Source organism: Macaca mulatta, chromosome 1, assembly GCF_049350105.2.
Source record: "Macaca mulatta isolate MMU2019108-1 chromosome 1, T2T-MMU8v2.0, whole genome shotgun sequence".
Classification (NCBI taxonomy): Eukaryota; Metazoa; Chordata; class Mammalia; order Primates; family Cercopithecidae; genus Macaca; species Macaca mulatta.
In genome coordinates, this window is record NC_133406.1 from 61,791,508 (window position 1) to 61,913,403 (window position 121,896).

Below are 121,896 nucleotides of genomic sequence, written 5' to 3' on the forward strand. Positions count from 1 at the left end.
CTTTCTCTCTATTTGGCTAGGATTGCTCCCTAGGCCCCAAAGTATTCATGCATTTTATCCCCAGGGAGGGACTGAGTAGCAGCAAGGCTATCAGTAATGTGAGCAATGAGCTCACCGAGCCTGGCAAAGAGTACCCCACTTGGTGGGGGAGAAATTCTGGCAGCCCAGGTTTTCTTTCTCAAGGAATTATAATAGGCATTCAGCTGGGTCCCCCCTCAAAGTGGGTTATCAGGAGGCCTATACCAGAATCGCCACCACCCTGGATTTCTCTGTTTTCAAAGTCTCTACTTGGAATTCCTTAGATGGAATGATGTCTTAGGGGAGGGAGAGAACTTGTGTCAGAGCGAGCTAGGATCTGAAAAGGGGACGGAATTCAGGGTAGGGTAGAGACCAAGAGGCCTAGGCCAGATTTGTGGAACCTCATGCACAGGCCAGGGAAAAGCTGGCCTGGTGCTCTACAAGATGAGAAGTGTTAAGGTAGGAAGGCAAGGGTGCCAGAGACTCTGTGTGTAGTCTCTCGCTCTTGCCAAGACCCAGCAAGAGCTGGTGAGGCTGATGATGTATTTAGTTGAGGGCCAATTCTACATCAGCTAAACACAATTTGCTAAGTCTGCTCAGCTTTGGCCCTGAGCCCTCACCCAGGGAAGCGCAGACAGCTTATCCATAGAGCTTGCTGGGAGGGGATACAGGAGCTCTGGATTGTGGAGGCTGACGGAGAAAGGTCCTGGTTGAGGACGTGGGAACTGGGGAGGACATCCTGGAAAAGAGATCTTTCACAGAGGAAGGAGCCCCTGCTATGAGATGGCTGTGGAGTAAAAGATGTTAGAAATATGTGGAAAGGCCAGGCACAGTGGCTCATGCCTATAATCCCAACAGTTTGGGAGGCCGAGGTGAGTGGATCACCCGAGGTCAGGGATTCGAGAGCAGCCTGGCCAACATGGCGAAACCCCGTCTCTACTAAAAATACTAAAATTAGCGAGGTCTGGGGGCAGACACCTGTAATTCCAGCTACTTGGGAGGCTGAGGCAGGAGAATCACTTGAACCCTAAAGGCAGAGGTTGTAGTGAGCCAAGATCTCGCCACTACAATCCAGCCTGGGAGGCAGAGTGAGATTCATTCTCAAAATAAAAATAAAAATAAAAATAAGAATAATAAAATAAAAGAAATATGCTGAAAGGATAAAAGGATGAGACACAAAAAACAGCCTCAAACTACAAACCCTCAGTGTAGGAAAAAGCAGCACTGCCTTTCTTTTTAGATTAACTTTATTGAGTTAAATATAAAATAAAATAGGAAATAAAAATGCATCATTTTTATTTTATTTCATTGGAGATAGCATCTCACTCTGTCAGCGAGGCTGGAGTGCAGTGGTATGACTATAGCTCACTGCAGCCTCACTTCCTTGCCTCAAGCCATCCTCCTGCCTCAGCCTCCTGAGTACTTAGGACTACAGGTATATGCCACCATACCCAGCTAATTTTCTTTTGTGTGTGTGTGTGTGTGTGTGTGTGTGTGTGTGTGTGTGTGTGTGTGAAGGGGTCTCGCTATATTGCCCAGGGTAGTCTTGAACTCCTGGCCTCAAGCAATCCTCCCTCCTTGGCCTCCCAAAGCACTGGGATTACAGACATAAGCCACCACGCCTGGCCGAAATATACCAGATTCAAGTATACAGTTCAATGAGTTTTTACAAATATGTATATAAACCCATGTAAACAACACACAATCTAGATATAAAACATTTCTGTAAAAGTTCCCTCCTGCATCATTGCAGCCAGTCTCTCCATAGCTACTGGCCACAGGCAACCACTGATCTGGTTTCTGTCACTATTGAATAGTTTTGCAAATTTGAGATTTTCATGTAAATGAATGCATAGAATATGGGCTCTTTTGTGTGTGGCTTTCCTCAGTTGTTGCATGTATCAGTAGTTTGTTTCTTTTTATCATCAAGTAGATTCCATTGCGTAGCTATACCACAGTTTGTTTATTCATTCACCTGTTGGTGGACGTTTTGATTGTTTTCAGTTTGGGGCTGTGATGAAGAAAGCTTCCTTCAATATTTGTGTACAAGTCTTTGTGGATGTGGCTGGGCACAGTGGCTCACGCTTGTAATCCCAGCACTTTGAGTGGCCAAGGTGAGCGGATCACCTGAGGTCACAAGTTCAAGACCAGACTGGCCAACATGGCAAAACCCTGTCTCTACTAAAAAATACAGAAATCAGCCAGGTGTGGTGACAGGCTCCTGTAATCCCAGCTACTCAAGAGGCTGAGGCAAGGAGAAATGCTTGAACCCCGGAGGCAGAAGTCGCAGTGAGCTGAGATTGCGCCACTGCACTCCAGCCTAGGTGACAGAGCGAGACTCTGTCTCAAAAAACAAAAACAAAAACAAAAAAGTCTTTGTGGATACGTATTTTCATTTGTCTTGGGTACATATCTAGTAGGGGAATTGTTGGATCTTGTGGTAAGTGTATGTTAACTTTATAAGAAATTGTGGCTGGATGCAGTGGCTCACACCTGTAATCCCAGCACTTTGGGAGGCTGAGGTGGAAGAATTGCTTGATCTCAGGAGTTAGTGACCAGCCTGGGCAACATAGTGGGACCTGGTCTCTACTAAAGTTTTTTAAAATTAAAAAAACATTAGCCAGGCATGGGGGTGTGCACCTGTGGTCCCAGCTACTTGGGAGGCTGAGGTGGGAGGATTGCTTGAGCCCAGGAGGTCGAGGCCACACTGATCCGAGATCGTGCCACTGCACTCTAGCCTGGGTGACAGAACGAGACGCTGTCTCAAAAAAAAAAAAAAAAAAAAGAAAAGAAAAAGAGAAGAAAGAAAGAAATTGCCAAACTATTTTTCGAAGTGTTTGCAGCATTTCATGCACCCCCAGAAACTTACAAGAGTTCCAGTTGCTCTACATCTTTGTGCACTCTTGGTATTAGCCATCTTTTTTCTTTTCTTTCTTTGAGGCAGGCTCTTTTTTTGAAAAAAAAAAATAATTTAATTTAATTTAAAGTTGCAGGATACAACTGCAGGATGTGCAGGTTTGTTACACAGGTAAACCTGTGCCATGGTGGTTTGCTGCACCTGTCAACCCATTGCCTAGGTTTTTTGTTTGTTTGTTTGTTTGTTTTTCTGAGACAGAATCTTGCTGTTACCCAGGCTGGAGTGCAGTGACATGGATCTCGGCTCACTGCAACCTCCGCCTCTCGGGTTCAAGCGATTCTCCTGCCTCAGCCTCCTGAGTAGCTGGGATTACAGGCGCCTGCCACCACACCTAGCTATTTTTTGTATTTTTAGTAGAGACAGGGTTTCACCATGTTGGCCAGGCTGGTCTCAAACTCCTGACCTCGTGATCCACCCACCTGGGCCTCCCAAAGTGCTGGGATTACAGCCTTGAGCCACTGCGCTTGGCCACTGCCTAAGTATTAATCCCTGCTTGCATTAGCTATTTATCCTGATGCTCTCCCTCCCCCTGCCCACCAACAGGCCTCAGTGTGTGTTGTTCCTCTCCTTGTGTCCATGTGTTCTCATTGTTCAGCTCCTGCTTGTGAGAACATGCGGTGTTTGGTTTAGTGTTCCTGTGTTATTTTGGGGCGGGCTCTTGCTCTGTCACCCAGGCTTGAGTGCAGTAGTGTGACCACAGCTCACTGCGACCTCAACCTTCCAGGCTCAAGCGATCCTCCTGTCTCAGCCTGCCAAGTAGCTGAGACCACAGGCTCGTGTCACCAAGGCTGGCTATTTTTTAAATTTTTGTAGAGATGGGGTCTCCCTACGTTGCCCAGGCTGGTCTCGAATTCCTGGGCTCAGGCGATCTTCCTGCCTTGGCCTCCCAAAGTGCTGGGATTACAGGCCTTAGTCACTGTGCCTGGCTTCCATCTTTTTTACTTTAATCATTCTACTGGGAGTGTAGTAAAGTCTCATTGTGGGTTTAATTTGCATTTCCTTGATAATTAGTGATGTTTAATGTGCCTATTTGTCATTCATATATCTTTTTTGGTGAAATGACTGTTCAAATCTTTTGTCCATTAAAAACAGTTGGGTTGGCAGGGTGTGGTGGCTCATGCCTGTAATTCCAACACTTTGGGAGGCTGAGATGGGCAGATCACTTGAGGTAAGGAGTTTTCGACCAGCCAGATTTCGACCCCATCTCTACTAAAAATACAAAAATTAGCCAGGTGTGATGGCACACGCCTGTAATCCCAGCTACTTGGGAGGCTGAGACAGGAAAATTGCTTGAACCCGGGAGTCAGTGGTTGCAATGAGCTGAGATCATGCCACTGCATTCCAGCCTGGGTGACAGAGTGAGATTCTGTCTCAATAAAACAAAACAAAACAATTGGATTATTTGTCTTCTTTTCATTGAATTATAAGTGTTCTTTATATATTCTGGATACGAATTCTTTGTCTGACATCCACATTGTAAATATTTCTCCCAGGCTGTGACCTGTGACTTCCCTGTTTTTTTGTTTTTGTTTTTTGTGTTTTTTTGAGACAGAATCTCGCTCTGTTACCCAGGCTGGAGTGCAATGGCGCTATCTCGACTCATTGCCACCTCTGGCTCCCGGGTTCAGGCGATTCTCCTGCCTCAGCCTCCCAAGTAGCTGGGATTACAGACATGTGCTACCACACCTGGCTAATTTTGGTATTTTTAGTAGAGACGGGGTTTCACCATGTTGGCCAGGCTGTTCTTTTTTTTTTTTTTTTTTGAGATGGAGTCTCGCTCTGTCACCCAGGCTGGAGTGCAGTGGCCGGATCTCAGCCCACTGCAAGCTACGCCTCCCGGGTTCACGCCATTCTCCTGCCTCAGCCTCCCGAGTAGCTGGGACTACAGGCGCCTGCCACCTCGCCCGGCTAAGTTTTTGTATTTTTAGTAGAGACGGGGTTTCACTGTGTTAGCCAGGATGGTCTCGATCTCCTGACCTCGTGATCCGCCCGTCTCAGCCTCCCAAAGTGCTGGGATTACAGGCTTGAGCCACCACGCCCGGCCGTTGCCAGGCTCTTCTTGAACTCCTGACCACAGGTAATCCACCTGTTTCCACCTCTCAAAGTGCTGGGATTACAGGCATGAGCCTCTGCACCTAGCCTGACTTCCCTGTTTTTTTTTTTTTTTTTTTTTTTTTTTTTTTTTTTTTTTTTTTTTTTTTAGAGGCAGAGTCTCAGTCTGTCCCCCAGGCTGGAGTGCAGTGGTATAATCATAGCTCATGGCAGCCTCCAACCCCTGGGCTCAAGCAATCCTCCCACCTCAACCTCCCTAGTAGCTAGGACTACAGATGCGTGCTCCCATGCCTGGCCTCTTTTCATTTTCTAAAAATGTGAAGAGCAGAAGATTCAAATTTCAACAGAGTCAGGCTTATTATTTCTTCTATAGTGAATGCTTGTGGTGTCCTAAGAAACCACCGCCTACCCCAAAGTCAGAAAAAATTTTTTTATGTTTTCTTTTAGAATGTTATCATTTTAGCTTTTATTTTTAGTTCTGTGATCCTTTTCTAGTTTATTTTTGTGTGTATTACGAGGTAGGAGTCAAGGTATATTTTTTTTCCATAAGACTATATAGTTGTTCTAGTATCATTTGTTGAAAAGATATCCTTTCCTCTTTAAACTACTCTGGCACATTTGTAAAAAATCAATTGACAAAACATGTGTGGATCTATTTCTGGACTCTGTTCTGCTTTATTGATCTGTGTGTCCACCCTTATGCCAATACCATACTTGACTTGATTACTGTAGCTGTACAGTAGGTCTTGAAGTCAGGTGATATGAATCCTACTTTGCTCTTCTTTGTCAAGATGGCTTTGCATATCCTAGGCCCTTTGAGTTTCCACATAAATTTTAGAATTAGCTTGTCAATTTCTGCAGAAATTACTGGGTAATTAGTATTGGGATTGCATTGAATCTATAGATCAGTTTTAGGAGAATTAACATTTGAACAATATTGAGTCTTCCTATTTGATGGGTTATTTTAGGTGTCAACTTGACAAGATTAAGGGTACCTAGAAACCTGATAAAGCATGTTTGGGTGTGTCTGTGAGGGTGTTTCTGTGTGAGCTACTGCACCTGACCAACACTTCTAATATTAAATATTGAAATAAATGTGAGTTATACAAATATTTAAAAAAGATTAGGGCCAGGAGTAGTTAGTAGCTCTTGCCTGTAACCCAGCACTTTGGGAGGCCAAGGAGATCACTTGAGGCCAGAAGTTCAAAACCAGCCTGAGGAAGAACTCACCTCTACAAAAAAAAATTAAAAATTGGCTGGATATGGTAATGCGCACCTGTAGTTCTAGCTATTTAGGAAGCTGAGACAGCAGGATGGCTTGAGGCCAAGAGTTCGAGGCTGCAGTGAGTTATGATCACACCATTGCACTGCACTCCAGCCTGGGTGACAGAGTGAGACCCTGTCTCTAATAATAATAATAATAATAATAATAATGCTTGTAGGGCTGGGAGCAGTGGCTCACACCTGTAATCCCAGCACTTTGGGAGGCTGAGGCAGGCAGATCACTTGAGGTCAGGAGTTTGAAACCAGCCTCGCCAACATGGTGAAACCCCATCTCTGCCAAAAATACAAAATCAGCCAGGCACAGTGGTGCACACTTGTAATCCCAGCTACTCGGGTAGCTGAGGCAGGAGAATTGCGTGAACCTGGCAGGTGGAGGTTTCAGTGAGCTAAGATTCTGCCACTGCACTCCAGCATGGGTGACAGAGTGAGACTCGGTCTCAAAATAATAATAATAATGATGTTTGTAAGAATAAAAAATAGTAAGACATTTAAAAATTAGATGTTATCTTGTAAAAAATTTTAAAAATATAAAAGAAAGGTCAATAAAAACAAGTAAGATAATTATTTACCCAATATTTGGTGAATCAGTGAGTGATGGCAGCTATAGCGGTAGTGGGTTAAATCAAGGAATAAGTGAAAAGCAAAAATTCTAGGGAGCATCGCCAACTACCACACCGTTAAAAAACAAATAAGGCCGGGTGCGGTGGCTCACGCCTGTAATCCCAGCACTTTGGGAGGCCAAGGTGGATGGATCATAAGGTCAGGAGTTTGAGACCAGCCTGGCAGACATAGTGAAACACTGTCTCTACTAAAAATACAAAAATTAGCCAGGTGTGGTGGCATGTGCCTGTAGTCCCACCTACTTGGGAGGCTGAGGTGGGAGAATCACTTGAACCTGAGAGGCAGAGATTGCAGTGAACCGAGACCACGCCATTTCTCTCCAGCCTGGGTGACAGAATGAGACTCCATCTCAAAAAAAAAAAAAAAAAAACCACAAAAAAAACAATAACAAATATTTCAGGCTTACTGTGTGCTTTAGAACTGCATCATTTATTGTCATGCATGTTTATAATTGTCATAGACTGGATGAATTTTTATTTTACAATAATTTATATTCATTCATTCATTTTCCAACCTGCTTATTCCAGTTCAGGGCTGCAGGCAGCTGGACCCTGTCGCAGCAGCTCAGAGCATCAGGTGGGAATCAGCCATGGACAGGTTGCCATTCCATCACAGGGTTCACTCACACACACCCCTACACTCACACAGACTGGGGTCATTTAGACACACTAATTAACCTCATTGTGCACATCTTTGGAATGTGGGAGGAAACCGGAGTACCTGGAAAAACTCATGAAAACATGCAGAGAATGTGCAATCTCCACGCAGACAATGGCTTCTATCTGGAACTGATTTATTTTCCTCATCAACATTATAAAGAAGCCACATTGGGCTTGGTGTGGTGGCTCACACCTGTAATCCCAACACTTTGGGAAGCTGAGGCAGGTGGATCACCTGAGGTCAGGAGTTCCAGACCAGCCTGGCCAATATGGTGAAACCCATCTCTACCAAAGATACAAAAATTAGCTGGGCATGGTGGCACATGCCTGTAATCCCAGCTACTCAGAAGGCTGTGGCAGAAGAATCACTTGAACCCGGGAGGAGGTTGCAGTGAGCTGAGATTGTGCCATTGCACTCCAGCCTGGACAACAAGAGCAAAACTCTGTCTGAAAAAAAAAAAAAAAAAAATTAGCCAGGTGTGGTGATGTATGCCTGTGATCCTAGCTACCTGGGAGGCTGAGACAGGAGAATTGCTTGAACCTGGGAGGCAGCAGTTGCAGTGAGCTGAGATTGCACCACTACACTCCAGCCTGGGCAACAGAACAAGACTCCGTCTCAAAAAAAAAAAAAAAAAATTAGAAGGAAAGAAAACTGTGGACTAATGCTCCTCATGAATGTCAGCATAAAAGCTTTAACAAAATTTCTGCAAATAGAACCGCACGATACACAAACAAATAATACATCAAGACCAAGTGGGGTAATATAGAAATGTGGGGCATACAGCTAATAAAGGAAGAAATGTCTTTTTCTTTTAATTTAACTTTAAAAAAAGCTTTTTTCTTAAATAGAAATGGGGTTTCACTATGTTGCCCAGGCTGGTCTCAAATGCCTGGACTCAAGCAATCCTTCCACCTGGGCCTCCTAAATTGCTGGGATTATGGGTATGGGCCACCCCTTTCGGCCAAAACTATCTTTTCTTTTTTTTTTTTGACACAGAGTCTCTCTCTATTGCCCAGGCTGGAGTGCAATGGTGCGATCTCTGCCCACTGCAACCTCCACCTCCTGGGTTCAAGTGATTCGCCTGCCTCAGCCTTCTGAGTAGCTGTAGTTTTCGTAGAGGTGGGGTTTCTCCATGTTGGTCAGGTTGGTCTTGAACTCCCGACCTCAGGTGATCTGCCCACCTCGGCCTCCCAAAGCACACCTGGCTAATTTTTGTGTTTTTTAGTGGAGACAGGATTTCTACATGTTGGCCAGGCTGGTCTCGAACTCCTGATCTCATGTGATCTGCCCACCTAGGCCTCCCAAAGCACTGGAATTATAGGAGTGAGCCACCATACCCAGCCTCCTTATAATGTCTTCGGTTGTGGTATCAGGGTAATACTGGACTCGTAAATATGAATTGGGAAATGTTCCTTCTTTCTCTGTTTTCTGAAATAATTGATGTATGATTAGGATTATTTCACCTTTAAGTGTTTGATAGAATTTTGTCAGTTTTTAAAAATTACTGCTTCAAGTCTTTAATATATAGAAGGCTATTCAGATTTTCTATTTCTTCTTGGGCCAGTTCTGGTAATGTATGTGTTTCAAGTAATTTGTCCATTTTATCTAAGTTGCCAAATTTATTCTATAAAGTGGTTAATAATACTCCTTTTTAATCCTTTTAATCCTTTTTATGTCTGTAGGATCTGAAGTGATATGTTCCCAACCCTTCATTCCTGATATTGGTATTTTTGTCTTTCCTCTTTTGTTGTTGATCAATCTAGCTAGAGGTTTATCAATTTTATTGATCTTCTCAGGGAAACAGCCTTTGCTTTCATTGTTTTTCTTTATTGTTGGTCTGTTTATTATTTCACTGATTTCCACTCTTATCTTTATTATTTTATTCCTAGTATTGCTTTTTGAAGGCCATAGAAGGGCATAGGCTTCTATTCCCATCTCCAATCATAAATCACAGAAGGTTTGAGTTAAAAGGGATCTTAGACACAATCTTGTCCACCCCTTTCATTTCATAGGTGAACAGAAATTCAGAGGCGGAAGTGGTTTTCCTCCGGCCACTTAGCTTTCATCTATGATCAATTCATTTATTCATGTATTCATTCCTTTCTTCATTAATATGTTCTTATTCATTCATGTTAGATATATTTGTTGAGCTTATACTACGGACCAGTGGCTGTTCTAAGACCAAAGATGAATAAATTGCAGCCTTTGCTTTCAAAAATCTTCCAACCTAATGAGGGAAGTAGCAAGTTCTCAGTCAATGCAGTGACAAGTGCCATAGCAAAAGTAGTCTCAGAGTGCCATGAAAGCACTGAGAAAGTGATTCAAACTCTGATGGATGATGTGAAGATGAGGATGGGGGCAGGGGATGCTCAGGGAAGACTTCAAAGAAGACATTTAAAATAGGTCCACCAGGCAAATAACTTTTTCACTCCAGAAAGAGCTTTGTGAATCTACTAAAAATTTGTCTAAATAAGGCCAATGGAAAGCAATGCAAGTCTCAAGCAGCCACCAATTAATCAATTAGCGAATTCAGTGTCTATGAGGATTGGGAAAACACAGATTATGCAGATGATTCAATCATGCTTTCCAGAGAATAAATATTCTCTCAGATTCCCATTTATTGATTTTCTATTTTGCAAGTGGCTGATCTCATCCGTAGACGGTAAATATATTTAGAAGCTGTAGAGTTATCGGCCAGGAGAGGTGGCTCACGCTTGTAATCCCAGCATTTTGGGAGGCTGAGGTGGGCAGATCACCTGAGGTCAGGAGTTCAAGACCAGCCCGGCCAACATGGCGAAACCCTGTCTCCACCAGAAACACAAAGATTAGCTGGGCGTGGTAGTGTGCACCTGTAGTCCCAGCTACTTGGGGAGGCGGAGGCAGGAGAATCACTTGAACCCGGAGGCAGAGGTTGCAGGGAGCCTAGATCGCACCACTGCACTCCAGCCTGGGTGACAGAGCAAGACTCCATCTCAAACAAACAAATAAACAAAAAAGAAGCTATAGAGTTAGCTTAGCGATATTGACATCCTTTTCTATTCTCTCCTTATCTATTGCTGCATAACAAGTTACCCCAAAACTTAGTGACTTCATAAATATTTTTCATCTTACACAGTTTCTGTGGGTCAGGAATTTGGGAGTGGCTTAGCTGAGTGATTCTGGTTCAGGGTCTCTCATGAGGTTTTTCATGAAACTATTGGCTGGGGTTGCAGTCTCTGAAGACTTGTCTGGGCCTAGAGGATCTTATTCCAAGCTCACTCACCTGGCTGTGGGCGGGAGGGCTCAGTTCCTTGCCATGTGGGTCTTTCTACAGAGCTGCTTGATATGGTGGGCAGCTTACCCCACAGCAAATGATTGAAATGCCACTTTGCATTTTATGACCTGGTTCATCCCACATTGTAACTTCTGCCTTATTCTATTCATTAGAAGTGAGTCATAGCTGGGCACAGTGGCTCACTCCTGTAATCCCAGCCTCCTTTGGGAGGCCGAGGAGAGTGGATCACTTGAGATCAGGAGTTTGAGACCAGCCTGACCAACAAAGTGAAACCCCGTCTCTACTAAAAATACAAAAATTAGACGGCTGTGGTGGCGGGCACCTGTAATCCCAGCTAATCAGGAGGCTGAGGCAGGAGAACTGCTTGAACCCGGGAGGCGGAGGTTGCAGTGAGCCGAGATCGTGCCATTACACTCTAGCCTGGGCAACAAAGCAAGACTCCATCTCAAAAAAAAAAAAAAAAAAAAAAAAAAAAAAAAGAAGTGAGTCACAAAGTCCAGCCCACACTCAATGGAAATGGAAAGGGATTACTCAAGAGTAAGGACATGAACACCAAGAGGGGGATCACTGGGGGCCATCCTGGAGATTTAGTACCACAGATATCTTTATGGGCTGACTACAATTTTAAGAATCTGGAAGTTGACAGACTGGATTAAGAAAATGTGGCACATATACACCATGGAATACTATGCAGCCATAAAAAAGGATGAGTTTGTGTCCTTTGTAGGGATATGGATGCAGCTGGAAACCATCATTCTCAGCAAACTATCACAAGAACAGAAAACCAAACACCGCATGTTATCACTTATAGGTGGGAATTGAACAATGAGATCACTTGGACTGGGGAAGGGGAACATCACACACCAGGACCTATTATGGGGAGGCGGGTGGGGAGAGGGATGGCATTGGGAGTTATACCTGATGTAAATGACGAGTTGATGGGTGCTGACGAGTTGATGGGTGCAGCACACCAACATGGCACAAGTGTACTTATGTAACAAACCTGCACGATGTGCACATGTACCCTAGAACTTAAAGTATATTTAAAAAAAAAAAAAGAGTTAACTTTTATAGGCAGAAAAATTTTTAAAAAATCACTGGATAATATCTGAAGTTAGCAGCATGCCTCGATTCTCTTATTTTAAGTTACAATAATAAACAAGAATCAGTTGGAAAAAAAAATCTGGAAGTTTAGTGGCATTGAGATTAAAATGCTCAATCCATCTTTGCCTCATTTTCTACACAGAACTGTAAGGAAAAAGTCCTAATTCTTAGAAATGAAATTATTTTCTAGAATCTTGTCCCCTTTAAAGATATTGTACTATTATATACTAAAATAAAAAATAATGGTTAGACCTACACATATGCAGTTAAAAAAAGAAAAGAAAACAAACAAGCAAAAAAAAGTAATGGGAGTTTTTATTGAGAACCCAATCCAGTCCCTTGCTGGGAGAAATATCTTAGATATTAGAAGGCGGCCGGGCGCGGTGGCTCAAGCCTGTAATCCCAGCACTTTGGGAGGCCGAGACGGGCGGATCACAAGGTCAGCAGATCGAGACCATCCTGGCTAACACGGTGAAACCCCGTCTCTACTAAAAACACAAAAAATTAGCCGGGCGAGGTGGCGGCGCCTGTGGTCCCAGCTGCTCGGGAGGCTGAGGCAGGAGAATGGCGGGAACCCGGGAGGCGGAGCTTGCAGTGAGCTGAGATCTGGCCACTGCACTCCAGCCTGGGCGACAGAGCGAGACTCCGTCTCAAAAAAAAAAAAAAAAAAAAAAAAAAAAAAAAAAAAAAAAAGATATTAGAAGGCAACTTCAAAAAATTGCCGGCCGGCCGAGGTGGCTCACGCCTGTAATCCCAGCACTTTGGAGGCCAAGGCAGGCGGATCACAAGGTCAAGAGTTTGAGACCAGCCTGGCCAACATGGTGAAACCCCGTCTCTATTAAGATACAAAAATAAGCCAGGCATGGTGGCACGTGCCTGTAGTCCCAGCTACTCAGGAGGCTGAGGCAGGAGAATCACTTGAACCTGGGAGATGGAGGTTGCAGTGAGCCCAGATCATGCCATTGCACTTTAGCTTGGGCAACAGGTCAAGACTCTGTCTCAAAAAAAAAAAAAAAAAAAATCTTCTGGAAGGATGTATCCTTTGACAGTTTGGAATTATGCAGGAGTATGACTCTTACATTGCTTATTCTAGAGACTGGGATGTAGCCATGAATAAGACAGAGGTGAGTGGGGGATGAGGAGCTATTGTCATCTTATTGAGTAAAAGAGCAAGGCCAAATTCACAGTGTTAGGTTCAACAGAGTATTCTGTGGTGGAGGAATCTGCAGACAACCTCTGTCTGCAGAGGGGCAGGGCTCTGGGAGTTACCTTCAACAGCTGAAGAAATCCCTGAAAATGTAACTGGGTAGTGTGAAAGTAAACATTTTAAGGGCTAACTTGGAGTTCTAAGCCAATTATTGAAGATTTGGAAAGGAATCATGTTGTTGATTGGGGGTGCAGGGGTCATATGGCTATTGGTATAGATTTCATTGATGAAAGTTTGCTTTTAACAGAATAGATTCTTCAGCTTGCATAGCTAGTCTGTCATGAAAAATATATTTAAAGTGGGAACCTGTAGGCCAAGTGACTTATACCTGTAATCCCAACACTTTGGGGGGTCAAGGCAGGTGGATCACTTAAGAACAGGAGTTCGAGACCAGCCTGGCCAAGAGGGTGAAACCCCATCTCTACTAAAAATACAAAAATTAGCTAGGCATGGTGGTACACGTCTGTAATCCCAGCTACTTGAAAGGCTGAGGCAGGAAAATCGCTTGAATCTGGGAGGCGAAGGTTGCAGTGAGCCAAGATCGTGCCACTGCACTCCAGCCTGGGCAACAGCGTGAGGCTGTCTCAAAAAACAAAAAAAACAAAAACAAAAAAAAAGTTGGACAGGTGCTAAGAACCCTGCTAATTTTTCTGAGACTGAAGAGAACAGAACACAATCAGCAGGCTTGTGCAGACTCAGAGGCCGAGCTATGAAGTGTGGAAGATCACCCACCATCATGCACCCTGGTGACAAGGAAGGGCTCTTACCTACAGAGCCCTACATACCCAGCAGGGATATATCTAATTATTTTCTAGAAGGATGTGATTTAAGGATTGCCATGTACTCCTTGGCTCTCAAAATAAAAGAAGATTTTTTCAGGGAGAACTACATGTCAAAGAGAACTGATTCAGGTGCAGTAACAAAGGCCAATGTCACAGTGGATTACACAAGATAGCCGTTTATTTGTCTCTCAGGTAAGTGTCCAAAAATAAGCACTACAGGGCTTTATGGAGGCTCCATGGTATCAGGAACCCAGATTCCTCACCCATTTTCTTTTCTTTTCTTTTTTCTTTTTTTTTTTTTTTCTTTTTGAGACAGAGTCTCGCTCTGTCGCCCAAGCTGGAGTGGTGCAGTGGCATCGATCTCAGCTCACTGCAATCTCCACCTCCCAGATTCATGCATTTCTTCTGCCTCAGCCTCCTGAGTAGCTGGGACTACAGGTGCATGCCATTACACCCAGTTAATTTTTGTATTTTTAGTAGTGACAGGATTTTGACATGTTGGCCAGGCTAGTTTTGAACTCCTGACCTCAAGTGATCCACCCTTCTCAGCCTCCCAGACTACTGGGATTACAGACATGAGCCACTGTGCCTGGCCCTCACCCATTTTCAACGCCCTTTTCTCAGTTCTTGGCTTAGGATACCAGCTATAGCTCCAGCCACCATGCCTGCATTCCAGCCAGCAGAAGGGAGAAAGAGAGAATGGGCAGAATATACCCTTTCCTTTAACGGCCATAACCAGGAAGTTGCATATATCCCTATGCTCAGGTCCTATAGAGTAGAACCAGGAAGTATGCATCCCTCTGTTTAGGTCCTATAGGGCCAAACCAGGAAGCAAGTAGCCCTTTGCTTACGCTCCTATAGGGCAGAACCTAGAGACATGGCCGTACTTAGCTGCAAGGGAGGCTAGGATATCTTGGCTCACCACAACCTTCACCTTCGGGGTTCAAGCGGTTCTCCTGCCTCGGCCTCCCAAGTAGCTGGGATTACAGGCATGCGCCACCACACCTGGCTAATTTTGTGTTTTTAGTAGAGACAGGGTTTCTCCATGTTGGTCAGACTGGTCTCGAACTCCCAACTTCGGTGATCCACCTGCCTTGGCCTCCCAAAGTGCTGGGATTATAGGCGTGAGCCACCGCACCCGGCTATATGCAACCTTTTAACTTATCATTATTTTCTTAGCTAAGACTTAAATTATTCTAGAAGGAAAAAACAGATACCTGGGGACAATTACCAATCTATGACATAAGAACCTCCTGTAATCTTGCCTAAAGGAAGGCAAATAAGATTGGTAATAGATAAACATCCTTTTATTAGACTTATATTATAGCAAGGAGCTTCACTCTTTTTGGTCAGTACTTTGTCTTCCTTGCCTAGCAGAGCTTTGGCATATAGGAGGGTTCCAACACATATTTATCAGGTGAATGAATAAATGAGAGGCAGCTAGATGTAAGAAGAATTCCAGAAAATACTTCACTGCGCTTCCTCCCAAAAACTTGTGCTGCTAGGATCCAGTCCACAGTCCACTGTATTCTGTTTGTTTGTTTTAGGTTTTTTGTTTTTTTTTTTTTTTTTTTTTTGAGATGGACTCTCACTCTGTCTCCAGGCTAGAAAGCAGTGGCACAATCTTGGCTCACTGCAACCTCCGCCTCCTGGGCTCAAGTGATTCTCCTGCCTCAGTCTCCCCAGTAGCTGGGACTACAGCACAACCACGCCAGGCTAATTTTTGTATTTTCAGTAGAGACGGGGTTTCACCATGTTGGCCAGGATGGTCTTGATCTCTTGACGTTATGATCCACCCTCCTCAGCCTCCCAAAGTGCTGGGATTACAGGTGTGAGCCACCGTACCAGGCCTTCCACTGTGTTCCTGTTATTGTTGTTGGTAAAATTAAACCTAAAGAGGTATGTTGAGAGCTCTTCCCAAAGTGAAATTTCCTACCTACCACACCCACCCTGACAAGTAATATGCTCTTTTTATAGGTTTGGTCTAATGTCCAGTGATGGTACATTTCAGATGCACACAGAGCAATTCAATGGCATATGATGTGAGAAAGCCAGGCTGTTCCAGCAGTTCAGATGGGTTTTCACAATACGTATCTTCCTGATGGAGTTTTTCCCCAAGATCTCTTATATTACACAGATTAATCCTTATAGACAGGAGGGGCCAGCTTTGGTGCAAATGGAGCGTCCAGAAGGGGTGGTTGGGAGGGCCCACTCCAGAAGGCAGAGAGGGCATCCAGCCTCCTCCTCCACTTGGGGCCTGGGTTAGCCTCAAAGCTCTCCCCTGAGGGCTGTGTTTCCAGCCTCTGCATTTAATAAGCAGAGAGAATTGAAAACAGTAAAAAATGGAAGCTAATACAACAGTCAATAAAAAGATAAAGTAAACTAAGAAGAAATAAAAAAGATGGTAAAAACAGTTAAAAAAAAAAAGAGGGCGGCAGGCAATAAAGTGATAATATGAACTAAAAATAAACCAAATAAGCTAAAAAGACATTAAAAGATAGAACAAAGACATGACAAGGCAAAGGTTAGAAATAAAAGATGTGGAATAAAAAGATAATACAATAACAATAAATCTAGAAGATAAGATGAGATCAAAGAAAATAGTATAAAATAGCTAGAAGAAAGACAAAACAGAGATTAAAAATGACTGAGATAAGTAAAATCATTAAAACCAGAAAAATAAAAAGACTAAAGGGATTAAAACAATAAAATGTATTCAACCAATACCAAAAGAAATAAAAAATTTAAAAGACTGAGCTATGAGGGAAGGGAGTAATAGATCAATTTTGCTTCGAGTTAAAATAATGCTGCAATATAAGTACAAACATATCCCTCATTCAGATGCATTCTTTGAGTCCAGGCAACCTAAGGCTATGCAGACCTCCCAGCATTTAAGTCTCTATATATTAATTTGCTAGGGTTCCCCTAACAAACTGTTATAGACAGGGTGGCTTAAACAACAGAAATTTATTTTCTCACATTCTAGAGAGTAGAAATCCATGGTCAAGGTGTAAGCAGGTTGGTTCTTTCTGGGGGAAATACCTGTTCCAGGCCTCTCTGCTTAGCTTGTACATGACTGTCTTCTGTCTGTGACTCTTCGCATCAGCATCTCTTTGTATGTCTCTGCATCCAAATACCATCTTATAAGGACACCAGTCACATTGGATTTGGACCCACTCTCATGATCCGGTTTTAATTTAATTACCTCTGTAAAGACCCTGTCTCCAAATACGATCACATTCTAAGGTGCTGGGAGTTAGAACACGTGAATTTGAGGAGTAGAGGAGGACAGAATTCAGCCCATAACAGCAACCCTGTAAGAAGTCCCTGGGAGGATCCCTTTGGGCAGAGAGGTGAGGGCAGAAAGCAGGATCTTTGACCTCTTTCTTGCCTGATTTGGGGCCTCCGACACAACTGACTTTTTTCCCCCCTTGATTTTAGTTTCTGAGTAATATTTTTTATTTCACTTGGACCCACAGGGCAGTGAGGCTGAGCCCTAGAAGGACAGGTCTCCAGAGTCCCTAACCCATTTTCTCTTATGATGTTAGGTTTGCTGAGAGCAAGAAATGTTCTGGAGGTCTGTTCTCCTATGGCTAATGAAGAGGCCTACCCACGAGGCCAGGCCTGATGTGCTTGGCTGCTCATGCCAAGAAACTTCTGCTCCTGGGAGCAACACCTTGTGAGATTGAAGGTGTTTTCTAAATCCCCTAGGATAGAAACCTGATAGTTCTTCAGCAGGATTTTGGAGCTTTGTACATCTCACCGTCTTCTGCCTTTTCCAAAGAGGGAAGCCTGGGATAGCTGGTCAACACTGGTTACTAGAACACCCTACTCTTGGGAATGGGTTTTCTGTACTTGGTTTCTCTCTTGCTTCAAAAGTGAATATCTTAATCCATTTAGGCTGTTAACAAAACACCTTAGACTAGGTAATTTATAAACAACAGAAAGGTATTGTTCAAAATTCTAGAAGCCAGAAAGTCTGAGATCAAGATGCTGGCAGATTCAGGGTCTTAGGAGGGCCCAGTCTTCCTAGCTGGCACCATCTGTGTCCTCCACATGGCTGAAGGGGCAAACAGCTCCCTCAAGCCTCTTTCATAAGGGCACTAATCTCATTCATGAGGAGTCCGCTTTCATGACCTAATCACCCCTCTAAGGTCTCACATCTTAATGGGATCCCAGTGGGGATTAAGTTTCAACACATGAGTTTGAGGGGACACCATCATCTAGACCATAGCGCACACTCAGAAATGTGTGCAGTGGAGAGGTCTCTCTCTCTCTCTCACACACACGCACGCACACACACATTGAGCAGGCAGACAGAGCCCAGCCCCAAGCTCCTCCTGACAGGGCTGGCTTTATGGATGTGCAACCTGTACACTGTGCTCAGAGGGCCCTGCACTTGGTGCTCTGCTTTTGCCATCTTGAAATTCTTAACAATTTTGGAACATTTCCTTCTTTTCCCTTCCTTCCTTCCTTCCCTCCTTCCCTTTCTCTTCTCTTTTCTTTCTTTCCCTTTCTTTCTTTCTTTTTCTTTCTTTCTTTCTCTTTCATCTTTCTTTCTTCATTTCTTTCTTTTCTTTTTCTTTCTCTTCTTCCTTCCTTCCTTCCTTCCCTCCTTCTCTCCCTCTTTTCTTTTTTCTTTTCTTTCTTCTCTTTCTTTTTTTATCTTTCTTTCTTCCTTACTTTTCTCTTTCTCTCCTTCCTTCCTTCCTTCCTACCTTCCTTCTTGCTTCTTTTTTTGAGACAGGGTCTCACGGGTCGCTGTCGCCCAGGCTGGAGTGCAGTGGCACAATCTCCACCTCTTGGGTTCAAGCGATTCTTCTCCTCAGCCTCCCAAGTTGCTGGGACTACAGGTGTATGCCACTATGCCAGGGTAATTTTTGTATTTTTAGTAGAGATGGGGTTTCACCATGTTGGCCAGCTGGTCTTGAACTCCTGGCCTCAAGTGATCCACCCATCTCAACCTCCCAAAGTGCTGAGATTACAGGTGTGAGCCACCGCGCATGGACTAATTTTGGAACATTTTATTTTGTACCGGATCCTGCAAGCTGTGTAGACAGTCCTGTCTTCACTTTTCACCACATCCTAATGAGAAGGGATGCAGAAGCGACCAAGTTTTTTGACCGTGAGGTGTCCATCCAGGGCAGACACTTAATCTTTGGGTACAGTTCTTGGGCACAAGGTAAGCCTTTTGGAAAAAGAGGAGGAAGAGCTCAAATACCTTTGATTCAGTCCCCAGAGCTTCCTGTCTAGCCTTAACTCCTCAGTGAGTTCTCAACTAAGGCATGAATCTTGGAGTTGCCCACCTCTAATCTCTAGCCTTCAGACTTGGCCTGTCCCAGCCCTGTTTCCTTTGGGATCCCTGGCAGAAACCCAAAGGGGCGGAGAGGGGAGGGATGAAAGGAAAGTGAAAGTATCAGCCTCTCTGGATGCCCCTTCTCTTCCTCCTCCTCCTTCATCCTCCCCTCTCCCCCGCCCCTGTTGCCATGGAGACCAGAACAAAGCCTCTCTTTCCCCTCTTTTCTGGATTGTTAATTGTCTTTACTCCATGGTGCCTTTGTTCATTGTCCCCAGTCCCTCCCAGGATGGGGATCTAGGTCTCCTCAAGGCAGGAAATAGGGCTTTAAAAAAAGTTTGGGGGTGAGTGTGGGACACTGTGAGCCAGGTGGTAGCTATGGGGAGGAAAAGAGACTGAGGAGACGGCCTCAGGATTTTCTAAATGGCGCAGACTTCTGGGAGGGAAGCACCTTCCGCATGTCTTTTCCTCCCTCCCTCAATCACCTGCCTTTTCTGGTGGGGCCCAGTGGCCCCTCTCTGTGGGAAGAGACAGAAGAGAATGAAAAAAAACCACTATTGTGCGTATTCGCACGCATGTGGGCGTCCTCGCAGGGGGAAGTGGCCCTGTCTTTGCATTGCCCCCATTCCAAGTAGATCAGGAAGACATGAGGCCTGATTGTTGGCCCTACACTTAGGACTCCAGATAATTACATTCACAGAGAGTGTGCACTAGCCCTGGAGGTGAGAATGACTACTCCAGCCCTCTTCCCAAGCTCATTTCCTGTGGCAGCTGAACACATGAAGATGGAGTGGAAAAGCTCTAGAAGTGTGCGTGTGTGTGTCTGTGTGTGTGTGTATGTGTAAAAAGGACTCAAGTCACCAACATTAGCTGAACCCACACACTGAGTGGGGTCCCTGCATGTTTCTGTGCCTGCATGTTAAGGAGTGGTGGTATGGGTTGGGTCCTCTGTCCTTGGGAGAAAGTCTGCCACTCAAGAAACAGGAGGCTGACTGGCATATGGAAAGCAGAGAGCTGTTTCTACTTCTAGGGTCTAGGCTAGAATCTAGGGTACGGAATACTACTCAGATGCTGTTTATTATATGTTTCAGATTCCAAGGACCAGAAAATCCCAAAAGCAGCAAGGCAGCATGGTATGCTGGACAAAGCATGGATCTGAGGACCAGAAAACCTGGGTTCAGATGTCCGATGGTGCCCCTTCACTGCGTGGTCTTGGGAAATTTCCCTCCCCTCTCTGAGTGTCTTTTTCCTCATCTGTGAAAGGAACTGTCCCGGTCTTCACAGAGCGGCTGATAGCTTCAGGGAGTCCCGTGTGTAGTGTGCAGGCTGGAGTGAGCTATCCCTCCTCCTTGTGCCTCAGTCTTCTCTATTGCACAAAGAGGGAGCTAGAGGAGATGGCTCTGGAAGGCCGATTCCTTCCAGATCTTGTACTGTCAGATTCTGATAGGCAAATGAAACAGCTGTGACTTAATCTGTTACTTTCTTGATGGGCTCCATACCTGAGTGTGACTCCCTAGAAAAGCCCAAGTAGAAGTGGGTAGAAGCCCACCTCAGGTCAGCCTGAAGGCAGTGCTTGCCTCTGAGAAGAAGCCCCACGGGCTGTGCCATGGTGCAAGATCCCCTGAGTGGGGCACCTCTGACTCACATCTCTAGCTATAGAGATGTGGAAAAGCACTTGCTCAGACAGAAGGATGAAGAGTTGGTACCAGACAAACCTCATGAGGCTGGGCCTATCCTGACGTGACTGACCCGACCTACAAGCACCCTGTTTCTAAGCTTTGCAGGGAAAATGGCCCTGGGTTAGGTGGGGGTGGGTGAGGGAACAGGCAGGACCGTCTTGAAGCAGAGCAGTGAGACCAGGATTTCACTATGCTTCTTCCTGTTGTCAACCCGTGGGCTCTTGCTTTTTCTCTCAGAGCTTTCACTCTGGTGCTTGAGGAAAGTAATTCACACTATTTTGTGAATTTAATTATTTTATTATCTCTCCCAAGGGCATTTGCATTTTACACCTTGTCTCTAACCTTGGAGGTTAAAGGGAAAATCAGAAACCCAGCACATCTGGGCACCGCAACCCCCACCTGTGTTTCAGGCTATGGCCACACACAAATCAGAGGGGAGCCCTCGGAGCCCCCACTCCCGGAAGCCAAGCAGAGTCTTTCCTTCAGCAGGTATTCTGGACATTAAACGGAGACTAGAGCAGACAAGGTCCCCCCTCACAGAGCCTACAGTCTAAAGGGAAGCAGGAAAAATACAAGAAGCCAGGCACGGTGGCTTACGCCTGTAATCCCAGCACTTTGGGAGGCCAAGGTGGGTGAATCATTTGAGGCCAGGAGTTTAAGACCAGCCCGGCCAACATGGTGAAACTCCGTCTTTACTAAAAGTACAAAAAATTAGCCAGGCGGTAGTGGCGTGCGCCTATAATACCAGCTACTCAGGAGGCTAAGGCAGGAGAATTGCTTGAGCCCAGGAAGCGGAGGTTGTGGTGAATAGAGATCGCACCACTGCACTCCAGCCAGAGTGACAGAGAGAAACTCTGTCACCAAAAAAAAAAAAGAAAGAAAAATACAAGAAAACAGATAAAATAAGTGCAACTGTGGTAAGTGCTATGAAGGAAGCAAACAGGACTGAGAAACAGAATAAAGGTGGGATGGGGTAGAGGATGATTTTATATGGCAGGAAAGGGGGAGATGAGAAGAGACAAGAGGGTGAAAAGGTGCCCACTTTAGGAAGAGGAGGGTTTGGGGAAGAACTTTCCAGGTGTAAAGATTTTTATAGGATTTGAAGTCTAGTTCAAGGCAGATCTTTCAATATGGGGATCTGATTGGGATTTGGCAAAATTTGTAACAGTTTAGGATTGGAGGACATGGTGAAGGGAGGGTCTTGAAGAATAAACAATTGTTTGATAAGCTACTAGTTTGCCCAGTTAAGCAAACTGTTGTTCCAAGAAGAGGGCTGTTTGAGCAGTCTATTGTTCAGATAAATTGATTTTCAGGAAGTTCCTGAAGGAAATAATGAAGTTATTTACTGGTTTACATTCTTACCTTCCTGGGGAAGAAATTTCTGGAACAAATATTATAGTCATGCAGATATAAGCAGCCTCAGTGAAATGATGTCACTGCAGGTGAGACTGTTGTAGTCTATCTGAGCGGTAGGTAATGGTGGCCTGGACTAGGGTGGGGTGGTAAAGACAGAGGAATGGATGCATTGGGATATATTTTTGGAGATAGGCCAGTGACTCACTAAATTGATTAGATGAGCAAAAAACAATCATAAATGATGGCTAGGTTTTTGACTTGAGCCATTAGGTAAGTGGTGATGCCATTTACTGGATGGGAAAGAAGATGGTACTGGGTTGGGGATGATGGTTAAAGGTTCAATGTTAGGGTTAGGATGTGGAAGCCATCCTCACAGGGTTAGCAAGTATTACACGCTAGGTTCTGGACAGAAATACAGTTATAATTTAACCTTAATGAGCAAGTGTGGTGGCTCACACCTGTAATCCCAGTACTCTGGGAGGCCAAGGTGAGAGGATCACTTGAGCCCAGGAATTTGAGATTAGCCTGGGCAACATAGCGCGACCTTGTCTCTACACAAAAAGAAAAACAATAAGCCAGGCAGGGTGGCTCATGCCTGTATATGTAGTCCCAGCTACTTGGGAGGCTGAGGTGGAAGGATCCCTTGAACCCAGGAGGTTGAGACTGCAGTGAGCCGTGACTTCACCAGTACACTCCAGCCTGGGTGACAGAGCAAGATCCTGTCTCAAAAAAGAAAGAAAGAAAGAAAAAGCATTAATTAGGTTGCACTTTGACGCACTTCCTTGTTGCTAAAAGTCCAGATACTGACCATTTACATCCCCATTGTTCCTATAGATAGGACTTCTGATGTTAGAATCATAAGGCTTTTGTTGAAGAATCGATTTGCATCCCCATTGTTCCTATAGATAGGATCACTGACGTTGGAATCATAAGGCTTTTGTTTAAGATTTGCTTAAGATGTTTTTAGCTCTTGAGTTCCAGCAGAATGGCTGATGCCACCAGTTGGAAGACCCTCACAGAGGACAGTAATCAGCATGAAAATGCAGTTTCTTCATCTCCCTGACTCTCCGTACTCTTCAACTCATCCACAGTGATCCCCATACCTCGGCCCACTCCAGACCCCTTAAAATCCCTAGCCCCCAACTCTTTGGAGAAGCAGAATTGAGGTTTTCTCTCCTTTCCTTGTTCAGCCTTGCGTTTAAAAATTTTTTTCTGTTGCAACCCTGGTAGTTGGTGTATTGACTTGCAGGCCCTCAGGCAGTGGGCCCATTATGGTTACAATGCCTGTGAGGCCCTTGAGTAGAAACATCAAGTGTGTGGTTGGATAATAGTCTTGGATATTAAATAATTTGGAGAATCATCACCACATAGTTGGTACTTAAAGCTATGGAAAAGGACAAAATTTTACCTAGGGAGAGGTGGTAGGAGGAAAATGGGGTGCAGGAGAGAGCCCACAGGGAATGCCCACCTGGAGACCAGAATGGAGGAGGGAACATAAACAAGGGTGGCTGGGAAAGAGCAGCCAGTGAGGTGGGAGGACTCAGGAGACTTGTGGACTCATGAAGTGAGTGTTTCAAGGAGAGGCTGACTGAGTTAAATCGTGTACATTTGATAGTTGTTCCTGGGAAATGGTGCGGTAGTAGAGAAAATCTAGAATCTTCAATCAGATAACTTCCTCTTACCACTAACTGGAGCTTCATTTTTCTCATCTCTAGAATGGGATTCCAGGTACTCAGGGACTTGCAAAGAGATGGAATTAAATTAAATTAAAAAATAAAATAAAATGGGGATGACACCAACCTCACAGAATTGGGATAAGGTACAAGTAGATATCATATAGGAAAATAGTATTGTGTCTAAGACCCAGTAGGGAAACACTTTATACCTTAATTTGGTGGCAGTGTTTGGAAGGGCTGATCTTTGCTCTTCCTCTCTCAATCTGCTGTTACTAAGGACAGCTACAGGGAGGGACCCACGGTCAAGCTGCCTCCGTGAAGATGATCAGGGGCCAGAGAAAAACAACCAGATACATGGAAAACACAGGCATGTTGTCTGGGAGGAGGAAAGTCTTGGTGGCACTTGGGTAACCTTTTCTTTTTTTTTTTTTTTTGAGACGGAGTTTCGCTCTTGTTGCCCAGGCTGGAGTGCAGTGGCACGATCTTAGCTCACCTTAACCTCTGCCTCCTGGGGTTCAAGCAATTCTCCTGCCTCAGCCTCCTGATTAGCTGGGATTACAGGCATGCACCACCACACCCGGCTAATTTTGTATTTTTAGTAGAGACTGGGTTTCTCCATGTTGGTCAGACTGGTTTCAAACTCCTGACCTCAGGTGATCCGCCTGCCTCGGACTTCCAAAGTGCTGGGATTACATGCATGAGCCACTACATCTGGCAACTTGGGTAACCCTTTCATGGTTTCTAGGATGGCTTCATCCATAGTTATCCCAAACATCAGGCCCTTAATGTTGGCTTCTCCCACTCTCTTACACCCACCTGTTTTCTCCTTTCCATTCCTCCTACTCCCAGCTTAGCTCAGGCCTGCATCATTTTTACCCTGGTCACTGTTATTGTCTGGTCACTGGCCTCCTTCCTATCTCCAGCTAGATTGATGGCATCTGAGGCCTTGCTTAGAATCCTTCAGTGGCTCCCTATTTCCTTCCATCAACAAGTATTGATCAATAAGTATTTATGCTCTTTCTCAATCCCTGGCTAGGCACACTGGAGAGATACATCCCTGCCCTTGCGGAGCTTACAGTCCAGCAGGGCAGACAGACAAATGAATGGTTACCATATTATCTACAAGTGGGGATTTTTCCAGAGCCCACAGATGGGGCACCTGGCCCAGATATGGCCATCAAGAAAGGCTTCAGGGAAAGTTGATGTCTAGGCTGAGACCTAAAAGATGAAAGGAGTTAGCCAGGCAAAGCAGTGGGCAAGGATGAGTCCTTAGAAGGCCTTGAGAGCCTTGCTGACCATCACCTTTAAACACACTGGCCACCCACACTGTGGGCATAGACTTCTTAGTAGGTCCATGATTGTCACTCTTTTAATCTGCCCTACACCCACAGGTCCTTCCAAGACCCATTTCAGATGCCACCTCCCCCAAGAAGACTCTGGTTCCAGTCCCCATACCCCAGTGTCTTTGGTGGCCCTGTGCCCATTTGCCTGCCCTATCTTAGCCCTCTCCACTTCACTGCAATGGTATATTCACCCATTCCTTTACAAAATCAGAATCCAGAAAGGGAAGGACACTGTCTCATTTGTCTTCGTGTCCCCAGCACTCAGGTAAGCCAGGCATATGTAGATGTTTTTTTTTTTTGGAGATGGAGTCTCACTCTGTCGCCCAGGCTGGAGTGCGGTGGTGCGTTCTCCACTCACTGCAACCTCCGCCTCCCAGGTTCAAGCAATTCTTCTGCCTCAGCCTCTCCAGTAGTTGGAGTTACAGGCATGCACCACCACACCCGGCTAATTTTTGTATTTTTAGTAGAGAGGGGGTTTCACCAGGCTGGTCTCGAACTCCTAACCTCAGGTGATACCCTGCCTTGGCCTCCCAAAGTGCTGGGATTAAAGGCATGAGCCACCGCGCCCGGTCACATGTGGACATTTGATAAATATGTTGAATGAACCGAAACCAACTCTGCATTCTCCCCCACCCTCCCATATAATGGGACAGGAGAAAATAAGAGATTTATATGAGAGGCTGCAAATGATAGGATTAGGGAGTGGTTGGAGATATCAGGAATCCATCTAGCTACAGGTGAGATCAGGTTTTTTGTTTGTTTGTTTGTTTGTTTGTTTTTTGAGCCGAGTCTCGCTCTGTCGCCCAGGCTGGAGTGCAATGGCGCGATCTTGGCTCACTGCAACCTCTGACTCCCGGGTTCAAGCGATTCTCCTGCCTTAGCCTTCCGAGTACGGGTGTTACAGGCGCGTGCCATCACGCCCGGCTAATTTTTTGTATTTTTAGTAGAGACGGGGTTTCACCATATTAGCCAGGATTGTCTCGATCTCCTGACCTAGTGATCCGCCCGCCTCGGCCTCCCAAATTGCTGGGATTACAGGCGTGAGCCACCGCGCCCGGCCGAGATCAGGTTCCCAGAGAAATGGGTTATTTAAAAACCCCGAGTTCAGGCTATCTGTCTGGAGGGGCTAGGAGGCTTGGAGTTGGACCAGTAACTTCTTAGGTCTAGCTTCAAGGAGTGAAGATTCTCTGTAGCGATCTGCATACCTGGGCAGTGGGAGCGGGCAGAATCCTTCTTTCTTCTCTTCTCTACACCCCCTCACTCCACCTCCACCCTCCACCGCCGCCCGGAAACCTTAAGCTTTCTCCTTTCCAACAGAGGTTTCCAGCTGTTGATGCCTGGATGGACCCGGCTGCAGGGGGGAGGAGGAAACTCTCTGTCCCTCCCTTCTTCTGCATGTCCCCACCCTCCCTCCCTCCCTCCTCCCCCCTCCCCCTGCGCGCTCTCAGTCTCCCTCCCTCTTTCTCCTCTAGGCTGTCCAGTAGCCTCGCAGCGGCGAGCAGCGAGCGCCCTGCTCCAGTCCCGGCTTGGAATTGAACTGTGTGAGCACCGGTCCTGGAACCCGGGTCCAGAACCGGCGAGCCCGGGTCTGAGCCCAGAGCTCAGCGGTCAGCCTCGTAGGCCCTGACTCGGAACCAAGCCGAGGCGCTGAGCGTGGAGCCGGAGAGCCGGAGAGCCGGAGAGCAGGGCGGGCCGGCCGGCTGCGCGTCGGACTAGTGGCGGAGCAGGACCGCGGAAGGCAGGGAGACGGCCGCAAACCCAGGGCAGAGGGCAGAGGGCAGAGAGCGGCCTGGCTCGGTGGAGAGGGCGCCGCCCGGCCGGAACCAAGCTCGCCGCCCGGGACGGCGGCCCCCCGTGGGGCGCGGACCCAGGGTGGCCGTGGGTCCGCAGCGACTCCCCGGCCGACGGCGGGGGGCGTGCCCCCTCCCAGCCCAGCCTCACCAACCCGGCCCGCCCGCGGCGTCGCGGGGGCATGTGAGCGGGAAGCGTAGGCTGCCAGCCGCGAGGACCGCACGGAGTTGGAGCAGGAGCGCGGAGCCGCGAGCCCCGAGCCCCGAGCCCCGCGCCTGGCTGAGTAGTAAGTGCACCCCTCCGCGCCATGATCGCGCCGTCGCGCCCATCTCCCCAGCCCGCTGAAGTTTGACACTTGCGCCCCTACGTTTCTGGGCACCCACCGGCTCTCTTCCCTGCGAGTTTCCACCCCGTGCAAAGTTTTTCGAGGAGGGACGGACCCTCACCTACCCCCAACAACCCTGGGCAGAGGCGGCTCCTCCCTGGCCGACTTGGGTCCTTGTGGAAAGGGGTGGCAGCCTGTAAGGCAGTGCGTGGCTGTGTGTGTGTGTGTGTTTGTGTGTGTGTGTGTGTGTGTGTGTGTGTGTGCGCGCGCGCGCGCGCGTTCACCACGCGGGTCGAGCTTAGGGTGCACCCTCAACCCGCTCCTCGCCGACCGCAGAGGACTAGGTCTTTCTCATTAGCCCGACTATGCGCCTAGTTCAAGGATTTCTCAGTGGGAAGCCGAGGCGACCTGCGCGCGTCCTGCGTGGGGCTCAGGTGCCTGCGACGAGGCGCAGAGCTCCTCCGCCATGGTTGCGTGGGGTGCTGGGGGACAGACGCGCGCCCCTTGCCGCGGTTTCAGGGTCGTTCCCCAGCGGACCAGACTGGCGCCGCATCCTGTTTGTTTTCTGCTCCGGCTGCTCCCGTCCCACCCCCACCCCCACCCCAGGCTGCTTTTTACTACCCACACCTCCCGCCCTGGGATATCGTAGGTGAGCCTTTTCATCCCGATTCCGCTGCAAACGCTGATCGCGCCTAGGGGTAGGGAGATGCGGAGCGGGTAGTCACTCAGTTCCCAGCGGCTCGCCATTGTTTTCCCACCCCGCGCGTTCCGTACGTAAACACACACGCACACACAAGGTTGTGTGTGTGCGCCTGCTCTGGCTGCTTCCAGTCCCCAGGCGCGCAGGGATCGCCCGCGGGATTCGCCCAGCTGCCCGCATGGGTCTTCAGGCTGGAGGCGCTCCAGGACTAACTGGAGCTGGAGAAGGCAAGAGACGTGGGGGTTGCCGGAGAGTACCGGGCGGGGCAGTGAGCCGGGCCTGGGCGGGAAGTGAATTTTGAACTTCAGCCCTGGACCTTTCCGGGAGGACCCCGAACGCTGGAGCGGCGGCTCCCGCCCTGGAGGGCCCGCGGCAGCTGCAAAGACTCCGCTGGCGCTCTTGGCAGCCGCCACGGTGACAGAGGCTTGGAGGAAGCCGAAGAGTTTTCCTGGGAAGTTTGCTTTGACTCTCTGGGAATTTCCGGGCAGGACGCCTCGGCGCTGGCGCTGGCGCTGGCGAAGGGGTCTGGCCAAAGACGGCCAGAGACGATGCTGCTGGCTCTTGACCACTAGGCTGTACTTGGCTCTCAGTAGTCCAAGTAGGTGGGTCCCTACTTCCCGGAGTTCATGCCTTCCAAACCGGTATCCCCCAAACGATCACGACATGCCGGTTTCAAAGATGGGTGCATAAGTCTGTTCGTTTCGCAGTCCTGGGAGGCAAGCTTGGTTCTGGCCGGGCGGCGCTCTCCGTCGAGCCAGGCCGCTCTCTGCCCTCTGCTCTCTGCCCTGGGCTTGGGGCGGTCTCCCTGCCTTCCGCGGTTCTGTTTTCGGACCCGTCCGACGCGGCGCCAGCCCGCTAGCTCCTTTTCTCCGGCTCCCCGGCTCCCAGGCTCCCCGACTCCGTAATCCGCGCCTCGGCGCAGTCGGGAGTCAGGGCCTGAGGCTGACCCCTGTTTCTACTGTGCTTCATTAGAAAGCACCTCGCAAGATGCTGGGATTCAGCACATTTGGATTCCAGTTCCCCATCGATGGGCAGCGTGGGTTCGGACTTTCCCGCATGCGAAATGGGTAGAGTAAGCAGCCATATTTGAAACTGGCATGTCGTGATCGTTTGGGAGATACTGGTTTGGAAGGCATGATCTCCAGGAGGGTAGGGACCCACCTACCTGGATCATTGAGGGCCAAATATAGCCTAGTGGTTAAGAGTCCTGGAGCTGGAGTTAGATCTCGGATGCCCCTGGCGGTGTGGCTGTGGGCAATTTAACTTAACCTCTGTGCCTCAGTTTCCTCAGCCACAAAATAGGGTTAATATGAACGCTTCAAGGGGTTGACTTGAGGATTAAAAGCCTTAATAAAGTGAAACTGAGAACAGTGCCTGGTACATAATAAGTGCTAGATAAATATTAGCTGTTATTGCCATTATTATTTAACTGACCTTGTACAGAGCCCAGAAGAGCACTTGGCGTTTGTGCTCAACGAATCGATTATAATATCGCCCACTTCTGGAGACAAGGAGATCTTGTACTCTCTCCCACCCTTTCCTGATTCCAGCCCCTCAGATCAAACTTATCCTTCTTATTCCTTGTCTACTGCCATCTTCTTGAGTCTTTTTTCTTTTTCTTGTTTCCTTCCTTTCTCCCTCCCTTCACAATTTTTGTGAAAGCATTTCATTCCCTCCCTTCCTCATTCTTAAAAATCAATCTTGGCTCAACTGCAGTGTTCTCTCCATGGAAATCAGGTCCCAGGAAGGAAGTGTCTCCAAAAGGGTGTCCCTTGAGCATCCTCAGCCTGGGCTGCTGGATCAGGATTGGATGTGCATTTGTGTCTCTGGGGCTGGGTGAATTTCTAGAGAGAAGAGCCCAAGTGTCAGGGGCCCAGGGGAAGAATCAGGTGGGATGGGCTGGGACTGTCCCAGGAGGAGCCCTGCTCCCTGGGTAGCGTCTGTGTCTCCTGCTGCTGGACTCACTTGGAAACATGGAATAGCACAGCTGCCTGGGTAGACTGGATGTGGGATTTGGGGTGAGGGGCAAAAGTGTCACCTCCAACTTTCCACTTGCAGTTGGAGGATTTTCTAGGAATTTGGGTTTGTCACAAGTTCCTTGTCTGATTTGGGATTCTGCAAATGCATAGCAGAGGTAAGGGGTGAGCTGAGGAACCAGGAGGAAGAACAGGGTGCTGCTGTCCAGCCACACTGCCTTGGACAACAGGCTCCTGTCCTCCTTTCTCAGACCCTCCAACCTCCACCCCAGGCATGTGGGGGATGGCCAGAAGGTTGCTTCTTCGTGTTGGCGATCCTGCAATTGGCAGTTTTTAGTTATGACAACTGACACTGCAGTCACCCCATTCACTCCTTCAACAGAAATTGTTGACCACCTGCTATGTGCCAGGGCCTGTGCTACGCAGTGGGATAACAGGGGAGAACAAGACAGGCAGCGTGCCTGCCTTCAAAGAGGCGTCTTTCTATTGTGGGGAGACAGACAGTAAATAATTTTAAGTAACCAAGACTATCAGACTATGACATGCAATGTGAAAGAAATACCACAGGGTGATGTGATAGAAAACATATGTAGGTCAGGCAGTGGTGGCCCTAGATTGGGAGGCCAGTGAAGGCCACCTGGGGGAGAGGACAGCTCAGCCCAGGCCTTGAAGGGTGAGGAGCCAGCTGCATAAAGACCTGGAGATGGGGGATTGCAGGCAGAGGGAATAGCAAATGAAACCCCCTAAGGCCAGAACAGGGGCAACAGCTATGTGGCTGGAGAGGAGAGACTGGAGAAATCAGAGAAATCAGAGGAGAGCCAGAGAGTAAGACTGATTAGGAGCCTGGATTTTATTGCAGGGTGATGGCAAGCCATCAGAGAGTTTTAAGTAGGGGAGTGACATGATCTGCTCCATGATTTTAAAAGATTATTTGGGACTAGTTGCCCCAAGGGAGGGAAATGGTGGCTGAGGGATGGGATGGAGAAAAGATTGTTTTTTCTGTAGACCCTTTCGTCCTTTCTGAATTTAGTACCGGGTGGGTATACAAACCATACCCCAAAACCTCCCCAAAACGTGGTTAATAGCAGTTTATAACCTGGAAAATTACATAAGAAGTGACAAAATCAGGATATAAAACTGCAGAGTACAGTCTTAGTCTTGTACAGAGAATTGCAAGTGTACACATGGCCATCGTGCACACACGCATGGACGGAATCTGGGAGGATGCATCAGAATATTTACAAGAGGTTAGCTCTGGATCCTAGACATATGGATGGTTTTAATTTCCTTATCTCCCATTTGTTTTTTTACTTTTCTACAATGGTCATGAATTATTTTTATTTGTTTGCTTGTTTATTTGTTTGTTTTGAGATGGACTCTCACTCTGTCGCCCAGGCTGGAGTGCAGTGGTGTGATCTTGGCTCACTGCAACCTCCACCTGCCGAGTTCAAGTGATTCTCCTGCCTCAGCCTCCTGAGTAGCTGGGACTACAGGTGTGTGCCACCACACCTGGCTAATTTTTTTGTATTTTTAGTAGAGACAGTATTTCACTATGTTGGTTTGGCTGGTCTCGAACTCCTGACCTCAAATGATCCCACCATCCTCGGCCTCCCAAAGTGCTGGGATTCTAGGTGTGAGCCACAGCACCCGGCCAAATTACTTTCATAAGTGAAAAATATGTACAACAGAGAGATCACTTTGGCTGCTAAGTAGTGAAGAGCTTCAAGGAGAGCAAGGATGGAATCAGGCAAGTTAGGAGGCTGACTTGATGACTTGGATTAGACTTGCTTGGGGAGGGCTTTCCACCTCCAACTCAGATTTTGTGATCAAGAGTGCCAGGGTCAGTCATGGATGATGTTCAGTGCTGCCTCGGCTCTGGAAAATACCCCACGTTCCACCTGCACCCTTATCCCCGTCATTCCTTCTGGTGGGAGAGTCCCATAGTGGACATTTTGCTACTGTGGTAATTGGTAGACTTAGGAAAACACATCCACAGTGAGAAGGATTTAGGGTCAGGAGAAATATTTGTCCCATAACATCTCCGAGCCTCTGTTTTCCCTCCTGTGAAATGGGACGGTAACAGTGATAATACCTTCCTTTTTTTTTTTTTTTTGGAGATGGAATTTCGATTTTGTTGCCTGGGCTGGAGTGCAAATGGCGCGATCTCGGCTCACTGCAACCTCTGCCTCCCAGGTTCAAGTGATTCTTCTGCCTCAGCGTCTTGAGTAGCTGGGATTACAGGCACCCACCACCACATCCGGCTAATGTTTTTTTTTTTTTTTTTGGCAACAGAGTCTCACTCATCATGCAGTGTGTAATCTCAGCTCACTGCAACCTCCGCCTCCCAGGTTCAAGTGATTCTCCTGCCTCAGCCTCCTGAGTTGCTGGGACTACAGGCACGTGCCATGACGCCCGGCTAATTTTTGTATTTTTAGTAGAGACGAGGTTTTGCCATGTTGGCCAGGCTGGTCTTGGACTCCTGACCTCAGGTGATCTGCCCACCTCGGCCTCCCAAAGTGCTGGGATTACAGACGCAAGCCACCGCCCCCGGCCAATACCTTCCTCTTAGAACTGTTGGGAGGCTAATGGCTGATGATGTCTATAGCAACAGCGCTCCACGAATAGTAAGCTGGGGTTTGCTATTACCAGACAAGTGTTGGTTGAGCTAGGCCTATTCCACCAAGGGATCTAGGTGTCCTTGCCCTTGAGAGGCTGACACTGGATTCTACAAAGGTTTTCTCCTCTCTGGGGGTGCTTTGAGATTGGTCCTTATTGGGCAGCTCCCCTGGGTAAGTCTCCAGGAAGCTGACACCACCGGAAAAAGTGGAATTCAAATGCAGCTGTGCTCCTGAGCCCCCTCCCCCAGCCACATTCAGGGGTGAAGCTGAGTGTTTGAAAAGGGCTCTGTGCTGGGAGGGCCGGCCAGGCACACAGGCACACAGTAAATCGTGCTTTGAATGGGAGTTATTTTTGTGCTCAGTGTTTGCTTAAGAGGGCTCGCTCCTGCCTGAACTCGTTGCGGTCCTCACCCTTTGCTAGTCCCCTTTCTGGAACCCGGATGTGTCAGCCAGGGAGGCCATCACAATGCCTTTTACCAGATGGGGAACTAGACCCATGGAGGATTGCTTTCCCTCTCCTGTCAGCTCCCTGCCCCGAAGCAGGAAGGCATGCTCTGGATGGTGGTCTTTGCCTCGGTGACTGCCTGCCTTTTGACTGGCCTTTCCTTAGTTCTTGGGAAGACTTGGTTCAAAGATTGCTGCAGGCCAGCTCAGCAGGGTTCCTCCGACCTCCGTCAGCTTCTCTGATCAAGAGTGACTGCTCTTTAAAAAATGTAAATACTTTCTCGGAGGAGCAGTGATACGGTAGTTCCCTCCTAAGAGCACTTGTATGCCATGGACCCAACTTAAAGCCCCATGATGATGAAGCCTTTGCAGCTCCCCTAGGAAAAGATTTCTGAGTCAGGCGCGGTGGCTCGCGCCTGTAATCCCAGCACTTTGGGAGACTGAGGTGGGCGGATCACGAGGTCAGGAGATCGAGACCATTCTGGCTAACACGGTGGAACCCCGTCTCTACTAAAAATACAAAAAAAGTAGCCGGGTGTGGCGGTGTGCACCTGTAGTCCCAGCTGCTGGGGAGGCGGAGGCAGAAGAATGGTGTGAACCTGGAGCCTAGATGACTCCACCACTGCACTTCAGCCTGGGTGTCAAAGCAAGACTCTGTCCCAAAAAAAAAAAAAAAAAAATTCTGCCCAGTCTGTGTAGTCCACAGCATAGAACCTTTTTTTTTTTTTTTTTTTTTTTTGAGACAGAGTCTTGCCCTGCCTCCCAGGCCTGAGTGCAGTGGTGCAATCTTGGCTTACTGCAACCTCCGCCTTCTGGATTCAAGCAATTCTGCCTCCGTCTCCTGAGTAGCTGAGATTACAGGCGTGCGCCACCATGCCTGGCTAATTTTTGTATTTTTAGGAGAGATGGGGTTTCACTGTGTTGGCCATGGCTGATCTCAAACTCCTGACCTCAGGTGATCCGCCCACCTCAGCCTCTCAAAGTGCTGGGATTACAGGTGAGAACCACCAAGCCTGGCCTCACAGCATAGAACCTTGTAGCTACAACCTGCTACTCCAGGTGGCTCTCCTGCCTTAGTGGGTGGCAGGAGGTCCTTCTTGCTTTTGGAAGACCCCTCTCCTTCCATGGACTGCGTCTTTTGTGAAGGAGGCCCTGAGGCCTGCCTCCCTGCTCACTCCTGGCAGGAGCACATTGTGGTGCTGTCAGGGAGGATCTCAATGGTCTCAGATGGAACAGCAGCAGTGGTCAGACCTCCTAGAGGCTGTGAGGTGAGGAGGAAGTGGCTGAGGTTTCCTCTGCCTCCTCCTGAGGTCATCCATGGGCAAACCAAAGTCCCAGGATGTGTTGTGTGTGTGGCCTGGTATCTCAGAGTGCTGAGTGTACACAGGATGTGCCACGCTAGGAGACGTCCCGAGATCTGTACCCACATGTTGAGGGCTTCAGCCAGGGGTGTTTTTTTTGGGGAAAGGAATGTGTATGGCACAGTAGAGGAAAAGAAGTTAGAAGTGGGGACAGTATCTCCAGCTGCCACCTTTCTTCCCAAATAGCTTTTGATACCCACACCCTTTTGGTCACAGGAAGTCTGACACTGGGAAGTCATCAAATTTGGAATTCAGTTCCCTCCACTCTCCCCGCAATGGTGGCCTTAGCATTTAAATAGCCTTGGCATGAAGCCCCATAAACTGCCCCAGGGATTGGGGCAGGGTTGGGGGGAAGGGTATTAGTGTTACCCCCCGACATTGTCCCCCTGTGTCTTCCGGGGACATGTCCAAGCTAGGGTGTCAGTGTTTTGGCTTGAGAGGAGAGAGAAGGGGCCACAGACTGGGCAGGAGCCCTCCTGGCTCCCCTCCCGCTCTGGTGGTTTTGGTCCTAATCCCTGCCTGCCAAGCCCAGAGCTCCCTGGGGGATCCGCCCCAGAGGAGGCCAGACTGTTCTCCTCCCCTCTGCCTTACCTCCCCCAGTCCCCGCCCCCTGCTTGACTGAGAATGGAATGTGCAGCCTGTGGAACAAGATGGGGTGAGAACTAGTTCCCAGAGGACCTTGGTCCCGCCCCCTCCCATCCCCCAACAAAGGGGGTGAGGAATCTGGGGGCAGGGCCTGCTCCCAGGTATGGCTGATGGTGCCCCGATGCAGACTCAGGTCCTGTGCTGAGTTGGTGCAGAGAAAGGCAGGTGCTGTGGGGGTCCAGGACTAGCCATTTGAAGGTTTTCTTGTAAGTCCAGCATGCGGGACAGGTGCTGAGTTACAGGAGGTGCAGCAGGCAGAGCAGCTCTAACTCCAGCTCCTGTAGCTGGGGGTGGTCAATATTCTTTGTTGGCCTCTTTTTTTTTTTTTGAAACGGAGTTTTGCTCTTGTTGGCCAGGATGGTGTGTGCAATAGGGCCATCTCGGCTCACAGCAACCTCCACCTCCCAGGTTCAAGCGATTCTCCTGCCTCAGCCTCCGGAGTAGCTGGGATTACAGGCATGCGCTACCATGCCCGGCTAATTTTTTGTATTTTTAATAGAGACGAGATTTCTCTGTGTTGGTCAGGCTGGTCTCGAATTCCGGACCTCAGGTGATCCGCCCGCCTTGGCCTCCCAAAGTGCTGGGATTACAGGCGTGAGCCACCGTGCCCGGCCATGACTTCTTTTTTTTTTTCAAAGATCGTGGCTCATATTCATTTTCTTATTTCTGTAGTCTCTAAAAGTAATACAACAATGTGTAGCACCTTTGTCATCAGGATGAAAAGGATTTAAAATACATCTAATATTGCCAGATAGTGAAACAAAAATGTCATCGTGTTTGTTTCCACGGAAGACCAAGAGGAGGCACGGCTTGACCAGTGCTAAGAGGGATCTGGCAGGAGGAGTGGTTGTGGAAATGTGTCAGACTGGGCTGATGCCCTTTCACGATGACAACTGAGTGGGCCCCATGGACCCCCTGGCGGGCTCTGGGGGCAGGGGTGGGGGGGTTGCCCGGGACTCATGGGGCCTCCTGCTTTGGCCCTGGGGCCTAGGAAAGGCCAGACAGGGAGGGGAGCCTTGGCGTGAGCTGCCTTCACACTGACTTAAAAGCATTAACTCTTGCCTGGCCACACAAGGCAGGACCTGGCATTCCTCAGAGTGGAGGGTAAGGAGGGTTTTCTGTCTCAGCCCTCAGCCTGTGCGGGGTGTGAGGTCCCTCACCCTCACGCGAACAACCTCTCCCCACCCTCCAGCCCTACTGGAGTCTGAAGTCACTCAACCATCCCTGTGAGGTTTTGGTTCGGGCCTGTTCCAGGAGGGTGGGGTAGGGTGGGGAAAGAAGGGGGAATAAAAGGTAATGAGGAGGGGTGGAAGGAAGCCTGTGTGCAGGTACAGCCGGCACTCAGGCAGGTGGGGTGAGGGCAGTGGGGCTTGAATAGGGTGCTCTTGAAAGCAGAGGGAGTGGCCCCTTCAGTCCCTGCCATTTCTCAGGCTTGTGTGGCTCCTCGTTTCTCGGCTGCTGGTGGGGTGTGTGTATGTGGTGGGGAGAGGTGGCTAAGTGTGATGTGTGTGTGATTGTAATGTGAGTGGTGTGTGTGTGTGTGTGTGTGTGGAGGGCCAGGTGTGTGTGCGTTTGTGGAGGACTGAGTGTGATGTGTGTATCTGTGAGTGTGATGAGTGTGTGTGTGGAGGGCCAGGTGTGGTGTATGTGTTTATGTGTGCAGACAGGCAGGGGCCTGTGCTCTTGAGACCCCGACCAGGCTCTTCCGACCCGTGGGAACCAGGCGGGGCCTCTGAGAACTCCAGGGAGACAGTAGGGACATTAGACAGATGTCAAGAAGGAAGGGAGAGTAGAATGGAAGAAAAAGGAAGAAGCAGAACAGCCCCACAGCTTCCGGTGCCCCAAGCAGGTTGGGGTTTTAATCCCAGTATATCTGGGGAGGGCCAGTAGTAGGCTATCACCCCCTTCCCTCCTTTTGCTATCAACTTGGTTTCCAGGGCAATCATGGAACCCCAGCCATCCCCCTTGCCCAGGAGCACTTAATATGGCAGTGTCTGGCCAGGGCAAGGAGCTAAGGAAGAGAAGAGTGGTTGAGAAAGACTCAATGGTGGGCTCCCTAACTGGGGCTGGTGGGGCAGGGAGAGGAGGCCTCTCCTCTTAGTTGGGTAAGGTACCTTAGTCAGTAAACTCCTAGGGACCAGAACAGGAAACAGGGTCAGAGAACAGAGGAAGGGGACCTGTGTCAAATCTTGACTTAGGTAGAGGTGGGTAGCAAGAGGGCTTTCTCTTTCATATCTGAGGTAGACAAGGGATGGACTTGACTGCTCTCGGCCAGAGAATCCTTGAAATGGGTTACAAGTCTAGGTGAATGGGCCTGTCTTAGAGTTGTGCAATGCACGGTCTGTACAACTGTACACAACGGCCTGTTGGAACTGGCTGAAAGCATCAGGAACCTTTGGTTTTCGTAATGTAAATTCCCCTTTTCTTCTACTGGGTTCACCTGACCTTAGATCCATACTCCTCACCATGGTGGCACTCTCCATTTGGGACTGATTTTGGCTATCTGTGTTGCCCTTTTCTGGGCACTGATTAACTTGAAGTTTGGAGAACCAGAATTGTGTGTGTGTGTTGGGGGGGGGAAGGGGGGTTGTGTGTGAGTGTTGGTGTGTTTGGCAGTTTAGAGAGGGTCTGTTGGACCGTTGACACCCTTTATTGAGCCTGAGCCCTCTTGGGCCAATTGTCCACAGGTGTAAGGGACCTCCTGACTGCGGAGCCAGGACTGATGGGGTTTAGGAGCTCTCAGATGGGGCATGTAAGACTGAAAGGAGGCACATGGGGAAGAGGGGAAGTTTCTGCCTCACCTGATAGCAACCCCTGCCCCAGGCCCTTCTTCTGTTCCTCAACTCACAGGGTCTTCTCTATATCCCTGCCTTCTCTCTCCACCTCCCACCATCTAAATTCATCCATTCCTTGCCCTTCAGGATCCGTGCTCCTTGATCTCTAAGGAGATAGCTTGGCTAGTTAGCTTTACCAATCTAGGTGCATGGACAGATTAACAGGTAACTCCAGAAGCACATTTGCCTTTTAAGCAGCCACGGGGCCTTACTAATCCAAGAGGTGATTGAAAAGCAGGAACTTGGGGTGGAGATGGAGTGGATGTTGGGGCCTGTAGGGGCCTTCTCCGGTCCTCCGTCCCTGAGGCAGGTATGTAGGGAGCACCTGCCTTGTGGCTATGCCGGGCCACCCTGGGCTGGGGCTGAAAGACCATGAGGCCAGCACAGCCCTTACACAGCTTTGAGAAAGTGAAGTAAGTAACTGATACCGGTACTGACAAACCGAGGGGAGGGAGGGACAGGGCAGGATGCTTCGGGAGCGCCCACACCAGATTTGGGCAACCAGGGAAAGTTCCCTGAAAGACATAACATAAAGACCTGGAGGGTGGGGGGAGAGAACAGGTCAGAGGGAGGAGAAGGTCATAAGCGCAGGTCCCCTCCACATCTCCCAGCGGCCCCACCTGGGCCTCTAAGGGCATATCAGATGGTCCTATTCCTCACCAAGGACCCGGGCACACTATGACTTTGCGGGGAGAGTGAGTACTGGGCATTTGAAGACAAGGTGGCCAGGGGCTCCCAGAGCTCAGGGGCCTTATTCAGCTACAAGTTGTGTGTGCCAGCACAGGGGAGGAGGGTTTTGGTGTGCACTAACATACATGGGGGCCCTGCCTATGGGGGCCCTGGGGATGGGGGCTGCCTGTGGTGTGGTGCTGTGGGTTCAAGCGGGACTTGGGCACTGTGTGGTGTGTGGCCCAAGCTGCTGGGGGATTGAAACCCCAAGCCTCTCGCAGGCAGCTGTGGGGGGTGCAGGATTGCTAGGGCCAACTGCAAATTAGCCAGGCTGGCATTAAATGCCTTTGCTGCCTCTCTCCTCCTGTCCCTCCCTACCCTCCCGAAAATCAACAACTGTGTCAACAGCAGGGTGATTGTGCTTGGCCAGCAGCCTCCAGGGCTGCCAGGACCAGGCAGGTGCTGGCAGGGGCTGCTGGAGCCCCACGCTGGGAGCAGGCTGGGCCTAGCTGCCAGGGCTGCAGGATAAACAAGGCCGCACACAGGCTGGGCCGGGAGGGAGGCCACAGGCAGGCAGGAGGCGAGAACAGGTGTCTCAGGAGCTCTGTAGACACAAAGGGCCTCTTGTCTCCTCCTTCCTGGCCCCAGGGAGCCGCCCCCCTCCTCCCTCCTCTCAGACCCCGCCCAGAGATCAGTGACCTGGTCAGCAAGGGGGTGCTGTCTTCCAGATTCACCCCCTGCCTCTCAGGGTTTGTTGTTCTTGCTTGAGACAGAGGTGAGACCGGACCATGTGGGGGTGGGGCGCATTAGCCCGAGAGGCAGGAAATCTGCCTCTGAGCGATTCCACTAGCTCTGAGGTCTCTGTGTGTCTCAGTTTCCTTGCTGGAAAGACAGCAAGATCTCTTCCCCCTGGGACACCCAAACGTGAGATGGATGGGAGATGGGAAAGCACCTGGAGCTCTGGGGAAGAAAGATGTGGTGAACGTCAGGAGTGATGGAAGCTAGGGTGAGACCTAAGGGATTCCAGGTGGGATTTAGGGCAGGAGGTGGCCGGGGTGTGGCAACCCTCCTTCCTGCTCACCTATTTCTAAAGCAGACCTTTACAGAGCACCTACTGTGTGCCAGCCACTGCACTAGGAACTGGGGAGGACATGGAGAATAATACAGTACCGGTATAGACAGACAGGCAGCTTCTGGAGCCAGGCTGTCTGTGTGATCTTGGGTAAGTAATCTAACCTAACCATAGAGGTGATAACAACTGTACCTGCCGCAGGCTCATGGGGCTATTGTGATGGTGAAATGTAAAGATGTAAAGTATAGAGAAAGGATGTAAAACAGTGCCCGACATATAGTAAGGACCATTTAAAAGATGCCTGCTATTGTCCCTCTTCCTGAGAGCATATTAAGGACTCAAATCTAGTCAGAGCCTGGCGGGTAGAGAGGTAAACAAATAATGGCAGGTTGGTTAAGTACTAGACACCAGTGATGTCCAAGGTCTCTAGGATGCCCTGGAGAAATAATGAACTCTTCTACGATTGTTTGGAAGGGACTCATAGAGGACATCTAGGCTGAGTTTTGAGTGAGATATAAGAGTTTGCTGGTCAAGAATGTGGGAATTACAAAAGCAGAAAGTGCATGTTAAAAAAAAAAAAAAAAAAGAGCCAGGCATGGTGGCTCACGCCTGTAATCCCAGCACTTTGGGAGGCCGAGGCGGGCAGATCACGAGGTCAGGAGATTGAGACCATCCTGGCTAACACGGTGAAACCCCGTCTCTACTAAAAATACAAAAACAAAATTAGCCAGGCGTGGTGACGGGCGCCTGTAGTCTCAGCTACTCCAGCCTGGGTGACAGAGTGAGACTCTGTCTCAAAAAGGAAGAAAGAAAGAAAGAATGTAGGAAGTGCCTTCTAGGCAGAGACACCATGTGAGGTGTGAAAGTATGAGTGTGTGCCTGAAGTATATGGTTGTGAGCACAGCTGGAGGGGTGGCCTGGGCCAGGTGTGGAGGGCCTGTGCAGCCTACCAGATGTGGAGCCATTTAATTTCTAATTTCTTTGAGCCATGTTTTCTTTATCCATAAAATGGGATAATGGTTCTCCCTTGTGGCAGGCTGATGGTACCGGTTAGAGAAAGATGTGTGCTGGGTGCACAGTTAATGGTAGCTATTTAGGTCCCTCTGTGATCTGGCGCATGTCCAAAGCCTGTCTGGGCCTTGGTCTCTAGATCTGTAACAAGGAGACAATGGTCTTTCTCCTTCCTTCCATGACTTCTGCAGACGCAAAAGGGCCAGGCTGCCCACCACCTGGGTAGATAAGTCAGGCTGAGAGGCCTAGGACTGCTTGCCTTATACAGAGGGGTCAGGTGCCCGCCTTCCCAGGGGCACCAGCTGGACCCTACTGGACTGAAGAGGAGGGAGCCTGACTCCATGGTGGCTGCAACTGTCTGTTCCAGGACCTTCCTGTAGTTTCCCAGGGGCTGCTCCCTGCGCATGAGGCGGTAGGGCCTTCTGTCCCACCTTTTCTTATGGGGGCTCCCTGACATCTCCCCTTTCTGGCTGTGCTGGTGTTTCGGGGGGGGTGCTGGGGCCGGTGCTTCTGCTGACTGACAGCCCTGAGGGCACACAGGCCCTGGTCTAGCTTCTACTGCTAATGGCCTATATACCCTCAGGGCTGCCACTTAGCCACTTGGAGCCTCACTTCCCCCATCAGCAACTTGGGAAGGGAGCATTTTGAGTCCTCTTGATATAAAATAAGAATTCTGGTTCGCTGGAAATGGAGTTAGATGAGGGTGATGACAACCACACTGGCAGTTTTTGCTGCAGTTTAAAAGCTCAGATGTAGAGTCAGACACTTTCCCACAGCCCCGCACGGGATGCTTCTGTGGGGCTTGTCTCAGGGGTACCTCATAAAACCTAGTTCGGAAGGGCAGGGAGCATCTAATCCTCAAATTTGGCAGATAAGGGAATTGGGAACCATCTAGGTGGTGGGGCTTCCAGAGTCCCACCTGGCTGTGGATCTGCAGGAATGAGGCTGGTCTATGCAGTATGTTCAGAACAAGTGACAACCCACACTGAGATCTTGCTTCAGAGTCCCCTGGCCTCCTGCCCTAGTGTCTTGCCATTGGTTTTGGGGAACTGGTGATGGGAAGGGCCGGGGCATCGAGCAATGTCTGGAGCCCACTGGGTCTCCTGACAGTCACAGGGAACCATCCTGAGACTGGATCTGGAAGGATGTGTGCTTATAGGGCCCTCATTTACTTTCTCCTCCCTCACTTCCCACCTTGGCTCTGGACTTAGCCCTGTTTTCTCTTCTTCCCCTGAGGTCATGTTTCTCAGATAGCCACAAGGTGGGCTGACACCAAGGAGAGGCATTGGTGTAAAGGGGATGCTGGTCGATTAGGCTGGGGACACTACTCTGGGTTCTCCTGGCCAGGTGGTCAGATGACTCCCTTTGGAGCCTTGGAAACTGCCCAAGTAAGAAACAGAGCGAGGCAGAAAGAGCAGCGGGGACACTCAGATTTTTCCAGGGGCTTTGTCCATATTTACATGCTATTTGCATATAACCAGTACGCTAAACATCATTTTATAATCTATCCCCAGGCACATTCAGATTTGCCTTTTACTCTTGTTCTTTCCAGAGATGGCTGGTTCTGCCTTTTTGTGCCTGTCTGTGTCTTCTTACTCTTGTTCCATTACCCCCACTCCTGGACAGAGGGGTAGGTGACTGGGAACAGTCAGTGTGGGGTAGGGGTCGTTCCTGCTGTCGAACTGGTCTGATCAGATGAGATCAGACCTGACCTCTCTGGGCTTAGCACAGAGAGCTGGATGCACAGGCCCAGCCTCCCCTCCTCACCCCACCCCAGCGGCCACCACCTCGCCTAGTCAGGGATCAGGGCACCATGCCTGGCACTCAGCAGGTGCCCATTAAATGTGAAGCAAAAGCTCAATTAGAGTTCAGACAAATACATACCATGCAGGCTTCTCGGGACCTGGCTTTTGAGCTCATGAAGGGAGATGCTGGTGGGTTGAGGGGAGCCTCTGGTGGTCCCGAGGGTGGGAGGAATTGATTTCCCTCTCAGCGACTGTGACCAGGGAGGCATTTCTTTCTCTGCTTGGCCTTGCAGGAAACAGTGTTGAGAATGAGAGGAGCAGAAAGGAAGAGCTAGGCCTTGTATTAATTTGTTTTTCAGATTGAGTCTCTGTTACTAGCAATTTATTACATCCGGGTCTCCAGCCAAGCACATTCTGTTCTCCAGTGTTGGGGGAAGATGCATGGGGGTGGGGTGGGGAAGAGGCTGGACAGGAAAGAGGAGCAGATCAACAATTTTATGACTGAGTGTGTGGTGTCTTGGCCTGTGCTAGAGGACGGTTTTAGCACAGGGCATTTTGAGCCCAGCCCTGCATGGGGAGGCGCTCCTCTAGACGGCATGGCATTCCCATGCGAGCCCAGACAGCCCTGGGGAGCAGGGTGAATGGGCTTCCCTCCCACTCTCATGCCCGCCGGGCCTCAGGCTCCAGATTTCTCTGTGTGAAATGAGGTCAGGGCAGTGATGCTTGGAACAAAATCGTAGTTTCTTGAGGCAGTGGGGCCTGGGGAGATCGCTCCGAGTAACAGGGGAGCAGCTGTGTGAGGGGACCCTGGAAGAGGGGTAGCAGGCAAGGCGGCCACCCTGTGGAAAGAATGGTGCAAAAGCAAAACAACCCCCTCTCTGCAAAAGTGCTGAGCTGGTGGAATTTCACTTGGCGGCTGTGAGATCAGGGCAGTAGATAGAGCCCTGCGGGCACCAGGGCTGTGTGGGTGCAGGGGGTCCCGGAAGAGAGGGCAGGGGCAACACCTGTGGCACCCCCTCCACTGAGCTGGCCTCCACATTGCCCAGGGCTCATCACTGGTCCCCATTCCTGGAGGTGCGTCCCTTACCTCCATCCACTTGTCACGTAAGTTGGTCTCATTCTTCCCATTTTCCCTCATTCTCTTCCCAACTGTGGCTTTGACTAGACGTAGCTACATCATCTAGTCTTCAAGGGGCCAGCATTGTGCAGAGGGCCATGGTGCCAGACAGCAGGGAACTCTAGTAGGAGGAACTCTGTCCGACCAGGATGGTGGTGCCTGAAGCCCCCGGGGCCTCTGCCTTATGGCTGGGCCTCTGGTGAGAGCCCAGGCTGCTTAGAGGAGAGTGAACCCTTCAGTAGTGATTTTTTGCATCCCAGCCACATCTCCAAGCTGGGTGCCATTGGATGGTTGTTGAAGGGCAGATTCACTGGAAGGATAAGAAGCTCTGGTGGGACTCTAGGAAGAGCCAGCACAGAGAATGTGTGTGTTGGGCAGTCGGGGAGAGAGGGTGTTGTTAGGCAGGGAGATCATGGGCCTAGTTTCCAGCTGTGAGGTTTGAACTATTATTATCCTCCACACCGAGCTGGTGGCCACTTAACCCTGAGGCTGGTTACTTGTCCTCTGTTCTCTGGGTTGACAGCCTCCTTCCTGACTAGCTCAAGACTGTTTTTTTTGAGATGTAGTCTCACTCTGTCGTCCAGCCTGGAGTGTAGTGGCATGACTGCAACCTCCGCCTCCAGGGTTCAAGCGATTCTCCTGCCTCGGCCTCCCAAGTAGCTGGGATTACAGGTGTGTGCCACGATACCCGGCTAACTTTTTTGTATTTTTAGTAGAGACAGGGTTTCACTATGTTGACCAGGCTGGTCTTGAACTCCTGGCCTCAAGTGATCCACCCACCTCGGCCTCCCAAAGTGCTGGGATTACAGACATGAGCCACCATACCCGGCCAAGCTCAAGACTCTTGCCAGAGGTTCAGGAAAGGATGAACTCAGATTCGATTCAGCATGGGGGAATTTGGTAAGTGTGTGTTGAGCATGGATTCTGGACCCAGTGTTCTGCTGATGAGCATCTGTAGGGCACCTTTGTACCAGGTGCTGTAAGGAACACTGGTGACTTACAGAGGCAGAGGAGCCTCTCTGGGGTGGGAAGGGATGGTGTTAGTTTAGATTGCAGTTAGGCGGAGACCATCCATGTCAGAAGGAACCTTGGACACAGGCCGAGGAGCTAGGACTTTGTTGACAATGGGGAACCAGAGGATCTGTCAGAGAACTTTCAGAATGGGTGGCTCATTCATTCAGGCTGAAGCTGCTCTCTCATTGTCCTGCAAAAAATTCCAACAGAACCCTGTTCTTTTCCTTTCCATTCAAAGACATTTTTGCTGCCTTCCGTATTGAACTGCCTGGTAACTGAGACAACTTTCCCTTCCCTCCCAGGGCTAGTGGGTTCCCAGGGCTGCCACCCTGGGAAAAAGACAAGTCGTTTTTCCTTGTCTGCCCTGACCAGTGCTGCTCACGGCTTTGGTCCCACTGGGACCCAAACGAATCAGTGTGGCCAGCTTTCCTGGGATATCCAGCACGAGCAGTTTCCAGCATGGGCATGCTTACATTGTTCAGGATCAAGGAATATTGCTCTCTAGATGTCTTTTTAAAACCAATGCTTTGGTATATTTTTGAATGAATGAGATACTCATCCAGTGGATAAGCTTTACCAAGACCTCATTGTGTGAAAGGCACTGGGCAAGGCTAGGGGTGAGGGGATCAGACCCCACCCTCAGAGATGCTGTCTGGGGAGGTGAAACAGCTCATTGTTGGAACAAAGCCTCTTTCCCATCTCTATAGCCTTGGGTGGGAAGGCTGGGGGCAAGGTGAAATCAGACTGGGGTTTGAGTCCTGGCTCTGCTTCTGAGCCCTGTGATTTCTGGCAAATAACAGAACTTTTTTCTTTTTCTGTGTGTGTGTGTGTGTGTGTGTGTGTGTGTGTTTTAGATGGGGGTCTCACTATATTGCACAGGCTGGTCTTGTACTCCTGAGCTCAAGCAGCCCTCCCACCTGAGCTCCCAAAGTGCTGGGATCATAGGCGTGAGCCGCCTCTTTCTTAGCTTTGGCTCTTTCTTTCTTTGTTTCTTTCCTTTCTGTCGTTCGTTCATTAGTTCATGCTTTCTTTCGTTCTCTTTCGGTCTGCCTTTCTTTCTATCTTCTTTTTTCTTTCCTTCCTTTTCCTTCTCTTTTTCACTTTTTTTCTTTCTCTCTTTGTTTCTTTGCCCAGGCTGGAGTGCAGTGGCACGACGCTAGCTCACTGCAGCCTTGAGCTCCTGGGCTCAAGTGATTCTAGTTGTGACTTAGGCGCGTGCTACTACACACGGCTAATTTTTAAGCTTTTTTGTAGAAACAAGGTCTTGCTATGTTGCCCAGGCTAGTCTTCAAAGTCCACCTTGGTCTCCTGAAGTGTGCTGGATTACAGGTGTGGGCCCACCACACCTGGCCCAGAACTTTTTTTTTTGAGACAAGGTTTTGCTCTGTTGCTCAGGCTGGAGTGCAGTGGCATGGTCATGGCCCACTGCAGCCTTAACCTCCTAGGCTCAAGCAATCCTCCTGACTTGACCTCCCAAAGTGCTTGAATTACAAGTGTGAGCCACCACTTGTGGCCTCAGAACCTTCTTAAACCCTAGTTTTCTCACCTACAAAGTGGGAAAAAAAATAACACCTACTTTGTGAGATTAAAAGGATTTAATGAAGTGATGTATATATTATGGCCCTTAGTATAGGACCTGGACTATCGAAGGCTCTGGTAAGTGGGAGCTGATATTAGTGTGATGGTCGCTGTGGTGGTGGTTGTTGAAGTCTGTCCTGGGGTGGGGACAGTTCAGCTCTCCTGGGCCTACTTGGACTTGGGGGGCCGCTCCTCCTACGGTCATGGGCATGGCCTCTGTGGGGTCTGGGAAAGGAGGGGAAGCAGCTTCCTGGTGTGTGGTGGGGACAGGCACTGTCTCCTGTAACACCTCCTATGGTTGCTACTTGCAGATTCGCTGTGCGGCATGGGTCAAGTTACTTAGCTTCTCTGTGTTTCCGCTTCCTAACTGTGAAATGCCATTAATCACGATGCTCTCACTTGAGAAGAGAGAACATTAAAAGGGTCACATGAGAAGTGTCTAGAATAGTGCGTGGGAATCTTATCCAGGCGTTGGCTACCCTTGCTATTTGTTGCTGTGGTTATTCTGTTATTGGAGTGACCCCCATTCAGTCAAAGAAGCAAGGGTGAGAGCTGGTGTCCCAAGTGTATCAGCATGGGGATGTGGGGACATGGGGGAGGTGGACTGGGGCATGGACTTCGCCATGCTGGCCCCAGGGATCAGCCCAGAGAAGGAAAGAAACTGTTTCTCACGTGCTAGCTGTAGGTAGGGCGTTCCCAGGTGTGACTGAAATGAGAGTCTGGCTGAGAGCACACTGCCTTTTCTTCCCACCCTAACTGGTCACTAAGGGGACAGTTCTACACTACATAGGATTGATTTCTGTGAAACCTATGGAATTTACATACAGTTTTGAGGGACTGCTTTGAGGCATGAAGCTACTGCATTCACAAAACGCATTCACAAAACCCAACTGTGGGTGAATTGCAATTTATAATAATAAACAGCCTGCACCTGACCTTTGGACCCTGGGTGCTCAGGATGATGCCTGCAGGGCCTGACAGGAAGTGAGGGCGGTGGCATGGGTGTGGGGGGCACCCCTCCCCTGACCATGTGGCTGTCCCCTTGGCACCCAGCTCCAGCAGGCGGAGAGGGTTAATTGGGGTTTGGAGTGTCTGTGGAAAGTAACCTCTTCTCAAATATCTTGTGCTATGGTTTGGAACTTTGGAGTCAGGCATACCGTAAGTGGAATTCTGTCTTCAAGTAAGCCTCAGTTTCCTCATCTATACAATGGGTTTTGTCCCTGCAGAAAATATCTGTGAAGTGTTTAGCTTGTTGTTACCACTCAGCAAATAGCAGGCACTGTCATCATCTTTCTGATGAGGAGCTTCCGTATGTGGCCTGCCCTGGGCTACAACTCGAACATGGAAGTCAGAAGCTTAGCAACACTTTTATTTCCACTGCGTTAAAGTCCTGGGAGCCCTCCCCTACCTATACTTTTGTCTCTCAGAGAAGAAGTAATAATTCATTCCATATGCAAATGGAAAAACTGAGACCTGAAAGGCTGGGTGGTTTGTCCCAGGCCCCGTAGTGAGTTAAAGGCATCAGAATCCTTACACATGTATGGGGCTTTACAAACCAAGTGTGTAAAGGGCGTTGACATTTAGAAAATAAGTATGCCGAGTCTCCTAGGGATCTGGTGCGTGTGTTTTGACTTCCAGTTTACGGATGGGAAAGATGAGGCTCAGAGAAATCAGATGAGCCCAGGATCGTACATTGAGTTTGTGGCAGAGTTGACGCTCAAACTCGAGCCCTCTGCTTTTTCCATGGCACACACCACAGACCTCTCACCTGGGCCCTTCTAGACCCTCTCTGCAATTATTTTTTCCCCTCCATACAGGTAGATCTGTGAAGGTGAAGAGTCATGAGCCAGGAGGGACAGGGTTAAATTCTTCCTAAGCAACTGAGCTGGTTTTGAGCTGGGCGCCTTCAGTGACCCCGTTGTTGACCCCCTTCCCTTGGGTCAGGTCTGCAGGCAGTGGGGGAAGGGAAGCACTGCAGGGAGCTCTAATGGCCCAATGGAGGCAGAGAGAGGGCCAGGAAGGGATGCTCATCTGTCTCCCTCTTTGGACAGAGGTGAACAAAGATGCCGGTGGCTTTCTCAGTCTCCACAGAAAATTCCCAAGGCTCCCTTGGGGTGGGCTGCCGTCAGCTCGGCCTGCACTCTTAATCACACCATGGAGCACGGGCAGCTCCTGTAGACACAGCAAACCCTGTGATGTGTTGTTGGTTAAGTGGGAATTGGGATAATGTTTGCCAGTAAAGCACCAAATCAGAAAATGGAAGCATCAAATGAACCGTAGGGCTAGTGGGACTTTGGGGCTTGCCTGTCATTCATTGAAAAGGAAAAGGATGGCTTGGGTGGCCCACAGAAGCCAGCATCTGTGACCTCAAATGGATGAGTCCCTGCAAACTGGGAAGGCTGCCCAGTCCTCTTCCTCTCCCCAGGTGGCCTCCGTCTTGCCACTCCCTTCTATGAGCACAGACCTTCTGGTTTAGAGCTTCGGTCTGGACCACTGTGCTGTGTCCTCTCCAGGCGGGGAGGGCAGCAGGAGTAAACCTTCTTCCACGGGTCCTGAGCCGTACAGTAGGTCTCCCAGGGTTGTACGGCAAGGCAGGGGCAGAGCTGTTCTGGAAACAGGCGTCAGCTCAGTGCTTGCCTTGAAACCGCCAACTCTAAGATGGACGTCCGACGGGAAAGAATTTCCAGGAAAGTCGAGGAACTGATTTTAGGGGAAGACTGAATCTCTCCCTCTATCCCTATCTTCTTGTCGTCCGGGTCCCTTTAACTCTCTGCTGAGAAATCCTAAATACACCTTGTCTCTGGGTTGTGCACGGAAGCCTTTAATTGTTTCTAGAGGCAGTGAGGGAAGGCCTTCTAGTTGGTCGGGCAGGTCTGGCACTGTCTGGGTCTCGCTGCTTCTAGACACTTCAATTAGGGATGTTAATTATGGCCTTGTGAACACAGGTTCTCCCAAGGCAGCCGTTCCCCAGCCCTGCTGCCCCCATGGTGTCCCCTCGCCAGTCGATGAGGCTATGTTTATGGTCTCGCCTCTGCCCATTTGCAGATTAAAGATGCCCTGAAAGCATAACTTATTAGCAGTTTTTTGTTCTCTCCATTTTAAAAAAAATTGGATTAAAGTAGACATAATGTAAAATTTACAGTTTTTAAATGTGTAGTTCAGAGGCATTAAGTCCATTCACATTGTTTTGCAACCATCACCACCATCTGTCCATGAAACTTTTTCATCTTCCCAAACTGAAACTCTGTTCCCATTAAACAATAGCTTCCCCTTCCTCTCTCACTCCAGCCCCTGTAACTCTATTCCACTTTCTGTCTCTATGAATTTAGCTATTCTAAGTACCTCACATAAGTAGACTCATATAATATTTGACCTTTTGTGACTGGCTAATTTCAGTTAACATAATGTCTTCAATATTTGTCTACATCATAGATGTGTCAAGATTGCCTTCCAGCTTAGGGCCGATGATATTCCATTGCATGTATATATCCTACTGTGTTGATTCATTCATCCATTGATGGACACTTCAGTTGTTTCCCATTTTGGCTGTTGTGAGTAATATTGCTATGAGTTCTGGGGGTACATCCCCAGAAGTGGAATTGCTGGATCATATGGTAATTCTGTATCTAATTTCTTGAGGAGCCGCCATCCTATTTTTCTTTTCTTTCCTTCTTTCCTTCTATCCTCCTTCCCTTCCTTCCTTCCTTCCTTCCTTCCTTCCTTCCTTCCTTCCTTCCTTCCTTCCTTCCTTCCTCTCTTTCTCTCTTTCTCTCTTTCTTTCTTTCTCTTTCTTTCTTTCCACAGGGTCTCACTCCGTCTCCCAGGTTGGAGTACAGTGGCATGATCACAGCTCACTGCAGCATCAACCTCCCAGGCTCAAGCGATCCTCCCACCTCAGTCTCCCAAGTAGCTGAGACCACAGGTGTATGCCACCATGCCCAGCTAATTTTTGTGTTTATTTATTTTTGAGACAGAGTCTTGCTCTGTCGCCCAGGTTAGAGTGCAGTGGTGGGATGTCGGCTCACTGCAGCCTCCACCTCCTGGGCTCAAGCAATTCTCATGCATCAGCCTCCCAAGTACCTGGGATTACAGGCAGGTGCCACCACACCTGGCTAATTTTTGTATTTTTAGTAGACACAGGATTTCACCATGTTGGCCAGGCTGGTCTCGAACTCCTGACCTCGTGATCCACCCGCCTCAGCCTCCCAAAGTGCTGGGATTATAGGCGTGAGCCACCACGTCCAGCTAATTTTTGTATTTTCTGTAGAGATGAGGTTTCACCATGTTGCCCAGGCTTCCATCTGTTTTTCATAGCAGCTACACCACTTTTCATTTTACATTCCCATCAGAAATTCTCTACATCCTTGCCAATTCTCCTCCTGCTCTTTCTTTTCTTTTTCTTCTTCTTTGTCCTTCTTTTTTTGGATAATAGCCATCCTGTTGGGTGTGAAGTGAAAATCCATTGTGCTCTTTATCTTTTAAGGGGAAGTCAAGGCCGGAGAAACACAGATACGTGCGGCGGCATTGCAGAGGCCCTTGGGCCCAGGCTTTCTAGCCCCGTCCTGGCTTCCATTCTCTGTCCTAAACCCCTTTGTCTCCAGCCCATCAAGAGAGGGCAGGCGAGGTCCACTGACTGTTAGGGGCCCTGCCTTCCCTCCTGTCACAGCAGCAGAGTGGCTGTGACCTGGCAGAGGTGTTGGGAGGGTGGACGTCCCTAGGGGTCAGGAGGAGGTTTCAGTAATGTGAAATTGAAAGAGTTGAATCATTTCAACCATGGGGCATGGGGATAAAGGAAATCATGATGCAGCCATAGAGTGGGAGATGTGCAGCCATTAAATACGGCTTTACAAATAATTTTTAATACCCAGTTTTTGGTAACGTGAAAACTGCTGATGTACTATTAAGGGGGAGAAAATAAATATAAAACTTGCTTATGAGGCCGGGCGCAGTGGCTCATGCCTGTAATCCCAGCACTTTGGGAGGCCGAGGCGGGTGGATCGCCTGAGCTTGGGAGTTTGAGACTAGCCCGACCAACATGGAGAAACCCCACCTCTACTAAAAATACAAAATTAGCTGGGCTTGGTGGCACATGCCTGTAATCCCAGCTACTCAGGAGGCTGAGGCAGGAGAATCACTTGAACCCAGAAGGTGGAGGTTGCAGTGAGCCAAGATTGCACCATTGCATTCCAGCCTGGGCAACAAAAGCGAAACTCCTTCTCAAAAAAACAACAACAAACAAAAACAAAAACAAAAAAAATCTTGCTTATGAATGAAAAACAAAACCACCTTCAGAAAAAAAGGTTTGATAGAAATAGGCCAAATTGTGATCAGTGGCCACCTCCTGGATGTGAAATGGGTGATTTTTAAAATTGTTTTCTTATTTTTAAATTTAAATTTAAATTTATTTTTGGAGACAGGATCCTGCTCTGTTGCCCAGGCTGGAGTGCAGTGGCGTGATCATGGCTCACTGCAGCCTCAACCTCAAGTGATCCTCCCACCTTAGCCTCCTTAGTAGCTGGGACTACAGGTGTGTGCCACCACACCTGGGGAATTTTTTCATATTTTTTGTAGAGATGGGACTTCGCCATGTTGCCTAGGGTGATCTCAAACTCCTGAGCTCAAGCAGTCCACCCACCTCAACCTTCCAAAGTGCTGGGATTACAGATGTGAGTCATCATTGCCCAACCTGCTTTCTTTATGTTATTTTAAATTTTGCAGATTGGTTGGACGCGGTGGCTCACGCCTGTAATCCCAGCACTTTGGGAGGCGGAGGAGGTTGGATCACTTGAGCTCAGGAGATCAAGACCAGCCTGGCCAACATGGTGAAACCCTGTCTCTACTAAAAATACAAAAATTAGCTGGGGCCAGGCGCAGCGGCTCATGCCTGTAATCCCAGCACTTTGGGAGCCTGAGGTGGGCAGATCACCTGAGGTCGGGAGTTCGAAACTAGCCTGACCAACATGGAGAAACCCCGTCTCTACTAAAAATACAAAATTAGCCGGGCGTGGAGGTGCATGCCTATAATCCCAGCTATTCGGGAGGCTGAGGCAGGAGAATTGCTTGAACCCAGGAGGCAGAGAGGTTGTAGTGAGCTGAGATGGTGCCACTGCACTCCAGCCTGGGCGACAGAGCAAAAAAAAAAAAAATTTTTTTTTTTGCAGATTTTCTATGGTAAGCACACACTCCTTTTATATTTAGGAAAAAACTGATAAAATAAGAGTGACTACAACTATTCATTAGGCATATGTGTTGCCAGGGTCTACTAAACACTCAGCTCTGCCTGATGCTATTGAAAGTTCAGGAATGAATGCGAAGCTAACCGGGAGATGTGGGCATAGGTGGTGGGGAGGACTGGCCAGAATACAGACGGGTGATGAATGTAAGGGGAGTCAGGGTCTGGGCAGCCCGGAGCCCTCCAGAATGCTGCCCTTTGTTCACGAGAAACCTCATTCATGGGGAAGATACTGTGGGTAGGACTCTGGCTTTGAGTCACCTTGTGTCTGCAAGTGGCGCAGGCAGGCTCCATTGAGCTTCTCACCCATGTTCACCTGGTCCCTTGGCATAGCTGGCAGGAGTGAGCGAAGCTTGTAGCCTGTGAAACCAGGGGTTTTCCTGCCCCAGGTTGACTATTACTTCCCTTGCATCATCTGTACCAGGGCAAAGGGCCTGGTTCCCTTGACTTCCATCGTGGGAGCAGCACTGGCCCAGCAGAGGTGGGAGGGTGGGGACTCCAGGAGATAACCTTCCGTGACTCTTGGGACCTCTGACTAGTAGAAGAGAAGCCAGTATAATCCAACACTTAAAAGAAGAGACTCATTAGCCAGTCTCTGGGTTCAGTTTCTTGGTCACTACTCACTGGCTATGACCTTGGGCAATGGCTCCTTACACCTCTGTGTCCTCATAGTAGCTATCTCATAAGACTAATGAAGGAATTAAAAGGCTAAATCCTTATAGATTATGCTTAGCTTATAAGTCGTTGATTCCTATGGTCTGGTTGAGAGGTGGATTCTAATGCTAGACTGCCTGGGCTCAAATCATGTTGGTGTCTCAGTTTCTTTTTCTTTTTCTGGCTTTTTTTTTTTTTTAAGACAGGGTCTCTGTAGCTCAGGCTCAAGTGCAGTGGCATGATCATGGCTCACTGCAGCCCCAGCCTCCTGTACTCAAGCCATCCTTCTGAGTAGCTTGGGGTACAGGCATGCCTCACCACGCCTGGCAAATTTTTGTATTTTTTGTAGAGATGGGGTTTTATCATGTTGCCCAGACTGGTCTCAAACTCTTGGGCTCAAACAATTCCCCCACTTTGGCCTCCCAAAGTGCTGGGATTACAGGTGTGTGCCACTGCATCCAGCCAGCATCTCAAGTTTTTCATCTGTAAAGTAGAGATGATAATATGATCTACTTCAGATGATTATTATAAAGATTAAATGAATTAATATAAGTAAAAGTGATTCAAACAGTGCTTGGCACACAGTAAAAGCTCAATAAACGTTAGTCATAGGCCGGGCATGGTGGCTTATGCCTATAACGTCAGCATTTTGAGAGGCCAAGGCGGGAGGATAGCTTGAGGCCAGGAGTTCAAGACCAGTCTGGGCAACATAGCAAGACCCTGTCGCTACAAAAAATAAATTAGCTGGGCATGATGGCATGCACCTGTAGTTCCAGCTACTTAGGAGGCTGAGGTGGGAGGATTACTTGATCCTGGGAGGTTGAGAGGCTGTAGTGAGCTGTGATTGTGCCACTGTACTCCAGCCTGGGTGACAGAGTAAGACCCCATCTCTAAAAAATAGTTAGCCATAATTGGGGTCTTTCGCCACATACCAGTGTGTCTCAGCCAGTTGTTTGTGGCTGGCAACTGCCAATTCATCTGATTGTCCCAAGAGCCTCAGTGGATTGGTCAGTGCCCATGATTCCCTTGCTAAATAATCTTGAATGTCACCATTATTCATTTTACTATTATTAGTATTGTGGGTTCCATGTGTCAGGATCCCTTCCTAGGTCGTATTTCATCTCACCCCTTGGCCAAGTCTTGGTTGAGGTGGTCCTGCCTCAGTTTCCAAAGGGTGCTGGTGATGGAAAGCGGGGTTCTGGGCAGATTGGGGTGAAAGCTGGCTGCTTTGGGGATTGTTTGATGAACATTGTAAATGAAAACAGAGACTAAGCTACTTCTCTCCCTTTGCTTCCCTGCCCTTTTTGAAAAGGCACCAAAGCCAGGAAAAACAAACAGCCACCCACAAATAAAGAGGACCATGAAAATAACAAAATGAAAGAAGAAATCTTGCTTTAGTGGCAGGCTTGTCTGACAATAGGGTAGATAATGGGAGAGGAAGTGCAGCCTTTGGAGAGAAAAAGAATGGAACACTTTGTTCACTGGAAGAATGAATGCTGCCTGAGCAAGAGCTGCTAAAATGGGGTGTCCGATGAGCGAGCTTGTGTTAGGGGAGCTAGTGGTGATTAGGCTTACATGAGGCACGAGTGTTGTCCCACCTAGAACCCCTGGGGTGGGCGACACCATAGGCTTAAGCGGGCTGCGCCAGCGGGAAGCTGGTGTGCCAGTCTGGCTTGGGGCCTTGGCCACCGTGATCGCAGGGCTGCTGCTCACCTCCTCAAGGGCTGCCCAAGCTGGGAGCTAGATGCTTGAATCTCTTAGGGAGCCCCTAGACCTTCTGTCAAGGTATATATTGTTTTCTGGAGCGTTAGGGAGACAATCCCAGGGAGGAGAGGACGAGGCCGAAGTATGTTTGCTGACTATTTGCATTCAAGGCTGTGCGCCTGTCAACACTGCCTGGTGGCTTTCCTGGTGAATGAAATGTACTGACTCCTCTTCCTTTCTTGTACCACTTACCCATCTGGATCGTGGACCCATTTCTCCTGCCTCTGCAGTGAGTTGGGTGCCTGCGGTGGGAAGAGGGAGAGAAACCTTTCCTGAGCCCTTGGGATGCCAGGATGCTGTGTGGAAGTGCTCATTTTGGGAGTGGGCTATGGGCTCACAGATGCATAGAGGCTGATATTTGAAATACATTTAAGAAGGGCCTTAGATGGCTGGGCGCGGTGGCTCACGCCTGTAATCCTAGCATTTTAGGAGGCTGAGGCAGGAAGCCCAGGTGTTCAAGACCAGCCTGGGCAACATAGTGAGATTCCATCTTTATATAAAAAAAAAAAAGGTGGCAGGAGGCCTTGGAAACATACTGGTTTGGGGCTGAATGGTCTGGCTGGAAACACAGTCCTTCATTTAGCTACCACAATACTAAGTGCCAGTCTGCTTTGTGCCAGACATTGTGCTAAGTATTTTCTATATAATAACTTATCAGTTCTCCAGCAAGCATGAGAGGAGGTATTATTAGCCCCCATTTCAGACAATGAATCTGAGGTGTGAAGAGGTTAAGTCTCAAGTATTCACTGGGTTACCTAGAACCCAGTGGCTTCCCACTTTTCCACCCTTCACCTCCTAATCTAGATGACAATGATAAAATGTCCATTACGGTTGTTCAGTACGGCTGTGTGCCAGGCACTGGGCTTTGCCTGTGTTGTCTTGTTTACTCTTTGAAACCTCACTAGTGAGTATATATTACTATTTGTCCCAGTTATAAATAAAGACAGGAGCGTCATTTGAGCCCAGGAGTTCAGGACCAGCCTGGGCAACATGGTGAGGCTGAGAGAGTTAAACTAGTTGGCTAGTTAAGAGGGATACTGGGTTTGAACCAATTCTGCGTGTCTTCCGGAGCCTCATTTCACCACGTACTGTGAGGGCTTAGTCTACATGGCTTAGACTTGTCACCAAGCAGAAGCCAATGCTGCCCAGCCTACCCCAGTATTGGGAGAAGGAGTGTTTGGCAAAGGTGAGATTTCATCAGCCTGGCAGGTAAAGATGGCTGTTTGCAGACTGGTTGCACTTGTCCTTTCCCCTGTCTGTGGTCATCCCTGTAGTCCCCACCTTCCTCTCCCTCTGGGGTTGGCAGAAGGCTGCAAGGGTTAATGGAATAGCACTTCACCCTCGTGGGCTCCAGAGGAAATGAGGGAGCTCATGAGTTCTGCAGAGCTTTTGTGTCATCAGTCGAGGAAGGGAAGGCACCGTGGCTTGGCCAGATAAGCGGTGGCGCTGCGAATGTGGGGCTTCCTTGGCAGATTTGTAGCCTTTCCGCCTGTTTGCACTGTGGGGCACCTGCTGGGGCTTCCAGGGTGGTTGGGGACATCAACAGGGCATTCAGAAAACTGATAACCTAGGCTAGGGAGGGAGCCCTACATGGAGCAGATGGAGGAGGAAGAGGGTGGTGGGCCCCGGTGTTCCGCAGGTGCACGTCTTCTGCCTGTTTGACCATGCGGGGGAAGGGGGGGGCGGTGGGTCAGGGAGCAAACATTTTTTTGATTTTCACAAACACCGTCATATTCAGTCTTCTCTACCTCTATGGGGTAGGTATTATTTGTTCCATTTTAGAGATAGAGAAACTGAAACTTCCTCATGGTCACACATCTAGTGGTACGTAACAGAGCTAGTCTTCAGACACAGGTCCATGTGACAAAGTCCTTTTTCCATTAGCCACACCAGGATGCCTCCCAGCAATGCTGGGTCATCACACCCACCCACCTTCCTCCAGAAGAGGTGGGCTGGCTGGGGAGGAGAATAGGCTGCCAGTCCTTCTCCCCCTTGCCCTTGAGGGTAGGGAGGGAGAGGGACTCCTTCCTCCTTTAGGGCTCTCTCTCCTTACCTCCTTCCCTGAACGTATATTCTGTACCAGATTCTATAATTATACCTTATCTCTTACTTACAAAATAGTTCTTGGAATCTCTCTTTTACACATGAAGAATGGAAGTTTTGAGAGGTGAAGTCTTTTCCCTAAGTTCCCAGAGCTGCCTGGGTTTCTTTTGCCTAGGTTTTCCTTGGCCATGACTCAAGTCAAAAAAACCGCAGTCCTATAAGAGGTGAAGACAGTGGCCATTCTATCTTTGCTGGACCAGAGCCTGTTATTTCGCGCTGAGGAGAGTGGCCAGGGCATCAGCGGATAAATGAAACGATGTGGATTTAGACATCAGTGAGGCCTGAGTTCAAATGCTACTTCTACTGGGCCCTGAGTAGGGCGTTCTAGCCCTCTGAGCCTTAGTCTTTGTAGTGTTCTTGTGAGGATTAAGCAGGGATGTGAATGGAGAGCCTTTCACTTAGTGTTTGCAGCCAAGTAAGTGCTGTACCACTGCATGCTTGCTTTTTGCCTCCCATTCCTTTGGTCAATATTCAGGGCTATCCCCCAAGGGGCCTTTGACATGGCCAGTCAGCCTCAGCTGCACAATTTCTGCATCTCCTGGCCCTAGGATGAGCACTGTCCCTGCAGGAAGCCAGAGGTGCTCACCTGTCCAGGACACAGGCTTGGCCTTGCCATTGGGAGACAAGGATAAGGCCTGCCCCTGCCTTCTAGCACTGTTGGGGTGCAGGAGAACCTGGAGACAGGCTCAGGTCCTAGAGGCAGGAAGGCCTCCAGAGAGGGGCCTCCTGGAGACACTGTTGACCTCTTTTCAGTTTGGGCCTTCTGGAGGCCCACATCACACTGGGAGCCCCAGCGGCGCTTTTAAGCAGCCCCATCTGTCTCTTTCTCGACCCACTCACTGGGTTGGGAGAAGACTCAGATGCCTCCAAGGCCTGAGGACCAGGTGGGAACATCACAGCTACAGTCTCTCCCTGGCCACTGCTTTCCTTTGTGCCCTTGGGCCAGGGTCAGCTGAGTCCCGGCAGCCACAGAAGCTCAGGCTGGACTGTGATTCTGTCCCTGGGGCGCTGCGGGGAAGCACCTCTTCTCCCATGCTTGGGAGTTTACCCAGCCGCTGTCTGGTGTTGGCCGCTCTACCAGGTGAATGCCACCCTGGCCACCCTGGCCAACCGGGAAACAGCTGAGGGAGTGTTGGCTGTGGCCCCCCTGAGCTGGGCTAGACCAGACTGGCCGTGCCCTGGATCTGATCCCCCCCAGGGCCCACAGAGGCTGGAAAGGGAGAGAGGGACTCTTAGGAAAGCTTTGTCCCAAGCCTGCAGCCAGTCCAGCTCCCAGCTCTGAGTAAACATTAGAGATAGGATCGGGTGTAGCCAGGAAGGGTGGCAGGGTGTGGTCTGTGAGAAGAATGGCAGGATGTGGCACCGGGGCACTGTTCTGGGCACCCACGCCTTGGGCTATTGTTTAGGGCAGCCTGAGGTTCTCAGCTCTCTGGAGGCTTTCAGAGGAAGTGGCATTCCCCTGGGACTCAAGCCCTGCCCCACCCCTGCTGCATGGATCTCTTTCCCTGGTGATGCCCCTTGGCACCACCCACTCAGGGCAAGCTTGGGAGTGGGAGCCAGCAGTGGAGGGGCTTAGTGTGTGCCCAGTGGGGAAGTGTAGCCATTGGCCCTCTCAGAGGGTCTGCCTGTCTGTTCAGGCTTCCTGTACCCCAGCGTCTGAGTCACCCGTCATGCTACGATGACTGGAATTTATCTCTATCTTTATCTTCATCTAGATATTTTTTGTGGGGGGGGAAGACTGTCGTTGTGGAGGGAGGAAGGGCTGACAGTAAAAACTCCTTTGATTCCAATCCAACAGGGTCGGTGTTTGACTGGTTAGAAGAGGAAGTGGCTGGTGATTTGTTTGGGGCAGAAAGGGGCTAGGTGTGTGTGCACCTGTGGGTTGGTGGGGGTCAGAGGGGCCGTGACGGGGCTGGTTGTGGGGAGGAGAAAGGAAGAGGATCGGCACCTGCAGCGGGCTTTGTCATATAAGGGCCATGCTTTGAGCCACTGTCGCTCCTTGGAGGCGGGTGCCTCTCTATACCTTGTCCCAGGTGCTGGATTTGGGGGCCCCAGGGCCTGGCAGGCACCAGCTGAGACTCAAGGCTCTGCGTGTCAAGGGTGAAGATGGCTGGAGCCTTCTCCTTCGCGGTCTTCACTTCTTAAGGATGCTCGCTTGGGTGAGATAAGACCAAGGAGGAAGAAGAACGGAAGAGGGATTGTGAGGTGGGTTCCTGAGAAGGAAGGGAGGGCAGAGCGGAGATGCTGCTCAGCGCCCCAGCTGGCTGATGGCCTCTGACTCTATACAGTCTTTTTTTGTTTGTTTGTTTGTTTTTGAGACAGAGTCTCACTCAGTCACCCAGGCTGGAGTGCAGCAGTGCGATCTCGGCTCACTGCAACCTCCGCCTCCTGGGTTCGAGCGATTCTCCTGCCTCAGCCTCCTGAGTAGCTGGGATTACAGGCGTGCACCACCATGCCTGGCTAATTTTTGTATTTTTGGTGGAGATGGGGTTTTACCGTGTTGGCCAGGCTGGTCTTGAACTCCCGAACTCAGGTGATCCACCCGCCTCGGCCTCCCAAAGTGCTGGGATTACAGGTATGAGCCACCACGCCCGGCCATTCTATATAGTCTTGAAGCAGTGCTGCCCAAAAAGCTGTGTGAACTCGACATCTCCTGACCTCAGTTTCTCTGTTTGTAAAATGTGTTAAGGTTGGGCAAGAGAGGAAACCGGGCACACAGGAGCACTTCCATCCGAGCGAGGGGCTGATGGGCTACCCTATGGACTTGTGGCCTCTGACCACAAGGCATCAGACTAGGGTGGAAACCGAGGGAGCCCAGTAATGCCTGTATCCTGTGGACCCAGGGTTCTCTGGCTTCTGGGCATTTTGGGACAGCGGAGTTTGAGGTTACTAACCTTAAAACCTCCTGCGGAGCCACATGGAAAATCACTGAAGCAAGGAGCATGCTGTGTAACAAAGGAGTAAAGGAACTTGAGGGATTATTTTAGTTTCTGCAAAGTCTAAAGGGAGACTTAAGGGTGGACTCCAACGGGGTCTTTAAATCTAAAAAGTATGGAAACTGTTTCTTATCTGACCCAAGGTAAAAAGAAAAGGAAATGGACTCACTTTGCTGCTTGGGGTATTTAGGAAACTCACAGGAAGAACTTAGACCCAAGGAAGAGACAGCAGAGGATAATTGGGTGTGGGAGAAAAGCCTGAGAGAGCAGGAGCTGTCTAATAGTCCTAGCAGTATCCATCACCTGTTAAGCATCCAGACCTGCTTTGTGCTGTGCTGCTGAATTCTTTGTCACTCTCTTGTCATTCTAAGAATATTTATTGAGCACCTACTGTGTTTCAGGCACTGTGCTAGGCTCTGGAGCTACAATGATGAGCAGAAACAGGTACATTTTTGGCTACTGGGTGAATCCAAAATAATTTTTTTTTTTTTTTGAGACCGAGTTTTCGCTGTTGTTGCCCAGGCTGGAGTGCAGTGGCGCGATCTCAACTGACTACAACTTCTGCTTCACAGGTTCAAGCGATTCTCCTGCCTCAGCCTCCCAAGTACCTGGGATTACACACCTGGTTAATTTTGTGTTTTTACTAGAGTCAGGGTTTCACCATGTTGGTCAAGCTGGTCTCAAACTCCTGACCTCAGATGATCTGCCTGCCTCAGTTTCCCAAAGTGCTGGGATTACAGCCATGAGCCACCGCGCCTGGCAACTCCAAAATAAATTAAGTGTGTAAAGGTATCATTACCAACTGTGACAAATACTTTTAAGGTCAAGTTCAAAGTGCCATGAGAATGTAAAATAGGCACTCTGATAGGGTCTGGTGTTGTCAACAGAAGATTCATCTCTCCACGTTGAGTTTCTTATTCCCATTTTACTGAGGAGGAAATGGGCACAGAGAAGTTAAGTTACTTGCCCAAGGTTGCACAGCAATGATTGGTCAGAGTTGAGATTCAAAGGTACCCAAGTCTATCTGACTCTAGAGTCTTTTCTCTCAACCACTTGACTCTCAGAGCATCTTGGACTGTGCACAACTTATAGATAGATATTCACCCTGTATTATTTAATCTTCATGGACACCAGTGAGATATGGGTTATTGTGCTCATTGTAAGGATGAGGAGACAGGCTAAGGGAGGTTAATTAACTTGACTAGGTTCACACATGTTAGCCTGTGGCAGGGCAGGAATTTAAACCCAGGTTGTTGGATTCAAACCCTGTGGGTCTTCCAAGTTGTCCCCTGACTCCCTCCAGGACCCTTGTTTTACAGACACAGCTTGCAGGGGTGAAACAGACTGTGCAGAGACCCCCAGCTGCAGAGTGACAGAGCAGTGACCACATAACGACCCCTCTCTTTCCATCTCGCTCCCTTTCCTCCCTTATCTAGTTGATCATGGGACCGTCACTCCCCTCTCTGGGATGGTTAGGATCTGGAGCCTGGCACTGATGCTCTTCACGGAGACACCTGCGTCTCTCTGGGCCATGGCAGGCGGGGGCTTGGTTCCCTTAAGACCAGACAGGGCAGGGAAAGGAGCTGCTCTTCTCAAGCAGACCTGTGCTTGGGGTGGGGGAGAGGGAGGTAAAAGAGGTACCCAGGGACCCTCTCCCCCAAAGGTGAGACCCAGAGATGCTCTCCAGTGGGGGCGGGGTGGCACTGCGCCTGGGCTGTTGCCTTTTCACAGACAAGTGGGCCCAGAGGATACCAACTAAGGGCCAGTGCCCAGCACCTGCCATTGAGCCAGACACCTGTGAGGATGGAAGGGCCCTTGTCTGGGCAGGGTTATCTGGTGGGCACCAAGCCCTAGTGAACAGACTGACACCTCTAAGCTGGCTTGGCTGGTCACCAGGAGCCATTGTCTTTGTGCTGGAGGCCAGGGTAGGCCGCTGAGAGGGCCAGGAGACAGGCTCCCATTTAATATAAGGGTGATCCATGGTGCCTGGCTGGAGGGACCATGGAGGCTAAGTGTGTGTAAAAGCTCAAAGGGAGGAGGTGTCCTAATGCAGCGCTGTCCAACAGAAATATAATGGGAATTGCATGTGTAATATTTGCTAGTAGCTACATAAAAAAGTATAAAAAGAAATAGGTGAAATGAATTTTAGTGATGTATTTTCTCTAACCCAACTTATCCAGAAAGAATTTCAACTTGTAATCAGTAACCATTATTAATGAGCTATTTTATTCTGTGTACTAAGAATTCTATTCTTAGTTACATTCTATTCTGTGTACTAAGCCTTCGAAACCTGGGGTGGGTTTGATGCTCACAGCACATTTCCGTTGGGACTGGCTGCATTATAAGTGCTTAGTAGCCACGTGTGGCAAGTGACTGCAATCTTGGGTCGTGCAGTCCTAGGGTTAATTAGGACAGATGATGGCCTCCTTTGCCTCCACCATCAGCTCCAGGGATGGATGGTTGTTCACCATCCCCAACTGGGGAGACCTTGGACTTTTGTGTCCCGCTCATCTGACCATGCTCCCGGAGGCTGCGGCTGCTGCTGGGATTTCTAGGCTGCAGCAGGAAGGCTTCGAGGTAGGAGCTGGAAGCCCCTGAAGTTGGGACAGAATGAAGGAGAGACCCTTAGGACCCAAGTCTGGAGTGAGGAGGGACCCGGTGGCCGGCCTGTGCCCGCGGTGGGTGTGAGTGAGGTGGTGCAGAGCCGACGGATCAGAGGCCCACAGGCCCGCATTGTGCGCCTGTCACACTTCCTTTGGCTTTATTGCTTTTGTCCAACACCCTATTGTCTGGCTTCCTTTTGTCCCCCATTCAGTGCTGCTGCCTTTTATTTTCCAGCCAGCCTGGTTGTTTTCATTTCTTTTGTCTGAAGTTCCTGAGAGGAAGGTTTTATTTTCAGCGGTTTGATTAATTCACAGCTTGAGCCCAGGGTTTGTTTGTTATGTAATTGCTGCCTTCGGCTTCAGGATAAAACCCCCTCCCCGACTGCGCCCACTCCCACTTCTCACCCCCCTGCTCTCGGCCTGGCTCTGAGCCCCTCCCGGTGCCCGGATGGGCTGAGCCGCCTGCTTCCTGGACGCTCTCCAGGCCCCTGGGCTGCAGGAGGGGACCGCAGAGCGAGCTGGGCCGGGGTCTCTTCTCTTCTCTGCATCTAGGTGGGATGGGGCCTTTCTTCTTATGGTCAGGGAGGCCCCTCTCTGCAGTGCCCTATCCTGGGGCCCAGCCCCTGGGGAACCCTACACTTTGAAAGTGGGTGAGCAGGAGAGTCTGATCTGATCGGCAAGGTGAAATCAAATCAAATACACATGCACTCATGCGCTGCCTTCCCACCAACGTCTCCGTCAACGACCGAACACATGTAGGACGGTGGTCCTGCAAGATTCTACTACTGTATTTTTGCTGTAGCTTTTCTATATTTGGATGTTTGGATACACAAATATTTAACCATTGCATTACAATTGCCTACAGTATTCAGTACGTAACATGCTGTACAGGTTTGTAGCCTGGGAGCAATAGGCTATACCATCCAGCGGAGGTGTGGAGTAGGCTGTACCATCTAGGTTTGTGTAAACATACTCTATGAGGTTTGAATAACAAAGAAATTGCCTGGTGATGCATTTCTCAGAACATGTTTATGCTATTAAGTGATGTAAGACTGTCTAGTCATCCCACTGTATCTGAGATGGTTGGTTTCAGGACCCCCAAAGGTACCAAAATGTGCTGATGTTCAAGTCCCTGATATAGAACGGCATAGTATTTGCATATAACTTATGCACATCCTTCCGTATACCTTATTTTTATTTATTGTTATTATTATCATTATTATTATTTTTGAGACAAGAGTTTCACTCTTGTTGCCCAGGCTGGAGTGCAATGGTGCCATCTCTGCTCACCACAACCTCCGCCTCCCAGGTTCAAGCAATACTCCTGCCTCAGCTTCCTGAGTAGCTGGGATTACAGGCATGCACCACCATGCCTGCCTAATTTTGTATTTTTAGTAGAGACGGGGTTTCTCCATGTTGGTCAGGCTGGTCTTGAGCTCCCGACTTCAGGTGCTCCACCCACCTCGGCCTCCCAAAGTGCTGGAATTACAGGCATGAACCAACAAGTCCGGCCAGTTGTTATTATTTTTGAGATAGGGTCTTACTCTGTCACCCTGAGTGGAGTGCGGTGGCTTAATCTTGGCAGCTTCAAACTGCTGGCCTCAAGCGAATCCTCCAGCCTCTCACCCTCCTGAGTAGCTAGGACTACAGGCGCATGCCACCCCCAGCTAAATTTCGTATTCTTTTGTAGAGGCAGGGTCTTGCTATGTTGCTCAGGCTCATGGGCAGCATAGCAAGACCCTGTCTCTACAAAAAAAATACAATATTCCTGGCCTCAAGCAATCCTCCCACCTCAGCATCTCAAAGTGTTGAGATTACAGGCATAAGCCCCTGTGCCTCTAGATTATTTATAATACCTAATATAATATAAATCATATGTAAATAGTTTTTGCCCTGTATTGTCTAGGGAATAATGACAAGTCTACATGCCCAGGACAGATGAAATTTCTTTTTTAAATATTTTCGATCTGAGGTTGGTTGAGTCCATGGATGTGGAACCTATGATACAGAGGACTGATTGTATATATTTTATTCAATTATAATATTTACTTATTTAAAATACTCTACATGTACTCTATTATATACAATACATGTTTCATAATACATAACAAACATTTTACAGAGTTGATGCAATCTATCCAAATGCATCCATACATAGTTGATGCAATATTTAAATACCATACTGCGCCTGGGATGTTTAAGGAATTTTTTACTGTAGGGATATTTTTACTATATCTGATTTTAGCCTTACATACCTCCTAATCCTAGCCTTACGTACCTTACAAACATCTAATCTCCATGCAAAAAAAAAATTTAAAAAATTATTTAACAGTGCTTTTCTAACTCGTGCATATCAGAATCACCTGGAGGGCCTACTCCCAGAGATTCTGGTGGGCGGGACCCGTGACTTTGCCTCTCAAGCCCCCAAGGCATACTGAAGCTGCTGGTCCTTATACTGCATTCCAACTAGTAGTGGTTTAACAAACACCAGATCATGTGATGGTATTTGGAAATGTAATACACAAGAAAACAACAAAACACCAGATCAGTGCTTACTGGTGCCACGAACTGTTCTAAGTACCATATAAATATCAACTCCTAGTTCTTACGGCCGCCCTGTAGAGTAGGGACTCTTACTATGCTCATTTTACAGGTGAGGAAACTTGAAGTACAGAGCAGCTAAGCAACTTGCCTTAGGTCACTGGGCTAGTCAGTAGCTGAGGCAGGACCCATGCGTAGCTGGAACCTGCTGTGTGTTCCCACTAGACTCCAGAGCGCATCTCTAGATGCGTGCCCCAGTGACTTTGGAGGATAGGCATCTGCTGCTCTGCCCAAGCCTGGCATGACCCCTGGAAACCACTCCCTGAGATGCTACGATTGCTCAGCTCCTCAGATGTCCCAGGCAGTGATGTGACAGGAAAGGAACAGCAGGTGCAGAGTCTCAAGAGGGTCTGCCAGGTATACCAGGTGCTTAAACTAGGAACTGCAAACTCAAATGCCTATAGTGGCCATACTCTAAATGAGAGATTCTAGCTAGATATTGGAAAATATTTTTTGTAAAGCCAATCATCTCAGTCTGTTGTTCCCCTCTGTCCACCCCCCCCCCTTTTTTTTATTTAAAGAGATGGGAGTCTCACTAGGTTGTCCAGACTGTCTTCAAACACCTGACCTCAAGTGATGCCCCTTCCTCAGCCTCTTGAGTAACTGGGATTACAGGCATGAACCACCATACCTGGCTATTTCCCCCCTTTTGATAGATGCATGAAGTAAGAAATCATTTACTTTTACCTTGTCTCCACTGTAAGAAGACGACTATATGTCTTATATATAGAAGACTATATGTCTTATATAGTTAATACTTGGTTTCCTTTTTGGGGAGTAGTAGGAGTGTAGAGGCTAAGGTAGACTGGCCTGTCCATAAGAAATACCCATTACTCAATTCCAGCCAATATTTGCCACAACGACAATTGAGCTAGAAGTTCAAATTTAGATTTTTATGTGCTATCTCTTGACTTTTAAGTTTTGGAAACTAATTATAAAAATGCATTTGTAGGCTGGGCATGGTGGCTTACGCCTGTAATTCCAGCACTTTGGGAGGCCGAGGTGGCCAGATCACCTGAGGTCAGAAGTTGGAGACCAGCTTGGCCAACATGGCAAAACCCCATATCTACTAAAAACACAAATATTAGTTGGGGATGGTGGTGCGTGGTAATTCCAGCTACTCGGGAGGCTGAGGCAGGAGAATCACTTGAACCCAGGAGGCAGAGGTTGCAGTAAGCTGAGATCGTACCCCTGCACTCCAGACTAGGTAACAGAGTGAGGGAGTCGGGGCAGGGAAGCATTTGTATACATACAAACATACACAGACAGATGCGCACTGTCTCTCTCTCTCTCTCTCTCTCTCTCTCTCTTCCCAACTCTGTTGGGCTCAGAGACAACCAGTCAGTATCTGGCCTCGTTAGTTGGGCTGGTCAGTCCACTAGTCCTGTAGTCCCAGCATTACACAGGCAGCGCGTGCGGAAGCGTGGGCCCACTTTTCTCTAGAACTTTTTGTTTAAAAAGCAAAAAACAAAAAAGCATGAGGGATACAAGAGCCTTTGCTGATTTTTTTCTGTGGGTTCATAAGTAGGCTTGCCCTTTCCGTGAGTGTGCCCGTGTGACGGGCACCAGGAGGCACTTGGGTGGGGTCAGGGGAGCAAACAGTAGGATCACTGCCTCTGGGCGGAAGTTTATGACCGGGGACTCACCTCAGCTCACTCTGTCCCTCCCCCAGGATGTCCATGAGGAGCCCCATCTCTGCCCAGCTGGCCCTGGATGGCGTTGGCACCATGGTGAACTGCACCATCAAGTCAGAGGAGAAGAAAGAGCCTTGCCATGAGGCCCCCCAGGGCTCAGCCACTGCCGCTGAACCTCAGCCTGGAGACCCAGCCCGGGCCTCTCAGGATAGTGCTGACCCCCAAGCTCCAGCCCAGGTTTTCAGGGGCTCCTGGGTCAGTGTTCCCGCCCTGCCTCCATCCTCACACCCATGCGCTGTACCTGGGCTCTCTGCTAGACTGGGCAGGCCCACTCCCCTAGATGGCAGCAGATACAGGCAGAAATGGTGATCATAGGGGTAAGACGCTGTGCAGGGAAGCAGGGAGGCACTGCCAAGTTCAGTATGAGGCTGGAAGCAGAGTCACCTATCAGAGCAGGACCTGGATTCACGCCTGCACTCACTCACTCTCTTGATAGTGACTGTTCACCTATGTGTGACCCAGTCCTTGTTTCTGAGGACTAGATGGGGAGATAGAACACACATGCTAAAGTCTGGCTTAAAAGTCATCTACCAGCTTTTTCAGGTGATTTGGGAAAATCAACCTAATTACCCAAGCAAGAATTAGGTCACTGTTAAAGATGATACGGTTCTTCACCCTTAAAACAAGAGAATTGAGCTACATGATTAATAAGGATTCTTGCAACTGCTACAAATTCTGATTTCATATAGGAGATGTAAAAAGGTAACATATAATTAAAATCCAAATAAGTGAAAATGAGGAGAGTTATGGGCTCTAAGAAAGAATCCAGCCTGGAGGAGGGGGTTGGAGAGTGGGGGCACTGGTGATCGAGGAAGACTTCCTGGAGAAGTAGAGCCTCAAGCTAGGCCTTAAAGAATGGGGAGGACTTTGATGAGAGGAGTGAGGCAGGCAGTGGGGAGTTTGAGTAACTTTTGCCAGCCCCTGCCTGCTCCCCTTTGCAGCCCTGCTGGTGTAGTGGGTGTGTTCAAGGGAGCAATAATTAGTAGGTGACTTTTGGCCCCTGATTGCAATGGCAAACCTCATTCACATGCATTAACTCCCTTGATCCCAGCAACAATCCTGTGACAGAGGAGGTATTAATATTTCCATTTTCAAAAGAGGGAAGTCAGGTTCAGAGCAGTTGAGGGACTTGTGTGGGATCAAGCATTGTGTGAGTCACTGAGCCTAGACTGAAACCCAGGTCTTTTGTTTTGAAATCTTCTGTTCTTTTCCTGAACAAAGCTTGGGCAGGTAGAGGTCAAAGGGGCCTACTGAGTGGAGAAGTAGGACCTGGATAGGGCTGGGATCCCTCAGGGTACACATCTTTGGGGTTCCCAGCCCTCCCTGCAGCCTGTCCCCTTCTCCTGGGGGTGATGGTGACAATTCAGTATGTCTTGCAGGACTGTAGCTCTCCAGAGGGTAATGGATCCCCGGAACCCAAGAGACCAGGAGCGTCGGAGGCTGCCTCTGGAAGCCAGGAGAAGCTGGACTTCAACCGAAATTTGAAAGAAGGTAGGATGTCTGCCCTAGTTAGAAGCAGAAGCCTGAGGCAGGAAGGTGTTGTTAAGACGGTTATTCCTCACCCCTTTGCTGTCTTCCAGTGGTGCCAGCCATCGAGAAGCTGTTGTCCAGTGACTGGAAGGAGAGGTTTCTAGGAAGGAACTCTATGGAAGCCAAAGATGTCAAAGGTGAAGGCCTGTCGGGGGTGGGGGAGATGTTTGAACCCCATCTCTCTTCTGGTCTGGTCATGCAGCCTGGCTCTGTAGGGCAGTTAGTTCTTGGTACCCTCATACCTATCCTGTGCCATCTGGCTCCTGCCTGGCCTTAGGGGTCATCACCATCCCTCGCCTGGGGGCCCCAAGCATTAGGTCTCACTCATCCCATGCAGGAGAGGCCTGGTAGGAATCAAATCCCATGACTCTGAATCTGGGCTCTCACCAGGCACCCTTGTGACTTCAGGCATGTCATTGCCACTTCCCAGGTCTAACCGCAACATGAGCAGAAAGTTCCCTTTCACTCTAATTAATTCTAGGTCAGTTGGACCTCACTAAGTGAATGAGAAGTAGTGATTAATGGGCTTGGGTTCCTTAGAGTGATTTTTTTGTTTTGTTTTTGCTTTTTTTTGGGGGGGGGGTTTGGAGATACGGTCTCCCTATGTTGCCCAGGCTGGAGTGCAGAGGCACAATCTTGACTCACTGCAGCCTCAACCTCCTGAGTGATCCTCCCATCTCAGACCCCTGAGTAGCTGGGAACACAGGCACCTGCCACCAAGCCAGGCTAATTTTTATATATTTTTTAATAGAGATGATGTCTTACTATGTTGCCCAGGCTGGTCTCAGACCCCATGGGCTCAGGCAGTCCTCCCACCTTGGCATCTCAAATTGCTGGAACTGCAGACATGAGCCACCCACCGCACCCAGCCAGAATGATCATTTTTGCATTGTCATCGATCACACCCACAGAGGGAACTTTAAAACCATAGAGATGCTCAGGCTCCACCCCCACCTATTGAATGGGAACCCTGGGGCATGGTAGGGGCCTGGGCCTCTATACTTCTCAAAGGATCCCTGAGTGATTCCAATGTTTAAAAAAATAAAGAAAAAAGGAAAAAAAAGGTCTGTGGCCAGGCACTCAGGAATAAACTGCTGCATCAGACAGGAGCTAAACTGGAGGTCAGGGAAGCACTAACATTTATTGGTTGAGGACCACGTTCCAGATCCTGGACTAAGAGCTTTGTATATGTTAGTGCTTCTTTTTTTTTTTTTTTTTTTTTTTTTTCCTGGAGACAGCTGGCTCTGTTGCCCAGGCTGGAATATAGTGGTGTGATCTTGGCTCACTGCAAACTTCGTCTCCTGGGTTCAAGCACTTCTCCTGCCTCAGTCTCCCGAGTAGTTGGGATTACAGGCACGTGCCACCACACCCAGCTAATTTTTGCATTTTTATAGAGATGGAGTTTTACCATGTTGTTCAGGCTGGTCTTGAACTCCTGACCTCAAGTGATCCACCTGCCTTGGCCTCCTAAAGTGCTGGGATTATAGGCGTGAGCCACCAAGCCTGACCTCTATTAGCTCATTTATCCCTCACAGTAACCCTCTGAAGTGACTGTCATTATGCCCACTTAACAGACTCTAAAAACCCTAAAGTGCAGAGAAATTGGTAACTTGCCTAACAGCTCACAGGCAGCACGGGTGGAAATGGGAATTGACCCCAGAGCTGTCTTGCTTCAAAGCCGGAGTGTGTCCCACTGGATCCCTCTGATGGGATGGTTGTCCACCCTGACCCTGTGTGGTGCTGAGCACTCGAGGACATTCAAGAGGCCCAGGGCTCTGGGGCTGAGACGTCCCACTGTCAGCATTTTCAGGGGGCCTGGAATTCATGGCTAATAGGGGAGAACTTCTAGGCTAGTAGTTGCCAGGTAGCAACATGAAGAACCCCCTTCAAGGCAAGCATCTTGTGTCATCATCTCTGTGGCTCAGCCCCTAATGGTCCTGGGACATAGCAATTGCTCAATAAGTTTTTGATAGATGGGTGGATAGATGGATGGATGTACAGATGAACAAATAAAAAGTCTCAATGGGGGCTGTTTCACTGTGGAGCAGGGACCCAAGAGAGCCTAGCAGAGAAGGAGCTCCAGCTTCTGGTCATGATCCACCAGCTGTCCACCCTGCGGGACCAGCTCCTGACAGCCCACTCGGAGCAGAAGAACATGGCTGCCATGCTGTTTGAGAAGCAGCAGCAGCAGATGGAGCTTGCCCGGCAGCAGCAGGAGCAGGTAGGTCCTGTTCGGTGGGTGTGGCTTTCTTTCCAGGAAAAGGAGTGTGTCAGGACCTAGAGAAGGGTGCCTTAGGGGCAGGCCTCACCAGTGCAAGCTGGGGCCTGGGGGCAGGCGGGGCAGGGTCTATGGCCAGGGGCTGTAGGATTCCCACCTGGACTGATTCATGAGCCCTTGTGCGGGGTCAGGGTAGGAGGGTATGAAAGGGACTCTGCAGGAAGAGCAGCTTGCAGCTTCCTACCCAGCCTCCTGGTCCTGGAGGGAGGGATGAGCTTCCTACAAAAGGAGAACCAATTCTGAGGGCTGACTGCTCTGCTCCCTACTGCCACCCCACTCCGCGGTTTGCCCCACTGTAGAAAGCAGGGCGTGGTTAGGGCTGGGCAGGCTCTGGGCCCCAGGGCTAATGTCTGTGACCCCCTCTGCCCACTCTTTCCCTCTCCCAGATTGCAAAGCAGCAGCAGCAGCTGATTCAGCAGCAGCATAAGATCAACCTCCTTCAGCAGCAGATCCAGGTAACCAGAAGGGAGACCCAGAGAGGCATGGGAGGTGGTTGAGGGAGTTGACACCAGCCTGGAGGGTGCTGGGGACAGGGGATGTGCACCGAGTTAAAGCACCAGAGCAGAATCACTCAGGCTTGACCCGAGGAGGGTTATTTCTGTTCTAGCCTCCAACCTGTCTTCCTTCCCTGATTTGAGGGAGGAGCCCGGCCTGTCTTCCTCCCCAGCTGAGATCTGAGGGCAGGTAGACAGGGGCCCACAGAGGTGGCCTAGGGTCAGTGGGATCCTTTAGAAAACTGTCCCTGCTTTATCCCCTGTGCCTCTTGTCCATGGGTCCATTCTCTGTGTCGTAGGCTGACCATAGTTGGGTAGCTCTTTGGGTCCCTGGGGACTCACACAGCGTTTCTTTGCCTTCAGCAGGTTAACATGCCTTATGTCATGATCCCAGCCTTCCCCCCAAGCCACCAACCTCTGCCTGTCACCCCCGACTCCCAGCTGGCCTTACCCATTCAGCCCATTCCCTGCAAACCAGGTGAGTGAGAGAAGGGAGGTTCCAGCATGGCAGCCAACCTGTCCTGAGGTCAGGGAAAGCGCCCTGGAGCGACTCTCATCCATTAATTTGCTATGTGAACTTCCTGGGCCTCAGTTTTGGATCTGTCTGGTGGAAGAATAATCCTCTTTTTCTGAATCTTGCTGAATTTCACTGAACTTCACTGGGAGAATGAAAAGAAATAGCACACTGAAAAACCATAAAGCCCTTTCCAGATGTAAAATGATGTAGCAATCCAGGTCTAGTCTCCCCAATTCGAGTATATTTACTGTGCCAGAATATTAATATCTGGAATATTGCCGGGTACGGTGGCTCACGCCTGTAATCCCAGCACTTTGGGAGGCCAAAGTGGGTGGATCACTTGAGGTCAGGAGTTTGGGGCCAGCCTGGCCAACATGGTGAAACCCCATCTTTACTAAAAATACAAAAATTAGCTGGGTGTGGTGGTGCATGCTTGTAGTCCCAGCTACTCAGAAGTCTGAGGCAGGAGAAACGCTTGAACCTGGGAAGTGGAGGTTGCAGTGAACTGAGATTGTACCACTGCACTCCAATCTGGGTGACAGAGCGAGACTCCATTTAAAAAAAAAAAAATCTGGAATATTAACTGGGGTTTATAAATCTCCCAAATTCTTTTTTGTTTGTTTGTTTGTGTTTTGAGAGACAGAGTCTCACTTGTTCTGTCACCTGGGCTCTGGAGTGCCATGGTGTAATCTCAGCCCACTGCTGCAACCTCCGCCTCCCATGTTCAAGCAATTCTCCTGCCTCAGCCTCCCGAGTGGCTGGAATTACAGGTGCACACCACTATGCCTGGCTAATTTTTGTATTTTTAGTAGAGACAAAGCCTCGCCATGTTGCCCAGGCTGGTCTCCTGACCTCAAGTGATCCTCCCGCCTCGGCCTCCCAAAGTGCTGGGATTATGGGCATGAGCCAACATCTCCCAAATTCTAACAGCCACGATTCCTATCTTCACACTCTTGCCCCTGCCTACACCATGTCACTCTGGCCATGTCACACTCTTGCCCCTGCCTACACCATGTCACCCCATCACTGAAATTCAGCAGACTGGCCATGTGTCAGACAAGGGTGTGGGACCTGATGGTGCAGGGCAGTTGGGGACGGAGCATGGAGTCTGGGATTTATTTTCTAGGCCGTGGGTGCATGTGAACGTTAGAGTAGTGAGTGTGTCATTCTGGCTTTGAGGAGTAGGGAGTGGAGGCCAGAAGCAGGACCTGCTGAGGTGATTCTAGTAATAGGGGATGATACCTGAACTAGGGCAGTGACAGAGAGTTATGGGGACAGGGCAGAGACGCTGCCCATAATTACCCCAGGAGTGTGGACAGCTTTAAAGGCAACCTGTGCTAGTTCATCGTCCCTGTTCCACAGGTGAGAAAGAGACAGAAGAGGAAATTCCCTGAGGCCTGTAGGCTGTGGGCTTGGGTAGACTGCTCAGTCCCACCCGCTCTCCGCTCCTGCGTGGTTTTGGCCGGGCACTGTAGGGTGGTGTGAAGGGGAAACACGAAGGACTGAGAAAGCCAGGCCCCATCTTCATCCATTCAGGGGCTGTAGAAAGACACCATGGACTGGGTGGCTCATAAACAACAGACGTTTATTCCTCACATACAGTTCTGGGGGCTGGGAATTTCAAGATCATGAAGCCAGCATATTCGGTGTCTGGTGAGGGCCGACTTTCTGGTTCACAGATGGCGTCTCTCACTGTGTCCTCAGGTGGTGAAAGGGGTATACAGGCTCCCTCAGGCCTCCAATCTCATTCCTGAGGGCTCCACCCTCATGACCCAGTCACCCCCCAAAGGTCCCACATCCTAATTCTATCACATTGGGAATTAGATTTCAACATAGAGGGGCACAAACATTCAGACCATAGCATCCTGCCCCAGACTCTCCCCAGGTCATTTTCTAGTCATATGCAAAATGCAATTCATTCCATCCCAATAGGCACCCAAATCTTAACTTGTTCCAGCATCAGTTCAAAAGTTTCAAGTCCAGAGCCTCATCTAATCTCACCTAGGCTGGGCGCAGTGATTCATGTCTATAATCCCAGCACTTTGGGAGGCTGAGGCAGGAGGACTGCTTGATGCCAGGAGTTCAAGACCAGCGTGGGCAACAAAGTGAGACCCTGTCACTACAGAAAAAAAAAAAGCCCAGCATGGTGGCCTGTGCCTGTGGTCCCAGCTACTTGGGAGGCTGAGGCAGGAGGATTGCATGAGCCCAGGGGGACAAGGCTGTAGTGAGCTACGATTGCACCACTGTATACCCTCTTGGGAGAGAGAGCGAGACATACAGAGACAGAGTGAGGCCCTGTCGCATAACAGACAAAAATAATAATAAATCTCAAATCAGTTATAGGTAAGACTCAAGGTATAATTCATTCTGAAGCAAATTCCCCTTCAGAACTGAGGAATGAATTTCTGAGGTCTGTAAGCTGTCCAGTTTATGGCACTTTGTTTCAACAGCCTGAGTGGACTAAGACAGGCCCAATGTGGAAGTTTCCAGTTAGCTGGGGGAATGTGGAGTGGAGAAGGTTGAAGGTGGAGGACGGGGTAATTCCAAACCATTGCAACTCCCCATGAATGTGGAGGAGAGCCGTGGAAGCAAGGGGACAGTGATCCGGTCAGGGATAGGGCCCTCAACTGCTTTCTGGGCAAGTGAGGCAGTAAATAAGGTGTGGGAGCCTGGGACTGGCACGGCTGCCTCCCTCTTTGTTTGCTCCAGAAACTAAGCAAGCAAGGTCCCTTGCAAAAGCTGACTGCAAACAGTGGCCCTCCCTAGCTCACAAACCTTACACGGTGCTCTGTACCCACAGCATGGGCTCCACACTCCTGACCTCGGCCTTCAAGGGCCTGGGAGCCAACCCGGCCCTCATGGCCGGCCTCATTCCTCACAGCTCACCCTCACACACGCCACCACCCCATCTCCACCTGCCCGAATCCTGCCCATGCTGCAGGCACTAGCGCACGCCTCGGCTCCCACAGGGAGCCTGCTCTAGTTACCCCGCTGGAGCAGAGTTCACTGGTGTTCTGCCTGTGTGGCTCTCATCACCACCTGCCATGCACTTCGTGATTTCTACATGTGGCCTATCTCTCCACCTCTCCACCTGGATGCTGGGCCTGGGAGTGAGATAGGGTAGGTAGGAGTGCCATGTCAAGGAGAAGGAAAGGCTGTGGAGTCTAGAGGTCCTGGGTTCAAATCCTGATGCTGCCATTTCGTAGCTCTGTGGACAACCCATTTTTCTTCTTCTTTTTATTTTTTTAGTTTTGAAAATTAAAAAATTTTTTTTTTGAAACAGAGTCTTACTCTGTCTTTCAGACTGGAGTGCAGTTGTGTGATCTCGGCTCACTGCAACCTCCGCCTCCTGGGTTCAAGTGATTCTCCTGCCTCAGCCTCCTGAATATCTGGGATCACAGGCGCTTGCCACCATGCCCAGCTAATTTTTGTATTTTTAGTAGGGATGGGGTTTTACCTTGTTGGTCATGCTGGTCAGGCTGGTCTTGAACTCCTGACCTTGTGATCCACTCACCTTGGCCTCCCAAAGTGCTGGGATTACAGGCATGAGCCACTGCACCTGGCTTAAATTCTTCATAATAGATATGGGGGTCTTGCTATGTTGGCCAGATTGGTCTTGAATTCTTGGCCTCAAACAGTCTTCCCACCTCAGCTTCCCAAAGTGCTAGGCGTGAGCCACCACACCTGGCCCCGTTTGACTTCTAAGGTTTTCATTTCTTTTCTGTAAAATGGGATGATGATGTATTCAGCCCGTTACATATCACATACAATGTATTATTGTGAGATGATACACATGAGACATTCTACACAACAGGCAGCCGCTTTTGTGCCCTGTGCCCAGTAGGTACAAAATAAAAGTAGCTGTTGGATGAATAGATGGTGTACCCTCTCTCATTGTGCCATTGTGCCATTCTAGAGTCCCATCCAATGGCACAATGAATCTGGGAAACTCTATTTAGAGTGAGTTGGGAAGGGCGGGAACCCGCTGAAGATACCAGTCAGCGTGCAGAGGGGCAGTGTGGGGTGAGGGGATAGGAGCCACCCAGCAGTGCTTTGGGGCTGGGGAGGGCAGTGGTTGGAACCAAGCTGGCCCAGCTCCGAGCTATTGCCCACCTTGTGGTGCTGGGACCTCGTCAAGCAGGGTGTCTGCTGTTCTGTGCTCATCCAGGACTTTTCTCCTTGCCGCCTTTTCCATAGTGGAGTATCCGCTGCAGCTGCTGCACAGCCCCCCTGCCCCAGTGGTGAAGAGGCCTGGGGCCATGGCCGCCCACCACCCCCTGCAGGTACCGCCCTTTACCTACCGGCCTGGGGCTCCCTCTCGAGCTTATGACGGCCGGCTGCCGTGTTAGGGGACTGCGGGGTGTGGACTGGTGAGCCCTGGCATCCTGTGTTCTTGTTCACCTGCTCCGTCTGCGCCCGCTTTTCTGTCCATCTCCTTGTGTGTTCTGGGTATGCTCACCTCCCTTCCTCTCTGTCCTGCTGTGGGAGTCTCCTTTGGTGTCTGTCATCCTCTGACCTGCCGGGTCTCCCTCAGGAGCCCTCCCAGCCCCTGAACCTCACAGCCAAGCCCAAGGCTCCTGAGCTGCCCAACACCTCCAGCTCCCCAAGCCTGAAGATGAGCAACTGTGCGCCCCGCCCCCCCAGCCATGGAGGCCCCACGCGGGACCTGCAGTCCAGCCCCCCGAGCCTGCCTCTGGGTAAGCCTCCTGCTGCCTGCACTTGTCCCTCAGCCCTCTTTAGGGGAGGGCCAGCGGCATGATGTGACCTTGAGCAGTCCCTTCTCCTCCCTGGAGGAGATTCCAGATTTTATCAAACAAGGCGTTAGACTTGCTCTTAGCAGAAGATCCCTTTCCTCCTCTCCCTCATCATAATCTCTCTGGGTGTTCCAAGCATCAGGGATTCAGGCCAGAGTCGCACAGTTCCAGGGGGTACGATTCTCATTTCTAGTCTATTGACATGCACAACAAATAGCCAGTGTAAGTGGCATCCCCTTGAGGACGTGCAATGCAGCCGCCCCGCGGAAGGACAGGAGGGAACAGTAACTCAGGTGCCTCATGGGAGTGGCATGGCGGGAGGCTGATGGAATTTGGACTCACACTGGGCTGATGCCCTCAGCTTCTCTCGCTTCTCTTCCATCACTTCTGCCCTCTCCCACAGGCTTCCTTGGTGAAGGGGATGCTGTCACCAAAGCCATCCAGGATGCTCGGCAGCTGCTGCACAGCCACAGTGGGGCCTTGGAAGGCTCCCCCAACACCCCCTTCCGTAAGGTAAGGTCCCCCACTCCCCTGAACCTGGAGGCAGCAACAAATGGTGGCCAGGGGTGGAAGACACAGTCTGAGGCCACCAAGTGAGGAGCAGGGAGAGGAGTGGGGTGATGCAGCAGAGGCTGATGTCAGGTTGCCCCTGTCAATCTAGGACCTCATCAGCCTGGACTCATCCCCAGCCAAGGAGCGGCTGGAAGACGGCTGCGTGCACCCACTGGAGGAAGCCATGCTGAGCTGTGACATGGATGGTGAGGGCTCAGGTGTGGGGCTGATGGGCAGGAGGGCCCAACTCTGTATCCTGCCAGGGCAGGCTGTGTCTGCCTCTGATCTCTTCCCTCCCTTGGTCTGTTGGGTCCTTTCGAGGTGTGTGTGCCTCCGCTGTCCCATTATGTGTCTGTTGGCTCTGTCTCTGAGTCTGCTTTCCTAAGTTTTGTGGCTGCTGAGTTTCTGCTCTCTCTTGAGGCCATACCGCTGTGATTTTCTTGGGCCTCTGCTGATAACTTGCTGTTTCTTCTGCCCCATCTGCTCCTGCCTTGCTCCTCCTTGGCTGACTGCTGTGGGAGCCTCCTCAGTGCCTCCTGCTGGTCAAGTAGGGGACATCTCTCTGCTGGCCCTGGGGCACTCTTGGGATCCCAGACAGGCTGCCTGGCTGACTTCACTCCTGTCTCCCAGGCTCCCGCCACTTCCCCGAGTCCCGAAACAGCAGCCACATCAAGAGGCCCATGAACGCCTTCATGGTGTGGGCCAAGGACGAGCGGAGGAAGATCCTGCAAGCCTTCCCAGACATGCACAACTCCAGCATCAGCAAGATCCTTGGTAAGGGCCAGTGGCTGCGGCCATGGTTCAGTATGACCTGGTTGCGGGAGCCAGCTGGGTCTATTTAGGGCGTGCCTGGTGATGTTCCATACTGTGTTGGACTCCAGTAGAATCTGATGATAAGGGTGCAGGAGTTGCTGGGGATGTGAGGGCAGCTGGGTCCTGGGGTCTTACCACTGACGTGTTTGGTAGCATCTGTCCTCAAGAACTCAAGGAATGTGTGTGTGTGTTTACATTCTTTAGTACTCGTGATCTAAATGTTTGTCCAGACCCTTGCTCTGGCAGAAAACAGGAGATACTAGTGTTCTGGGCTGTCACTAGAAAGATTTTTTTTAGTTACATGTCCTTACTTGTGGCCACAGAGGGACGTCGGGCAGGGCAGATGGGGCTCGAGGGGGCAGTTGTTTTCAAGACTGAGGCTCCTGTGGTGTCAGCGCAGGGCAGGACTCCTGTCGACTGAGACATCAGGTATTTTGCCCTGAGCAGGGAGCCTGTCTGGGTTGTTGAAGGCCGGAGGTGGCTGCTCTTTTGTTTATGAAAATCAGGCAGGCCAGAGAGGCTCAAGGAAGTTGCTGCATTGTTAGGAACATGGGTGGGTACTGAGTCTTAAGCTGGCAGTTGGATACCCCTATACAGGCTAACTTCATTCATTCATTTGCCCAACGTCCAAGGAGCACCCATATCGGGCCAGGCCCTTGCTGAGTGCTTGCACATATATTATCTTGTGGACCTACTTGGGGACCAAGATCTTCTCAGGTCCTGCATGGGGCTTGGGGTGGTCAGCACAGCCCAGCACTGACTGCCTGCCCCTGGGGGGTTGGGTCAGGATCTCGCTGGAAGTCCATGACCAACCAGGAGAAGCAGCCCTACTATGAGGAACAGGCACGGCTGAGCCGGCAGCACCTGGAGAAGTATCCTGACTACAAGTACAAGCCACGGCCTAAGCGCACCTGCATCGTGGAGGGCAAGCGGCTGCGTGTGGGCGAGTACAAGGCCCTGATGAGGACCCGGCGTCAGGATGCCCGCCAGAGCTACGTGATCCCGTGAGCAGGCCCCTGCCACAGGCAGCCAGGAGACTGTGTGTGCATGCGTAGCTCTCATAAGTGGCTGGGTGTCAGTGTGTGGCCTGCCTTTGTGTGTGACCCCAGGGGTGCTGTGTGGATGCCTATGTGTGTGTGTTATCTGTGTGTAGTTGATCCTGCACGTGCGACTCGACTGTGTATGGCTATGTATGTGACTGTGGTGACTACTCAGTGGCTGAGGATATAGGAATGTGACTGGAGGACTGGCCACATGGACCTGGAGAAAGTGCCTGTAGATCCCACTGCCAGTGAACTCAATAGAAATTCAAAGGTGCTAGAAATAAAAGTATTCATCACACAGAAAGGTTCCTGACTTGACTAAAGCAAGCACCCTAGTCTATTCCTTTAAACAGGACATCTCCCAGGGCATTTAAAATACACAATTTCTACCTGGTGTGGTGACACACACCTGTAATGCCAGCACTTTGGGAGGCTGAGGCAGGAGGATCCCTTGAGCTCAGGAGTTTGGGACCAGCCTGGGCAACGTAGTGAAATCTCATCTTTAAATAAAATTAGCCTGGTGTGGTGGTGCACACCTGTAGTCCCAGCTACTCGGGAGGCTGAGGCAGGAGGATCACTTGAGCCTGAGAGGCTGACACTGCAGTCAGCTGTGATTGCACACTGTTCTCCAGCATGGGTGACACAGCATGACCCTGTCTCTAAATATAAGAAAACAAAATACACAGTTTCTAAAAACTGGATTCGAACATGATCCTCCAAGAATATTGTCTGTTGAACACATCTATGGCCCTGGGTCTGCAGGTCATCTGCAGGGTTGTAGGTTCAGTGAATCTGGCCATCAGAAAGCAGGCTGGGGGCAGGGTATATAAGTCACAGTCAAGAGTGTGTGGAGTGGGAGTGCACACTTTGAGGAGGCTTGGAGGGGAGATGGGTATGGGGTTGAATCAAGTGTGCATCCGTCACCATGCCCCTTCTCTGCCCCACAGCCCGCAGGCTGGCCAGGTGCAGATGAGCTCCTCGGATGTCCTGTACCCTCGGGCGGCAGGCATGCCGCTGGCACAGCCACTGGTGGAGCACTATGTCCCTCGTAGCCTGGACCCCAACATGCCTGTGATCGTCAACACCTGCAGCCTCCGAGAGGAGGGCGAGGGCGCAGATGACAGGCACTCGGTGGCTGATGGCGAGATGTACCGGTACAGCGAGGACGAGGACTCGGAGGGCGAAGAGAAGAGCGATGGGGAGTTGGTGGTGCTCACAGACTGATCCTGGCTGGGTGGGCCCGGCCCTTTCTCCTCTGGGGAAGACCTCGTCCCAACCCGATGGGCACAGCCAGCCAACCTAAGACTATGTTGGTACTTGGACTTGTTCATGCCCCAGAGATGGGCAAAGCTGTGCACTTGTAGATACATTCATGAGGGGAGAGGTGCCCTCCCTTCCTGAGGAGCTGTTGGCCTGGGTGGGCAGGAACTGCAATATGGCCATGGGCTGAGCTGGCTGAGCACCTCAGCCTTTAGGGCTCATGGCCAGGGGACACTGTGTGACTCTCCTCTCTTGCAGGTCTATTCACCTGGGGTATGGCAGCTACTGACCTGTCTCCCTGGGGTCACATGCTTTGTTTCCATTCTTGTCCTGGCTGGACCAGCCACTGTGGGACCAACACCCCCCCCCACACTCCCCCAGACTGCTCGTCTATCACCAGGATCGCTTTGCACTTTGTGCGAAAGGGTCTGGCTGTCCCTTGCTGTTTTCATCTCTGCCAAGCCCGTTGCGCCTCTGGCTGCTGTGTGTGTGCGTGTGCACGTGTGTGTGTTTCATCTGTTCATTCATTGCACAAGATATTTATTGAGTGCCCACTACGTGCCAGGCACTGTTGCTGAGTTCCTGTGGGTGTGTCTCTCGATGCCACTCCTGCTTCTCCGGGAGCCTCTTTCTGTGCTTCTCTTTGTCCCCAAATTGCTACCTCTTTGTCAGTCTGGGTGTCTCAGGTTCTGTGTTTCCTTGTGTGCATTTCTGTCTCTCTCTGTCCTTGTCTCTCTGCAAGGCCCTTTATTTCTCTCTTTCTTGGTGTCTGTCCGTGCTCCCTTTGCCCTCTGGATTCTCTGGGTCTGTGTAGGCCCCTGGTCTGCCCTGGGCTCATCAGCCTTCCTGACCTCCTCCTGCCCTCCCCTTCACTCCCTCCCTGGCTCTGCCAGTCGGTTCCCACGGAGCCATTTTTAGCTCTGATCAGCATGGGAATGTGCCTCGGCCTCCAAGGGGCTTTGTCCTGGTGCCCCCGCCCCTGGTCCCAACCTGATCCCATGAGGGAGTCGGGACAGGAGGATTGATGGTGCTCCCCTTCCTGCCAGCGTCAGAGGCCCTGGAGAGGGGCTCTCCATGGCAGCTGGTCTTTATTCCTCCCTCATGAGCACAGGGCGGGGGGCTCCCCATTCTTGGAAGAGGTGGAGAAGACTCCTGGGCTTCAGCCTCTCCCACCCAGCCCTGCTCCTCACCTGCCAGCCGTCCCCTCCCCCACTCTATACTGGGGACTGGATCTCAGCCTCTGATCAGTTTCACAAAGTTTGTTCCCTAAGGAAATCAAATCCCATTGTCACCTAACTCTAAAGATCTAAACAGCCCACGGATCAGTATGGGAACCCCAAATCCCACAGGGCCAGATGTGGAGTCTGTGTCTGCCCCCGTCTTCTCTTCATCTTCAAAGCCCCCACTTCTCTCCAGGCTGTTTCTTTTTTTATGACTGTAAACATAGATAGTGCTTTATTTTGTTAATAATAAGATAATGATGAGTAACTTAACCAGCACATTTCTCCTGTTTACACTCGGGGGATTTTTTTGTTTTCTGATGACATAATAAAGACAGATCATTTCAGAATCTGGCCCTTGTGCAGGGGAGGAGGGAGGCTGGCTTAAGTCCAGAATTCCTAAATACGCCACCAGCCTGGGCACCACTGTCCCCTGGTGGCAGCCTGCAAAAGCTTCAGGCCTGGGGCTTCCTAGGAATCGGCTTCATGCAAGGGAATCCCAGGCCAGGTCTGTGAGTGACCTGAGTGACCACAGAGCCCACACTGAATGCCCCTACCTTGAGGAGGTGAGGCCACCCGGATCCTAAGAAGGCAATAGTAAGAGCACTGTAATAGGAGTCAGGAAGCTCAGGGTCTCCCTAGAACTGGCTACATGGCTGGGGTTGGGGAGTGGGAGCCAGGTCTCTCCTTTGGGGCCTCATTGTCCTCATCTGACAACAAGATTAAACCTTATACCTGGTTCTTATTCAGAGAAGGAGCCCTTTGAGACTCTAATGAAAGCTGTGGATCCTTTTCTCAGAAAAGGGCTCACAAAGGTTTACCCTTAAGCCCAGCTGAGGCCCCCACAATGCTAATTAATGAAGCAGGGTCTCTAATGATAATGCTTCAGGCTCTCCATGACACATGCTTTGAATGAACACTTCAGACCTAGTTATCACATTGGGAGAAGTAATAGGCCTGCAAGGGCCGGATGACGGACTGAAATGCCTCAAAAATGCATATTAACCAGGCTTTAGAGAGACAAATCTTGTGGTGAAAAATTAATCCCATCAGTATAGAGTGGGGACAGCAAAACCGAATGGCAGTTCTTGTGGAAGAGTTGGACTTGGGCTGAATTAATAGAGGTTTGTGTTCACAACAAGGGAGGTGATGGTCCAGTGAACCCCACACAGACCTAGTCCCAGGGGCAGCATGCCCTACCTCGCCCCGTCACTAGGGAAGTCTGGCCTCACAATGGAGGGGCCCCAAAGCAGGCACCCCACATGGAGGAGCACAGGAGGGATCCTGGTGGACATTGTCCTTAGAGGAGTCTTCAGAAGGGTCAGGCATGTTTCCTCTAGAAAACAAGACAGAGTTGGACAGAAAGGACAGGATTGCTTTCTCCAAAGCTGCCAGGTGGGCAAAGTGTAGTATTCCACAAAGCTCATGAGGCAGAACTTCAGCTCTTGGATGAGGTTCAAGGCTGTCTTGACATAAAGAACACCTTTTCCACAAATAAGAGTGAACTTCCCAACTCGGGAAGTCCTCAAGCTCTTGAGTCCTGGTGGAGGGATTTCTAGATTGGAGAGGGTAGTGGTGAGAGAGGGCAGGTGTGGTCGATTCTAGGACTACAAAGTTGGGAGGGTGTGGAATAGAGACTGCCCAAGAATTAAGCGCCCAGCCATTTGGTCTGCGGAGCGTCCTGGATGCTGGCTGGCTGTTTTTTCCCCAGCCCAGGTTCTCAGAGCCTCCTCTCCTTTGCCCTCCTCACGCCATATCTGGAAAAGATGCAGGCAGATGTGGGAGGAGGAGCTGGCGGTGGCGCCTGCCCCCTGGTGGTCACGATGGAGAGCTGCTCATTGCACCTCCCACTGTCTATCCCCTCCCCCCTCCGACCTCGGCCCTCGGCCTCCTCCACTTTTCCAAACCAGGTCCTGCCAGTCTCAAGACTCTCCTAACCTGGCTCATTCCCACCTGTCGGTCCTGAGTTCCTCTTCCCTTCTCCAAGTGCTCTTGTCTTGCCTGCCTTATTCCATCTGCTGAGACACAGTAGCGGGCCATGGAGCCCCACCCCCTGTCCCATGAGAGGCAGGATGGGGCCAGGTGGTTGCAGAGGCCAGGAGCAGAGTGGCGTGGTCATTACCGGGAAAGCTGGGCCACAAGTTCGTCCCTTCCGTGCGTCTCCGGCAGAGACCGTGGGGCAGAGCCCGTTGGGAAGATGGATATGCCCGGGTGTCCTTTAACTAGAGCTCTTTGCTAAGAGTCTTGGAAGGGGCCCGAGGGGGTGGAGCCCAGATCACACTTGGGAGGCTCCCAGGCCCGGTGTTCAGCCAGGAGGGCAGGAGTGCTGGTTAGCCTGGGGTGGCAGTGAAAGGAGCGAAGGAGGAACTCGCAGTCTTTGGGGGACAGGATTGTGTTCCCTGCCACCACACCAGCTCACTCCGCCGGAGGGCTGGGGGAATGAGAATACCTTCTTAGAGGCAGCAGTGGGATGATGGCTGCTGTTAATTCCTTCCCATGCAGATGGTGGCCAGGGCCTTAGGGGCACAGGATAATACTTGGGGGGGGCTCTGTCCCAGCCATTCCCTACTCACCAGTACGACACTTGTCTCCAGCGCAACAGCATCAAGGCCCAGGAGGCTGGAAACAAAGCTGGCTTCACAGTGTTAATTCTGCCCTCAATTCCAGAGGTGGCTCGGAGAGGAACAAGGAGCGGGGACACTGCTGTTTAGTCCAGACAGGTCGTGGCTGTGACCACCTGACCCCACGGGTGACCCCCAGGGGGCCCCTACTTGACCAGCCTTGGCACCATCCCTATGTCTGGGCACCTCTTTCGCCCATGTCCCCCCCACTGGTAACCCCCAAGGCTGCTGCCCATAGAAGGCCTGGCTATGCTGGATCACCATGACCTTGAAGGTGCCAGCTCCAGTGGTTGCCATGGCACCAGGGTGCTTTTTGCAGGCAAAAGCCAAACAACCAGAGTCCACCTGGCAGGCTGCTGCTGCTGTTGCCTCTGCTGCCCCTAAGGGCACTGGGCACTTACTGGCAGGGGGGCAGTCCTGGAGCAGCTGCTGCCTGGTGCACAGCCTGGGAAGTACAGCCGGAGTGACTGGGCTGCTAAGAGGGGTGCCTCCTTCTCATCTTTGAGTTTCTGCTCTTCCTTCCCTCTGGCCTTCTGAGAAAGTGACGGATTGGTTCCAGAAATCACTCCTGCCTGTTCTCAGGCAGAGCAGCCCCTTCCCCACCCCACCGACAGCTGGGAGCCAGAGATGACCCAGAAAGATGTCCTGAGCACTTCTTTTTAGGATGTCACTGGTTCATGTCCCGAGTCAGCCAAAGTCCTTGTAATCCACAGCCTAGTTCCCTCTAAGCAGCGCTTTACCAGGTTTGACTGGTAGGTTCTACCAAGAGAGTCAAAGGCAGAGAAGCTGAGTGAGAGAAATAGGGGCCCTGCCCAGAGCCTTCGGAGCTAGGTGCACAGGAGGATGTGTGCAGGTGGCTACCTTGACTTCAGCATGAAGCCCAGGTGGACATCAGGAGGGGTTACAGCACCCCTCAGCCCCCACGCAGGGGTCAGTTCCTCACCATTGTCACTCAGACACAGCAGTCCGGAAATGAGCATTTTAATGCAGAAAACCATGATAATTTACAAATGAATCACTTTCTGGGCCAGAGCCAGGAAGGCCCCAGGAGCTGTGAGGGCAGAAAGGAGGTGGAGGCTGTTGAGTGTCCGGGCAACCAGCTGAGTCAGCACCTTTCTGATGGGATCCTGCCCAGGCTCTCCCACGCTGGACCCTGGGGGGCCCTGGCCCCCACCCCATCCTCTTGGCTCCCACTAGGCATTCCCAGATAGGAAGACCTTGGGTCAGCTTCAGGACATAAAGTAGAGCTGGAGACACATCCCTGGAAGGAGGGCCTGAGGGCCAGGGAGGGAACAAGGCAGGAGACTGCTGGTTCTGGTTTTGGCCACCTCACCCTTGGCCACGTCCCCTCTGACCAAGCCACAGCACGAAGCAGAGCCAGGCTCTGGAGGTCCAGGGCCTCACCACTCCCTCTCCTGTCCCCTCAGCAGGGGGACAAAACAGAAGCACAGGAGAGCACGTTGGGGAGCATGTTTCCTCGGGGTGAGGTTTGATTGGATCTGGTTTGGGGAAGGTGAGGGGTCTCAGATGAGGTGGCTGCTGGGGAAGATGTCATGCTCAATTCTTGGCCCCCACCCGTCACCAAGATATGTACATCCATGTGTCAGAGTTGGTGTGATGCTGGTTTGGAGCTCAGCACCTCCCACGTGGGGCATGCAGGGGGAGACGGACTGGAGGCTCAGGGCACTGGAGGTAGAAAGGAGCCCTCCCCGCCTCCTTCCCCAGGCCAGGAAGGGGTAAACACACATATAAGGCAGCCCCAATTCCAGCAGGGCCTGAGGCTGGGAATGATGTGATTCCCAGGGGTGGTTATGGTCCAGGACCTGGCTGCAGGCACTTCCTCCCAAGCCTGGTGGGGTGAAGGGGACCCCCAGAAGGGGGTCCTATCAGCCCCTCCAGACAGGAGAATGAGGTCTTCAGTGGCAACCACTGGGGGCTGGCGGCAGGGACAGAGCCTTCTCCCTGGACACCCACCTGTCCCCTCTCCCACCTTGTCGAAGGGTGTGGACCCCAGAGCGCAGAATTGAGCTCTGGGGAACAGGTCTGGCCAGACGGATGGGTAGGGGAGGGATGGGGTGGCTGGTCACTTTGGCATCTCCAAGGCTGACACTTGAGGCTTCACCTTGAAGTACTGGTTGAATCGGATCACTGCGTACCTGGGGGAAGACAGAAGGAAGCTGGGTGTGAGGAAGAAAGCCAGGTGGGCCCTGCTGGGGGTGCTCACATCATAAAGTTTCTCAGTGGCTCTAGGCCTATCTAAGTCTGAGCAGATCAACCCCAACCCAGACTGGTTAGTATTATTATTTCTTTTGCTTCTTTTTAAATGTTTAATATTTATTTGTTTTGAGACAGGGTCTGGCTCTGTCACCCAGGCTGGAGTGCAATGGCATGATCTTGGCTCACTGCAAACTCTGCCTCCCGGGCTCTGATGATCCTTCCACTTAGCCTCCAGAATAACTGGGATTACAGGTGCACGCCACCACACCTGGCTAATTTTTGTATTTTTTGTAGAGATGGGGTTTCACCATGTTGCCCAGGCTGATCTCGAACTCCTGAGCTCAAGCAATCCGCCCGCCATGGCCTCCCAAAGTACTGGGAATACAGGCATGAGCCACTGCGCCCAGCCTATTTTTTTTTTTTTATTGCAACTACATTTTTTTTTCTTTTTAGATCAGACTAGAGAAACCCTTCCACAAACATGCTTGTTTGGAGTTTTGGTTTTACAGTTCTTATATACATATTGCTGTGCAAATGAATATCTACAACTTTTTCCTTCTGGACAACCGAAACCAGACCTATTAAGCGATACTCTCCATTGCTCCCTCTCCCCACCCCCTGGCAACAATTCTGGTTTCTATGGATTTGACTGCTTTAGTTATCTCTTATAGAACCATATTTGTCTTTTCATGACTGGCTTATTTAGCATAATGTCCTCAAGATTCATCCATGTTGTAGCAAGTGACACGATTTCCTTCGTTTTTAAGGCTGAGTAATATTCTATCGTATGTATAGACCGTATTTTATTCATTCATTCATCTGTTGGCAGACATCCGGGTTGCTTCCATCTCTTGGCTACTGTGCCAAGAATAATGTTGCTGTGAACATAGGTATATAAATATTTCTCTGAGAGTTTGCTTTCAATTATTTTGGCTACCCACCCAGAAATGAGATTGCTGGATCATACGGTTCTTATATTTTTATTTTTGAGGAACCACCCTACTGTTTTCCATAGTAGCTCACCACTTTACATTCCCACCAATGGTGCAGAAAGGTTTCAATTCCTGCACATCCTTACCAACAATTATTATCTTCTGTTTTTTAATAGCAGCCATCCTAATGGGTGTGAGGCGACATCTCACTATGCTTTTCATTTGCATTTCTCTAATAGTTGTGAACACTTTGAAACCAGGCTAGTGATTCCCTTTCAGCTGAAGGTGGGTGAGAAGGAGAAGGGCAAGGCCCTGGACCAGAATGGAGAAATGATTCCTGGCCCTTAGGGACATAGGAACCTCACAGGACAGGGACTCCCTGAATCATCAATACACAAGCAGCAGCTAGCTACAGTCCCTATATATCACTAGGAGCCACTGAAGGAGTAGCTGGGTCTGTCGCCCAACCAGAAGGCAGCATGGCAAACACTTAACCACTGCATGGCTTCAGCAAGTCACTTCTGCGCTCTGGACCTCTGTCCTCTCTGCTGTTAAAACGAGGTAGGATCTGCGATTGTTCAGACTGATTTTCAACGATTGCATCTACCACCAGGCTCCGTGGATAGGTGCGCTGGCAGCAGGGCAGGGAGTGGAGTAGGCAGCAGGATTTGGTGGGGACTAGCAGACCTCCTGTGAGGAACAGGGAGGATGTGACACTTCTCTTTTCAGAGTGGTACTTTCCTGGCATCCCCTGGGGATAGCGGCCCCACTGGAAATGAGCTAGAACGGGGGCAAGTCAGCAGAGCAAGGGAGCGGACTCTGGGCATTCTGCCTGGGCTGTACTTTGCCCACACCCTGGGCTCAACCAAGGCTCTCCCTTTTCTCCACGCCCCCCCATCACCCCCTGCACTCACCTGAGGAAATCAAAGTGGATGGTGGAGTACTGGTTCTGGATGAGGGCCCAGAGAGCCCAGAAGAAGTGAGACGCCTGGAAACAGACCAGAGAGGGTCAGCCTGGCAATCTCCCCATGCCTGTTTCCAACTCTACAGCGCTGGAGGGATGCAGTCATTGTGGAAGACACACAGCTAGGACCCTGGAAGAGATGTGGTGGGGTCTCCCTAGCACAAGCTGGGGAAATTCTGGAGGCCAAGTCACTGCACAGCATTGGGAGCCTCCACTCCTTCTAGAGAAAGGGGGGCAGAGCCAGTTCTACCAAGGCCCGAATGTTTACCAACCCTAAGGCAGGTAGTCAGTAGTGAGGAATTCTGGGGGGTTCCCACAACCTAAGCAGGACCCACACTCCACCTCTGGTCTCTTCCCTACCCAGGGAGATCTCTTGGAGTCTTCAAGGCCAAGGTATCCAGGCCGAGATGAACCCCTAAGCCAGAGCTTATGCCTAATGGCCAATGGGGACTGGTGCTCTTCAGGAAGGTGCAGGGAAGGAAGAGTGATGGGCAGCAGTGCCCTGGCCACATGTCTGCTGGAAGATCCCTACACTAACCTCCTCCACGCCTTTTCCTCTCTTCTACTGGGAGGCTGGTTAGGTTGGAAAATGAACCTAGATATGGAAACAAGAATCCCCCAAGTCTGGGCATTTGCTAAGCATCAAACTGTGCTTTCCTTGTGGCTAGAGGTACCCACCAGGCCCAGGTCACCTCAGGCTCAAGAAGCCAGGGATTGGGTGGGAGGAGGGTGAGGATCAAAAAACTACCTGTCACACTATGCTTATTACCTGGGTGATGGAACAATCTGTACACCAAACCCCGGTGACAGGCAGGTTACCTATATAGCAAACCTGCATGTGGACCTCTGAATCTAAAATAAAATCAAGCCAGGGAGCTGTGGTTCCTGTCTACCCCTGAACAAACACTAGTGATGCCATCGCTTTCCCATGTGCGTCCCCCAACCCTTGTGGCTCTCCCATCCCATTCCCACCCCATCCCAGAGTCTTCCTCACTCAGGGGTTGGCTACAAAGTACCTCCCTCCACTTTATTTCCTTTCCATTCCTTAAAAGGGGCATAGATAAGCTAGCACATATGAATGATCACTAAAAAACTTAGCAAGAGGAAGGCTTGTTCTTAAGGTCTTAAAGTCTAAAGACTGAGGAGGAAGAACCTAATGTAGACTCAGTGAGGAAAACAGAATAGGGATTCTGAAATTACAGAAAAGTAAAGATTGTATTTAGCTCTCTTCTGTACTGTGAAATTCAAAGCAGCTGCCTTGTCTTCTTATGCACAGCTGACATTAATGAGGCTAGTTAGGAATCCCTGGGCACACACCAGTGGAGACTTGGCATGAACCAGCACCTTGGATAAGGGGCATTCAAAATTGAGAACTGACAGCACAGTCATTTGAGCAGGAAGAGCCTGTCGGGAAAAGTTTACTTAGAGTGCTGAGTCAGTGGAGGTAGTTACAAAGAAGGATTAGAGCTTGACATTCTGTATCTTCTCTAAAGGTTATGGTAGCTCACGCCTATAACCTTAGCTACTCAGAAGGCTGAGGTGGGAGGATCATTTGAGGCCAGGAATTAGAGACCAGCCTGGGCAACATAGCAATACCCTATCTCTACAATAAGTTCAAAGAAATTAGCCAGGCGTGGTGGCACACACCTGTAATCCTAGCTACTCAGGAGGCTGAGGTGGGAGGATCGCTTGAGCCTGGGAGTTTAAGGCAGCAGTGAGCTACGATTGTGTCACTGTGCTCCAGCCTGGATAACAGAGTGGGACCCTATCTCAAAAAAAGTATATATACATATATATATACACACAATATATATGTATGTATGTATGCCGGGCGCAGTGGTTCACTCCTATAATCCCAACACTTTGGGAGGCAGAGGTGGGCTAATCACCTGAGGTCAGGAGTTCAAGACCAGCCTGGCCAACATTGTGAAACCCTGTCTCTACTAAAAATACAAAAAAACTAGCTGGGTGTGGTGGTACATGCCTGTAATCCCAGTTACTTGGGAGGCTGAGCGCAGGAGAATGGCTTGAACCTGAGAGGCAGAGGTTGCAGTGAGCCGAGATAGTGCCATTGCTCTCCAGCCTGGTCAACAAGAGTGAGACTCCAAAAAAAAAAAAAAAAAAAAAAAGAGTATATATATGGATGAATTTAACTGCAACATGAAGGGCTGAGGTTAGACAGTAGAAAGAACTACTTATTCAAACAAGGGAATTGCTAACATAGGACGCTAGGATATTTCTTGGAAGTATTTCTCTAGAAAGGAGAGAGCCTAGACTTGGTGGGGCTTGGGGAGCAGGGAACAGGGCATCAAGTATTAAGGGCTGCCTAAGACAGCTCTTACCAGGCTTCACCTCTAGGGTGGGGTCAGGGGCTGGGGATGGGTGTCCCCAGGCTCTCACCTGACCTTGGGCTCTGGGTAGGAGGCTAGTTGGGTCACCAGTCCCTCCTGCTGATTCCTTTCCTGTGCCAGCCCTAGTCACAAGGCACTCACCAGGGCAAACTTGTTGACTTGCACGTAGAGCCTTTCCACCTCCCTGGGGGTCACGGCCATCCCCTTTTGTGCCTGCAGGTAGTAGCGCAGCCACTGCAGCTGGGTCTCCCGCGCCGGGTACAGGCAGTAATCCACCTCATTCACGCCTGATGGGGAGGCAGGCCAGACACAAGTTGCTTGGAGATGAGCCCACCTAGGGTCTCCTCAAGCTCGGTAGGTGTTCCCTTCTCCCCTCAAACTCCCATCTCCTTTGACCTGTGGGGCTGTGCCTAAAGAGGCGGCCCTGAGAAGGCAGCTTCTTTGAGTATGAAACTCAGCTAGTGTGGGGTCTACCCCATCCCAGCTAGGAGCACTGCTTCTGTGGGATTGAGGAAAGCAGAGAGAGAGAGGCAGACTGGTTAAGGGGCAAGACACTGTCTTGGGAGTGACGGGAACCCCTCAAGACAGCACCACTGTCTCTCCCAACCCCTGCACAAAAATGACCATGTGCAGGAGGCCCTCAGTGAAAAGCACTGGATCAGCATTACTAGCCCTAGGTCTTATGCTAACCTTGTTAGCCTTAGGGGGAACCCTTTCCTATCACTGGCCGAAATTTCTTCATTTATCAAATGAAGGGACTTCATGTAGGGATATCAAATATGGCTTCCTGGTGTTAAGAGGCTATTTAAAAACATCACCTGGAGAGCACCCCCACCCCAGTCCAGTTCCCTAGATGGCTCTGATGTGTAGCCAGGCTGGGAACCCATGGATCGGATGGCTCTGGTTCCTTCCAGCCCCGCCATAGCCCTCCAGCTGCCAGCCCAGTACCACCAGCTCATCCCGGGCATGGTGGAAGAAACCACAGCTTCAAAGCTGGTACAGAAAGAAGTGGTTTAAGACAGGAGGACCAGGACTGGGCCACCTTCTCCAGGGTTCCCTCCTTCCTCTTCTTCTTGTCCTTCTCAAGCTTCCTTTATATCCCTGGAGAAACATATGCAGTCTCCTGAGGCTCCAGGAGTGTGGCTAGAAAAGAATCTCCTGGAACAGATGTAGAAACGGAGGCCCAGAGAGGAGAAGAAATGTACCCAAGGTCATATGGTGGTTAGAGGCAGAGTGAGGGCTGGAACTCCATCTCCCAATGCCCAGAACTGTGTCTTCCTCACTCCTGCGCAGCCATGAGGCCCCTCTCCCCAGGTCGGGATCTCCCCAGCTCTCTCCCTTCCCCCAGGCTAGGTTCTTCCTCCTCCATTCTCAACTTGGGAGCAGGCTGCAATCTACCCCTTTGGAGAAATTCCAGTTGGACTTTGCTCTGTGCCGTGGGCGAGGAGGACTTAAAATGCTTAAGAATTATCCCTTGTGGAAAGGCCAGTGAGCCTGGCAGCCAAGAATTCCCAGACCCAGGGCCCTGCCAGTGCCAGCCTCTGCTCCATGCCACACCCCGAGGCTCAGCTGCTCTGCCCAGCTGAGGCTCCATCGCCCTGGGGGTTCCTAGGGGTACTCTCAGGTACAATCATTGCTCGACAGATTGATCACCTGGGGTTCCAGAAGGAACACAATTGGCCTGATGGGGCTGGACAGTGGCTCTCCAGTTGGCCTGGGCATGCCTCTCCTATCCTGAGCCACAGGGCCTCACCCCATCATGGGAACACCTCACCGTGCTAGTCTGGGGACAGCTCTCCAGCCCCAGTGTCCAGCTCTGTCCCATGTGAGTTGCCTCCTCGGTCCCATCTAATTAACCCTCAAGCTGGAAAATCCTGCCCTGCTTCCTCTACACAGATGGTTCCATTGTGCATACTATGCCTTTATAGAGCACCTGCCCACCCCTAGGAATCACCCCCCATCCTGCCTCTCCCATCCCCACTCCCGGAAAGCTTCCCAGTCTAATCACAGCAGCAAACGCCAATACAATGCCTAGTATGTGTCACACATATGTGTGTGTGTGTGTCTCATATCAACACTATGAGGTGGGTACTATCATCATCTCCATTTTATAGGGGCACAGAGAGGGTAAATAAACTGCCCAAGGGTCACACAGCCAATAAGCAGCAAAGCCAGAAACTGAACTTAGGGAGTCAAATTACATAGCACATACTTAGATTCTACTTAGATGATTCTCATCAGGCCACCAGGCAAACAGCTACTTGTAGCTTGTTCTGCTCCTTGTCTGCATGTAAGGCCCCCATGTACAATTGTACTGGGCATAAAGGAGCTTGGACAAAGGAGTGGAGGCTGAAGTCATCCTGTGCTGTGCTGGCCAAGCTGCAGCAATCGTCTAAGCTGTGTCGACCTGGAGGAAGGGGTCTTTTTCTAATTCATGTACCAAGCTGAGTATCTTCAGGATCCTACAGAGGTCACATTTTCCTAATTTGTACCAAAGTACCATATGGGCTAGGAGAGGTCTGCTCTGTGTATGTGAGTCCTGCTTCCCCCAATGAGACTTGGAACTCTCTAAGAGCAGGCTGTGCCTTAACCCCTCAAGCTGTGATATTTTGGAGGACAAGAGCTATCTAGCCTCCACCCTCCCCATACCCTGGCCCTGGTCCCCACCCTAAAGAGGGTGCTTTGAACATTGGTCAAATCTAGTCCTGTATTGCCTAATGACAGGGATACCTTCTGAGAAATGCACCATCGGGTGATTTTGTGTGATCATCAGAGTGTACTTACACAAACCTAGATGGGACAGCCTACTACACACCTAGGCTGCATGGTATTGCTCCTGGGCTACAAACCTGTACAGCATGTTACTGTACTGAATACTGTAGGTAACTGTAACACAATGCTAAGTATTTATGTATCTAAACTTATCCAAACATAGAAAAGGTACAGTAAAAATATGGTACCTATGCGGGTGCCTCTAGTCCCAGCTACATGGGAGGCTGAGGCAGGAGATCGGTGTGAACCTGTGGGGCAGAGCTTGCAGTGAGCTGAGATCACGCCACTGCACTCCAGCCTTCAGCCTGGGCGACAGAGCAAGACTCCGTCTCAAAAAAAAAAAAATGGTATCTATTACCGTAAATATACAGTAATCTCATAGGACCACCATCTATATGCGGTCCGTCATTGACTGAAACACCACTACAAAGCACATGACTGTAGTAATGCCCTTCTCACCTGCAAACTCGTTGAAATGGTTGCCAATGTCAAAAGCTTGGTAGTTGTAGCCAGCATATTCATAGTCAATGAACCGCACGTGACCTATGAAGTAGAGGAGAGTCGATGAGAGTTGGCCCAGGAGATCTGGCAACAGAGCCTGGTCAAGCTTCTGCAGACCTCTGGGATGCACCCACTGAGTGATGCCAGCCTCTGCAGCAACCCTGCCCAACCCCATCACTGCAGCAGTCTTCTAAGCTACTTCTTTCCATCCATCCATCCATCTGCCCTTCCTAGTTCCCAGTGTCCCTCTCACACAGCTGGATCTTCAGGCTCTCCTCATCTAAAGACAGCTGTCCTCAGCATGGCTAAGGATCAGGAATAAAGCTAAGTATTAATACCCCCTGGGGTGATGCTCTCATCAGCAACACCAGGAGGTGTTCGTTCTCTCTCTCTTTCTTGGTACAGATTTTTTTTGTTTGTTTTTGTCTTTTTGTTTTGAGACAGAGTCTCGCTCTGTCGCCCAGGCTAGAGTACGGTGGCTTGATCTCAGCTCACTCCAACCTGTGCCTCCCTGGTTCAAGCGATTCTTCTGCCTCAGCCTCCTGAGTAACTGGGATTACAGGCGCATGCCACGATGCCTGGCTAATTTTTGTATTTTTAGTAGAGACGGGGAGGGTTTCACCATGTTGGCCAGGCTGGTCTTGAACTCCTGACCTTGTGATCTCGACCTCCCAAAGTGCTGGGATTACAGGCATGAGCCACCGCGCCTGGCCAGACTTTTTTTTTTTTTTTTTTTTTTTAATAGGTTCTTGCTCTGTTGCCCAGGCTGGAGTATAGTGGCTCCATCATGGCTCACAGCAACCTCCACCTCCCAGGCTCAAGTGATCCTCCTGCCTCAGCCTCCCAAGGAGCTAGGACTATAGGCATGTACCACCAAACCAGGAAAAGTTTTGTGTATTTTTTTTTGTAGAGACAGGGTCTCACCACACTGCCTGGGCTGGTCTTGAATTCCTGGGCTTAAGCAATTCACATGCCTTGGCCTCCCAAAGTGCTAGGATTATAGGCATGAGCCACTGTGCCTGGCCCTTGGCGCAGACTTTTCAAAGTAGGAATTTTTTATTTCCTTTCCCCCTTCCCTCCTACAAATTAACTTAAGACCTAAATCCAGGTCTCCTTTTGCTTGTCCAAGTGCCAGCCAGAGGAACAGATCCATGAAGCCAGCTAACCAACCAACCAAAGCCCTGCTACTGCCCCAGGGCCAGAAAAGCCATACCTTTGATGCTGTCATAGATGATATTCTTGCAGAGCAGATCATTGTGACAAAACACCACAGGGGACTCCAGCTGGGACAGATGCTCCTTCAGCCAGGCCAGCTCCTGTTCCAACACCTCTACCTTAGGGACATCTGCAGAAAGGCTGGGCAGTTGCAAAAAAAAGGTAGCCAGTGAAGGGAGGGCTGATAGACAGGCAGGTGCTTGGCCTCAAGAGCCCTGAGTTTGAGCCTCATCACTCCCTCTGTCTTACTGCAGGGGGGGCCTTGGAAAAAAGGCCAATCTCTTAGACCCTCACTTTTGTCATCTGTAAAATGGCACTGAGGTGTCCTGCCCTTCTGACTCCTCTGGTTACACTAGGAAGCTGATAAAGACATGGGCATAAAAGCATGAGGCAGGGCATAAAGTCACTGACTAAGGGCATCCCTGCTACTTTGTGAAATGGACAGGAGGGTAAGGAAAGAGACACAGGGAAAGGACAAGGCAGGTGAGAATGAGTGTCCAGACTCGGGGATTCCAGACTAAGAACAAGGAGCAGTGGGGAGAGATGCAAAACAGACCTGCTCTTGGGATGCTGGGAAAACTCCCCAGGAGGAAGTGCAGCTCCCTAAGTCGAGCTGAGTCCCACAAAGATCCTCCCCGGCAGGAAGAGTAGTGCCCTGGCAGGGAGCTGGAGCAACGGAGCTCTCTTGAGGAGGCAGAGGTATATCCTGGTGTGCCCCCCTCTCACCCCAGCAGCTGACCATGTCACAGGTAGAAAGGACCAGAGAGACGGTCTGGTCTAACCTCTCATTTCACAAACAGACCATCGGCTCACATGAGAAAGCAAACCAAGAGCTTCTTTAGCTCACTCCTACACTGTCAAAGGAACATTAAAGCCTTCAATGAGAGCATGCTTGCTTTGTGGCTCCCCAGTGACTCGTCCCTTCTACTTTGAGTTATGAGTAAGTGTTCCCTTGTCCCAGACCCCTGCCAGACCATGCAAGTGCAACTTGGGGGCAATGAACAAAGATGCATGGGTCCACCTCTCCTCCTGCCCCACCCCCATCCCATGCACTCAGCAGCCATTTCTGCTGAAAGAAACACATGTTGAGGAATGAAGAAATCAGCCAATCAATCAAGTTATCAGAGGCCATGTGGAAGTCTGATGAGGGTCCACTGTGCCTGCATGCTCTGAACTTTGGTCCCCAGGAGGCACACAGGTCTGTGTACACTGAAAAGGCCAAACACCACAGTCCTTAAAAACCTAGACCCACCAATGGGCAGAGGGGAGGAGGCTGGGCTTTTATCTCCATTCCTGTGTCACCTGTTTGTGTTTCTCTGTCCAGGGTAGCAAGAGCACATAGAGGAGGACGGCCCTCTCTCACCTTCCCACAGGACAGACCGATCACTCCCTCACCCAGCCCAGGGACCAGAACATGAGGAAGCGTATTCAGCCACTGAGGCACTCCTCTGTCCCCTCCGGAGAAGGAAGAGAGCACAGGGTCCCTTTCAGGCTTTGAGAAGGTCAAAGCTCAAGAAGATCTGAGGTCATCTAGTCCAGCCCCATGGGGAAACTGAGGCTCAAGGGAGGAAAGAGACTTCCTCTCAGCCTCCAGATACCTCTTGCGCTGCTGGATCCTTTACTTCTTCATCTAGGGAAAGTAGTCCTCAGCCCCTCCAAGGATCCAAATCGAATGGAGTCTCCTAATTGTGAGGGCTGTGCACTCTCTCTGAAGGCCTGGGTGCCCCTCAGAGGCTCTGCAAAGGCCCCTCTGAGTCCAGGGAGTCTGCTGGGAGGGATGATATGGGGGAGGCCTCCCCCATGCTTCCTGGAGTTTATCTGTGCTGACAGGTCTGCGTAAGATGTGTTTCAGTCCTGGCTCTCCTTAAGAAGCTACCTTTTAAGATTCCTTTTATATTTTTTTCTTGGACTGAGACCATCAAAAGAGAAGAATTAGGAGGGTTCCTTTGGTTTGCTCAGGTCCTGGCCTGAAAAACATGGCTCTGACATCCAGGATGCCTGCTGCTCTATCCCTGACCTCAGTCTGAACCCCACCCTGCCCACCCCAAGGCCATGCAGATGGTTACTGTGGGAACAATCCTGGTCTTCTATCTCCCCGGGGCCTCCCTCACTGCTCTGCTTCCCTCCCTGAGCACTTGAAACATCGCCAGCTTCGCTACCTTCAGTCTGGCCACCACGGGGCTCTTTCAAGGCGTAATTGGCAGAAGAATAACCACCACCGCATCCCAGAAACACTGCCCAGGAAAAACTGCTCCTCCTGCTCCTCTGCCCCAGGGCCAGCAGGAAGGGGAGGAGGGGGCTGGAGGTCTCTGCAGAGAAGCCTTGGGGTTCCTCCTGATATCAGGACTGCTGCCTGGCCAGTCTCTACTCTGCTGTCAAGATCTGGACAGACAAGAGTACTTTCTCCCCACAGGGCTCTTTCTAGGCATTTGAGCTTACTGGCTTATCCCTTTGCCCTCCCACCAACCAACCCACCGGTATCTCCTCGTGATGCCCGACCCAGTTATCCGCCCCACGTTCTCCCAGCCACTCTGGACACATCCGTGTCCGACAATGAGGCTACCGAATCTATTTCCACAAGTCTCCGACACATCCTATTCTCCATCCGCCACCTCAAGTTGCCCTAGGGCAATATTCCTCAATCCCTTGCCTCTATCACTTGCCTCAGAATCACCTGGGGTGCCTATCAAAATGTGGCTTCCTGGCAGGGCACAGTGGCTTACACCTGTAATCTCAGCACTTTAAGAGGCTGTGGCAGGTGGATCACTTGAGGCCAGGAGTTCAAGACCAGCCTGGCCAACATGGTGAAACCTTGTCTCTACTAAAAACACAAAAATTAGCAGGGCATGATGGCGGGCACCGGTAATCCCGGCTACTTGGGAGGCTGAGGCAGAAGAATCAGTTGAGCCTGGGAAACAGAGGTTGTGGTGAGCCGAGATCATCCCACTGCACTCCAGCCTGGGCGACAGAGCAAAAAAAAAAAAAAAAAAAAAAAAAAAAAGCCGTTTCCTAGGGTGCAAATGCAAGACCTCTCAATCGATCTCCAAAGTTGGGCACTTCAGGGGAATCTTATGCTCAAAGTTTGGGAATCCTAGTCCTAGATCTTGTCCACTTAATTACATCACTCCCAACTGGTCTCCCTACCTCAAATCCACCCTCCCCCACCAATCTGTCTCTCATGATGCTAGAGGACTTTCTTCCTAAAGCCCAGTCCTGGTCAGGTTACTGGCCTGAATCTCTGACGCAAACATCTTCATGACTTCCCACTACTTGCTAAATTAAATCTTGGCTACTTAGCCTGACATTTAAGGCCCCTTACCACCTAGCTCCAACTCTGTAGTTCACCCCTGCCCCTAGACCCTTCCCAGGTCCTCCCAAAGATCTGCTCCAGCCAACCTCATCTACTCGTCACTCAGGAGCAAACCCTGCTCCAGCCATCTCCTCCAGTTGGAGTAGCCTCCCTGCTCATTTCTGCCATGCCAACTCTGCCAAGACAACTTTCCCTGGTTCTCCCACTCCCAGCATACCCAGCATACATTACACACCCTGCCTTATTTTGCAGCTGTGTATGGGCATGTCCTGTGTACCTAGATGGCTCTTAAGCTCTTTGAGGGCAGGGCCAGTGTCACATTCGTTTTTAAATTGTTTTAAATTCCAGTCAATCAATGTCTGTGAAATGAAGGATCGAATAATTCAGGGTTATTAGGCAATGCCTGGAGCTCCAGGTGCTTATCTCGTCTAAATGATTGCTCATCATTGTTCTGCTTTTGGGCACTCAGGCAGCTTAGAGCATGGATCATCCCCTAAAGAGGCTCAAAGAAGTTAAGCAACTTGGTTTGTCCAAGGTTCAAAGGTGTGACAAGAGCAAAGAGATTGGGCCAGCTCTTCTCCCAGGATTACTCCCTCCCAATAAGGTTACCCCCAAGGTCACACAGTGACAGCACAGTCAAAGGAAGCTGCAGTATCAAGGATTATGTCTGAGCACCAGAAGCCTGGCTCTAGTTGCTAAGCTGCCACTGATCAGCGACCTTGGGCAGGTCCCATCCCCTCCCTGGGCCTCGGCTTTCCATCTGTCAAATAAGAGCTGTGGGCTGAAGGGTTGGAAGTACCTGTTCTCTATGAACTGTTCTAGCCCTAAGGGAAAAGGAGGTCCTTGTCCCAGAAAGAATATTTGACATACAAGGTCTGAACATGGTCAAAGAGAGGGCAGGCCTGGGCCACCTTGGACAAATAGTCCCAAAGCAGTGCTAGATAAGCATGGCTGGGATGATGCAGATAAAGTCATGCATGCGTGTGACAGAGACATACTCAAAATGGGGATAGAGTTAATTATTATTGGAAGAGAGAAGACACACCCTTCACCTCAAACCTCTTCTGCACCCTACTCCCATGAACATTTGGAAGACGGGTGATGGCCAAGCCCAGCAGGGAGCGTGAAGGAAGCAGAGACTCACTACTGCCTTTTTTTTGGAGGAAGGAAGGCAAGACACCACGCTTTCCTCCAGGCCTCCATCCTTTCCTCGGCAGTCAGGGTGTGCTGGGGAGTCAGGTGTCTAAAGGCTCGGAGGACTCTCAGGTTGCTGGTCAGAGTGCTTAAGGGAAAACTCAGGGAACTCTGTCTTATCGGGGAAGGGCAATGTCAGGATGGGTGGACTATCTCCTTTCCTGTGAAGAGCAGTGAGGGAAGCAGCAAGCTGTCAGTCTGAGCAAGGTGGGGGCAGGGTCCCCTAAGGCACATGGGGACAAGAGGGGTCTTGGGAAGTAGCAGGAACCTTGATGTCTCCAAGGGCTTGTCAGCTGATGAGTTGAGTTCTTCTGACTGTTGCTAAGCTCAGTCCCACCTCATTCTGAGGGCCCTGCCCTGCTCATGGTTCAGAAGGCAGGGCAGGTGGAAAGAGCCCTGGGCTGGGAAACAGAAGCCCTGCCTTTCACAAGTCCCATAACACTGGGCCAAGCTCAGTCTCTGAGCTTCAGCATCCTCTAAGTAAAATGGGGAAATGTTGTCCCCAACCCTGGTCCCTGCCACAAGCACAGAGTGAAGGAGAAATGAGCACATGGGTATAAAACTGCTCATCTAAGCTCCTTAGTCAGCGGGCCCAACTCTGCTTGGAGACAGAGGCTTAGCAACCAGGACTGAAGGGACTGCAGGAGAAACTCCCCAGCCTCCTCCCCGGGACCTGAGCCCTTAAACCTCCTAGCAGGGTGGGCTGGAGCCAAAAGGATGGGGAAGGGAGATCATATTAAGGCAGCCTTGGACCCTCCCAGATCTTTGTACCTGGGGTTGATCTCGTTCTTCACAAGCGTGAAATAATTGTACATCTTGTGCCAGAGGGTGGGCTTGGGCAGGCTGCCGTTGGCGTGGATAGTATGAATCTTTGCCATTTCTAAGGCGATTAACCTACAGCAGGGAACAGGAAGAGTAGAGCATCAGTGCTGGGACATTGCCTTCCCCACTCATCCCCTGCTGGCCAGATAGGGGCCCTCCAGGCCCACGAGGGCACTAGCCAGAAGGTCAAGGATGGGACGATTGCAAGTCCCTTAGGAGCACAGGTCCTGCAGAAGGAAGGTCTCAGCACAAGGGAGGAAAATGAATTAAGACCTTAGTCTGGCAGCTCCCTTTCCGGTGCCAGGCTGGGGCTGCCTCAGGGAGCAGAAGGGCAGAGCAGTGGGGCTGTTGGTCACAGGTCAGTGGCCTTGTTCTACCCCAGTGTACCCATAGCAACTCCTGAGAACAGACGGGCACCTGGGGATGGGGGCGGGGTGGGCCGGGCCCTCCTCTCCCCAGACTCTGATCCATCCTCTCAGGGGACGTGAACATAGGTCACTTTGCACCAAGAGATCAGGGGGTAGTGATGCCAGGCAGGGAAGAAATGCCCGCCTCTTATCAGCCTGGCCAAGGTGGGGAGGGAAACAGGCTGGACCAGGGCAGCCCCTTCCTCTGCTATAGGGAGTTGATGCTGGCGGCTGGGTGCCAAGGACGCAAAACAAGCCAGCGTTCTATTTTCAAGTTCTCCTGTGGACATTATCCAAGGTCTCAGGAGAGGAGTGGTGGTAGGGAAGGTTGCTGGGAGAAGGTGGGGGTGAGTGGAAGACTGACCGGTCAGAGAAGGAGGGCCTTGATAAAGACCCCATCGCCTGAGGCCCTGTGTCCCAGCTAGGCCCTCCCAGTCCTCTGCCAGTCTTCCCTTCTGCTGTCCCACCCCCCAACCGTCTGCTAAGACTCCAACATTCAGCTTCCTTCCAACATACAGCCTCTGCCTGTTGCTCGAATAACAATCACTGGGAAAGACAACAAAGGCATTGGCTGTTTGAAACCTTGTTACCAAGCTGTTCCAGGGACATTCTCTCTCTTGCAAGGCCCCGGGAAGAGGCAGGCCATACCCTATTGGGATAACAGAGCAGTTTTGGGGTTCCTCTGGAAGCCCCCAAGACTCCCACCTCTGAAAGGGTGGGAGACAAGGGGTGTGGCAGCAACCTTGTGGGTGAGAGAGGAAGGCTGTGCTTTCTTTCAAAGGCCAGAGGCCCTGGGGCAGAAGGGAGCCCGCCAGGGTTTGGGCAAGGCAGGGAAAGAGACCTGAGACTCAGGCCTTCCCTTCCCAAAGGAAGATTCGGAACAGAGCATGAACAGAGCGTTTTCTTGAATATCAATAGGTCCGTTGTCTGGAATAGCAATGAAAGTAACCTCAACACTCAGCATTTTCATGCTACAAAGCCTCAGCAGGCCGAGGTTGGGGGTGGGGTTCAAGGGAACATGTAGAGGGTGGCTCCTGGAGGCCTCCCCCACAGACATTCACCTTCACCCAGAGGGATGATGGTCTATCCTGGGAAAACTATCAAGGAAGGGCCTACCTCCTACACCTATCCCAATTTTGGGCTCTACCCCAGGTGCCACGTTCTTCTTATGGAACCTAAATCCACCTTCAATCTTCTTGACAATGGTAATTGTTTGCGTGAGAGGATGAGTGACAGCATCGGATACACAGAGGTGGAGGGATCCTGGGAGTGGTGACGACCTGTTAATATCTGAGCTTATATGCACCAGACTGAGGGAGAGCTGGGGGGAGTGCAGTGGCAGAAGTCAGGACAGGGTCCCTTGTACCCTACTCTGACTTCACATCTCCAGTCTGGGTCCTATTGGAACTGTTCAGCTGGAGCCTGCAAACACCCCTGCATAGGTTTGTATGCCTGTCACACTCTCAAGACATACATACACACACACACACACACACACACACACACACACACACAGCTACAATATACAACTCAAATATCCCGCCTGACCAGCCGCTTATGAGCATGGAGGTGGAAGAGCTCTCAGATCCTCTTCTTCTAAGTCCCTGCAGAAGGCGTGCACAAACAGAGCCAGGTGCATTTGGGGTTAAGTGGGTGGCAGGTGAGGAAGCAAAGAAGCTTCTTGCTCTACACCCAGGTGGGCTTGTTTCCCCTCAGTATGCAAGGCCTCCTTCCCCTTGGATTAGCCTGGGCAGATGCCAAGGCTCCTAGGCAGACCCCCGTGCCACTGTCCCAGTGTCAGGAGTAAACCCCAGCCTGCCTCGGGCCTCACTCAAGCCTCGGTGCCCTCCATGTGGCTCATGGCATTGGAGGGAGGCAGGAGGACACTCCTTGCCATCCTTATTTTGGCACAGAGGAGAGGGAGATGCTAGGGGTCCTTCTTTGGTCCTCCCCCTTTCCAGTCTCCACAGCATTCCCAGGGCTTGAAGGAAAAGTCCAGTTCCTGGGCCCTACACATCCAAGCATTTCCTGGGAAGGGCTCCCCAGGAGCCACAGATTCTTGTGAGCCTTTGAAAGGAGGCCTTGACAGTTCCCCAAACCTGGGTTCCCACTTCGTCAGGGAACCCGGAAGGAGCTCAGACTGGCAGAAGAGATAGCATCTCCCTGGGCAGGTAAAACCATGCGTACCCTGGATAGGGCCCATTTTCCTTGACAAACAGAGACAGAGGTAGAAAACCCTGAGTGCCCTGGGGATCTGGCTCACATTTCGTTTCTAAGGCTCTGAGATGTTTCCAGGTCAGACTTGGAGTGGGCAGAGATTTGAGGCATGGTGCCAGGAAGCAGATCTCTACCGCACTTAGGGAACCAGGTCCTCTGCTCCCATGTTCATCACAATTCTTCCTTTCCTCCCCCAGAACTCATCCTTCTAGCAGGCACCACTTCAAATCTGTAGAAAGCAACAGCCCCTCTCTGCAGAGCGATGCATATAAACATGCATTTTTTCATGCAATTTCAGGGAACTCACAGCTCTTACAGCTCTCTACCATGGACCCCACATGCCAAGGATTTCCAAGCCCAAGGCCTGAAGAATAGTAGAGACAGAGGCCCTGGCACCCTCCTCACCTGAAAAGCCGGGGCTCACGGATGTGCTCAGGCCCCAGGGCCACACCCTGCATGTACTCATAGCACAGCCCATTCTGGAAGGTGCAGTAGAGTCTGGGGGCACAGCCGTGTGCTCGCAGCAGCTGGAAGTTTCTGACCTCATTCTCCCGGTCCACCAGCAGCTCCGTCCGCTCCCCATACACCCGGACCAGCACGCAGTCCTGCATGTCCTCCTCCACGTAGCAGGCCACCAGCTTGTTGGTGATGCCATCCGTGAAGCGCTAGCATGGGGAGAGGACAGTGCGTGGGTGGGTAGGTGGGGCAGGATCTCTCTGGTCTCTCCCCTGGACTCGGTAGCTCCAGCAGGAGGTGCTCATTTGAATGCTGAGCACAGCCACCCCAAGCCCCCCCGTGCTTTAGCCCAGTCACTCATGCTCCACTCTGTCCCCAACCTTGGGGGTCTCCAGTCTCTATGAGTTCAAGAAAAAAAATGGTAGTGGGTTCAGCTCCCACACACTCCTGGGTCTGCCTCTAGTGAATGGGATTTGGCAATGGAGAAATTTCCACACTACTTGGGAGGTAGAAGGCCCCTCCTACTTCTTACCCTCCATCCCAGTATGGAAAGAAACGACAGGGACCAGAATGTGGCAGGGGAGGGCTGGGAGTTGCCCAGAACACTATGTCCTGACCAGCTGCCTCTCACCTTGTGCCAGGCAGTGGGCTCTGCTCTACCCCTTGCCCCATCCAGTGGTGGAGGTACAAGGAGGGTACTGAGGTTGGCACCCATCCCAGGACTTTAGTGGCCAGAGGTCCTTACCGGAAGAGACAGGAGACAACTGGGCTGCGAGCAAGGTTCTCTGCGCAGCAGGGTGATAAGGAGAAAGGAACCATAGAATTTGTAGAGCACAATGTAACAGAGCTGGGAGGGCCTTAGAGGTCATCTGAACCAATTCTAGGTAGGGAAACTGAGGCAGGAGAGGGGAGGGACTGGCAGATGGCACGTTAGGTCAGTGCTGGAATTAACCTCAGGCCTGCTTGATGTCTTGACAGTCTTATACCAAACTGGGCCTTTCCTTTTGAAAACGCTACTCCCTCCCCCAGGGCGGGTTCTGTCAGCCTCCACACTTGGTTTAGAACCTCCCCACAACTTTGCCCCCACCCCACCCCAGAATGCCCATCTGCATGGAGCCGCTACCATTCCAGCAAAAGCTACAAGCGCCCCACTCGGCACCTTCCTCCACAGGCAGCCCACAGCGGGGCTGGAGGTAGTCGGCTGGGGAGTTAGCCTAAGGCTCAGTAAGTGGCTCTGCCCACAGGTATGTCCCGGGACCTGTGTCCAGCTGGGGCTGGGGAAGATGGCCTGTGTGGGGGTGCTGAGCCTGAGCCTGAGCCTGCAGCGATGGTGAGGAGCTGAGTGCTAGCTGGAATTCCACAGGGTGGCTCCTGGGAAACACAGGGGTAGCTCAGAGCCTGGAGGATTTGCTCCCACCGTGGGGTGGAGAAGGGGCAGCAGTGCACGGGGTATAGCTGTGGGGGGGTCTCTTAAAAGTTCCCGCTTCCTCAGGTTTCAGAGCTGGCTGGGTACGCGCTTCTGGGCAGTGAGGGGCACCAGCACGCAGCGACGGGGGTGCGGCCCGCACACCCAGCATGCCGACAGTGGGCAGGTGGCCACCCGGCGTGCCTAAGAGCCCCAGGAGGAGGGGGGCGTGTGCAGGGCCGAGGGAGGTGTGAGCCTAGTTTTGCTTAGGGACGAAATAAATCCGTACACAACCACGTTCCAAACCTTTCTTGCGCAGCAGCCGCTCACCCCTGGGACCAACACCCGGAAGGATGCGAGGACGGGGTCCCCGCATCCCCCTGGCAGCCCTGGCAGGACCCCATCCTCGGCCCCGCGCCCACTCCGCTACCTTGGTCCGAACTTGCTTGGGTTTCCAATGCGGCCGCAGCTCCTGAATGAGGCGCAGGGCCCCGGGAAGGATGTCGTCCGGGTCCACGGAAATGCCGAAGTACGCGACGGCGGCGGCCCTCGGGGGGCCCGGCGGCTCCCGGCAGCCGGCGCTGGCCGCCGCCTTCTCCTCCATGCCCCATGAGCACTGCGGGCAAGGCGTGTGCCTCCTCAGGTGAAAGGACGCTCGCGGCTGAGGGGCCGAAGGGGGCACAGCCATTCCCAGCAGCCCCACCCCCTCGGAGCCGCGGCGGACGCTAGCCCCGGCGGGGGGGCCCGGCGAGGGAGTGGGAGTGGTAGAGGAGGGGCCAGGGGAAGTCCATGACTCAGGCGCGAGCTGCCCGCTTCGATCGCCGGCTCGCGGCCCGCCGCCCACCGCCGACCCCGGAGCGCTGCGGCCCGCCGCGATTGTGACATCACGGGCGGCAGCCCGCGGGAACGCCCCCGGCCCGCCCCCGCCCCGGCCCGAGGGCCGCTGGGGAGCGCAGCCAGCCACCGCCGGCAGCTGCGGCCGCCGCTACCTGGAGCGCTGGATGGGGGCGACGCCCCCCTGGGGGCCGGTGACGCCGGGGGTGGGGCCTCTGCTGGCTCCGCCCCGCTCGGGTCCCCGCCGGGGCTGGCTTCCCGGCCTCCGAGGCCGCGACACTCCAGCTCTCTCCCGGTAGCCTAGGGCGGAGGCGGGGGAGGGCTCGTCCCGCGCCCCCATCTCATCCTGGAATAGAGAGATCCGCTGCTCCCACGACGTCAACTTGGCTCGCCCCTCTGTGCCCCTGCTCTCTGTCTCTCAGTCCCCGGACCCCGGGAAATGGCTCTGCAGGGGCGGCCCCTGCTACATCTCAAAGGTCCTTCCCTGCAGAGAGCCTCCACCCACCACCCAGGCAACCTCCCATCCCCGACAGAAACACAGCCCTTGGAGAGGGAACACTGGGTGATAGCATTGGGGTGAGAGTGTGCCAGTCCAGCAGACTGCGCTGTCCCCTGGCAGGCCACTGAACAGCCAGGGCGTTGGAGTGTTTGGGCATTTCCTGGGCAGGAATTGGGGCAAGGCTGAGTTAAAGCCTCCGTCCCATCCAGAGCATGTGAATGGGGCCAGGTAGTAGGCAAGTGGGTGTCCCCGAGCCCAGTGCTTTGCTGGGCATTTGGGGTGTGAAGTGGACAGACCCTGCTTGTGTCCTGGGGAGGAGAGCTAAAGGCCTGGCACAGCTGCAGGGCCAAAGCAGGGCGTGGTGATGGCTGGGGGTTGAGAAGTAGGGGGAAGGGGTGACAAGGTGTCCCAGGGCAGAGTTGCTGCAGGGAGGAGACATGGAGAGAGGCGAGGCCGGCTCAGGGGCAAGTCCCTCTACTAGCCAGATTCTCCTTTGGTCATTCTCTGCCACCTCCTGAGCAGGGCTCTGTTGGCTGCCAGCCCTGTTTGCTGTAGTGAGGCCTCAGGGATCTCAGTAGTCACTGTCTCTCACTGCCCCACCCAGAAAAGCACCTTCAGAGAATGGGCCCTTTCCTATTTTCCCAGTTATCCCTTTGGCCTATCCCAGAACCTGTTGACTACGAGGCTCCTATGCTTATTGCTGTCCAGAATCCAGCTGTGCCTAGCAGAACTTCTGCAGTGATGAAAATGTTCTATATCTGCTGTCCAATGCAGTGACCACTAGCCACGTTGATTTTATTCAATTTTTTTTCTTTTGAGACGGGATTTCGCTCATGTTGCCCAGGCTGCTGGAGTGCAATGGTGCGATCTCTGCTCACCACAACCTCCGCCTCCCGGGTTCAAGCGATTCTCCTGCCTCAGCCTCTCGAGTAGCTGGGATTACAGGCATGTGCCACAATGCCTGGCTAATTTTATATTTTTAATAGAGATGGGGGTTTCTCCATGTTGGTCAGGTTGGTCTTGAACTCCTGACCTCAGGTAATCCACCCTCCTCAGCCTCCCAAAGTGCTGGGATTATAGGTGTGAGCCACCGCGCCCTGCCGATTTTATTCAATTTTAATTACTTTTAATTTTAGTGTAAATAGCCACATGTGCCTACCATATTGGACAGTGAAGGAGATAATGAGAGTCATGCCTGCCTTCTTAAGGTCGTGGAGCTCCAGGATGGAGCTGGAAAAGACAATGGCCTCCAACACTTCCTTTGCAGTCAGGAAGTACAGCTGCGCAGGACAAGGGAACATGGAGAATAAGTGGGAGTCCAGGGTCCTGAAGCCCAGGCTCTGGCACTTGGCACTGCTCAGGGATTCTTGCAGATGGCTCCCAGAGGTACTGAGGGCCTGGTTGAGCCATTCAGTGCCTCACGACTTTCTGTCAAAAGAGAGGTGAGCAACTATGGTGAAGAGTGATGACTTCAGTGGCTCCAGGTGCATGCTGATTTCTCATTCCCCAAGTTACACAGGCCCTGAAGACAGCCCAAGGAGTGAGAATGGGAGAAGAGACTGCAGTCTGAGGAGTCCCTGGTGGATGGGATGGAGGATAGCAGTGTGTGTGCACCTGTGTGCTTGTGCATGTGGCCCCGTACCAGCGTGCATGAAGCACTGTACGTATGACAGTACCAACTGCTTATGATGAGGCGGAAAGCCTCCAGGACCCAAGTCAGACAGGCTGGGTTCCGGTCTTGATTCTTCACTATCTTTCAGCATTCTTCACTACTTGATTCTTAACCAAGTAATCTTGGGCGAGGCCTTCCATTCTCTGGGCCTCAGTTTCCCCACCTGTAAAGTGGAAGTATTGCCCGGATCTCTGGTGTTCTATGATTTTAGGTGGTAGTGCCTTAGAATGCCTGTGTAAATGGCTACATGGGGCAGGGCGGGGGCATCTGCAGTGGATAAGGAGAGCTGAGGGGAGTTTTGCAGGGACAAGAGACAGGGCTGACATGCTCAGCAGAGCAGTCTGAACTCAGAGCTGGCTTCTGTGAGCTGGGTGAACTTTCTGACCCGCAGTCTACTGCCACAGCATTGGCCTTGGTCCCTGAGGGACTAGAGGGAGCTTGGTTCCGGCTCTCTTCAGACTTCCCACCCGAGGTTGTGTAAATAGCTCTACCTGAGTCCTGTTGATGGCTGATGGATGGCACCATCCCTGCATGCAAGAACCTGTGTGTGAGGCGAATGTGTAGCTTGTCTGTGTCACATTCCTGTCCACACATGATCATGCAGCCCCTCCCTCTGTTCTAAACCCTAGTGAACCCGGATGCGACAGGCTGTGAACATGAAGTCTTTATTCTGTTTGGCCTCAAAGCAGGGAAGGGCAGGTGCAGGGGTCAGGGCACGCATCCAGCAGGAGCTCCACATCCAGTGTCTCCATGTGAGGGCATAAGCCCAGGCAGAGGGGCATCTCAGAGAGTGTTCCCGCTCTGGGCCAGGGCTGAAGGCTGGGCCTGCCTGGGCGGCAGGGGGCCTTAGTGGGCCAAGGCGAAGCCAATGCGGTTGTTACGCCGATCAAACTCCGTGTAGAACTTTCGGATGAAGGTGGCGCCCAGGGCCCAGGTGGGTCCAGTGGGTGGTGGGATATCCATGGCATGGATGGCCAGTGTGCACAGCTTTTTACTACTGTAGGATTCCTGGCAGGAAGGGGGAGAGTTTCTCCATACCCAGCACATGACCATTTTCCTTTCACCTTGCCTGACCCTAGCAACTGTCTCCAGCAACATTCCCCTTCTCACCTCCATCTCTCCCCTAGCCACACTGGGCCTCCCTCACATCTTGGCCATTTTGCCCCATTGTGGACTGCACCACTCCTGTGTTTAGCCCCTGTGCTAGATGCCAGGCAAACAATACATCAGGCACCGTGCTTCCTTCAGGAGATTACAGTTTGCCTTAGCTTCTGATCCTAGACAAGTTATTCAACTTCTCTAAGCCTACTGATTATGAAAAGAGGATAAGAATATAGGAGCATAGGATTATTGGGAGTATTTGATGAGAAACTGGACATGAGGGAACAGGCACAGTGATGCCCAAATATGGCCACACATTGGAATCACCTAGGGAAACTGAACCCCAGGTGCCACTTCTAGAGGTTCTAATTTAATAGGTATGGGATGTGGCCCAGGTACCAGGATTTTTCAAAGCTCTCCAGGTGACATGCACAGCCAAGTTTGAGAACTACAGTTCTAACATGATCTATGCATTGTAATCTGTCCCCCTTTGAGGGTCTCTGTCCAGCCTTCCTCCCTGCCACCGAGGGGGCCGACTCGAACCTCACCTGAAATACATAGTCCGCGCTGGTGAGCGTGTATTCTTTGCCTCCCAGGTGGAAAGAGATGTCAGGGAGTGTAGGGCCCTCGTTACACTTCACGACATACTGGGGTGGGGGGCAAAGGGAGCCTCCTTGAGTATGGAAGACGTCTCAGCAGACGAGGAGTCCTGCGTTGGTGGCCTGGCCTCTCTGCTGGAGAGGGTTGGGCACAGTGCCCCGCCCCATGGGTGACCAGCCACACGTGTGGAGAGTGTGAGGTGAACAAGCAAAGGCCTGAGATGGCCTCATCTGCCTGGGGGATTTGTGAGCCGATACCAGGTGGCGCTCCCCCCACCCGCAGCACCTTCCCTCTTTGGCTTCTTACATCGAACAGCCTCTTCTTGGCCCCCAAGGCCTCCATGAGCTTCTCTATGGAGCTGGTAGAACCTGAGATGTAGGATGCACCAGTGTCCACCAATGCCAGGCAGCCGTCTTCACAGAGCAAGGTGGATGACCCCACAGACACCCTGGGGGAGGCCACAGTCAGACAGACAGACAGAAGGCTGATGGGGCACCTCCAGGCTGCATGTCCTTCCTGAGTGTGGGTGGGTGGGTGGAGGCCACAGTGGTGGCCCGTTGAGGCAGTGAATGGAGGAGGGAAGGTACTGTCGCCCTCCACCACTTCTCCCCAGGCCCTTCCCTTCTGTGTTCCCCAGCCTGGACAGAGCAGGCAGAGAGCAAATGGTGGCTGTGCTTAAGAAGTGGCTGCATTTGGAAAGAGGGCAGGATGGTAACGCTGTCCTTCCCACCCTCCCCAACCTCAATGACATCAGCAATTTTTGGAGCCCAGAGAGGGTTGAGGATTTCTGACCCCTTCATTTGAATCTGCCAGACGCCAGTCTTGATGAGGTTGATATAGTGGAAATTCCCTTCGTAATGCTGGGGGTCGCTGCCTCCCAGCACAATCTGTCCTCCCAGCGACTGGGCATTCCTAAAGGAAAGATCAGAAGCTCTTGGAAACCCATAACCTCCGGGACCCAGCAACTCAGGCAATCGGGGAAGGTTGCACAAGTGTGCCAGGCAGGACAGAGGGCTCTAGGGCAGCGGAATATGGGACAGACAGCCAGGCTCAGAGCTGTCGTTGGGAAGCATGCGGAACATACTGCTTCTCTGCCTTTCTTCCCCTCCCCAAGCCCAGCCAGAGGTTGTTCCAGGGTAGTCCAGCTGTTCCCCAAAAAGCATCCCCAGAGAGGTCACAGAAAAGGAGCAGGTACAAGAACAGTGAGTGGATGTGAACAAGACACAAATGGACGCCCCTCACTCTTGGGTTGCTGCTGATTGAGCAGGTGCAGGGGAGGGGACCCTGAGGAGGCTGTTGGATGTGGGCAGGGGGCATGGAGAGAGCAGGAAGGAGGGACAGAGAACTTCGGCATCTAGCGGAGGCTGGGCTTGCTGATGCGAGTTTTGGGCCGGTGGCATGTGGAATTCTGGGTCAGGTGCTCAGGGAGTACTGGAAGGTCACAGCCATGTGGGGGTTTTGTCTCCTTACTCGGAATCTCTGCAGAGAAAGAGAGACAGCAGAAAGGAAGCTTCATTTCCTGCCAGCCTCATCAGCCCTGCTGTTTGGCAGGGTGGGTGTTATCTACTCTCTTTGCCCTTCAGGCAATGGAATCACTAAGAGGCGAAGTCACTTGCCTGAAGTTACCCAGTCCATGAGTGAACAAGTGGGGGACTGGAGCCAGGCTCCTGGTGCCCCGTCTGGAGCTGATTCCCCTCGCCTTCCTTTCCTCCACACTGCGCTTGGCTCAGGGACTACTGTAGGCCTAGTCTCCAGGGCGTGCATGTGTGTGTGATGTGTTTGTCCAGAATTCATACTGGAATTCACACATGCACATGTGTGCATGGGTGTGTAGGTGTGCATATGTTATTTTGTGCAACTGCAAACTACTTGTGTTTTTATAAATTCGGAATGTATGTGTATGTGCTAGCACAAATTCCCTACTGCCTCTCTCTCAATACTTCAGGATGTCTCTGGATGTTCCCTCCTTCCCATCCCAAGATAAAGGAAGAAGCCAGCCCTCTCCTCTGCAGAGCCTGGCTTCTTCCTGTCTGCTGGAACCTCATCTCCTTCATGGCCTTCAAACTCCAGTGCCCCCATTTAGCTCCTCTTCTTTCCACATTTTTAATCTCTTTCTTTCCATTGGCTTCTTCCTCCACCTACAGGCATCACTTGAGCATCCTCTAGCATTTAAAAACACCCACCCTTCCTTTTCTGCTTCTGGATCTCACCCCCCACGCCACCCCCCATTCCCTTCCCTGTTGAATGTCCCAGGGCAACCTACATCTCATGACCTCCACTTCCTGATACCCACGTCATCCACCTCTTAACTGCTTGCCATCTGGCCTTGCCCCCACCTCCTCTAAAATGGCTCTTCTAAAGGCGACCCCTGACTGCAGAGCCACCAATTGGTGTTTTCTCAAGGCCTCCCTTTCTATCACCACACCAGAGACTCCTCTCTGTTTTACTGTGAGATTTTTCTGAACTCTGATCCTCTCCTCTATTCTTTTTGCCACTGGCCTCATGTTCTTACCCTTTTGACTTTTTTTTTTTTTTTTTTTTTTTTCCTGAGACTGGATCTCACTCTGTTGCCTAAGCTGGAGTGCAGTGGCATAATCACTGTTCACTGCAGCCTTAACTCCTGGGCTCAAACGATCCTCTTGCCTTGGCCTCCCGAAGTACTGGGATTACAGGCATGAGCCACTGCACCTGGCCCCTTTTGCCTCCAGCTCTCTTGTCTCCAACTCATGCCATCTTTCTGAGTCCAGCAGTTTGGAGTAGAGCCCAACCCTGCTCAAGAGCTGACAACAGCTTCCCCAACGCTGGCTGAGCTGCACATAAGCTCAGCCTAGAATTGAAAAGCATCCATGGTTTTCAGCACCACACTCGCTGCCTGCCTGTGACACTCATTACATTGGAATATGTCTTGTCTTCCCTGTTAGCCTGTAAGCTCTATGTGGGTAGGGGAGTACAGATTCTGCCTTGTTCACTGTGTTCACTGCTGCACCCCCAGAGCCTCGCACAGTGCTTGGCACATAGCATTTACTGAACTGATGAGTGGGCAAACAAATGAAGGATCTAATGGATGACTGAAGTTGGCTGTCTCTGTGTGGGAGGAGCCATGGCCCTCACAGGCAGGGCTCCAGGTCACAGTAATCCCTTATTTCCCATCATCCCCACCTTGCATCTCCTCTTGCTCCAGAGTGGTACTGTCTATTAGAATGTCCTGCCAAGCTGGGAATGTTCTCTATCTGCACTGTCCAAAACCGTAGTTACTAGCCACCGCGGCTGCCAGACATTTGACACGTGGCTAGTGCAACTAAGAGCCACCAGTTGAATGCTTAATTGATGCTTAACTGTATTGAATTAATTTAAATTTCAATGGTGCCTTCCACATTGGCTAGTACAGCTCTAGATATTGATTGACGGTCATCTAATCACAAACGCTTAACAATTCTGGCCCAGGCTCTCCTTCCACTCCCCAGCTCTTCTCCCCTCCTCTCCCCCCACCTCAGCCCCTGGAGTCCCAGTCCCCACCTGTTGTAGTAGAAAGAGAAGACGTCCTCTTTTAGCACCCCTTGGGAGAGGATGTTGTCGAAGATAGGGGTGACCCTGCCAATGGCCTGTTCAATGAAGCCCATGCCCACAACCCCATCAAACTCGGCCAGCATGAAGGGTAAGGCAGGCATCTCCGTGACCTCTCCAAACATCTGTGTCACTGTGATTCCACCCACCTGTGGGAGGAAGGACCAGAGGAGACCAAGCCCACTGCCTGCTCCTTGGCTGGAGTCTGGTCTGGGCTTCCACACTAGGGATCCCAGGGCCACACAGGCTTCAGGGTACAGAATTTGGGGTAAGAGTGTTTCCTCAACTCTGCATGCACACACTCTGTGTACGCCAATGTGTATGCCAATACGTCTGTGCCACAGAGCCGAGAGAGAGCTGGAGTTGACCAGGGATTGGACAGCAGAGGCTGAGAGGGTGGTCCTGCCAAGCAGCAAAAGGAAAGCTGCCAAGAGCGCCTCCCCCTCCCCAGTGGCCCGCCTTTCGTGCCCGGCAGGACTAGGTCTTGGCCCCCACGCTTATCATGGGCGAGGGTTTCTTCAGCACAGCCAACCTTGCCCTTCTCCCTTCTTTATATCTGAGTTCACAGAAAAAGGGAGGGAGGCAGGAATCACCCTGATTTTCTGTCAGGCCCCATGTGTGCCCCCCCCCTAACTCTGATGGAGCAGGGCCTGAGAAACTCCAGAATGAGGAAAGGGTCAGACACGGGCCAAATAAAAAAAAAAGCAGGACTTGACCTGAATCCCAGAGTCAACCTCAACTGTGACCTTAAAACCTATGCCTGACCCTAAAACTCAGCCTGACCCTGACCCTGGATTTTAGTCTAGGGTGTAGCCCAGTCAGAGCTGGTGAACTTGGGCAAGTTACTTGACTGCAGCCATGGGGCTCACGACAACCCTACGTGCAAGTCAGATGCAAAAACGTCCATAAACCACCCAACAGTTAAGCCCGTAGCCCAAGCTTGCTCCCCCATAGGTACTGCTGCTTTGCAGCAACAGCCAGATGTGGCAGAGCAGGGTGCTCCTCAGCTCCCCAGGCTCCAAGTGGGCTACAGTGCACCTCCCCGCAGGTATGGCCCCTGGAGGGTCAGGAGAGGCCTGGGGACAGAAGGGGTTGGGAGCAGATGACCTAGGGCAACCCCACTTACGGTGATGATGTCCTGGCTCAGAAAGCCACTGACTGTCCCTGTTGAATAGCGGAGGGTGAGTTCCGTTCCATTGTGCTTGTAGCTGGAGGAATCCGAAGCATCGAAGAGCTTGTGATACACTGGCAGGGGGACAGAGGCTTAGGTTTGTCCAAGAGTGGCCCAGACAGGGGGACTCAGAGGCAGGGTGCATTGTGGGTATGGCTGGTGTGGCTTAGGACTTAGCTTAGGTACAGGGACGAGTGACTCTAGGGTCAGGAGGCTTGGAATATGTGCTTCATCAATCAAGGACTGGGTTTCTTGGGCCCCCCTAATGTGCCCATACCTCGATAATTTTGTCCTAAATGAAGGAATGTAAAGTAATCACTAACACTGATAACACCAGAGAAGATGCTGGGCACAGAGTAAGTGCCCAGTAAGAGGTTGTTGATTAAGACTAGGGATGGAAGAGTTCCGAGTGCCTGGGATGGGTTTGAGAATTCAGTCCTGTCTCAATCTCAGGAAGACTGGGAAGTAGCCTTCTGGGTGGTCAGGGATTCTTGGAGCTTTCTTTTTTTTTTTTTTTAAAAAACCTTGGTGGCTATATCAGAAAAATGGGAGACATCTTCCTCTCTCCCTTAAGTGTCAGGGTCAGTGGGTACAGAGGCAGAGAGGAAGGCACTCTCTTGGTGGCAAGAGGGATGGGAGCTAGGTGTGGGGCAGGATTGCTCATGCACAGTAGGGCAGGGGGATTGGGGAGAGGCACTGTGGGTCTTAGATCTCACCACAGGCAGTGTAGAGACGGCTGCACTTGGAGGAGGGCACCCAAACGTTGGACGAACCAGTGTCAAAGACGACTTTGAAGGTCTGGGGTGGGGTGCCGATGCCAATCTCGCCATAGTACTGGGTCTGTGGGGGTAAAAAGAGAGGGCTGGAGGGGCTCAGGGTCTTGGGGTCTTGTCTGGCTTCACTCTTGGCTGTCAGGGTAAGATTTCGCCCAGGTGAGGTCCTATAGCCTCTCGGGGTTTCTGCTGTCCTGCAGGAACTGGTAGGAGGCTTAGCATCGCCCCATGGCATCCCAGAAAGTGGGAATCTCAGTAAGACAAAATGGCGAAATCAAAACATTGAGAATGAAGCAGGATGCGAACTTGACCCTTGAGAATCTACTGGGGCAGGAAGCCGTCAGACTGTGCTGGACCAGGTCACAGAAACCCCCACCTGAGTCACACACCCCTTCCCACCCACCTGTGACACCTGGCTTAAGGCCTGGGCTGAGTTCCAAACCTAACCCTGCCCCTGAATGGCCCCTGAGTGCTTTCCTGTCTTCTGTGCTCAGGCTTTCCAACCAGAAAATGGGAATGTTCCTCAGCGCCTTCGTCAAACACAGCATAGGAAGGGAGAGTCTTGTGGCAAAGAAAGCCCTAGGTCCGTGGGGGAAAGGAGACAGGGAGGGAGGGAGCGAGGGGCTGGGCCAGGCACTCACATCCATGTAGTTGGTGAGGATCACGGAGGAGGTGGTGTTGCCAAGGGCCAGCCTCTTCATGGGCTGGCTCCACTCGGGACCAAGTCTGGCCATGTCCACACCTCGTTCCTTCAGGCTTTCTCGGATTGAGGGCATCCTCTTGAGGAAGATCCTGGCTCATGGTGGAGGAAGCAAAAATAGAAAAGTGCTGTACCCCCACCATAACGGTAGAGTCCCTGAGGCCAAATCCCTGCTTTTAGTACAACCACCTTTAATGTTAGCCCAGTCACCTGGAAATCACCTCTGTCCCTGAAGGCCTCTGGAGCATTTATAAGAGTTACCTCTTGTCAAGAGTCAATTTAGAGGAGTCAGCTGCCCGCGGATTAAATAACCCTGAAGTGACTTCCTTCTGTTGCCTAATTTTAATTAGACAAGGCTGTTTGTTTATTGGTCCGTTCATTCATTTATTCCATAATCACCTGCTGAACAACTACTTTGTGCCTCACTGTGCTGGAAACTGGAGCTAGAAAGATAACGATCATGACTGCTTTTAAGGAACTCCAGCTGGCAGGAGGACAGACGGGAAATAGGCACAGACATTCCCTCTGAAGAGATGAATGCCAGGGAGTGCCCCTGTCAAAACTAGGGGCTGGTGGGGAGACAGTGCCATGGGAGGCCACTAGGTGGCAGCAGATGCCCACAGCAGCTGCAAGGTCTCCAGGACACCAGGGGACAGGCACCCAACCAGGGCTGTGGTGGAGAGGATCCCCTGAGCTGGGTTGGGCATAGAGAGATGCCAGCATCTTCAGAGTACCATGCACCTTGTCCTTGGAGAGATGTGTCCCAGTCCCTTGGCTTCTTGTCCAGATGTTTTCCCATCACCTTTGAGAGGCAGAATGAAAGAGACCTGGGAAACTGACTCTACTGAGTTGCTACTGAGAGCTCTCCAACAAGCTAGCTGTCATCCATTTTATAGATGAGAAAAATGAAGGCTCACGGGGACAAAGGTGACTCAGAAATGTTGAAGCAGGGATTCAGAGCATGTGTCTGGCCTTATTTCCCATATAGGGCCCCCTGGGTCCCGACGTAAAGGCTGTTTGCCAAAGCCCAGAGGAAGATGTCTCTAGCTGTTCACCGGAAGGTCCCAGGATGGAAGCCCAAGTTGACTCTGCAATAGACTTTCCCATACACAGGGAGATTCCCTCTTTCTTCTACTTTCTTCTCAGCGGCCAGTCCTCCTATACTTACACTACCCTTTCCTTCCTACATCCTTCCTGCGTCCCATGCATTCTACTTACTCTCATTTTGCCCATGGACATGAATGCAACTTTTATGCCTATCAGCATGGTATCGTAACAGAAATGATTTGTTATCTTCCTATCTCAGTTTACTGTTACCAAAATATTTTCACAATCATTATTTTATTTGCTTTCATAAGGTGGATGATTTTATTACTCCCACGTTACAGATGGGAAAATGGAGGGTCAGAGGTTTGACCCCAAAGAGGTTGCATTTCCCATTATTTACTCACAGCTGCCTATGGTTTGGACTTTTACTTTTTGCCATTTCCTTTTCAGAAAATCCTTTCCTTCTCCCCTTCCTTTTCCCCCCAGGTTCTTTAGTCCTCCAAGCCCCAACATGTACACCCACCTCCAAGAAGGTTGCCCCAAGGCCTCCAGCCCACACTGGCCTCACCTTCCCTTGGGCCTCTGCTCTGTTTTTCTTTGGGTCTCACAGCCTGCACTGTACAGCATGTGGAACTGGTGCCATATGGTGGTGAAGACAGTGGTTGCAGGGGGCATGCCTGAATCCCCTTACCACCTGTGTGATTCTGAGAAAGCTACCTAACCTCTCTGGGCCTCTTCTAAGTCTCCATTAAACCCTCTAAAAATGAGCCTAATGGTAGTACCTACCTCAGAGTCACTGTGCAGATGAAACCATGTGCCCACTGCTCAATACATGTAAATTGTGAGCATATATATGTACATGTTCACCTTGAGAAGCAGCTCATTCATTCAGCTGTCCCAAGTGCCTCACATGATGCTCTGCACATAGCAGGTAGCAAAATTCCTATAATTCTGTTTCAAAAGCTGGATTCCCTCTCCACCCCTTGCCCAATTCCATTCTTTTTCTCTTTTGGATAACAGCAGGGGAAGATGTTTTTACTTTCCTCTGCCTTTATCCTGGGGTGCAGCTGCTTTGAAGTACCCATCCTCTTACCCAGTGCTCACAACCCAGCAGTTACTCTCTGAGAGCCTCAGAGCAAGGGAAAGCAGTTTTGGAAGCAAAAGGCCCAGTGTGTGTTGAGGCTTAGCCTCTTACATATCACCTCCCTGAGCCTCAGTGTCCTCATCTGCAAAGTGGGAATGCTGAGTTGTTGGGGGCATGACTTGAGATGAGACATGTGAAAAGATCCTGTGACACCCTAAGCATTTTATAGGCTTAGCAAGTATTACCGTGATTAAAATATGCCTTCCTACCTTCAGGACTGCTGGTCACATCTGCTGTCCCCAGATTGAAAGCCCCTTTCTCTGTGAGGCCTTCTCTCAAATGCTGTCTATTCCCCTTCTTCAGCCTTTTTTTTTTTTCTTTTTTAGATAAGGTCTGGCTCTATCACCCAGGCTGGAGTGCAGTGGCTCAGTCTGTACCCATGCCCCACCCCCCACCCCCATTTTTTTCTTAGATGGAGTCTCACTCTGTCACTCAGGCTGGAGTGCAGTGGCATGATCTTGGCTCAGCAACCTCCGCCTCCCAGGCTCAAACGATTCTCCTGCCTCAGCCTGCCAAGTAGCTGGGAATTACAAGTGCCTGCCACCAGGCCCATCTGATTTTTGTATTTTTAGTAGAGACAGGGTTTCCCCATGTTGGCCAGGCTGGTCTCAAACTCCTGACCTCAAGTGATCTGCCTCGCCCTCCCAAAGGGCTGGGATTACAGGCAGGAGCCACAGCGCCCAACCACCCATACACTTCTTAATATTCAGGCTGTGAGCTCCTCAAGGGCAAGGGGCATGTCCTAATACTTCTGAGTTCTCTACAGTGCTTAGTTAGCATGGTGCTCTGGGCAGGAAGCGAAAGACACAGCTTCCAGATCTGACTACTAGTGTCATTTATTGGGCAAGTCACCTGACCTCTCTGAACAGGTCCATACCTCCCTGTCCAGCTGATTGTAAGGATTGAATGACAGCACACGTGGAAAAGTCAGGGTGTTGGGAAGGTGGGAACCCTGCACCCCTCCCATCCCTTCTCTGCCTGAGTTACCAATTACCGTTTAAAGGTGGTGGTGTCTGTCGGGAGACCGAAGGTGCAGGAGCCCCAGAGCAGCAGCAGCAGTCCCCAGCGAGGCATTCTTCTCCATCCGTCCATCCTTTCCTCAGTCTGGGGCTCTCTCTGAGATCCACTGAGGTTCTGTGGCTCCCTTAGCCCTTCCCCTTTTATACACTCCATGCTTGGGGTGATTGCAATTCTGCTCTGCCCTGATTTATTACCCTGGGGCAGATGGCAGGGCAGCCAGCAATAAATCTCACTGTGGGACAGAGCTAGGTGGGTGAAGGGTACCCAGGTTTCCGGATGTGAAGCAGAGGGGCTGGAGGAAGGGGAGCTGTGGGAAAGCAATCTTGTGTCCAGTGACGCTAGCAACCCTCTATCTGGCTTGGCCCTGTGACCCCTGGAACAGGCAGAGGCTGATGAGAAACAGCACTGCTCAGGGCCAATGTCAAAACCGGGACAAGCATAAAACCTAGGTTTCCAGCTCCCTAGTCCAGACCCAACCCCTATACCCTAGGAGCTCCATCCTCTATATTAACTTTGGCTTTGTCCCTGACTGGCCTCTCCCAGTCTACAGCCGTTTTCCCGTCTAGAACATGGTGAATCTTCACAATTGGTTTCTTGGCAGGAGACGCAACAGCCGGTTTAATTATAAGAGTGGAGGGACCGGGCACGGTGGCTTACACCTGTTCCAGTACTTTGGGAGGCTGAGGTGGTTAGATCACCTGAGGTCAGGAGTTCCAGACCAGCCTGACCAACATGGTGAAACCCCATCTCCACTAAACTACAAAAATTAGCTGAGTGTGGTGGTGGACACCTGTAATCTCAGCTACTTGGGAGGCTGAGGCAAGAGAATTGCTTCAACCCAGGAGGCGGAGATTGCAGTGAGCTGAGATCATGCCACTGCACTCCGGCCTGGGCAATAAGAGTGAAATTCCATCTCAAAAAAGAAAAAGAGTGGAGGGAGACTTAGCATGACTGACTCCATTTTGCCTCTGACCCCCAGGGGTAATATCCTTTAGGTTAAAATTTTCTGCTTAACTCTGTACATAGACCAGCTAGTTATAGGAGTTTAGCTTGCAGTTCAACTTTAAAAAGATGGTAACAGTTCCTTTCCCCAAACTAACCCCCAAGGAGATAAGGAAATATACAGACAAATAACAATGTTATGTTAAAGATTTATAGGAACATTGTGACCTGACCTAGAAAAAGGAAGCTTTACAACCTCCTCAGACCCTTGCTGCCACCCAGGTGTCTGTGGTCATCAGTCACCTCGTGATCGCAATCCCCTTCTTCTTCCCCTTCCCTTAATACAAAAAACAGCCTAACATTCGTGCTGACTTCAGATGGTTCTTTATGATGATGGTCCACCATCTTCTTGGTTTTCTGGTTCTCTGAATAAGGTAGCTTTCCTTGCCACAACACCTTGTCTCTAGACTTATTGGCTGTTGTGTGGCAAGTAATATGAGCTTGGACTCAGCTACTCATGGCCTTGAACAGTCTTTCTGTGTCTGATTACATTCAAGTATTGTTTTCATCAGGTTTGAGTTACAGGTTATCTAAATGGGCTTCCCATAAGGAGAAGCAATCACACTACAGAAAATTTTTCTTTGCATTTTTGATAGCTGGCCTAAAAAACAATTATTTTAGGCTGGGCAGCAGTGACTCATGCCTGTAATCCTAGTGCTTTGGGAGGATGAGGTAGGAGGCTCACTTGAAGCTCATTCAAGACCAGCCTGGGCAACATAGCAAGACCCCATCTCTGAAAAAAAAATTAGCTGTTTGTGGTGGTGCGTGCCTGTAGTCTTAGCTACTGGGGAGGCTGAGGCAGGAGGATCACTTGAGTCCAGGAGTTCAAGGCTGTAGTGAGTTATGATTGTGCCACTGCACTTCCACCTGGATGACAGAGTGAGACCCTGTCCCAAAAAAAAAAAAAAAAAAAAAAAGGGAAAGATTTTACATTTTCTCAAGATAATTCCTAATTCTTATGTTATCTTCATCAGATTTTTGATTACTTAGGAAAACTGAACTTTAGAAAGGTTAAGTTTTTATATTCATGTAACTTTCTGTATTGCTATTAAAGTCTTTGGATTATTACTTTTGTGAAATGAATAACTTATTTTACAAAGACCTGTGGTTCTGTTTTGATCAAATGTTTTGAGGCTTTAACATATTTGATAAATGTCCTCAAAATCTAATTCTAAATTAAGTTTGAAATGTTGTAATTCTTCATGTTTTGTTTTCCAGAGTCAAGAAAGCCTTTTTTTTTTTTTTTTGGGATGGAGTCTCACTCTGTCACCCAGGCTGCAGTACAGTGGCTTGATCTCGGCTCACTGCAAGCTCCACCTCCCAGGTTCACACCATTCTCCTGTCTCAGTCTCCCGAGTAGCTGGGACTACAGGCATGTGCCACCATGCCTGGCTAATTTTTTGTATTTTTAGTCGAGACAGGGTTTCACCATGTTAGCAAGGATGGTCTTGATCTCCTGACCTCATCCTCCACCCGCCTTGGCCTCCCAAAGTACTGGGATTACAGGCATGAGCCACTGTGCCTGGCCTGCCTTTTTTCTTTTTGAGCTATTTATAGCTTATAGAAATTGGGTTTACCTTTCTCTCTGTACCTAGTATCTCCAGGATTTAAAAAACTATTCAATCCCTCTGGGCCCAAGGACTATCATGGGAGAGGTAGGCACAAAACACTTTTTGATGTACTAATTTTGCTTTTAAGGAGTAGAATTAGTTCAGATCCTCCAAATATAGGTACACAGATGCCTAAACAGCTGATGGCTCAATACACAGAACTTATAGAAAGGTCAGTTTTGTAACTTTGCTATTTGGCTTTTGGTTTTGGCTCTTACGTTATTTAAAAGGTTTTAAGGGTTAATGAATGCTTGCCCACCTCCATTACCATCTGGCCTAAAACATTTAATTGAATACAAGTCTTTTGGCTTTGAGTTCCTTGGCCACAGGGATCCTACCAAGGGATATGATGGACCTGGGGCAGGTAGCCACAACACCCCCAGCAACAATGTGGAACAAATAAAAGTTTGGCCATTTATGCTGCCGTTGGTATATCTTGGCCAAATGGGAGAATGTCAACTAAAAATACAATCTTAAGCCCCCCACTGACAGAATGACCCCCCTCTTGGCTAAGGGGACCCCAGACAAACCTTAAAAACTTAGTCTTCAGGTATAATG

General features: G+C 50.6%; 3 protein-coding genes and 2 long non-coding RNA genes across 33 annotated transcripts; 1 reads left to right on the forward strand and 4 right to left on the reverse strand.

Annotated features, from left to right (window-relative positions):
• The first annotated feature begins 26,748 nt into the window (after positions 1 to 26,748).
• Positions 26,749 to 81,564, forward strand: SOX13 (SRY-box transcription factor 13). 17 transcript variants are annotated; one of them, XM_078003820.1, is made up of 14 exons: positions 26,749 to 27,346; positions 66,735 to 66,951; positions 68,136 to 68,247; positions 68,337 to 68,423; positions 70,335 to 70,507; positions 70,951 to 71,019; positions 71,422 to 71,536; positions 75,773 to 75,858; positions 76,110 to 76,272; positions 76,733 to 76,847; positions 77,002 to 77,087; positions 77,512 to 77,655; positions 78,482 to 78,698; positions 79,685 to 81,564. In XM_078003820.1, exons 2-14 carry the CDS (start codon positions 66,736 to 66,738, stop codon positions 79,959 to 79,961), a joined length of 1,860 nt encoding a protein of 619 aa, XP_077859946.1. In that variant the 5' UTR covers positions 26,749 to 27,346; position 66,735; the 3' UTR covers positions 79,962 to 81,564. The 17 variants fall into 17 exon arrangements, with proteins under 17 accessions (XP_077859946.1, XP_001099185.1, XP_014975238.1 ...); XM_001099185.4 differs by having other exon boundaries at positions 76,733 to 76,842; positions 76,991 to 77,087; XM_015119752.3 differs by having other exon boundaries at positions 71,425 to 71,536; positions 76,733 to 76,842; positions 76,991 to 77,087.
• On the reverse strand, positions 50,422 to 51,863 carry LOC144341213 (uncharacterized). Its single transcript, XR_013418037.1, has 2 exons — positions 51,708 to 51,863; positions 50,422 to 51,219 (listed from the first exon to the last, which is right to left on the reverse strand). It is a non-coding gene; the product is annotated as an uncharacterized LOC144341213 (long non-coding RNA).
• Positions 81,418 to 83,310, reverse strand: LOC114680117 (uncharacterized). Its single transcript, XR_003732160.2, has 2 exons — positions 83,171 to 83,310; positions 81,418 to 82,974 (listed from the first exon to the last, which is right to left on the reverse strand). It is a non-coding gene; the product is annotated as an uncharacterized LOC114680117 (long non-coding RNA).
• Positions 83,311 to 84,803: 1,493 nt separating this feature from the next.
• ETNK2 (ethanolamine kinase 2) lies at positions 84,804 to 105,597 on the reverse strand. Of its 10 annotated transcripts, none has more exons than XR_013400826.1 (9): positions 105,032 to 105,597; positions 103,146 to 103,405; positions 100,066 to 100,188; positions 94,789 to 94,931; positions 93,534 to 93,617; positions 91,345 to 91,460; positions 90,444 to 90,589; positions 87,902 to 87,975; positions 84,804 to 85,994 (listed from the first exon to the last, which is right to left on the reverse strand). XR_013400826.1 is itself a non-coding variant. In XM_015118445.3 (8 exons), the coding sequence occupies exons 1-7, from the start codon at positions 105,287 to 105,289 to the stop codon at positions 87,911 to 87,913; spliced, it is 1,185 nt and encodes a 394-aa protein (XP_014973931.1). In that variant the 5' UTR covers positions 105,290 to 105,597; the 3' UTR covers positions 84,804 to 85,994; positions 87,902 to 87,910.
• A 2,655-nt stretch (positions 105,598 to 108,252) lies between these two features.
• Positions 108,253 to 119,000, reverse strand: REN (renin). Of its 4 annotated transcripts, NM_001032916.1 has the most exon segments (10): positions 108,257 to 108,614; positions 109,256 to 109,354; positions 109,614 to 109,755; positions 110,100 to 110,219; positions 110,778 to 110,786; positions 112,824 to 113,020; positions 113,998 to 114,116; positions 114,759 to 114,882; positions 115,457 to 115,607; positions 118,701 to 118,842. In NM_001032916.1, coding segments are annotated over 10 exon segments (1,221 nt in total). In that variant the 5' UTR covers positions 118,799 to 118,842; the 3' UTR covers positions 108,257 to 108,452.
• Between the last annotated feature and the right edge of the window lie 2,896 nt (positions 119,001 to 121,896).

What these genes read in the sequence shown, in the direction of transcription:
- SOX13 (XM_001099185.4), top strand. Translation starts at nt 66,736, where the DNA reads ATGTCCATGAGGAGCCCCATCTCTGCCCAGCTGGCCCTGGATGGCGTT. An exon ending in CCAACACCCCCTTCCGTAAG is followed by an intron (nt 76,843 to 76,990) that starts GTAAGGTCCCCC and finishes CTGTCAATCTAG; the next exon opens with GACCTCATCAGCCTGGACTC. An exon ending in GCTGAGCTGTGACATGGATG is followed by an intron (nt 77,088 to 77,511) that starts GTGAGGGCTCAG and finishes CCTGTCTCCCAG; the next exon opens with GCTCCCGCCACTTCCCCGAG.
- ETNK2 (XM_028835182.2), bottom strand. Translation starts at nt 105,289, where the DNA reads ATGGCTGTGCCCCCTTCGGCCCCTCAGCCGCGAGCGTCCTTTCACCTG. An exon ending in CGTGAGCCCCGGCTTTTCAG is followed by an intron (nt 100,189 to 103,145) that starts GTGAGGAGGGTG and finishes TCCCTGCTGTAG; the next exon opens with GTTAATCGCCTTAGAAATGG. An exon ending in AAGTCAACAAGTTTGCCCTG is followed by an intron (nt 85,995 to 90,443) that starts GTGAGTGCCTTG and finishes GTCTTCCCCCAG; the next exon opens with GTACGCAGTGATCCGATTCA.
- REN (XM_077992953.1), bottom strand. Translation starts at nt 118,879, where the DNA reads ATGGAGTGTATAAAAGGGGAAGGGCTAAGGGAGCCACAGAACCTCAGT. An exon ending in GACACCACCACCTTTAAACG is followed by an intron (nt 115,608 to 118,700) that starts GTAATTGGTAAC and finishes ACCATGAGCCAG; the next exon opens with GATCTTCCTCAAGAGGATGC. An exon ending in CCGTCTCTACACTGCCTGTG is followed by an intron (nt 114,117 to 114,758) that starts GTGAGATCTAAG and finishes TCCCCCTGCCAG; the next exon opens with TGTATCACAAGCTCTTCGAT.